Here is a 112,500-nt window from a genome sequence, read left to right as displayed (position 1 = left end):
TCATCGCATCATCATCATCATCATCATCATCATCGTATCATCATCATCATCATCATCATCATCATCATCGTATCATCATCATATCATCATCATCATCATCATCATCATCATCGTCGTATCATCATCGTATCGTCATCATCATCATCATTGTATCATCATATCATCATCGTATCATCATCATATCATCATCGTATCATCATCATCGTATCATCATCATCGTCATCGTATCAACATTGTATCATCGTATCATCATCATCATCGTATCATCATCATCATATCATCACCATCATCATCGTATCAACATTGTATCATCGTATCATCATCATCATCGTATCATCATCGTATCATCACTATCATCATTGTATCATCATCATCGTCATCATCATCACCATTATCATCGTATCATCATCGCATCATCATCATCATCATCATCATCATCGTATCATCATCATCATCATCATCATCATCATCATCATCATCGTATCATCATCATATCATCATCATCATCATCATCATCATCATCATCGTATCATCATCGTATCGTCATCATCATCATCATTGTATCATCATATCATCATCGTATCATCATCATATCATCATCATATCATCATCATATCATCATCCTCCCGTCATCGTATCATCATCATCGTATCATCATCGTATTATCATACTAACTGTCAGGCTTACGTTGAAAACACACCAAGCAGCGGAGAAGTGAGGCGACCTGCCGTGCATTCTCTATGAAAACCTGCGGTAGCAAATCGAACCCCAAAGAGCAGCCAAACTAACTTCTAGGGATAGTTTCAGTTTTAGCAGCGAAGTGTGGCCAGATAATACCTGCAGCCAATCAGTCACAGAGACTCCTGTCACATGTTGACCTATGTTTACAAAAAATGTCTACCCCCTTGAAACACATTGACTTCACAGCGTGCTGCCGTATGATTTGACTTTATTAACTTTATACGCAGTATATATGATGATAAATAAGATATAGACCTACATACTGTATGTGTTTAATTATACAGTATGTGATATCAGCTTATGCTACATGAAATAAATCTTAACCTAATTGATTAGTTAACTAATTCTAATTGATCTAAATAGGATGGTAATAGCTGTACAAAAAACTAATACTTACAAGTAAAACTGCAAAAAAAATAGTGAAATGTAAATAGTGCTTCCAGGGACAGCTACAACAGATACAACTGGTATGAGTGGAACAGGTTCTGGAGAGAAGGGAAGCAGATATTTGTCGATAACTTGGCCCGTAGCACAACCATATTAAATTGCTTACAGTTCCACAGACTGTGTGCCTTGCCAGTGGCACATTTACACAGTTGGAGATATAGAGAATAGTGGCAAAGCATCCGTTTGCCTCTCAAGTGTATGAATTGCGTTCCTGTCGTGCTTATACATTCTAAAGGTACAATTTTTAACAATATTTTATTGTATTTTTATATTTTTATTGTTTTATTGTAAGTTTCATATCTATGTGAAACCTTCAAGTTTTCGCATTTAATGTGTTTTATCAATTAAGGAACCTTTTTTTTTACTTAGTTGCTACTTACAAAGTCAATGAATCAGTCATTTCTTGCCAGCCTTTCTGTCTGGTTTTGTTTTGGCAGCTGTATTACCATTTTTGGTTATTACACAAAAAGGTCATGCAGCCATTTTTCATTTGTTAGCCTACTACGACCTTTACTTTGACCAGTTAACCTCACTGTAACTTGTCTCTCCAATGCCGTGCTCAGGGGTATTGTGATTCCTCCTCCAGAGCTCAAGAACAGGCAGGGGGGTTTAATGGGCCTGCTAGGCCGACCCTAATCTGCCCTTAATGCCCTGCTGCTAGTGCCAACGCCACTATCAGCTGCCTACATCTCCGCAGTGCAGCAGAGTCAGGCTAATCAGCTGAGCCACACCCTCTAACCCCTTTAAATTATAAGATTAACACAGTTGAAGGGATGAAGGCTTTTTGCATGGAAGGACGGACGGCATTTACAGTTTGTTTGTTTGAAGCTGGGACGAGCCTGCAGGTGCTGCAGGACTCTGTATCGACAGAGGTGTTTCTCTATGGATCCTAATGGAATAATAATGAATTGTAATTGCAAAGAGCCTCTCTCCGGGTCTTGATGCATTTTTTATATTGACCCGTCTGCAGTCAGCTGAAGCATGAAAACCTCACATTCCATATTGATTGGGCATTTACAAGGAGACCAGCAGTGTGATCTATTTTCCCACACAGTTTTCTGTCATTAAAACATATTATTACACTCAGGCCAGAATAATTGTACATACATGAATGCTCACCAACACACACACACACACACACACACACAAACTTACAGCTGACAGTACCTAACCTCACAGAGTCACACCACCGGACTCTAACCGCTATAGAAATCAAGTTAATGTCCCTCAACACAAAGTGTGTGTGTGTGTGTGTGTGTGTGTGTGTGTGTGTGTGTGTGTGTGTGTGTGTGTGTGTGTGGGTGTGTGTGTGTGTGTGTGTGTGTGTGTGTGCGTGTGCGCGTGTGTGTCTGTGTGTTTGTGTGTTCTTGACTTAAGGTATTTTCAGACTGTAAGCAACACTCCTGTTACACGCTCTGATCAGCGGAAAAGTAAGCACACTACACATGGTAACCATGGAAATGGCTTGTGTGCACAACTGTACCCCCTTTCTTTACAGCCTAGCTTAAGTTAAAACTACACGTAGCGTGACCTGCTAAGTCCCGTCTCTCTCATATACTCATGCCATGTGAAAAACCTCCTGTCTATGTCCCGTTAGCTGTTTAGAAAACAGTTCTTTATTTCAGGGAACTTCCAAATGGCAAGGATCATTCTGACGTCCTTTGAATTCCAGTGAGCTTTGCCTAGAAGAAAATGCAGCTCAAAATGAATTACAAGGTGTGTCTGGTGTGTTGAGAAAAGCTGATTTTTGTGTCAGTGTTTAATAGAGGTGTGCGAATTGTCTCTGATGCCATCTGAATACTTATGTACTGCAAGCAAACCAGCCCCCACCCACCCAAATTAATAATTGTCTCCACAGTCCCTGTATGCGTGTTTTCTGCTCTGTGGAACAGGTCTGCTGCTCAGAGTGCTCCCTCAGCTAGTGCCACAGAAGGAAGTCAAACACCGTTCATCTGTTCGTGTGAATGTTCAGCATTCATCTCAAACAGCAGAGGTCCCTTTAATTACTAAAACTAAAAATAGTGGTTATAATCTTGACAGAGGAAGCCAAACTAAACATTAAGCTTCTGAAGTAACAAATGAAGCTGATGTTCCTGGTACACACGTCTCTCTTAAAGGGGACACCGACACACATGAAGCTGTCTACTGCAGCAGCTCAGCAGCTGCGCTCTCTATTTTCACATTTTATGGAATGTAATTAATATTTGCCTTAATGGTGCATCATACATATCTGATTCACTCAATGATACTAATACAACCCATTATATATACAAACCCGCAGCCCATCTGCGATCTGTGCAGTGCTAAAGGTAATGGTTAAGCAAGTGGTGGTTAGGGTTATGTTAATGTTAGGGTAAGGCTTCATCCACACTATTACATTTTCATTTAAACTCTTTTCTTATGCCTATACCTCAAATCCACACTCTAGCCTTAATGGCAAGAAGTTTAGAAACGCTGCTGAGTCCATTTTAGTTTGAAAATCCAGAGGGTTGTGTTTTAGTCTGGCCGGGCAGACACAGAGAACTTTGGAAACAATGAAGCAGACACCCACGTCTTATCAGTTGGGTAGGCTGACAAAAATTTTGTGATTTCACCTTTCTTGTCAGTGCTCCTTTCCATTTGCCATTACTTTCTCTGGTGCTGGATGCCCCTGATCCGCTTTAAAATGTCTACATATTTGCTTTGCAACAAGTGATAATCTCATCTTCAACCTCTTATCCGGAGTAGGGTCGTGGGGGCAGCAGCTCTAGCAAGGGTCCCCAAACTTCCCTTTCCCAGGCCACACTAACCAGCTGTAACTGGGGGATCCCGAGGTGCTCCCAGGCCAGTGTGGAGATATAATCTCTCCACCTAGTACTGGGTCTTCCCCGAGGCCTCCTCCCAGCTGGACGTGCCTGCAACACCGCCCTAGGGAGGCGCCCAGGGGGCATCCTTACTAGATGATCCTGAACAACCTCAACTGGCTCCTTTCAACGCAAAGGAGCAGTGGCTCTACTCCGAGTTCCTCACGGATGGCTGAACTTCTCACCCATCTCTAAGGGAGACTCCAGCCACCCTCCTGAGAAAACCCATTTTAACCGCTTGCACCCACGACCTCGTTCTTTCAGTCATGACCCACCTTTCATGACCACAGGTGAGGGTAGGAACAAAGATTGACCGGTAGATCGAGAGCTTTGCCCTCCGGCTCAGCTCTCTTTTCGTCAATTTATACATCATGATATTCAAACTGCAGAGTAATGTTAGACAATCTGTTTCCTGTGTACATGCACACTTTTCTGGGCATGTTACAGTTTTTCTCGATTGCTAAGACACATTTCTTGAAAGCTTCTCTCCCTTTCTCTAAACTGTAAACACAAACCCCAATTTTCAAGCTACGTTCACAAAACCTCAGACTCTTCTTGCAAAACCAAACTTTCACCTCAAAACAGTTCAATCTGTGCCCAAAACTGAACTTTGTTGTCAAATCATGCCCCAAGTCAATCAAAATTAAAAACACTACTGAGCAGCCACTAAACACTACATAGAAAAATAGGAAACACAATGCTCAGGACATGAAGCTGAATGCATGTTGCAAAACAAAAAAACTTGCATTTAGCACTTTACACGAAGACAAAAAACAGAAATCTTGTGCATTAACATGTAGCACTTGTACAGTACAAAAAACAAAGATCTTTTGCATTTACAGTACACATATTATTTGTTCAAAACAAACAGAAACAGTATGCATTTGCCACTTGTGTACAGTTCGGCATTGTCCTCACGGACCATATCCACATACCTGTCCTCACACCCTTATGTGGCAGTCTTTTAATTCTACAAAAAGAGAACATGCAGTTACAAAACATATACATGGAATACTAGGCCTACAGACAGTTAGACTAACCCTCCATTACAATACTACAGTACATTGGCACAGTGATGTACTGAAACATATATTTACTTACAGTATACTGTGGTACAGTATATACTGTTATATGTCATACAGTAATTTGCTCTCAACATTTACATACTGTACTATAATGTCAAAAAAGACCTGTTCTCTTCTCTAAATCTTCGGATTATGGTGGACACAGTGAATCTACCGATGTTTGGTTGTACCCTTTGTCCGGCCTCCCTCATGCTCATACCATGGACAAGAACATTGTCAATCACAGTAGCTCTGATTTCATCAGATATTACTGTTCTTTGTCTTCGCTGATCACCTTGACCACCTTGACCACCTTGACCTCCTCTCACACAAACTCTTCCTCTTAGATTTCTATCCATTGTAGTGCCTCACAAAGCAGTGCTCTCTGAACTGACTTTATATATTCCCTCACATCATTAGCCACAAGTGTTAACAATTTTGAGTTGTTGTGTTCAAATAGTGACAACCGTGCTTTAATTGTGTTTGACTTTTGCCACCTGTGCTCACCATTATGCAGCACATGTGCATCACAATGAAAATGTGTTGGGAAGTTGTGTCTAAACAGGTGAAAAGTGCTCATGGTTTTGCCAAAAGAGTGATTGATTCAATCAGTGTGTTCAGGCAACAGAGAACTTGGTTCAGACAACAGGGTTTAGTGTTTTAGCAATTGAGAAAAACTGTAATATTGACAGAGATTATTTCTGATATGGAGCTAAAGCACTGGTGTGGATGAAGATTGTTTTCATTTGAAACGCCATTTTAGAGTGTAAACGTAGTAGAGTTGATGTAGCTAAAGTCTCCAGGAAATGTATGTAAGTCTATGTAATTTCCCCAAAAGTGACTTGAAAAAGTGTGTGTGTTTCTGGGGTCAGAAACAGCACTCGTCCTGTTAGATCAGATCACATACTTCTTTGTCAAAGGATATTAAAATGTGTGTGTGTGTGTGTGTGTGTGTGTGTGTGTGTGTGTGTGTGTGTGTGTGTGTGTGTGTGTGTGTGTGTGTGTGTGTGTGTGTGTGTGTGTGTGTGTGTGTGTGTGTGTGTGTGTGTGTGTGTGTTTGTAGGACAGTGAGTGAGACAGATCAGGAAAAAAAGAGATTACTACCTGCTGGAAAGCCTGTCCTCATTTCCGCAGGCTCGTGGACACATCTGCTAGCATTGTTTAACATCCCTGTTGTAAAGAGACGGATTATTGCTCCCCTTGGCCTCTGAGAGGAGGGAGACTAGGCAAAGACATGGACGTTATCCCAGATAAATCTGTTATCCAGGGTTTGTACAGGGATACTCTCTGCAAGGGGATTAAAGACAGACAGAGAGAGAGAGAGAGTATAGCAATATGGGAGTAATCCCATATTGCTATACTCGTTTCCGGTTTTACCTTTTATAGAACCTGCTGTCATGGAAAGAAGGGCTTCCACTCATGAAAGTCAACAATAGGGTATGTTTGTGAATTTAACAAGCTCATTTTAAGGTCCTAAATCCTGTTTATTTGTTTTACAATAAAGGAAAATTAATCCTAAAAGCTGCTCATATGGTTGTTATTTTATTACAATAAAAAAGGATTTTCTTATGGAAAGAAGTCCTATTGTTTAACTTTGGACTGTTAAACAATAGGACTTTTGTTCACACTCATTAGCATTCATTTATTTGCTTCAAGTGACCCATTAGCTTTCAATCTGACAGTGTTTTTTTCTGCCAATAGCCTAAAACGCAATGGAAATCATGTCGTATATGAGTCCATATGCGCATGTCGGATCACGGAAGTGTGGTTTGTTTAATCAAAATATATCATGCATGGCTGAACGAGGGATTATGTTTTCCCTCTGCATCTCTCACCGCTAGATTAGCCACCCCCTGTCACCTATAATCCTAATGTATTTACCTACCTTTCATCAAATTTGGGCTCCGGGAGCCCTCTTACAAGTGTTGATGAGTGAAATATTTGGAGTGATTCTCTTCACAGTACTTTTGAAATCCACTCATGTCCCAATATTGGTTGATTCATTTCCTTTCTGGGCAAAGCCGGATTTTTGATTGTTCCCAAAGTGTGGCACAAATCCAGATCTCTTTCTCTCAACTAGTTTTCATCGGTATCCTTAAGTCAGCTTCCTGAGCTCATTGTTCTGACACAGTAATGATATTAATAGCTCCAACGTCATCCCCATGTCCACATCCCCCAAAATCCCCATATGCTCCCCTTTTCCCCCTGACTCTAGTCCTGACAGCAGCAAGTAGTCAGACTGATGACCATGTCCATTTAGCCAGTCCCTGGGGCTTTCATCTCATTGGCTCTTAATAGGACACACACACACACACACACACACACACACACACACACACACACACACACACACGTATGGAGATTGAACACGGGCAGTGACACATTTAGACTCAATGGAGGCGTCTCTCGTTCAGTGCTTTGTAGGTAATGTTTAAAACACAACATTGCACTGTGGTTTACAGGACTCGATAGTGAATTACTGCAGCTGGCAAGCTAACCGCTAACACTCCAGTCAGCTAGACAGGCATTTGGAATAGCTGTCTGAGCTTCTTTTTAATTCCTCTGTACAGGGATGTTTGCTTCTCATGGCATAGTATTCTCAGGACTGATCATTTCAATCAATAAATAGAAAAAAGCTCTCGCATAGGCTTGGGCGGCATTTTTTCATACCTTTTTACAGTCCCGACATCTCAACGGGGTATACCTAAATATGATGGCATTTGTGTAAAAACAACGTAAAAACTGCTGGTGATCATTGTAACATGTATGACACTCTCTAGCCTACAATACTGTGTGTTTTTGACATGCAATTCTTAGACAAGTCTTGCTGGGCTTAAAGGGATACTTTGTCCATTGTAACCTAGGTTTGTGTTCAGATGAACTGTCTTCAGCCTGTCTTAGTGGCAGATGTCCCCATGGAACGGAGCAACGAAGATGTGCTGTGTGTGTAGGTGCGGTGGCGCCCTGTCTGTAGTAACTAAAATGGAAGCAAGGGAGGTCAATAGACCGACAGACAGACAGTCTGTAAGTAATTTATTCTGTACACGAGAATACTTTCCCTTTCATCTATGTGACATTTGTGTATGTTGTGCCTCACAGATCGTCATCTGTGGGGACCGACAGAGTAGCGGCTCCTCTTGAGGCCAGGAGGAGCAACTTCCTTGAGGCAAAAAGTGCACACAGCTTCGTCCATGTTGGCTGGCTTACCTTTATGAGGGTTAAACCCAAAATACCCAAAGGGCAGGGCAGCTGTATTTTTCTTCTTAACTAGTTAGTCCACTCACAGTCAGCATGTTTTTTAGGGCCGCTGCCTTTTCACCAGTAGAGAGTAAAGACTGACCTCTAATGCTGAACACCTCACAATGCATTGGGCTACACCACCTTGATACAGCATTTCTTTATTAGTATTAGTTCAATAGAAAGAGAAATGATATTTAAAATCATACCTCCAGGATTTCTTAATACCCTTGCTGCATTTAGGATACAGCCAACTACGCAGTTAAAACACAGAGCTATAACAAGAGCAAGCTAGTACCGGGTTCTCATTCCTTCACTGCCAATACACGAGTTGAGTCCCCCCCCCCGGTCACACGGTTCCTCCAATGAACAGCCAGTTCCCGTTGAAAGAACCCTCCCAACTCTGTAGATTTCTGCCTCCTGGGTCTGATCCCTTTTCATCTAACTGCACCTACTTTTAACCTGGATCTTATCTGCAACATCCTTTAATTGTGTGTCATCTGTGTTAAATTGATAATAATGTGAAAGCATGCTAAATCATTTTTATTTAAATTTATAATAATAAAACTTTAACTACATTGGGACAAAAATAAACACTTCATGTTGAAAAATCTCCACACTAGCTGGTCAGATTCATTTACTTTTAGCCTTAGCTATATGAGCTAGAATAAATATGTAGGAATAGAAATCTTCTTGCTGGTCTTGGTTGCTCATACTGAGTACTCATATTGCTCATAGATTGAATGAGTTTCTTAACCAGTTAAAAAATGTCTATAAGGGAATCAATGCTTCATCCACACACTCTTGTCACAGCTTGAAATTATGGTGGAATTAGCAAGTTAGCCAGCTAAAAAGCCAGCCGCTAAATTAGTACAATTGGCTTCATCCATACACTCTTGTCACAGTGTAGGAAAGCCATAGAGGAAAGCACATTGCTATCGCCAGATAATCCGCCAATCACAGCACAGTAGTACTAGCTATCACAGCACAGTGGGGCAGAACTAGGCGGAAGGCGGGAAAGAAAATAAAGCTGCTTGGGATACAATTGAATCTCAGATTTTACCAGACCAGTGGTCAGTGGAAAGCTCCTTTTTCCGTCCTACATCATAAATGTGTTTGTTTATTTATATATAAATTCTACCCTTCGTTTCTTTTCAAGAAAATGATCTGTGACCTTGTCGTACCAACTAGGCGTCTTATCCAGGGACTTGACCAGTGTCCTCTCAATGGCAGCAGAGCTAGGCTGCTTAAACGGCCTTGGCCCAGCTGGAGCTGCTGCGCCAGGCTACTGTGAAGTGTGACCGCCGGTGAGTGTGAGTGATCATGACAGAGGGAGAAGCTTTGCAGCTGCTGCTGCTCGTAGGGGAGAGAAACCGCAGAGTGACAGAACAGAGTCTCCAAACACAATGCTAGTTGTTTTTAACAAAGACAAAGTCTCTGTGGATCAGTAAAGTCTCGGATCAGTTCAGAGCAACGGAATGAAAAACTTGGAAAATGCTCCGCTGGATGTTTATTCTTCAAGATCGCTGATTCGCTCATTTAGCTGTCAATCAAAAAAGGATTCCGCCTCAAACAGGTCATCCAATCATCATGCAGAAGCTAAGCGTCCGGGCCAGCCCACTGTCCCATAGACACCCAGAGACGCTGAGCGTCCGATGGGCGGGACAAAGCCCAGCATTTATCCAATGAGCGTCTAGTTTGGCTGCAGTGGAACAACCCGTTCTACGCTTCCCCACTGAAGTCAGTAGAAGCTGAGCGTCCGACTGTGTAAAGCGCTGTGGGGATGAATAAGAAGGAAGTTGCGCAGGTTAGCTGATAAGGAGCTGATTCTGTACAAAAGATGAAGGCTTTCTAGCGCGTATTTAGTCAATGAAATGTACACACAGCAGTACATATTTCACCACTTTTTATTTTTTTTGGTGACCTTTTAGGGGAAGCTAAGCTTCCCTTACAGTCTTAGAGCAAACGCCACTGGCAAAAAGACATCTCCCCCTTCAGTAGAGGAATGTGAAAGTACCTTTCCAGGGACAAACTTTACACAGATAGAAGTCATATTAGTCAGGGTTGGGCCTTTTAGGGGACATAAACATAAGAAAAAAATCATTTTTGAGGGATTTAAAAAGCTTTTCCACAGAGAAACCTGCTGTAAAACAGCTTGGTCAATGGAGTCACATGTACACATCAGAAGCCACGTTCTTTGCTCAATTATACAGTTGGGTCCCAGTAACTGGGCACAAAGATTACCAAACAGCCAACATGGCCTCCATTCACAAATCCAAAATAATAATAAGAACTCAGCCAATCAAAGGGCAGAGTTCCAAAAGCAGAAACACAACGGTTACCAGCCACTCTTTTCATAAGCAGTGATCCGAGACCTGTTAGCGGCTATGTAAAACACACACACACACACACACACACACACACACACGCACACTGGGCCTTTTAGTGGGTACATAAAGAAACATGCTGTCAGCCCTGTGCAAGAGAACAAAAGTCTTCTTAGCAGACAATTAGAACTCCTGCCTCCATCCTCGTCTGCATCCATGCATGTCTTCCCTCTTTCTCACATATTCTCCATATTCCCACTCTGATCCCCCTCTTCCATCCATGTCCCCCTCTGCTCCCCCTGAACTGAACCTTCTTCAGGCCTGTTTTTGCTGTCAGCTCCGACTAGGACCAAAGCAAAAGAGTCCAAAAGAGAAAGGATGCCAAGACAGTTTACACAGGGGCCAGTGGGGGAACATGAAGTGATTGAAAGCAACACTTCAAAATCACTAAAAATCGGACATGTGAAAGATAGAAATGTACCACAAGGCATCCAGTCTGCTGAAAATCCAAAAGAAGAAGTTCTCCATTTGTAGCAACGAGGAATCATTGTCCAATATGTACCTTCCTTTTCGGTTTGAGTCTCTCCAAATGCTGTTGTATATTCTCATTTGCTGTTTTCTGAAATGTTTTTTTCTGAAATGTCATCTTTTCTGAAATGTTGTTTTTTGACCCTCAGGGCCACTGTAGAAAGGACAAATGATGAATCACCTCAACAACGTCCAACTGGTAAGAGGCCCCTGGGTAGACCCAGAGAACACTGCAGAGATTATATCTCATCTGGGAAACATTGCTGGGGAGAGGGATGTCTGGAATACATTGTTAGCCTCCTGCCCCTGCGATCCGGCCTGGAAAGACAAAGAGAAATGGATGAATGGATGAATGGATGGATGGATGGATGGATGGATGGATGGATGGATGGATGGATGGATGGATGGATGGATGGGTGGCCTGTGAATGTTCCCAGTCCCAGCCTGGTCAGATGTGTACAGCAAATACTTATCCATCATGTAATACCATCAGGGAGGTGTGTGATTGGCCCCAAATGTATTTTGCAGCAGGACAACGAGCCCAAACACACAGCCAATGTCATTAAGAACTACCTTCAGCGTAAAAAAGAACAAGAAGTCCTGGAAGTGAGGGTATGGCCCCACAGAGCCCTGATCTCAACATCATCCAGTCTGTCTGGGATCACATGAGGAGACAGAAGGATTTGAGGAAACCTACATCCACAGAAGATCTGGGGTTAGTTCTCTGAGATATTTGGAACAACCTACCAAATCTTGATTTGATTTAGGTTTCTCTTCTGTTCAGTCACTGCATGTTGGTAATTGATGAAAATAAACTATTAACACTTCCATTCCTGAAAGCATTCTTAGTTTACAGCATTTTTTCACACCTGCCTAAAACTTTTGAACAGTAGTGTATTGCACTGATCAAATACAATTTCATTTTAAATGCATCTATCAAAATGCTTTTATTGGTGGTGACAACTGTTCATTGGATTTGAGACTAATGTTGATGATTTGATCAAACCTGGTTGTCAGCGAAGAGAGCATTTTCCCTTTTTCTTTTGATTGTTGCCATGGAAGCATGTTTCAAATATAAAAACAGGGACTTGAGGGGATTAAAGCATGTGTGACTGAATACAATATCTTTGAGATTCAGAGAGCAAGTGTGTGCACAAGTGTGTTTTATCTTTGAGCACAGCTTATGTAACGTTACTCTGGGCCATCCAGGGGTCGTTAGAGATATGATCCTCTCGAAGTCGATAGCTACTGCGTGCACACACACACGAACGCTGTCATTGTGAGGTAAGGCTCTGAGATGCACGATTCCCTGTGTTGGTGTTTTTTCTTCCATTTACAGAAAAATCCAATCAAGTCCTTTGTAAGCCTCTACCTCTCCTCAAGCCTTGCTGGGTCAGAATACGGTGGCCTAAGAAGGCCTGAGGGGTGAGGAGCTGAGCTGGGGTCAAGGCATCCAGCGATGACAGGCTTTAGAAATCCCTGCTCGCCCAGTGCCCCTTCTGTTTCATTAGCCACCCCCTCCTTTTTTCCCTTTATCACCCCCCTCTAATTTAGATGAGGAGCGCGCGTGTGTGTGCTAGGGTGGGGGTGGGTAGGGTTGGGACTGTTTGTGTGTGTGTTCAAGTTTATTTGCTTGTGTTCTCCCAGCCAGGCTGGATTCCAGTGATGCAACTCCTTCTTTTCTTCCTCTAAAATAGCAGCAGACCTAATGACCCCTCTCTAATTGCACAGTGTCAATATTGTTGCATTTGGATTCCCATAGCTCTCATATAATATGCACAAAGAGGGATGGCTCATCTGAACTCAATACGCTGTAGCTTAGGTGAATAAACACTGATATCATGTTGCAGTCACCATCTGTATCATTCTGCAGTTCGATTGAAATCTATGTGTGTGTCACATTTAACGTCTCTGTTGGGGCGTCTCTGCTTGTGGAGTGGCTGCTTTGGCACTTGTCCTTTATTTCTGTTAGTGTGAAATCATTTCTGCAATAAATCCTGTGAGATAGATTGTGAGATATGGCCGATTTAAAAGCTGCTTTCTTTTACTCCATTTAGTGTGACTGGTTCCAGCATTATTGTCAGGCAAGGCAAGGCAAGTTTATTTGTATAGCACAATTCAACAACAAGGTAATTCAAAGTGCTTCACATAAACCATTAAAAGCATTGGGAGAAATAACACATAAGACATATAAAAGGTTAATTTAAAACATATAAAAGATTTAAAAGGCATAAAAGGTCATTTTTAAAACACAAAAGATTGTTACACTTGAAGAAGTTACAGTGCAGTTTACTGAAGTCTTCAGTCATGATTTAAAAGAGCTGAGAGTTGCAGCAGACCTGCAGTTTTCTGGACGTTTGTTCCACATATGTGGAGCATAAAAACTGAACGCTGCTTCTCCATGTTTAGTCCTGACTCTGTTATTGACCTTGATTATTTGGTGATCACAGAATGCAATTATAGATAGTAAATGTTGTAGTTATTGCTTAATCCTATAAAGGTACAGTGCAATATGCTATTGACCCACTCATTTTACACCAAGGTCAGTACACTAGACATGAGCAGTACCTATAAAAACTGTTGTTGTAAAATATCTTCTGTGGCTCCTGGAAGAGCTTTGTCAAATCTGAGAAAATAACTCCCGATTGTGTCATCAGGATTATCACAGCATGTGCCGGGAAATTTCAAGTTTATGACAGCAAGCCTGCATTGCAAACTGTGGATATGAAGAAAACCTGGGTGTTAATCGGAACATTTGGGTATAATAAAAATACCTTACCATACCGGTTGCATTATGGGAAATGGAGGAGCCGTTTCTCAATCTGCATTCTTGTCTGTACTTGTGTTGTGGTGGATTGTTCCAATTCAATAGTCCACATCTCGCCAAGTACAGTCCAAATGCGCAGATTTGACTTGCTCCGGCCATTTTGTGGAGGATACATCAGAGGTGACTTGTGTGGACTTCGGACAGCCAGGAATCCCAGAATGCATTGCACATTAACGGTTCAATTCAATTCAATTCAATTTTATTTATAGTGCCAAATCATAACAAAAGTTATCTCAGGACACTTTACAGAGTAGGTAAAGACCACACTCTATGACTTATTAATGATTTACATAGACCCAACGAAAACCTTCCCTATAACAGACAGGAACGTGGGACAAACCCAGCTCTATGTACTGCGTCCTCCTGTCCTCCAGAGTCTGGACTCCCGAGTCGAACTTGCCAAGTCTGAACTTCTATGCTCACAAGTCCGAACTTGGAATACTTGGTTGAGAAAGGGCTAGAAGCAGGCTTTTCTCATTTTTCGTACATATAACAATGGAGTAGTACACAATCAACATTTGTTAGTAGGATACATTTACTGTTGTGTTGATGCTTTTCATGGAATTTGTTGACAATAAGAAACATATCACCAGCCTTATTTATTTTTCATTCATTCATTTTTATTTAGTTTTTTTGTGTCCTGCACACAAAGTGCCCGACCATAATACATTACATTCAAAATACAGATTATTATACAGCTCAATCTTTGAACAAAAATCTTCTTTCCCAGGTTTGTTACAAACAAAGTTCCCTTTTTAAAGCTCAACTCTAGTTTTACATATTCATCTTATCAAAAGAAATTAGCATTTGTCGTGTTCTTACTCAAGGAAAGGCAGAGTACTTCTTAAAGTTTAAAAAGTTTATTATAAAAACAGCACAGATTTTTCTTCCTGGCCCCTCTGAGGTCAGAAACAGCACTCGTCCTGTTAGATCAGATCACGTACTTCTTTGTCAAAGGATAATAAAATGTGTGTGTGTGTGTGTGTGTGTGTGTGTGTGCGTGCGTGTGTGTGTGTGCGTGCGTGCGTGCGTGCGTGCGTGTGTGTGTGTGTGTGTGTGTGTGTGTGTGTGTGTGTGTGTGTGTGTGTGTGCGTGTGTGTGATCTAAAAAGTACTTGGTTATTTACGAGGGCGACGATAAAGGCAACACATCAGCCAAGCGCCTGACATCGAACACTGAGTTACCGTCCAATACACTGACTGATCACAGGCAGCCAATCAATAGACAGGCTCGAACTTTATTAACGTCTCCACTTAGACCCAGGCGGGTTAATAAGGGCTCTGACAAGCTGACATTCAGGAGCTGTTCCTACTGGCTAAAATCAAACTCCAAAAAGAAACAATAAGCTCCGCACTCCCCAAATTAATCCCGATCTGTTTTCAGTACAAGGATTTGTGCTTCAATTTGGCTTTTGTTGCACATGCACATAAAGGATTCCGCCGGGCCAACTGTAATGCTTATTCCCTCAAGTTTCCACTGATTTAAATCTCTTCCTGACATCCGCTGGTAACATAATTATATCTGTGGTCTCTCCCGACATGAGGGTCATGAGAAGCATTATAATGCTTTTCTATCCAAAAGCAAGAAAATTGAAGGATTATGGTCAGTGACATTAAAAGTCTCTAATCTGTAACTGGCGGTGCAGTCTTATTCTTGTAGAGAGCGCTGCGTGTCTGTGAGAAAGTAAAGGGATATGTGAAGCAGGGTCTGCTGGGATTTATGAGAGATTAAGGCAAACTTTCCCTTTAAGATTAAATACGTGTAATCTTAAAACCAAACAAGACAGAAGGATTCTCAAGACTTCTATGACTACAAAAAAAAATCCCCTTCTCAAGATGGCGTGATCTTGAGATTATGCTTTGAAAGAATAGTCTGGCTCTCCAAATTCTTCTGCATCAGTGTGAATCTTCATGAACGGTTCAGGGAATAACACAGTGAACCGAACCCAAATGCAGACAAGGACACAGAGAACGGTTTAAACACATATTTAAAAAACAAAGAAAACAAGGGAATCCAAAAACAGGGGAACATGAACAGGGACAAAACAAAACGTGACGAGACGGTCGAGGGTAGGCTGGAACGGGATCGAACGAAAGCAAACAAAGAAACAATAATTTAAAAACGAATCTACAAACAGCAAAAATATCATCTAACAAAGAAAGGGAGCCAACTGACGAGAAGTTACCACGTAAATGCGTAAACGGTCTGGCGCTGAATGCGTCCAACATCCGGCTCTTTATGCTGCAACCACTGATTGGGAATCAGCCACAGTTGGGCGGAACCACGCCTACCAGACAAACAAACAGAGGGGAAAGACACACGAAGGGGAAAACAGACAGAGGGAGACAAACCAACACAAAAGGAAGAGGGAACGGACTGACAGGACAGGGATCCTGACATGAATGTCTTTATAGTGGAAGAATATGGCTCTTTCATATTATATTTTATCTTTTTATTAGCAGATACTGTCTAATGACACCACAGACTGATCAATGAAATCAACTGGACTGTGTATTTTGGTGTCAAAGAATAAATTATATTTACGGATCTATTTTATCCGTATAGTGAAAATATTCTCTCCCCAGTGTGTTTGTCTGTACCATAGACTGTAGAGTTGGTTTGCAGATTTTTTATTTTTATTTCGAATGTCTAAAATTATTGAAGGGGGGACACGGTGGAGTGAGGGGCGACACGGTGATGTGGTGGTTCGCACTGTCGAGTCACGACGAGAGGGTTCCTTGTTCGAATCCCGGCTGGGGCCTTTCTGTGTGGAGTTTGCATGTTCTCTCCGTGTCTGCGTGGGTTTTCTCCGGGTTCTCCGGCTTCCTCCCACAGTCCAAAGATGTGCAGGTGTTCGGTTCATTAATGACTCTAAAATTGCCCGTAGGTGTGAATGGTTGTCTGTCTCTGTTCGTCTCTATGTGCCCTGTGATAGACTGTCCAGGGTGGATCCGCCTCACGCCCGATGTCAGCTGGGATCGGCTCCAGCCCCCCCGCAGCCCGACAGGGACAAGCAGTTGAAAATGAATGAATAAAATTATTGATTGATACAAATTGTGTATATTACATTGCTGTAATTCTCTTGCCTGCCCAATTTTCCTGATTCTCAAAATGAGGTCAGGCAGTGAATAGTTTTCACATTCATTCATTCATTCATTTGGTTATCATGATGTTAAAAGAAAATTCATAGGCTTCATAATCTAAAATACAAATCTATAATAGATCATAGATGACTGATCTGCAAATATGTTTAATATATGTCTAACACATTTCTCTTGTGTTCTTTCACATAATTATAAATATAGAAAAAAATTGAAAAGTTGAATTAGGAACATACATGAAGGTTAGGGTTATGGTCCCCAGTATATTCTCTTTGAATCTCTGAGAAAGATTGAGAATCTTTGTTTTAGGCAATTTTCTTTCACATTCTCTTGCAAATTATAAATAGTTTTTTTTTTTTTTAATATTTGTAAATGTGTAAAACAATAAAAAGCAGAATGATATTGAAGATTTTACATGCAAAGGTAATTCCTTTTTTATGCTTGTCTGGGTCAACCCTGGGGCTAAACCAGCCAATTACTTCACTCGTGTCTCAGGCCAGCCAGAACATTTGCACACACAAGAATAATGACAACAATTTTGAAATTACACACTGAGTTGATCATTTGTCATTTTTGAAAAGTTACTTTTGGTCCAGCTGTGGTTGTAGATTTAAAAAGACTGTTTTCTGGTTTCTTTCCTCCTCTGTGACACTGAACTGAATATATTTGAGTTGTGGACAAAACAAGACCTTTGAGGACGTCGTCCTGTGCTTTGGTAAACGCCGATCCACGTTTTTCACCGTTTTCATTTTACACCTCATTTTATAAACCAAACAACTCATCGATTGATGGAGATCTACGGATTCATCTACAATGATAATAATCGTTAGTTGCAGCTATGGTTGTTGTAATGAAGGAACGTCATTATTGCTTTTTTTTGGACACACTTGTCTATACAGTATGTCTCTTCACAGTTAGACTACAGAATACAAATACGGATGGACAAAGAGAACCCACTGTGCAGACATTACCTTAATACTCATTGGAGCACTAATGTCCGCTATCAACCAATACTTTAACGTGACAGCCGGCCCCTCTGGTGCTGTGTGTGAGAGCTTAAGGAATCATTACCATGGCCTCTGCATAACCTCCATAAGTCAGGTTAGTGTCAATAACCTGCGCTTTAAAAATTGATAAGGGTGATCACCTCGCTCATGGAAAGACCGTTTCTGAGCAGCAGACGTCTCTGTGAGGCGATTCTCATATATAAGTCATGGCTCCCATTCAGGATGCATTGCTCTGAATATGGCTTCAGGACAATCATCTTCTCTGTGTTTAGGCCTTATCAACATATCGCTCAGCAAAGAGCCCAGACACATGATTGAGAGAAGCCATTAGGCTGAGATCATTCTCAGATATCACTGCACACCTCGATGCATCCGGATGTGATTTACCTCTAAAAGCAGAGATGAATCAGACAATTTCATGGCTGATATGATGCAACGCGCTCCCTCTCTCTCCAGAAACTCTTGTTAAACAATTATTCATATGCCGGGGGCCGCTGACCTCCGTTGAATGCGATGAAACACGCATGATCATGCGGCGCCGTGTGACACATGTAAATGTGTTCGATCAAAATGCCAATTTGCAGAGTCCAGCTGAGTGCTCCAAGAAGAAATCCTTCCCTTTTTGGCAGGTGGAAATGTCATGAAGCTGCATTTATTCATGTGAGATTTAGAGACATTCCTGTCGGGGCCGGCCCCAGAGACAAAAGATGTTGAACTCCCCAGAGGAGAGTGACCTGGAGGACACACTCACGCATACCAGCTGGACGTGACGCCAGTAGTCTCTCCCTCTCTCTCTTTCTCTTTCTTTCTCTCTCTCACACACACACACACACTGTTTGGACCTTGGACTCTGAATTTACTCCTCATTTACATCACAGAAACTTGATGGGCTTGGAGTCCTGTGACATTTATTTCTGATAAAGTGGGTCTCATGCACCAAGATTCTCTTTAATTTCTCTTAAATGTTCTCTTAATTTTTCAGTTAAAGCATAATAAAATCATCCCATGGTCTTTTTTGACACTTACATACATCAAATAAGCCATCGAGACAGTTTTTTGCGTGTATGAACTATTAACGGAGATGGCTAAAACTGATTAGCTCGGGGCAGTACGGTCCTTACGCATAAAACAAAGCACCAATGGGCTCCTTCCTTTTGGATTGACTTTGGTAATGAGCCTGTGAATATTCTCATTTGTCCAGGTCATCGACAATGGACAAATTTCAGTCAAAAGCTTTTGATTTTGTTATTTGAGTGGTTATTAGTGGTTAAAAAAGACGTTTTAATGCCTTCACCGTACTGCCCCAAACTAATCACTGTTAGCCACGTCTGGCTGTTAGCGATTTCTCCGTTAATATTTGTTATAACAAAAAAAATTGTCTCAATGGCTTATTTGACGTTTGTAAGGGCCAAAAACCCCGGGATGAATTTGAGCCGGAATTTCACTTTAAGAGAAAAAATAAGAGCGGTCAACATCAAACACCTGAATGTGCTCTTTCCCAGATGGGCTGAATGATGAATCTCACTTGATCATAACTGTTGATTATAATATGATATCGCCCCCTAAACACTTTATAAGGACAGGTGAGGTGCCGTGTGCAAACATGCTCAATAACTGCAGCGGTGTCACCAAAAAGTCAGAAGAAGAACTTCAGCGCAAATTATCCTTGTTTTTATTTCTTTTTCTTCCTTGTTTTTTTTTTTTATCTGTAGTATTTCTTTAAAATGTATTATTTTCTTTATTTTATATATTTAAAAAATATGTACGTTCATTTGTAAATTGCTGGTCGGCATGTACCATGTATGTATGTTAAGGGGCCACCTGTGCATTCTCCTATGTTATTGTTTGTTTCTTCTTTGTTTTACTTTATTTTTTATATTCACAAGTGAAGAACTAGAATTAGGAATTCAATACATTTTTCAAAACTTCTTTAGACTGTCATAACTGGCTTTACAGGAAAATCACACATATCTATATAATAAGAAATATAATTTGTTAATTCAAATTTGATGTTCTTTAAAATTATAAAAAGTTTCAAGTTCTTTAATGACATGTTAACAACATCTACAAGAAGCAGGTGTCCCCCAACAATGCTCATTAAATATGTTTTACAAAAGAAAGTCAGAGTAAAGTAAAAGCATAATACTAAAATATAAACATAATGAAATCTATAAAATATAAACAAAGTAATAAGCCAGTTTATACATTTGTGTAGACAGTATTTGCAATGAATAAAGAGAATGAAATGCATCATGAGGAGTCATAAATATGAATACATAGAGTTATAATCAGTTTGCATAAACATTAAGTGGAAATGGCAATGGAACAGTTACAAGTAGGTCTGGACGATATGACAACATCTATCGTCAAAAGGATTTAAAACATCTAACATTGTACATATATTTCTATATATTTTTATATATATATATATATATACATATATATAGATATGTGTATATATATATATATATATATTTATATATATATATATATATATTCTATTGCAATGTCAAGAAATTGCTCACAATATCCCACAAATTGCTTTATGGCAATATTTACGACATTTGGATGACACTTTACATTCTGATCCTTGCACGTTGTGTTAATTTTGCACTTAAGTTGTTAATAAAATGGTGAAATACTTATTGATATATAATACTCTCATTTGTCAAATATTGAATTCACACAGTATATAAAAGTAAAATCTCACGTGCTTATTTAATTTGTAATCATTTATTGAATAACCATAAAACACGCTATATCATGATCTACCATTATCAAGACAGGAAATGACCTATATCTGTATATAGATTTTGGCCATATTGCCCAGCCCGAATGATGAGTGATGAGTTCAAACGTTTTCCGTTTCCGTTTCCTTGCGTTGGACAAACAGGTAGTGGACTGTGTAAAACAGATGTTTTTTTCTTATCTTGTGCTCTCCAGTACTCGTTAAATGTTCTCTTACCTCAGCAACTCTCCACCTCAAGAACAAATGGTGGATATGACAAAAATAAGAGAATGTTTGCTCATATATCACTCAGTATATCATCGGCCAGTGTGACATGAATCAACCAAATGTGATTTTAAGTAATCACCAAACACAGCATTGATCCCACCGATGTAATCCTTACAGGATAACGGCAGCAGCTCCTGTCCTCCAGCCCTGAAGTGATGAGTGCAATAAATCTACGAGTGACCTGTGATTGGACGTATTACATGTGTGTGAACATCGCAGCTGCCTGAAGGTCTTTCTCATACAGTATTTCTTGTTATTATTTATTACAAGAACCCTTTCAGTGCTGAGTTTTTATGTTATTTCACATTAGAGAAGTTAATAAATAATATTCACAAAAATATCACTATTCTATGTCCATCCGTCAGTTCTTTTATAGATGACCAATTCGGAGAGTTGAATAATATTTCCAAACAGAAGCTACTGGAACACTTTGCCCCACGTTAACAGCAGTGAAAGATGTGCAGAGGCTGATGTCTTCAGCTGCACAGGTCCCACAGTATCATTACCTACATGCTGCTGCCACCTAGAGGACGCACGGAGACAGACATTCACCGCTGAAATCATTCTTGTTCCTGAGAGTTCAACAGAGTACTGATCAATACATTCTATCAAACCCTTGCCTTCTGATGATATGGGAAATAAAGGGTATGGATAACATCACATTTATTTTGTTCCAAATAGTGTGTGTTTACTTGAGTAAAAGTAATGAAACCACAATAGACTTGCAAAAGTCTAATATACATGTATATGTAAAGTACTGCTGTATTAACTGTATTTTAATGTTACAACTGCTTGAGATAGAGCTAGTGGAACCTTTTGACATTTTATTGGGCTGCTTGAATTGTTAAAAATGAATAAATAAATGGTACTTTTAACAGCTATCAGTTAGTACACTATTCTTCTAAGGATAAAGTATATAGTCATCCATCCATCTTCAACTGTTTGTCCCTATCGAGGTCCAGCTGACATCGGGCGTGAGGTGGGGTCCACCCTGGACAGGACGCCAGTCTATCACAGGGGAGAGACGAACAGCGACAGACAACCATTCACACCTACGGGCAATTTAGAGTCACCAATTAACCTAACACATGCATGTCTTTTGGACTGTGAACCCATAGAAAACCCACGCAGACACAGGGAGAACATGCAAACTCCACACAGAAGGGTCCCAGCCGGGATTCTAACCAGGATCCCTCTTGCTTTGAGGTGACAGTGCTAACCACCACACTACCGTGCCGCCCTGCATATAGTCATAATAATTAGAATTGTATAATCAACACAGTAATTGATTGTGAAATTCAACTAGAGTGTTGAAAATAAATTGAGACATTTTACTTTGAAAAGCATCTCAATGAATTCCAGAGGGTATAGTTTCACATTGTGCAATTTCAGACAGAGAATGTAAGTGTTCTCCTGTCACTCACCTGAACTCATCTTTCTTGGATCATATGACAAAGATGAAAACAAAAGTCTGATCGATTAAATTGCGGCTTCAAGTACAAGCTAGATTGTGGTGTTTTTCAGCATGAAAATAACAAATTGAACCTGAGCTCAGACCACGTACATTCAGACAGACAAAGTGAGTACATTTCACAATTTGTTATTCAGTTGCTTGCAAAATTTAAATCCTTATGGCCTTTTAGCTGCCAGCAAAAAATGGAAATCCTGAAGTGAAGTGAAAGTACCTCAAAATTGTACTTAAGTAGCTTATTACTTGAGTCAATTGAATTAGATAGATTCCAGCAGCATGTAGTTTTGTACCTACAGTGCATCACATCATTTGTAATTCTGATCAGGCTGAAAAACTTACAGTGCAGACATGACAAGAGGAATATGCACGACATTTATTTGATTTGCTGTTTGAGTGTCTGTTCAACAAAACTATCTTAGACTGCTCTTTAGTGCATTGATCATGATTGCCACGTTAATTATTATCACTGTCATAATCTATCACCTTAGCTGTGCTTGTTTCTACTATTCTGTTATATAAACTGCTATAACATATAAGTCATATTCACATTACTATAGATATAATTATAGTTACTGGAAGTGTGTCTGTCTCTGTCTTTGTGTCTGTCTTTGTCTCTCTCTGTCCGTCTTTTCTCTCGTTCTCTCTCCTTTTCTTTCTCCCCAAACGGTGCAGACAGATGTCCGTCCTCCACAGAGCTGGGTCTGTCTGACGTTCCTGTCTGTTATAGGGAAGGTTTTCGTTGCCACCGTACTCTACGGGGGAATTGTTGGGTCTATGTAAATCATAAATAAGTCATAGAGTGTGGTCTTTACCTACTCTGTAAAGTGTCCTGAGATAACATTTGTTATGATTTGGCACTATAAATAAAATATAATTTTATTTTATTTAATGTAACCTAGTCTTTTAATAATTTTGCTGCTAGTCTAAACATTTGAGATTATTTTAAGCCTAGAAAGTCAACCACCCTGTCCCAGAATAACTGTGGAATAAGAGTCATGTTATTCAGATGAATTTAGACATCTATCTAAAGTCTGACTAGCAGTTAGATCCAAACCAAAGTCAAAGTCTCTCTTTGTGAAACAAGCCCCTGATTTCTGCTTCAAATACATGAATTACAGAGCATAACTTTTTAAAGGTATCTGTGCGACCAGTAAATAAGAACAGCCTTTTATATATCTACCATTTCCAAACACTACTTGCTTTATTTCACATCTCTTTGTGATTCCATTTCAGATTTTCTCCTATTGCATCTGCTCGTCCAGGAGTGAGTCCTTCACTCCAGCAGCCAGCACAGCAAAGAGGAAAGAGGGGAAGAGGGAGCGGAGGTAGAGGGCCACCCTGGGGATGGGGTGGGCCAGCACCACCTCCTTCCTCTTCCTGTTCACCGTTTGCATAATCTCATTGGCCAGGACTGACGGGCGCACGCCATGGGTCAACCGTTTGGCGATAACTATGGAAGAACAGGTACATTTAGAAAAACTGATATTCCAAACATAAAAATAGAAAATAGACCTCGCACCTCCTATCTATGTCCTATAAATTGAAACAACTATGGACTGATTTTTCATACCTCGTTACAATTTCAGTCACTTGCATATGGGCTCTTTTACTCACATGCAGCCAGGGAGTTGGGTTTAGGGGTGGGCTCCTCCACAGGCGCCGTGTCGAAGGCGTTGATGAAGGTATGGCTGATGGTGCTGACGACTATTTCAAACTCCTCCACCTCAGCTCGCAGGCAGTCAAAGAAAGCCTGCACCGCGTGCTTAGAGGCAGCATCTGACGGGTGCCGACACACACACACACACACACACACACACACACACACACATTAACTTGTGTTCACACACAATAGAGGAGTGACTCGGTTGTAAAGAATTCTCATTCCACACATTGCAGACGACATACTTTAATTGTTTCCTGTCACAGGGAGACGTCTGTTGCATCATACTGTCACAACACATCAGTAGGTTGGAAGTATGTAGTTATGTGCTATAATGTTGAGTTCTACCCTCATTGATATACATTCAGTGGACAAAATGATAGAAACAACTGTCAGTTAAACGCAATACAGTTCAACAGCTCCACAAACAGCATCCTCCAAAATGACCTACCAGTGGTGAACACCTCTCTAAAATATCCAAAACTAGACTTTATAACTTTGATGAAGGAAGATTTACTGCAGGACTGTTGTATTAGACTGCATTAGTCTCAGCTCAGTGTGCCCAAATAAACTAGCAACTAACTGTATTTTAACTTATTATTTAATCAGTTGGTTATCCAGGGCTCATATTCACGTTTTTATGAGTAACTCTTAAAAAATGTGCATGTCAGGCCTAATTTAAGACCCCTACATTTTTGTTCCAAGAATATTTCACAAAGTGTTCTAACACTTAAAGCAGCTCCTAAATCTGTAAAAAGTTAGAAGTAGTCAAGAGGACTCCTAAGTCACTAAGAGCAAATAGCAAACAATCCTATAATGGCTTTTAAAGTCATCTTAATCCCAAGAGATTTATGCTCTTAGTAGAGTTACTTCTTCCTTTTATGCAGAATTTGGGAAAGAATAGCTTTTTCTCACTTGCACCTCTCACTATCCCCATGGTTACTGTAGTCTGATCATTATGAGACTTCTTCCATGGATACCTGCTAATTGTTAACGATCTGTCAATCATGTAAGAGCCTGGTAATTAGCTGCATTTGATTTTGAAATGTTTATTTGAATATGAAAACTTTCCTCCTACAGTATTTCTACCAAGAATTCACTGACAGAGACACAAAACAGCCCAAGACCCAAGACAGCTAACAACAGTTTGATTAAACATGACATCATCCATAGCAACAGGGTTGAGCCTGCCCTTTCTCTTAGCTTCAGACTTTTCATTCATTAGTAAAAGTTGGTCTCAGCAGTTTTGTTTTAAGAGATCACTCTCAGGGATGAACTTTTAGTGCTTTTTAGCTTAGTTCTAGTGGAAATATCAAATGTTTCGTGGATACAGGCCCCAGGAGATGCTGGTGATGCTGGTTCCACATAAAACAGAACTCTAAATAAAGCACATAACCCAGGAAGTTACTCAGTAGATACAAGAGATGAAACGGTACGAAAGCTGTTCAAAAAGTACTGATACACACCTAGTCTTACATTGAAAACCACAAATAAAATGAGCAGCACTGTGTACTTTTTGTTTGCATAAACATCATAATATTACAAAAATAAAAATTCATGCTCTACAGACAGGGTGACCAGCTTTGATCAGGCTTTCTTCAGGACCGTCACTGCCTTCTGCCATGTTTTCATTGACGCAAAACAAACCCACGTTGCCAAATTTGTTTGTCAAAGCGCTGTAATAAAAAATGATTTTATGATCATTCAAATTTGAGATGTTCTATTAACCAACATATTGGGGTTTATCATTAAACCAATCGTTTCATCCCTAGTAGATACTATTGTAATCACTGCATTTATTCCTACTTTATTAATATAACCTCAAAGCAATTTTAGTCAAAGGCGACTGGACTTGGTTATTTGTCTAGGAAGACGTTTCACCTCTCATCCAAGAGGCTTCATCAGTTCATGTACGCATCTGACCAGGCTGGGACTGGTCCAACTAACTGGTGTGAGATCCAGATATTTAACCTCTCACAAGGCCGATGATGTCACTGAAACCTTTGTGCTCCAAGTGTCAACGCCCATCGTTAAAGTGACAGTCGTTGGTGGGAAGTTGGTTTTTCGACTTCGTTAGTGCTCTATTGAGTCTGAACGACAGTCGTTGGAGTCACAGGAGGCCATTTGTGAACAGTTGTTCCTTGAGGTTAGATTGTTGAATCTCCTGAAGGGATGAAATTTACAATGCGGCCCTTTCACCCCTTCTCAGGTGATTCAACATCGACATCATCGGCCTCGTGTGGTTAAATACCTGGATCTCCACACCAGTTAGTTGGACCAGTCCGTCAGATGCGTACATGAACTGATGAAGCCTCTTGGGTGAGAGCTGAAATGTCTTCCTAGACAAATAACCAAGTCCAGTTGCTTTTGACTGAAATTAGGGGCTTTAGGGGATAACGATGACCTGGACAAATGAGAACATTCACATGCTTAACATAAATATAGATACTGTAAAGTAACAGTAGTTCTACTTGAGCACACTTGTTGTGTATTTCCCTCATGTCTAATGCTACCATAAAAGTGCAAATACCTTTTTTTCATGATTAAGATGAACAAACCTGGTTGAGAAAAGCTCAAAGAGACTTTTGTTGGCAACTCACATGAACTTCTGAATGGGACAGCCAGTCTTCCCTGGATGCTGTTGACCAAAACAATGTGCCCCGATCTTCTTGAGATCATTGTTGGAAGAACACCTGCCACATTATTTGGAACATGTTAGTGTGTAGGTAAAAAAAAACATCACTAAGAACCAACATTACAGAAATAGTTGGGATCTATTTGGTGATGATGTTCTCAGGGATGTCCAGCCCACCTTTGGCCAGAGTGCTGGGACCGAAGTAGTTAACGTCCATGATATTTCTGTCCGTTTCCAGGGAGACGCTTTGCACCCGAGCCTTCAGCTTCACACTGCTGTTACAGATCAACACGTCCACACAGCCGTAACACTCCACCACCTCATCCACCACGTCCTCCATGCTGTCCATATCGCTAAAGTCCAGGATCACCAGCTTTGGGGCGAACGTCTAGGGAGAACACGTCGTGTTCATCAAGCATCAATCTGACCTGCTGCCACGATGGCAAAAAAAAAAGACTCGCTCCGTTTCTTGTTAGAGTATTTTCTCCTTAAAACACAACTGTATTCAGATCATGTCAACATATGCTCATACTATAACAAAATATTTTTCTCCCTATAACTAGATACAAAAGTATTCCACTTTAAAGGAATAGTTCTACATTTTGGGAAATACACTTTAACCATTTAACACCAAGCATGGATTTTTGTCTGAAAATGTGCACCGAAATGTATTAAAACTGACATAGTTCTTATGAATGTTTGCACACCCCTGCAGAACATCCACGTGGGAGGGGGGGGGGGGGGGGGTATTCCATCGAAACCTTGATAGTGTTTGACAATACAAAAACTAAATATATGTGATCAAAGAATCGACCAATCAACCAACCAATCTAAAAGTATACGTATATCCACATCCAATTGGCTAGCTTAGCTTAGCATGAATACTGAAAGCAGAGGGAAACAGCTAGTCTAGATCTGTCCAAAGTGACTTTACACAGAACCAAGCTAAATGTTGTGTCTCAGTGTGTCAGAGTGTCTTCTTACATACATTAAATAAGCCATCGAGACAGGTTTTTTTTTGTGTAACAACTATAAACATAAGAAAAGAGGAAGAGTTTCTAACAACTGGACGTGGCCAACTAACTGGGGGCAGTAAAAAGGCATTAAACGTCTTTTTAACCCCTAATCCTGCTCAAAATAACACCAAACCTATGCAGTAGCATGAGAAGAGTCCCTTCACCATGACCTTGGGATGATTATGCGCCATAATTACACTTTAAGTAATTCTGTTGCATATCGTTTTATATCTCTTCCCCTAATATTTCTGCCATCTTTCTACTGTCTACCTTTTTATAAAGGCATACAATGTCTAATAACAATTATTTATTTTAAGTTTCTTGTCTTTACAAGGCACATTGGGGGCTGTGTGATAATGTGAATGCTTGCATGTACGTATATTGCAAGATAAAGTTGCGTGTTATTAATAAGAATACAAATATGCCTTAATACGGTCAAAATATTAATATCCTATAAAATAAGATACATTTTTCATGGTGGTTGCCATTGAAAAAATATTTTGATGGTGGTAGCAATATACTGGAGTGAAAACATCAAGCACATTTACTATAGATGTTACAGTAGGAACCACACAGGCAAGTGAGCTCTGACCTCCAGTCAATAATAATCCACAGGAAAACAATCTCAACAGTAACCGGAAATGGATTTGATATGTTTCATCAACGGCTAAAACATCAAAGGCCATAAGTTTGTATGTTTGCTGATTAGATGATATTTATTATTGGTGTGCTTTTTCCATATAGACACATAGGCTCTGGCCTGTGTATAGACGATACGAGGGACAGCGATAGGACAGCATGCTGTCAGAGAGGATATCCTGTTATTGTGTTGGCAAAAGGAGGAAGTGGTGATGTAGGTGACAGAGCGAGGATTATGATAAAAACACGGACAGAACCTGCTCTTGCTTTAAACTGTAAACCCACCATGCCATGTCAGTGTCCTGTGTAATTTCTTAACGATTATTTGAGGGAATTCTGTGGTATGGAAAAGTCTTCGCTCGCTGAAAAGAATTGTAACTACTGCCGAGCTCCCACCGTATTCTAATAGACAAAATAGTACTGGAGCAGCCGTGGTGAAGTATTTGGTTCTCAGATGGGTAGTTTGCCAAAAAGATGCTTCAGTACCACTAAAAATGTATTGGTTTTAGTTTTGAAGACTTTACTCACTCATTGTCTGACATGTTTATCGTGTTTCAAAGTGAAATGAAGGCCAGCGTGCGCCATTTTTATTTATTGAAGTTCCTCACCTCTTTGGGGTCACTGTCATTAGTCAGACTGTCATACAGAGACTCCAGCTTATCCCAGCTAGCCCCACACAGGATCAGCCTGGCACCGCCCTTATGGAAGAGATGGGCACACTCTGAACAAAAAGACAGAAACCTGTTAATAACTTCCTTACTTCATTTAAAGGAATAGCTTGACATTTCGTAATATACACTTGTTCATTTTCTTGCTAAGAGTTAGATAAGAAGAGTGATACCACTGTCATACCTGTATGCTAAATATGAAGCTACAGCCAGCTGCTGATTAGCTTGACTAAAAACAGGAGGAAACAGCTATAATGGCTTTGTCCAAAGGAAATACAAATGGCCACCAGCACCTCTAAAACTCACTAACATATCTCCTCATGTAGGGTTATGTGTCAGGCTACTTCTTGGGCAGTGACTTCCTGGAGTCTTGTTGTCACAGTGAATGCTTGTCAGGCATTGCTAGGCAATGAGCCAAGACTCCAGAAAGTCATTGCTCTCAGCCAAGAAATAACGCACAATTTTAACACTTGTTTTTGTGATTTTTTTTTTTTTTTTACTTGGAATTAGATAAGAGGATTGATACCAGTCTCGTGTCTGTATGTATAAGCTAGAGCCAGGAGGCTTAGCTTAGCATAAAGACTAGACGTAGGCAGGAAACAGTTAGCTTAACTCTATCTGAAGCTAAAAAAAGCTCACAAATTAACACATTTCATACAAAAACCAAAGTGTAAAAACGTTTTTGCATTACTGCAGAGCCAGGCTAGCTGTTATCACCTGCTTTCTGTCTTAACGCTAACCTTATAGCTACAATGTTTCTACTTCATAGTAAGGCTCTGTTCGACTCGACACACTTTTGCTTCTGGTACATTTTCTTTTCGTTTTCTGCTGCATGTAGTGAACCCCTCAGTGTAGGTGACATCATCTTCAGTGAAACATTCGCTGAATCCTTCTGCAACCAAACAGAGGAACGTCTGCACTTAAAAAGGTAGTCTACCTTGATGGTAGCTTGTCTGTTTAAAAAGTGCGGGTTTGTGCAGCATGTTTTACTGACCAATCAGTGGCCTGGAGTGTTTTAACTCTACCTTCTAGTATCGGCTTAGCTTGGAACCTCAATTAAGGCATAACTAAAAAAGTAGCTACCAGATACTATCTACAACTTTTACTAATGGAAAACCACAAAAGAGCGAGTCAAGTCCAGCTATGCCATGCCGTCCAAAAGCGTAAGTAATGTACAGTCAATAGAGTGGTATCAATCTTCAATTCTAATTCTCGACAAGAAAGCAAATATGTGTATTTCCTAAAATGTAAAACTGTTGCCAATAACGTGCAATTTTAAAGCAATTCACTTTGAATTGAGTCAGTCTTCATTACTTTTAGTATCAATACAATAATCATCAAATTACACAAATTCCCAAATCTGAATCACCACAAGTCAATTATTCCTTAGACCCCAAGGATTACAAGCCTAGTCAAATTGGCTCCTTTGAGACATCCTGCTGAAAGACAGGGTGAAACAAAACCTCCATGGCAATGAAAATAAAGTTAAATATTAAAAACACATGGGGATCATTTACCAGTTCCCACCCCGGACACAGCATCGGTGATCACCACCACTTTGTTTCGCACTAAGGACTTGGACATTAACTGCATGATCTCATTGTAGATGTAGTAAACCCCCGCCGCCACGACGATCAGCAGGGGCAACACCATCACAGAGGGCACGGACATGTTCTGTAGAGGAGAGGGCACAGGATCAGTGCGGGTGGCAACAGCTCCAGACCTACTGACCTGAATCAGGAGAGCCGGTCTTTGCTGACTGGACAGCTGGGATCGAGTTCTAGGTTTCCTAAGGTGTGGCTCATTTGTGGTGTAAACTAATACGGTGTCAACAACAAAAACAACATGCAGAACACATCTCTGTTATCTGAAAACTAAGAATCCATTACCCAAATGAGTTCCTCTATCTACGTGTTACTCTTCTTATGTGTTTGGTATTGATTCAATCATGGAAACGTATAATGGATGATGTTTTTTTTTATCATGATTCACCTTATCAGTGCACTTCAGGAAGACAGTGTTCCTAATGATCTTTCAGAAGCATTCATGCGTGTGAGGCAGTAACCTTTCCAGATCTGTTTATGCAATAGCAAAGGAGTAAACCTCAGGCTATGAAATAATGCAATACCATCTCTGTATCATGTGTCTCCTCCTGTCTACACTGGGAGGAGGGGAATCTTAGTCAAATCTAGGTCAATTGTCAACCTATGGAACTACTGGTAGTTTGACATTTAGGGGGAATATGCTGATTCGCTTTCTTGCCGTGACTTACATGAGAATATTGATACCACTGTGAGAATAAAAAATGTGAAAGTGGTGTTGACCTGCTCTTGGCAAGAAAGTAAATAAGCAAACAATTACTGTAAAGTGGACAATACATAACATTCAAAAGCCAGTTAAGTTTAAATGACTTCCTAGCCCAGACTAATTTGCACTTACATGTATATAAAGATACTTTCAGACCAGTATATCAGATCTATTAGATCTATACTGTATGTGCACTTGTACTGTGACAAAGTTTAGTTTTCTGCTCTAAAATTGTTAAGCCCCTTGAGGGACGAATTAGCATTTGGTGGCCTTGCTAACACACTTACCATGTAAAGTGATTTCGAGCAGAACAGCTAAATATATTCTGGCCATGTTGCCGCCACAGAATGCCTCGCACGATGTCACCTCCGGGATATTGCCATAGGATACCCCGAGTAGGAGGGACTGAATTGGCTCAAATGTATTATGGATGACCTTACTTGCCCTGCTTTACTTGGGAAAATACATTGAGCTAACTCCTAATCCACATTAAAACTAGTATTTATGATGAATCCAGACACCCGATTCCCAGCTTAGCACCATATTTGAGCTCACACATGATTGGATCCCACTGGGTTAGTCAGCTTGTGAGTGCACATCTACAGCAACCACACGACACACACGCACACACACACACACACACACCCACACCCGCACACACCTGTAATCTGTGTTATTCTTGGTTCACTTACAGCACGAACAGAGAGCTAATCCTTCAGCAGGACTGGCTGTTGTTTTGTTCCGGGTTTAGTGAGGTAACAGAGGCCCTTCTCCCTCTATGTCCCTTGTCCATTCACACAGCTCTGTTCCTCTGTCTGTCTGTCTGTCCGTCCGTCCCGCTGCTGTCCACTGCAACCTGCTGCTTATAATAGCCTGTGCTTCAGTCAGCCATTAATACACACATATGTGGTATCTGAGTCATGTCCCCTTGTTGCCAGCATGAAGGGATGGATGACAAGTGGCAGTCTCAGCTGGTCAAGGGGCATGTGTTTGCATTGTACTGCTGTTTAGATAGTCATGTTTTCTAACTGATGTATGATTCTCTTATAAATAAAAATAACTTTAATGCAGATATAGGGTTAGTTGATATGATATAGACCAATTCATATCTCGATAATAAACTATATCACAATATATCATGCTCTTTTGTAATTTAATAAATAAGCAGTCTGTAGGAAATGACCACAAAGTATATTCCTGTGTGAATTAAATATGTAACAAATTAAAAATATTGAGCATTTTCTCATTTTATCAACGACTTTGGTTCAAAATATAAATATATTATAAATATATTATGAATTTGGATGACATTATTATGTTTCACGACATGTTGATATATGATCTTGTCTCGATATGATTAATTTGATGCATTATTCTGACTTTCATTTGGCTGACTTGCTAGATTTAGCTTACTGATTAGGTCATTCTGGAAAAACTACACTGTACTTAAAGATCCCCTCCAGACATGCATTAAGACAAGAATAAAGAGTCTGCTTGCAACAAGAATGTGTGTCTGATGTGTTTTTCCACCAAAGAAAGTTTCCAAAATCACATCCTTAACACGACATCTACTGCTTCTGCCTCATTAAAAAAAATCCCTGAATGTTTAAAAAAGCTAATTTAGGTAATTTCAAAAGTTTTCCTGCTGAAATCAAGCTGTCTGCTCATTCACTGCAAGCACAACCCTAGGTTTCCACGTCACACTTAGTAAATTTGCAATTTGGACGGAGATTCACTTCCAAACTAGTTGTGATGTTACAAATCATGCTCGTAGCACAACCCTTTCAGATCATGTTGAGCACAGAGAAACTTTTCACTATCTGCAGATGAATGTGAAACCAATCCATATAGGGAAGCTCAATCGTCCAACTGTAGGAACAAGGAAAACATATTTTTGAGTGGAAGGGGACTATGAGTACAATTTTGTTCCAATTATATGCTACTTTAAAACCTTACTCCAGCACATTTTAGAGTGCAAAATTGCACTTTTAAGCCTGTATTTGACAGATGTAGTTATACCATCGTCAGCTTCCTTCTGTCTCCAGTTCTCAAGTGTCCAACTCAGTTGCAGTTTCTGCAGGTGTAGTCTGCACCCGGCTCTGTGGGTGCTGACTCGGCTTTCTGACGTCTGTGTTCTCTTCTCTCCTCCCAGAGGTCCTCGCCCTTTTTCTCGTTCTTCTGGATGCCTGCCTTGATGGCGAGCCTCCATCTGTTGCGGTCTGCAGCTACAGCTCAAACCGATTTGCCTGCCTTCAGGTCTCTTTACAACACGTCCTTGTAACGGAGAACAGGCCTTCCTGCAAGTGTGGAGCCAGTGGTGAGCTGAACGTGGAGCACGTCTGAGGGAATCCTGCCATCCTGCATGTGGCTGACGTGACCAAGCCAGCACAAGGGCCTTTGGGCGAGCAAGCCGCACATGCTTGGTATTCATGTCTGTGCCAGAACGGTCTTGTTTGGAATGCGGTCCTGCCAGGTGATACCCAGAATCCCTCTGAGACAGCGTACATTGAAAACATTTGCGTTCTCTGCAAAAGTACAGAGTCCATGCTTCACTGCCATAGATCAGCGTGCAGACCCTCTTTGCTAGGCAGGTGATTGTTGTTGCTGCCCTGCCGGATTCTGTTTTCAGCTTGGCGTCTAGGTTTGCTGGAGATGGTAGGCAGGTGAAGTCCTGCTCTTTATGAGTCTGATAGTGAAACCGAACTCTTTGCACGTGTATGAAGCAGCCGATGAGTCGTTGTAGCATCCTCAGCGTGCGCAGTCAAAGCAGCATCATCTGCAAAGAGCATCTCCCTTTTCTAATCAGTAGTCCCAACACTTTAGTCTCCGCTCAGAGACTTCCGTTGCTTCTGGTGTGATGATATACGCCGTCAAGTGACAGGCTGAAGGCGTAGGATGGAAGCAAAGAGGGAAAAATACTAAAAAGTATCGCTGCAAGCACACACCCTTGTATTGCTCTGTCTGTCTCTCATCCTGTTTGCCTCGGTCTGCTATGACGTCACCCAAAGCACACTGAAGGGGTGCGATCTCGGTGACGCTTGGGACGAAGGCTTTCTTCGTGCCCTTGTGCGTTGTAATAGCTGTTGGCGCACTGTCAACCAATCTTTTGGGTGTCGTTGCTGGCCTCCCTTAGTGCAAGGAGTGTCTCCTCTGTAGGCTACCTCTTGTAGTTGAGCGGCGTTACTCACTTGGCTGCGATTGCTGTCTCAGGTCGATTCCTGCTTCGAACCAGTCTGGGCTCTTATTCTCCCTCTTGCCAAAGATGTACATGGCAGATTTGAAGACAGTGTCATGGCAACTACCGATCAATATATATTATTGTTGAAATGGGCTCAATCTCAACCAACTGCAGCAATAAAAACCTGCATACACAACAATGTACGAAATCATGATACACAGTATGAATTACTGTACATCCCCTTTATTCCTAATGAGTTTTTTTTATTTTTAATACTTTAGAATATTTTTTATGGCTTGTAAGTACAATTTTGAGGTACTTCTATTTTGCTTGAGTATTTCCATTTTATGGTACTATTTTTTAGAAGGAAATATTTTACTTTTCACTCCACTACATTTATATGACAATTATGTAAACTATAGGATAGTAAAAAAGTACACTATTATAGCATTAGCCTAGTCATTATCATAAATACTGTTTAAATAGTTAGCATTAACTACACATAACGTCAGGTAATAATACTGCTACTTAGTCAAAATATTGCATGCATAACTTGTATGGCTCTATATTCTTGTTGTATTTTACTTCTTTCACCTCTGTAGACGTCTGTACTTTGAATGGCGGACTGATACCTGTTAAATATTCGTTTAGTAATAAAGCTACATTGTTGTATTGTTTATGTTACTTAAGGTAAGGATTACATTTGTAAGGTTACCGAATTAAGAGTCACAGAGTTGGTAATGTACTGAAAAGCTCAGTAACTGTTCTCGCGCTGTGGGCGGCGACATCAGACAGTCATCGCGAGACTCCGCAGAATTCCAGGCGCTTGTGTGTGTGTGTGTGCGCTCTCTCTGCTCCCCCCTCGCTCCACTGGGAAAGAAGAAAATAAACCCATTGCTGCTAAATAGGCTAGTTATGGAACCAACCCCTGAATACCCATTTTGTCCTCTGTGACTGGCCAAGAGCTGCTTTCCCCGCATGCAGCGTCTCTACCTGGGAGAAAAGCACTGGAAACGTTTGTGTTTTCGGACCGTCTCTTTTTAAAAGTCAAGTTAAAGACGCCAGTAGAGTCTCTCATTAGCTAGCTGAGCTAACCGTAGCCTAGCACAGGGGCACTGGGTGAACTTCGCATGGACTGACTGCTGCGACTGGGAGAAAAAAAACTGCTGTCTGACTACAAGCTATCTTTTGGGTTGGGTCCTTCACATGGGAGTCTGTTTTTACCTAACGAATGGACACAATCTCCGCGGTGCTTGAAGGCGAAAACTGTGCAAATGTTGTTCTTGCGACGTACGCTAGCACGTTATTGATTTGGAGACCCAGAGGCGAGCTAACAGGATATTAGCCACCTTTCTCGACTCTCCGCTTTGTGGTTACAGGCCATGGAGTGAGAAGCTTTCATCACTGACTGGGTGATGATACGGCTGGCTTAATGGCAGGTCATACGTTATCGGGAAGCAGCAATTGGATACAACTAAACCGACAACAGGAGCGTTTGATTTGATCCCAGAATATTTAAATTGCTGTTCGGTTCTTGGTACGTGAAAAATGCATCGGAGTGCTGGAGCTTTTCCGAAGTCGGGATAGAAGAGACGCACAAGAAAACAGCGGGATTACTCCACTGTTGATACCAACCCTCCAGAGAAATTACTCCAGAGAGTTTAGAAAGAGGTGAACTGTATCATGTCGACCGCAAAAGAAAACCCCTGTAGGAAATTCCAGGCGAACTTCTTCAACAAAAGTAAATGTCAGAACTGCTTCAAACCGCGAGAGCTGCATCTATTGACGGATCAGGACTTGACCCAGGTAAGAGACGCATGTTATAAACAATACTATTGTCATTCATAATGCATATCTTCCCCACTGCATGTAATCATTTAAAGTCTCTTAATTACCTGCCAAGCAATATAATCATTTCCAAGAACTACTGTTGCTGCCAAACTTTGCAAACTACAAAAATATTATTGTCTGGTAACTATGTAACCAGCTTGTCAGGCTCATGCATGCATGCAGCCTGACAGCTACATCTGTGAAGCTTGAAAACGCCTTGCTTGCTTTATATCAACCATGTTTTACATTTGAAAGGTTAGCAACAACCACGACAATGAGTTCCGTATCAAAATGGAGCTGTGATGAGCAGTAGGGTGTCCGTTTAAGGTTGTACAACAGACCTGTATGTGGCACAATCAATCTTGGAGCACTTGGTAGGCAACAGTGCCTTTACAGCTGGGGTTTGAGGGAGAGTTATGGTGTTTGTTTTGGCTGAAAACACAAGACATCGCTGGCTCCTTCACTTCTTTCTTGTCCTGTCTCTTTCCATTTCACTGGACCAGATTGGGGAAAGTGAATTCGCGTGGGTTGCTTCCAGCTACAATGACTACATTTGTTTGCCAATTTGGTCTCTGGGATTCATTGTGTAACCGTCAGCTGTTGTTTATCTACAGTTGTTTGTTTTTAGTGTGTACCCCAGGCAGGCTAGTGACCACTCTGTGGAGGCTAATGCAGACCTGATTGAAGAACAACAAAGATGTGTGGAGCAAAGATGAAGTGATGCTGCCGTGGAGATCATATTAAAAGCATGTTTCCCGAGTCCCTGTTTCTCTTTCTTAGATCATTAGTTTAGTCTCTGTTGTATGTATCCTGTAATTGATCCCAGACATGAGGCCCAGATGGGCCCTTGAACGCGGCTCAAGAGCCAAACCGCAACGTCAGCATCCTCTTCTCCTGTATGAGTGTGTGGGGCCACAGGCTTGCTTTCTTTTTCAAAGGTCTGCCTAGCTTGCCAGAGTTTTTTGTAGGTTAACCCTTCATGTGCGCAACTCCTTAGTCAAGATTGACAGCTTATGGTTACATCACTTCCTTTAATCTCCCTGCGACCTGATCCACACTCTCTTCAGCAGCCTGTATGATGACACCCGGAACCAGAGAGGCTTACTGCCCCGGTCTTTGAGATTGATATGCCGTCAGTCCTTCCTCATCAGTGTTGTCGCAGGACGCCCGTAGGCTTTTGAAAATGTTCTAGTCTGTCAGCTATCTAAACAGTTAGTGGGGAGCGCAGTTGCACAAGCAGGTTTTGTAAGGATTCTGTCTGTGGACAGTCCTCAAAACAGTTAGGGCTACGCACCAGGCCATCACTGGCCTAAAGCTGTATTATGTAACACCACATAAACAGCGTTAAACTTCTGAGCCTTGTTCAAAAGGCACAGAGTAAGGGTTAGTCTTTGTGAAATGTTCCCAGACTAAGAGGAGAGAGAAAGCTGCTGTAAAGCTGCGTAATGCTGTTAAAACACCATGAATAGGGGATTTGGCTAAGTGAATTTGAGCCGTAAATTAAATGCAAGTTATTTAGAACTTAAAGGGAGCTGGAGCTTAAGAATGCAGCTTTGAAACATGTGGAAAAGCAATGCAAAGGGAAGAGAGCTGAATGTCGGTGGGACAGTATCGTCTATAAACAATCTCTTTGTTCAACACTGCTAGAATAAAAGGTGGGCTGGGGGAGGGGCCGCTGCTGAAGCCCAAGTGCATTATTTTGTTTCAGTCAATGTGCTCCAAGAAGAGTTTTTATTTCCCCTCCTGTTCCAAGTCTGTTGTCACGGTTTTCACTAGGTCACATGAATTACTTGAGAAAAGCGATCAGGCTATCCGGGAGAGGTGGTGGGAGGCAGGGCAGTGATGAGGGATGCAGGCAGGCTAAGGTTTATATGTACGTGGGAGAGACTGAGAAATGCAGGCAGGGATGTGATGAGACTTAAGGAATGGTAGCAGGAGACACAGGTCGGGAAATCAGAGTAGAGTTTCCCAGCAGCTGCTGCTCAACACCCCGCCATGTGAGGTTAGAAGGATCCACAGTGGAGTCGACCTTTTACAAAGCCTTTAGCTTTAACGCGGACCAAATGTTCCAACGCAGATATTGACTTCTGTTTGTTCCCAGTTGTTTTCATCACATAAGGCTAGATCACTTCATGACAATAGTATCTGAGACCTGGCCTCACACAGTATCTCTGTAAGGCCATTTTGTATTTAGGACGACTGTTGTGATAATGACTTTCACATGGGTCCCCTGTGTCACACCCAGCTACGTTTGTTTTTGTCACCCACATACTGGTCAGTGACAAACGACACCCCTGCTAGAGTTCATCTGTTTTACTGAGCTGCAGTAACTATGACCACATCCACACTAATGAAGAAAAAAATGAGAACTCATTCGTATTCTGGCCTTTGCTCCAAACTAAGCAGGTCTTATTTTAATCTTTTAAAAATGATATTCAGAGCAGATACAACCTGGAAACGCTGTTCTCATAGTGTAGTTTAGACAGAGGAGGCATAACTTTAACGCTGACAACTTATTGCCGGTAGTTGAGTTCTTCTGTGTTCATTTATATGTCACTAAAACCTGTCACACAACACAATGTAGTCATTATTAAACCTGTGTTTTGCAGCAGCTCTGCCCAGTAAGTACTTTTAGCCTTTGTTAGACCCTTTTTAATCGTTTTGCAGTTGTCTGGCAGCAGTAACAGAAACATATGAGGGCTGGGTATCGTCACAGATTTCCCAAATCGTTTTGATTCAGATTCACAAGGTTTTAATCTGATTTGATACGGTATCTTTTCGTTTAAGAGTTTCAGTTACAAAACCAGTTCTTCTTGGATATGGAAAAGATTCTACAATGCTGTTAATTGTACGAGGAACCCTAACCTGCTACATTATTAACAATATTGATGTTTACACTAAGAATAGACCCCAAAGCAGTTGCATCAATTCACTTTTTATTTAACATGATCACACTACAGCAGTTAACACAATTTGCAGCTCTACAGACTCTACAGTCAGTGAGTATTGGATGACATTTTCATTCAGATAGCTTGAGGTCAGAGGTCAAGTCAGTTATTCCCTGGCTAGCATGGCTTGTACCAATGGATTCATTAAGGCTTCTAGTTTCATATACCAAAGGATATATTATACATATATTAGTTAGTTAGAACATCTCATGTTTGGCTGTAATGAAACAGTAGATCATTTCAGGAGTGGGATGTATGAATATATTCGATGTATTGCAGTTTGTTCTACGTGGGATGTAGATCATGACTGGATTAACTCTAAACTTTCATGAGACTGACTTTGGTGTTTCACTACTCTCTCTGTCCTCTGGCTCTCTCTCGCTCTCACAGACAGGAGTTGGCACAAAATGAAGAGGAGATGTTATCATCCTGATTAAGCAAACGTGTTTTACAAGCAATGTGTTTGAGAAGATTACTAAAATAAAATTCCATTACTTTTAACTGTAGTAATCAGATGATTTCTGAACTTTTTTACCTGAGCTGAAAACATAACAATGATGGGATGTAACGCCATTTTATTTTTTTTAGGAATTGCTTTGATGTAAAAGAAAACATATTCAATTTTGAACAGCCATGCAATATCAGGGCACCCTATGACTGATTCCTGCTGCAGGGAAACTAGACTAGGTTGAAACCTGTATATGGTCAATGTGCTAATTTGTGTGCTAAGGGTGAACAGTGAAAATAGATTATGTAAGGTAAGACAAATATATGACAAAAACAAAGGGGACAAAAAGCAAAACACACAAGAAACACAACATAAATTTAGTCTAGCAGGGATGCATCACTGAAAAATAAATGGATCCAAATTTGATTATAGATGATAAATTAGGCTAATTATAGTAATAAATATCAATAAACAAATCATCAAATTAGTCTGACGGATTAGGTGGAGGTTAGGTCTATGGGCCTTAATACAGGGATGTGACATGCCATGTAGGCAGGGCAAAGCTGTGTTTAGTGACTGCTGTCAGCTTCACTTTGTGTATATCGAGTTTAAATGCTGTCGGTTCTGCAGGGTTTGGAAGTGTAGGCAGAGGCTCCATTAACCGGAACTGAAAAACACCCAAAGGGTTGCTGTGCTGCGTTTTACCTGTTGCAGCATCAGTTGATTATAACTAATGCACGTCTGTCCTGGCATGTCAATGTATCTTGGCAGTTTATAACTTAATCGTAACGCTGTTTTGTCACTTTTGGTAACTGGCAAATGGACTTGTACTTAAATGCTTGAGTCCTCTGTGACTGGCCAAGAGCTGCTTGAGTGGTTGGAAGCCTTTCCAGGCTTCCAACCACTCAAGTTGCTTTTACACTACTTGCAACATTCAACCTTTCACACACACACAATCATACACTGATGGCAGAGGCTTTCAGAACATTTGTGAAATCGATGATGCCAGATTAGCAGACTGATTTGATTTATGTGGGTCACAACTGGGGTATCTCTTTTTAATGCTTTCAGCGCGTCAAAACTGCCTTCATAGACACGTCCATACAAGTTCAAACAAGGCACATACTGTATAGCTTTATGGCAGCCTGGAAGGCCACGCAGTGACATGGAGCAGTAACACTATAGCAGGCTAATAACTGTGTCCTTCTACCTTCCAGCAGGAAAGTTTGTGGAAGAGGCGAGGGCGTGAGGGCTGGTATGAAAGCTGGATTGCTAATGGTTAACAAAGTAGAGAGACTGTCCTTGTTAATGGAGAGCAAAGAGCAGCAGATTTAAAGAGCCTACTTGCTGACCAATGGGGGTAGGCTCTATGTTTATACGTTTTCACGTCTTTGAACTTTACCGCCTCAGTCGGACTGGGGAAGTTTGCGATCGAACAAGTTCAGAAGTTGAATCGTGTCCTTATGTCGATGCATTTAGTTTGTATGAGACTGGTCAGTCAATCAGTGTTTGTCATATTGGTCTCATCTGCTGTGGGTAAACAGGAAAGAGAGGCAGTTCATGCATGTCATCATCCAACAGTTGATTACACCAAAAGGCTCATGCAAAACGCACTGTGGGAACGGAAGCAAAAATCTGGACCCCAAATTGTTCACTCATATTTACATCATCCCCCTTCTTCCCATCCCCCTCAGCTCACACACTCTTCCAGTTTTAAAGATTATCTAAATTGCTCTTTTTCTCTCCCCCACTCTCTCTCTTTTACAGGCTAAACCTATTTATGGTGGATGGCTGTGCTTGGCCCCTGAGGGAACTGACTTTGACAATCCTATGCAGAGATCCCGGGTAAGAGCATGTGTTCTAGACCTGTTTGTTCACTAAATGGATGTACACAAAATACACACACACACACACACACACACACACACACACACACACACACACACACACACACACATACATATATGCTGATGATACCTCCGTGTAATAAACAGAACTTTACTGTAGGAGGAATACTAGTAGTAGGCTGAAGTTCCATTTGCTGTTCCTAAAGACCATTCTGAAATGACGTGTAGAACAGCCTACATAGGTCTCATTAGTTAGTAGTTGGGACATATTTCACATTGGCTTTTATCAGCTTCACCCAACCAGAATTCAGCCATTTTTTATTTTTTGCAATACGTATGTACGTATATGTTTCAGATTTTTTAAGGTGCAAGAGCTCAGTCATCATTGAGAACAGCAATGTGTCCGTGCTTTTGTGACTTATAAAACCACCTACTGTGGTTCACAGAGTGTGTTTCTCCCAACAGAAATGGCAACGGAGATTTTTTGTGCTGTACGAACATGGCTGCCTGCGCTTTGCCCTGGACGAGTCGGTAAGTAGTGCACCCTGCCCACTCTACAGACTTCCTCCTCTCCCTCCATTGTAGACACATTCTGAAACTGAACCGTGGGGAAATTCTACATGACGTGTAGAACAGCCAGAGCCACCAATTAATGTTCAATTTAACAAGTGGGTCATGTTTAGATTAGATTTAGATTTGGGCTGTCAGAGTGGATGGTTGCTTCTATGCCGTAACACGTTTTGTTTCCCAATGAAGTATCAAGTTGGATTTCTTTCAAATCTGTCAGGAAGCATAGCAGACAGCTCAAACGAAGTGATGAGTAAAAGTCTTGATACGTGACACTGGTGTGCTTGCTTTGGCTGTGTGGTGCAGTAGTGTGTGAGAGGTCATATTTTTTGAAAGATTGGGGTTTTGTGGTATTAGAACACCAGTAGTCTAAGGTAACCCTTTTGAGTTTTCAGGTAGGCAAAAAATGTTTTTGTTTACATCAAGTATTTATTATTAAAACACATTGTGATATACTACAAACCTAACATTTTCTTCCTCAGAAAACATTTGCAAAGCTTGTTTATCTTGAAACCTACATTGTTTACGTCCATGTTTACCAGCTTGCAGTCTTCTTCTTCACTGCCTTTCCTGTCAAATTGCTGAAATGATGCTGTCCGTGAGGGTCTGGTTTTTGTCCATGTGGCATAAATGTCACCATCCGGCCATGTCCACAGCCCAAACAAAAGACACTACACATAACTGTGCAAATCTTTGGATGTGAAAGTTAGAGATTATAGAGTAAATTGTTACTGACGCTTTATCAAAAGGCACCAGGCACTATGTTTTTCCTCTCACCTCTTTCATCAGCTTCAAGTTGCCATGTTGGCACAGTTTTAGTTTTCTTTGAGACCAACTCTGCCACATCCCATCACTCCAAAGAACCCATTAACTTTCTAGTAAACAAACACAACATGCTCATCTAGCTTAGCTCAGGCTAGCTTAATTGAATTGTGAACTATTCGTGATTTAGACTTCACTTAGACTGGACAGAAACAAAATAAAACTCACCAAAATCGTCTTGGTGAGTCTTTACAACAATAACCAACTCTGTTTTGGTCAAAGAAAATCCTTAATTCTGAGTAAGATGTGAAAAGTTGCTGGCTCCACACACTGTTTTCCCCAGCTACTTTTTAATTAGTTAGAATGTGTCAAAATGTCACAGTTGGCATAAAATCGTACTCTGGACCGACAATAGCAAATAGACCCAACTACTCTATGATTTGTCTCACAGTCCCAATTTGGGTGTTCTGCTTCAACATTTTTTTCGTGTGTGATCATTTAATAAAAGCGTGTCTGTGTCTGACATGCAGGATGAAACCTTCAAGTGCGCACCCACACTATCCATCCGCACTGGCCCATCATGCTTCACAGCTAAAGTCTAGTTTGTTTGACCAGTATATGCAAGAAGCATTCGCGTCGAGGCCCAGATTTTTTCCAAGCAACTTGAGTTCAAATGGGCCCGGGCCCATAAGGGAAGAGGGAGGGGGGACAACTACTCTAAAGCACGGGGAACGATACGAATGGACAGTGTGAGTGCGCCCTAAGTGTCTCCTCTGTTGCTCATTGTATAGAGTTTTCTCAGGTCTGCTTACGGATATGATGAAGAGGCTGCAGGCTTATCTGGAGGGGGTTAACAAAAACATAAGGGTACAAAGTCAGCAGTGCTGAAAAAAATGCTACCTCACCGGAAACTTTCCCTAGGAGTTCAAATGGACAAATAGAGATTAGCAGGGTCTTTCTAAAAGCCTGGAACAATAGTGCTGCAGAATCAGACTACGGTAGCACCATCATTTCACACATAATCTGCAGAATATATATTGCTAAAACACATTTGAAACCGATAGCACCATCATAGCCCTGTAATTCAAAGAGATTCCCGCATAAGCATTTGGCAGTGAAAGGGTCTTATAACTATAGATGTAAAGGCTGGGAAGTCACCTCTCTGTGCCCACTGTAAGCCTCTGTTTGTGGTGGTAGTGCGCGCTAGGGGTATGTGACACGGGTGACCAAACCCATACCGGCTGATCAGGCTGGAGATTAGACTGCTTGTGTGTGTAAACACTGGGGGCCACACACTATCAGCCAGCCTGCCAGAAACAGAGACATTTACTTTTACATGTGTTATGAAGATGTTTAAATGTCTGGGGTTAGGTTCTCAAATGAGCTGCACTCAAGGATAACAGTAGATTTTAACTATGTCTTTAAAAGCTTCTGTGTCCCTCTAAGTGAGGGGACCGGAGATGAGCTGACTTTGTAATAGCCCAACTATGGCAAATGTCGCGTATCATTTTTTATAAACTTTTCATTTTTTTAATTCTTAATATAAGATACCGAGTAGTTTATAGATAAGGCTATTCACTTATAAGGGCATCGAGAGAAGAGATGAACAGAGACACAAACCGTGTGGTCACTTTTTACTTATGTCATTACTACACAATATAAATATTTATTTTTAACTCAACACTCCCTGTTTCTGTTTCAAATTCAAAGCTCTCTGGCGTTCCTGGAGACAGAATCCCTTCATTTGTTAACACAGGGCTTTCATTGTGAAATATTTGCAGGTCCGTATTGTGGAAAATGCACACACGTCTTTACCTTTTTCCGTCTAACATAAATAATATAAATTACATTTATTATGAAATAAATTCATTGATGAAATTTATTATTAATGGCTGTTATTAAATTACCTTGCATGGCAGCTGAATTCACACGATATTGTGCAAGAATCGCGGGATCACATATCACACAAATATCCATCTTGTCAGGCTGCAAGTTTTCCTGCCCATCAGTGTCCTGTGTCAAACAGTGATACTAACTTATTTTTAAAACATATCAAAATGTATCACCTCACACATCAGAAACAACACTACATCAGCTACAATCAACATTATATTGTACTAAAGTCCCGGTGAAATAGAGGTTAGATTGTCTATAGCTTCTGAACTGTGAGGTTTATTCCCAGTGAAATAGAGAATTGGAGTGTACAATCGCCAGAGCTATCTAAATCCAGTCCTGCTCATTTGATTGGCCATAAAAAATGGGCAGCCTTAAAGTTTAGCAAGATGCAGAACTACAGAACAGAGGACTGTCGGCTCCACACACACACACACACACACACACACACACACCCACCCACTGAGGGCGACAAAGAAGATATTACAGAGACTTTGGACTGGCTCCCCGTTGGCCTCTCGGTCTTCTCATGTCGCCAGCTGTTCGCTCATAAGCTGTCAAAAGTCACCACGTACTGCCCACCTTCAACCACAGGAACTCAGTCAAAAGCCTCCCTGTATTCCTCAACCACGTTGTATTGGAAGTGAAAACACTGGTTACGCACTGTATTCTGTGAATATAACGTTAGGTGTTTTTCCCCACTGATATCAACACATATCTCTTTTCACTGCTCTCCATATTGCTCCGTTAGCTAGTGAAGTTCAGGTTAATATAACTGCTGAGGCTAGCTGGTTACCCAAAGTTTCATACACTTGGATTCAATTTTGTAAACACTACCAAGTGCACGCTGAGTCAACAAACATTTGAAACCTTTTTCAACAGGAAGAGAAGAAACAGGGGTCTGAGGCTGTTTTTTGACATATTTATCATATTTCAAGAGATAATGAACAATTAACACAGAGACACAATATCAAAACTGGGATACATTGTTTCGAAACACAACATAATTTAGTGTTAGGATATTTACAAAACAGTTATATTCATAAATGATTTCTTATTTGTCCAGTGATCGGTATCGGTCATCACTACTTCCAGCAATGGTCCCTAAATTGATCCGAGCACCTGTACCTCTGTTTCCAAGCTTGCCGTTTAAAGTCACATTTCTCTGTGTTGCGAGTGATGACAATGGGAGGAAACGTGGTTGCGTTTGTGCGTGTGCGTGTTTCCACTGTGTAATGTGTTTCCAGTGACACCCAGGCTGGTGTGCAGTTGTGTTTTCCTCTCATTGTAACAGTGATTCCAAAACCGTCTGCCTCATTGTTCTTCTGCTCTTTTCATGTGCTCCACAAGGCAGGGAAACTGGGTCAGGGAAATGGCTGCTTTGTGCTCTGGACCCTGAGGATAGGAACTCTCCAAAACCTCTGATAGGAGCACATTAATGGGGTTGATCTCATCCAGCTCATCATTGTTTACCAAACGGCTCGAGCCACCAGTGGAGGGCAGATATGATTTGTTTGAGGTCAGGGTTGAGGTTTACATTTCTATAATAACCCATTCTTCTCACGTGGCTTTTCTAAAGTGAGGAGACTTCCAGGAGCCACACCCACTCTTTGTCTTAGGACTCCTTTGATCCCATTATCTCCACTCTTTTGCGACTCATCATACCAAGTAGGTTCCTGCCATACCGTCCAAGTTGAAAAACGTATAGTTATTTTCGTCTCTGTATTTAATGGTCTTCTTATCATGACGGTCACGAGAGCTTGAAGTCAATTCTTCTTCATGTTCATGTTTTGTGGTGACTAAAAGTAAAACTATTCTTTTGAATTTGATCGCGGTCCACATCTGTCTAACGTGTTCAAGATGTTATAAGAAATGTGCCAGAAGTGTAAGTGAATTTTTTTTTCCCCCTCTTCAAGGCTAATTCTCATGATTAGAATATCTCACTTATTAATGTCATTTCACAACTTCAGCATGTGTTTCTTTAAAAATGACTTACAAACATTGTTTGTCCTCATCCTCTTGTTAGGCCCAGAGCAAACTCCAGTTTGAACCAGTTTTTCTCTGTGGCTTTAAAGGAATACTTCAGGGTGTGTATGTTCATATATGACTATGATAACGATTTTGTGTCAAACATCGGAAAGGCCATTTTAACATTTCTGATATCCAGAATGAGCATCATGGATATCAGCAATACAATTCAGAATAGTAAAAACTATTTCAGATATCTACAGTCCAATTGTTACTGGTTATAATTTAAATTTTAGATATCCAAACCATTACAGAAATCCATAATGTAATTTTGAATACATTTTGATTTTTTTCAGATATCTACCATTAAAATTATGACTAGAAACAAAACAATTGCAGAAATCCACTTCACTTCTTCACTTCATCTTCAGCCCCTTATCCGGGGTCGGGTCGCGGGGGCAGCAGCTCTAGCAGGGGCCCCCAAACTTCCCTTTCCCGGGCCACACTAACCAGCTCTAACTGGCGGATCCTGAGGTGCTCCCAGGCCAGTGTGGAGATATAATCTCTCCACCTGGTCCTGGGTCTTCCCCGAGGCCTCCTCCCAGCTGGACGTGCCTGGAACACCTCCATAGGGAGGCGCCCAGGGAGCATCCTTACTGATGGCCGAACATATAACCCATCTCTAAGGGAGACTTCAGCCACCCTCCTGAGAAAACCCATTTCTCGTTTCTTCGATCATGACCAAGCTTCAGTGGGTGAGGGTAGGAACGAAGATTGACCGGTAGATCCAGAGCTTTGCCTTCCGCCTCAGCTCTCTTTTTATCACAACAGTGTGGTAAAGCGACTGCAACACCGCCCCCGCTGCTCCGATTCTCCGGCCAAACTCATGCTCCATCGTCCCCTCACTCGTGAACAAGATCCTGAGGTACTTGAACTCCTTCACTTGGGGTAAGGACTCATTCCCTACCTGGAGTAAGCAATCCTCCGTTTTCCTGCTGAGAAAATCACTGCAGTAGAATTTTTAGGAGGGAAAAAAATAAAACCAATCAAATTGATACTAGTAGTAATTTTGATTTCATATGTCCAAAATGAAAACAGATTTCAACAAATCATTTGTTCTTTGATATTGTAGATATGCGTACTTTTTTCTCATAATGTGGATATGCATTATGACTTTTTTTCTAGAGAAAATATATTTGGGATTTTCCAAATAACATTATGATGTCTGCAATGGTTTTTCCATTTAAAATTATGACTGGAAACGATTGGATTGTAGATATCCGAGATGGGCGTTTTTCCTTCTAAGAATTATATCAAAAATGCAACCGTGGATATCTGATCTGAAACTGAAAGCCCAATTCACATGAATCGTAAAAGTGATGTCATTTGTCCTAGGAAGAAAGTCAAAGTGGATGTCTGAAGTGTTCTTTTTGACTAGAAATAATTGAATTGTGGCTATCTGCAGTCAACACCCAGTCTAGCTTTTACATGTTAAAACAGCTGCTAATACTTTTCAGGTCTCTGGAGATAGCTTTAATTTAGTTTTGGATAGTACAATCAAAGCTGTAGGTACGTTGAAATATGATTTTTACAAGTGAGAATGTTTTTGTGGATGTTTTTAATTACTATTCTGACTAATGACAATACAATTTTGATGAGGAGTAATGCTTTTTTTGTTGAGTAATTCTGTTATGGATAACTGCAGTTTAATTACAGATAGGATTGTGGTTTGATTAAATGTTAAGCCAGCCTGTTCTCAGTTCACACAGACAGTTACACAACAGATTATAGAGCAAAAAAAGGGGTTGTATCAAACTGTTTTTCCATATTGATGCTTCAGACATTTGAATCCTCTTGAAGAATCAGGTCCAGGCAGCGATGACATCGTCTGCTATTTTTTCGTACAGTAGACAGCAGGGTGCTATCTGAAGCAGTGGCCTCTTAAAGCAGAACTATTTTCACCACGAGCAGGGGGAAAGATGCTCTCCCATCTAAAGCAGCATTCCTCCTCCAATGCCCTTATTTGGTGAACTGCAGTGAGCTCTTAGTCCCGGGACCACAGAGAGCAAGAGAAAGGGAACCGTAACCCTTAAAAACCGCAGAGGAAACGTCAAATATGCCCCAGACCCAGACATTCCACACACCGCCTGCCACGGCACCCAGCTCTGCTGATGCTGGCGCCGGTAATGCATCAGATAGTTGAACAGTTAAAGCAATACTTTAGCAAAGAAATCACTGTTGCATATAAGTCTAATCAAATTAAGATTGCGACTGTAAATGGATAGATAGTGAGATAGACTGCCATGGAGAAACTGATTTTTCCAGAAGGATGGACATATAGTGAGACCACCCTGAAAGCTTTAAGGTTAAAAGGTCAATGACCACAAGACCATGCTGAAGGAGGGGGTCAGGAGGGGGTCACTTTGGTCCGGAGCTGCTTCTGTCCTACATCATATTAAAAAAAATTCCATACTGTCTCTCACAGTCTCTAAGTCAAAATAAAAGTTTTTTTTTTCTCGCCAGCGATTTGAGAAAAAGAGGTGCTGGAATACATAATTATTTTATTAAGAAAAAGAAGCAAGGGTCTACTGCGGTCATGCACTTTTAGGGCACCTGCAGTATTTCGCTGCTCAAAATTGATGAAGAGAACTGACCGGCGGTTACCTGAAGCAGGTTTAGCGCAGCTCCACATTGTTTAATTATATAGCCTAATCAACATAATAAACTTTGTTAGTGAGGGTAGAATAAAGACTGTATAAAACTTGTGCTGTCTTGTGTGCCTGATTTTAAATTTTGCTCCAGGTGTGTCTGTTAAACCAAAGATGCAGACGATGTCTCTCGTTTTAAGACTTTAATGATCTGAAGTAATGGTGCGCTCCATTAACGTCGGAAGTCGGAACTTGGAATGACCTTACAAAGTAAAAAAAAGCTATTATATCCGGTGTTTCCCCTACTGTTATATTAGGGGCGCCCCCCCTAACGGCACCCCAGCCCCCTTAGAAGTCAAGTAAATTTTATTTTCTGAATAGCGTCGGATCACAACAGGAGTCCTATAGAACAGCTCTATACCTTGTCCTCTTAGTAAACAAACTAAATAGCCTTATGTTATTTATCTTTTTTACACAACAGCATGTCAATTCTGTCTCTATATGGTTGAGTGTTTACAATTCCCAGGAAGCGTTGGAGATTCACTTGTTCAAAGATTGTTTGTTAAATTGTTTGGGAAGATTCTCCACTCCTAAAGGGGGAAAACGAAACTGAAACTTATCAGAGATCCTATATTATTTAGTTTGAGAAGATGATTCACTCCTACAAAAAACAACTAAAACAGAATTAAACAAACCAAAATTATTTCTTTATCTTGTGCTTGAAACTATAAAGTGATTTTTGATTTAACTTTGGACTGTTTCATTATTTGGACCTTTTGGACAATTATATAAAAGACATTCTGATGTTGAGTGTAGCTCATTGTGCAATACACTGATTTAAACTGAGTTTGCATTGTGGCTCTGATTATTGCTTGTATATTGTGATCCTTTTGATGGAGGGTGCTTTGTCGAGGCCCATGTACCATATAAAACAGCATTCTCTGGAGCCTGCTGTGGTGGACTTGCCTTTCGGCTCAGCCTGTAAAAAAACCTCCTGGAGGATTTATTATTTATGGAGTGGGTGTACTCCACTTAATTCTAAAGCAGGCTATGTTGTTTCATGCCGTTTTTACTATCGGACATGTGCTGCAATGAAAAAATAAATATTATAGCATGTGTTAAGTACAGTATAGACTCATCCCTTTTTTAGTATAAAACATTTGGCTCGTCAGTCTGCTGTGGGTTGTTTAGTTTCTGTTGGATTTCTTTTGTTTCTTATGACCTCATCTCATGTCAGCCAGAGTGACTCAAATTTCAAGAGGACTCTGTGAGAAAGTTGTTGATTTTAATAATTTCCCATTGCAAAGCTAAATATAGTGAGCCCCATAGAAGGCAGACACAATTGGAGGATATGGAATTGGCCCAGTTGTGTAGAAATCAAACTCATGACAATTCATTTGTGTTTGAATGGTAGCCTTGGCAGAAACATCTCCTTTGTTTTGGTGCCAGTAGCAGTGGCCAGTTTCTAAGCAACAAGTTGCTTTTAAACTCTCTAGACTAGGATCAGCTGGACTAGAAATCTAGGCTCCACCTAACAGCAACAAATAACAGAGAAAACTCACCTCCAGGCACTGTGAGCGACACTTCATCTCTGCTTGTCTCATACACTGACTATGTGGGTGGACAGTGGGACGTTTTCTAAGTAGTTGTTAGAGCAAACTAGACTCTAGGTCCCCTAGCTGCAGAAAATAACAAGATTATGTTGCTGAGGTCTCTTGTCAATAAATGCTTTTTACTGCAAGACTTTAAGTGGCATCGATGGATTGAAGAACAAGACATCTGTGTTTCAATTGGGGCTAGGGTTCCAACTAACAATTATTTTCATTTTAGCTTAATTTGTTTGTTTGTAATTTGTTTAATTATTTTCTTAATTAAAGTCCTGGTAAAGTAAATTTAGAGATTTGTTTCAAAACACATTATACACATGAGAGGGGGAGAGATAGAGAGAGAGATGCAGCAAAGGGCCACAGGTTGGAGTCAAACCATTAGCATCGACCCCATCCTACCCCACATCAGATCCACTTGATGTGCTTATAAAACATGTGCTTATACTTTCAAAATGCTTTAGTGTCCCTCACAGAACTATAGTTGGCCTAAAACTACCAAGTGTCAAACTGATTAATCCATTATCAAAATAGTTGGAATAGATTATTCTGTCTTGTTTTGTCCTGCCGACAGTCTAAAACCTAAATGAAACCATAAGACAAAGAAAAGCAGCAAATTGTTACAATTTCCAAACTGAGGAAAGTTTATTATTTTTGAATGAACTGATAATCAAAATAGTTGTCAAAGGATTAATTGATTAATCCACATAATTGCCGCAGCTCTATCTTTTCCTTATCTTTGCAGTTGTTCAAATGTGGTGGTAATGTGAAAAAAGAAACTTAGGCTCTGAGTTGAGTTCCTGAGGCTCTGTAATTTTGGAACGGTTTGGTCTTAAAGGGCTATTAGTGGTCATAGATTTCTCAAGTGCAAAATATATATAATTTCAGCTTTACCCATCTTAACAAATTTCACTACGATATTGATGTGGCCACGATTTCCCACACTGCGGGGATCCACACAGTTTCACACCGCTTCATATTCTCTAACATGATTGTTTCTTTCTAGTTGCGGAAATTCTTCTACAGCGTCTGAATTCTAAAGTGCGACACCGTGTAATGGCCATATTTGGCAGCCCCTTGGGGTTTACAGGCAGATCTTAATAAAGCTGGATCTGTGTTCAGTGGCCTTAAAAGGAGCTGGGAAGGGACCCAGCACCTGTTTTACATCTGTAGCAGCAAAGCCTGATAACAGAGCCGCAGGATTCAGAGCAGACACACAGAAGGTTGGAGAGGAAGTTTAGGGGATTTCTTCCCTCTGATGTTAACGAGACAATAAGTTATCAGGTTCAGATGGCAGTGTGTTTATTATCCTGTCATACAATACATACTGTTAACTACTAATACTAGACAAACTGCCGAGATATTTAGAATTTTCAGTGTTCTAAGTGAAGCATTTCTGTGTCGTAGAGGGTTTACAAAGCAGATGCAGCTCTACGTTCTTCACTGATCACACACACAAAGCAGCTTATAGTCCGGCATCCCATTGCTGTCATCTCCCCTTTTCACTCGTGTGGGCTACAACTGAAAGGCTTTCCCTTGTTACCATGGTGATCTGGTGATAACAACGGAGTGTCCATACAGTACAGGCCACGATGTGCCCTGAAACCTGCCTCTTAAAAAGAGAGGCACATGAGGAATGTGGGATTGGAGGAGACTTTTTCCTCATTTCCACCGCATGGTACGACTCAGCTCAACTCAGTTTTGGACCAGATCCTTTTCTCTATTTTGTTTCCACTACAGATGGTACCCCCTCATTGTATGTGAGATTCTTAGCTGATCACCATAGCAACACCATGTGAAACTCCTGTGTCACATCTTCAACGCGGCACTCGCTGGATCCTTTCATTGGCATCAATTGACTAAAAGATTTCTATAGTCCATTAGTCATTTTTTATACTTTTGTACGCTGAATTACTTATTTCCAACAAACTTATGAACACATATCTTGTAAACACATGATTGTAAAAAGTCTTTGAGCATTCGTCGACTAAGAATTTCTGTAATAGAGAACAGTCCTATTGTACGTAGTGTTTGGCGTAGTTTTGCGGACTGCCACTCAGGGTCTGAAATGAACTTTTTCACCGCCTGCCACTGTGGCAGGAAAGTATTTTTTTGTCTCCCACTTTTTAAATCTATGCGCTAAATTAAGGAACAACATCTAGATCGTTTAGATGAAAAAAAAAACACTCATTCAATGTTCAATATATTCACACAAGAAACGTTAAATGTATGCCAAAGTCACTGTCAATCCAAAAGAAAAAGGGTTCTACAGCCAAAAGCACTTCTTTTTATAGCAGTTGCGTGCAACGTTTAAATGTAAACTCTATCAAATTATACACTAACCTTACTAGACATGATACATTTCTGTGTATTTTCCATTTCTGCCAAAGTGGCGGATGGCATGACAATGTGAAACAATACTACCAACAATTCACAAATTTATTTGGAGGGTACAAATTTCAGACAGTGCTCCCACTATTGGCAGTAGTATTGGCTAATTAAAAATCACGGCCTGCATCACGGTCTGAATCACGGTCTGCGGTGTCTCACCTTCTAATGTCGGCTCAGCTCGCCTTGAACCTTGACCGAGGTTGTACTTGGTATCCACAACCTTAACTAATGGAAAACCAAAAAAGGACAAGTAGAGTTGAGTAGAGCTGTGGAAAATGAGTCTGTGAAACACTGCAGCACTGAGGCATGTTTTCCCTCAGATCTTCTCTGTTTGAGTTTTGAATTATTTGAAATGTGATACCAGTGATATCAGTGTTTAGTCGGGCAGTCACCCATTGGATATGGAAACAAACCAGTGGATGAACATAGATGGAAACTAACCAGTGACTCAAGCATCCTGTTTGAATTTTTCTTTGCTCGTAATATTATTTCCTTTGCTACATTCAGTTGTCTGCTCCAGCATTCCAGTTAAATTATACAAGATAATACACTGGCTAATGCGCCATACTGTTTCTCCTCTAGCCAAGCACGCTGCCTCAGGGCACAGTGAACATGAACCTCTGCTCGGACGTCATAGACGCTGAGCCCAAGACTGGTCAGAAGAACTCCCTGTGCATCATCACCCCGGACCAGGAGTACTTCATCAGAGGAGAAAATAAAGAGATCATCAATGGGTCAGTTGTCTGGTTGTGTCTGCTGATGGGTTAGGCAGGATAGGGTGTGCACACACAAATGTCAAAAACGCTCTCCTCTGTCTCCAGGTGGAGTGAACAGCTGGTGGTATACCCCCGAACTAACAAACAGAACCAGAAGAAGAAACGCAAGGTGGAGCCTACGACCTCCCAGGTAACACTTCTCACACAGCACAAAAATAGGGTACTTTACCTCATATCCTACTCCGCTTTCCTTGTTTTGCTGTTTTTGACTGTTGACGTGTTCACGTCCAGGAGCCAGGTCCAGCCAAGGTAGCAGTGACCGGCTCTGGTATCCCAGAGGCGGAGAAGGTTCCAGACTCAAGCTCTATCATCTGGCAGGAGGAGCTGAACCAGAGAGAGGCTGAGGGGGCTGCTGTCTGGGCCCCTGCTGACCTACCTCCAGGATCACCGCTACCCCCCACAGGTATGAAAGAATAACATCTTTGTATAAAGGTACTCTGTATAGTGTTTATTAAGTACTTTATACATTCATACCATAAACTGTAAAAGTAATGGACTCCACTGGTTCCAATATGAAGTCCAGTTGTATAGAAGTCAATGAGAAAATGAGCCTACCTACCACTTGATTTATTACCTCAGTAAACATTTTCCGAATGCCTTCATGGCCTCAATCACTATTTTCAAATCTTCTTCAAATATAGCACACTGTTCATTTAGAAAATTGTGGTCCTATTAAGAGAAAAATAGACCATAGAGCAGGGGATGCTTTAGGGCGGAGCTACACGCAGACATGTTGAAAATGGGTAAAAAAAATGTCCCTCTTTAGTGTTTAGATTAGTGCAGCGCAATTGAAACGTAACATGCGTAACAGAAAGTACAAATTCTTTCAAATATAAGTGAATTTTTTTTTGAATATTTTAGAGGTAAGAAAAGCAAAGATGATAAAATAAAGTCTTAAATAAAATCTTCTGTTTCTCTTGTGTAGCTGACTCTGCACCACAAGGCTCTGACAGCGGCTCGGTGAATGGCGACGAGGTGGACCGGGGCAGCCTGCCGCTGCATGGCTCTGTGCCCCAGACCCCCAGTGGCCTGCTCTCCCCGACAGGTTCATGCTCCAGCCTGGGGGGCGTCCCGCGCTGCCTCTCCCCAGCCCCCAGCGACCCCTTCCCCTCCGGCAGCTCCCTGCTCTCTAACGGCTCCCACATCAGCGGCTCGGTCAGCTCTCTGGACTCGGACGCCAGCGGCAGCACCGTGACCAGCACAGACAGCCACCCAGCCAACCAGAGGGGCAGCCACTCCTACAGCCACCATGACACGTCGCGGTCCAGAAGGCTGGAGGCAGAGGCCAGAAAGGCTGAGAAGAGGAGCCGGTTTAGGAGCCCCGACAGGCAGGAGAGGGAGGCCGTCCTCAGCCCTGAGAGGAGGTTAGTGTCTGCCTCTTCTCTCTGCTGCTGCTGTTATCATCTTACCATGTCCCATATGCCATCTTACCTAACCTTTCTTTATCTCAGTGGCACCCAACGTTTTCACTCAAAAACTGAGAATTATTAGAGAAGGGCCTGCTGCAACTGGGAGACCTCATTTTTTTGAAGGCAGAAACTAGTGATTTCTGATTGAACTGCTAAAAACCGTACCATATCTGTGTTTTTATAATCGTATAAGCGTATTTTGAAGATTCACGTTACAAAGCTTTATGGAAACATAAAATGCAAGAAAACGTTCTCAAATGGGCATAAAAGTATCTTTGAGGTGGTTTTTGCTTTTTTCTAAATAGGGTTGATGCGCTAAGTTTTACCTTTGCCTAATAAGTTCTGACGTAGCAAACATATAAGTCACTTCTTCCTGGATATTCTCATAACGTGTCATCATGTGTGGACAGCAAGAAACATGGCCCATACTAGCCGACATGAAAGAACAATTAAAACTTGCCCAATGGAACCAAATTCTTAAAGACCTCTCTGCATTTTCTCTCGTAGATGAACCAAACTATGCTGTAGCCTATTTAATTTGTTCCAAACCAGTTGTTGGAAACGCAGCTAATTCCAATTCTATTTTCGTGGTTTTGTATTTTAAATTTGACAGTTTTCATCCCAAAAAGCTAAGCATGTACAAGTTCCAGCCATTATTCTGCTCAGACATATCAGTGAGTGGCTGGAGACTAACTTCTGGATCTGGTTAGCATTTTGAACTTTCTTGCTTCTGCACTTCACAGTTTATTCATTTGTGCGTTAAGCTATTCGTTTTCTAAAAGTTTTCTAAAAACAATTTGAATATTTGTTAAAAATCCCGCAAACATTTTTTTCAACAATTGAGTTTGCACTTACGTGAACTTCGAGGACTCACAAGATACGGATGAAAACAGAGTTTTCAAAATGTGTGCAGCATGTGGCATCAAGTCTTATCTGCCTAAACCTTCACAAAAGCTGAATCTCAATGTCCATAATGCAACATCTTTGAACATCTTTTATCCAGATACCCCTAGACTACAGAGGGCTACACACAAATGTTTCCACAGGCTGAGAAATCTGATTGTAGTGTGTAAAAGTGTCCCTTTGAAAGCTATTCATGAATAGTTGCTCTGCAGGCTCTGTTGTGTCGTTCCAGCTGATGTCAGGTTCACCACAGCTACAGTGAATAACTGAAACACCAGATTTTTATCTAAGCTGTAACGGCCGCTTTGCCGTGTGTGTTATGGACCCACCCATGCCTGACTGCGGGCTTGAACTAGAACAACACATTAACACACAGGTCGGACTGCAGAGGAAGTGCTATACTTAACCTGATAACACCTTGCTGTCCTTGTTAATGGCTGAAGTATCTCATCAGCCTCTAATTGAACCAGATGAACAAGTTTAATGTCCTGCTTTTCTTAGAATCTCAGCTCCATACTACCGACACTGTGGTCTGGAAATACTTGAGCCTCCGGCTTATCCTTTTAAAGACACGTACACAGACATGCACACAGTTTAGTGACGCACTGAACCAAAGCTTTTGATGTGCACACACACACACTCTCACAACTGGTGTGATTTGAGTGGAAAGTGTGTGTTATGTGCATAACGGGCTGTGCATACTGGGATTTGTGATGCTCTTTGAATACCCCTGTTGTGTTCTTGAGTTGTGTGTGAAAATCTCCTACTTTATAACCCCCCCCCCCCCCCCCCCCCCCCCCCCATCAGTTTTCATCAGCAGTCTTACTAACTGTAAGCATAGACTATATAAACACACAACCTCTGGACTTTCCATTCAGTAATCTGCCTCACGGACCACTGGTGCCGTACGTGAAGGGGTCAGAGGTCTGACACACCTACACACAGCATAGACGACAACATTTCAAACAAACCCAGTGGTTGTGGTGGGGGTCATCTTTTTCCTCGCACAGCTAGTTTCCAGCTCCATTCAGCTCCTCCATCCACGCCAGGTGTGAAAGGAAAAGGATGAGGAGAGGAAAATAGGAGGTGCCCACATAGTCTCATAAACACATTACTGGTCCACTTGAGCCCAACTTTAGCCCCTTTCAGATATGATATAATTCAGATATAAGAAGCACTGGATTTTTTAACAAACATGTTTGATACAAACTTCTTACTGCAGGGTTGTGCGGAGACCCTGTCATATCTATATTCTGGCTATGTCAATCGAGTCTGTCTGGGACATAGCTTTAGTCAAAAAAAATCCTTCAGTGGGGGTTTGGCCTCAAACTGTCCTAGTCCTCCCCCCCTCTCCTTCATTCCCTTTTAAGGATTGCAGCTGAAGAGTCCCCAAATAAGGGCAACATTTAGACAAACGAGTAATATAATATTTCCTCCTGCCTCTCACCCTCTTCCTTTCTGTAATGCAGATTCCTCTGTCATATAACAAAAGGGCTGTGTGGGAGCGTGTCAGAGTTGGCAGTGTACTGTGTCACAGTTTGAGGAAGGTTACAGATGGACATCAGTGAGCGTAGGCTGTTTGGGAACATTTCCTCTCCTATGCTTCCATTCCTTTTTAAATCTGTTTTCAGTCTGACTTGCCTAATCCTAACAGTACTTCAGATGCCGTGCACAAACAGGAAAGCATAAAGGGGACTTTTAGTTCCTAGTTCAGATCCTGAGTTTAGGTCCTGGAACCAAAATAGGCTTCAGATATTTGGGGACAACATGTCCCATATGCCTTAGTGCTTTTCAGAGCCATTTACTCGATTGTCATTGGTCTAAATCTTGTGTGTGTGTGTGTGTGTGTGTGTGTGTGTGTGTGTGTGTGTGTGTGTGTGTGTGTGTGTGTGTGTGTGTGTGTGTGTGTGTGTGTGTGTGTGTGTGTGTGTGTGTGTGTGTGTGTGTGTGTGTGTGTGTGTGTGTGTGTGTGTGTGTGTGTGTGTGTGTGTGTGTGTGTGTGTGTGTGTGTGTGTGTGTGTGTGTGTGTGTGTGTGTGTGTGTGTGTGTGTGTGTGTGTGTGTGTGTGTGTGTGTGTGTGTGTGTGTGTGTGTGTGCAGTCGCTCCGGTGTTATTGAGAAGTTGGAGGCCTTGGAGCTGGAGAATCCAGAGAAAATGGAGGTGGAAGAGTCGGGGCGGAGTGGAGCCAGACAGGGCCGTAGTGAGCTCAGACGCTTCCACAGAGAGGTAACACTGTGTGTGTCTGTCTGTGTGTGCGTGTTTCTAATAGATACGGTAAGACTTGTAAACAGTGTTTTTAAACAACATCACATGTCGGAACAGATGTGGGTTCTGCAGTGGACATACCAGCGTGGGTTTTGCTTCTTTTTTTTTCCTGTCCAAGCATCGCCCCCGACCACACCACTATCTTTTCCCTTCACCCTCGCCCTCTTCCCTCCATCTCTCCCTCTCTCTGTCCTGTCTTTGTTTTGGTTGTAGGTCAGAGGTCGGCAGCGTGAGCTGTATTCATTTCCAGTTTCCATTCTGTGGTGGGATTCCCCTGGTGATTACGCTTCCCTTTCCCACCCCGGCCCTCCGTGCTCGGCTAGAACCACTCCAAACCCAACTTAAGGAACACTGAGACCCAACACACTGATACAGAGGCACAGTCAGACACTGTTCAATACTTGGGCTTTGTGTTGTGGCCATAGATCTTTGTCATGCGCGGATGAAAATATCACATTAAGATTCCTGTTGTGCCGTATGCACACACAAGCTATCAGTCATTCTTACGGTTGCTTTCAAACAGTATACACACAGATTCTTGGCAAGTTTAGTCTCATGCCAGCAGTAGGACGACACCATTATGGCCAAAATGATAATCATGATTATTCTGATCAGTATTGAGATTGCAGCGGCCCGGGTTTGAGTCCGACCTGTGGCCCTGTGCTGTTTGAGACTCTCTCTCCCCATTTCCTCTCTTTGTGTACTATCTAATCAAGGCTTTAAAGTATCCTGATTAGTTCTCACAAATATTCATTGATTTTAGGGACAAAGTATTTGCGCTTCTTACTCTTTGCACTTTTTTTGCAACATTTAATCAAACAGATTGTGCTACATCCCTGCTAATGTACAAGTCTTTTTATTGAAATCAGACTGCTCTTTATTCACAGTGTATCTCGTAGAGGAAAAATATGAATAACATTATACATATCTTGTTTTCCGACATTAAATAAACAGAGCTCGGCTTTTACATTGTGATACATTCCTGCTTATTAACACCTCTTTGCATCAAAATAAGACTGTTCTTCTACTAGAAGCAAACTATGAATGAAATTGTATCCTAAAGAGACTAGCATTAACATTCTGATCTAGATGTTGGATTTTCATTTTGCCTGTCGCCCCTTTGGACTTCTACTTTGCACTGCAGCTGCAACATCAAGGAGGGTAAAATTTGTCAGCAAGTGCCAAAAGGCTCAATAGCTGGAGCGCTATCACAGAACAGAGATGATAGATTTGTTTCACTGAGGCATCCACACTCAACCCTGGGTTGGACTATATTTCATTTGAATAATAAAGATATGGGGAACACTGACCGCATCATTGCATCAATTTGCATGTAATTTGTAGACTTACCGTATTTTTCGGATTTAAAATCGCTCCGGAGTATAAGTCTCACCAGCCGAAAATGCATAATAAAGAAGGGAAAAAACATATATAAGTCGCACTAGAGTATATCCAACCGCAAGAATAGACATTTCATCTTGAAAAGCAATTTCAAATAAAAATAGAATAGAGAACAACAGGCTGAATAAGTGTACGTTATATGACGCATCAACAACGACCTGAGAACGTGCCTGGTATGTTAACGTAACATATTACGGTAAGAGTCATTGAAAGAATTATAACATATAGAACATACTCTACGTTTACCAAACAATCTGTCACTCCTTATCACTAAATCCAATGAACTCTTCTTCCTCGGTGTCACTTCTGAACAACTCCGCCAACTCATAGGTACGGAAGTAGCAGGTAGCATCTTTTTTTTCACAATGCAATTCTGCCATGACCCGCCCCCGCTGAATTTTGATTGGTTGACGTGTGTGTGTGACGATTGCTGATATACGTCTAGTCTCTTACATGACTGACATAAATAATAGCCCGGGCTATTATTTGATATTTTACGGTAATGTGTTAATTTCACACATAAGTCGCTCCAGAGTATAAGTTGCACCCCCGGCCAAACTATGAAAAAAACTGCAACTTATAATCCGAAAAATACGGTAGTTGGTATGAGAAAGGAGCCCTGGGGACTTGTGTTTCATAAACCCGCTCAAATGAAATGTTAATACGCAACAATACCTTTAAAGGAACCTTAGCCTGAAGGTAAAGAAATCCATCAGGTGGTTGTTAATAGAGCTGCTGATTTGCAGCATCAGCTGTTTGTGTGCACTCTGGCACACAGCCAAAGTGCACCTGAGCGGAAACCATCCCTTTTATTTGTAGCACCGTCTGCTGTAACCCTCCAAAAGCACAGCTCCAGTCACATCGTGTCATACCCCAATGTGCCCGTGGGGTCAGAGGCCGTGTCCCAGCCTTCATTTAACAAGCTTTGTACAGGCTGCCGCTGCAGGGTGCCTGAGAGGTTAATATTTGATTAACTGTGGCTCCCCAGCTATCAGTAGGTTGTTGTTTTCATTCTCTTTGGTTATTTCGCCCAAAACGTGGGTTTTAAAAAAGAAGGAGCAGGTGCCGTGTCATTTCTCTACGGCACATTAATGCTCACCCAAGCAGAAATGAAGAAATTAGTTGATGTGACGTTAATTATTTTTGCTTTCTGTATTGTTCTGTACATGTTGTTACTCACGTAGTCACGTCAAGAAGCACCATTTTTCTGTTTAAGTATTTTTTGTTTTGTATATTTTTGACTAGAGTTTGAGTTTATTGACCTAACACAGGTATAAATACTTGCCCATGTGTGTTGTTTAGGAGCAGAGACATGACATGGGTCAGGGTCTGGATTTTCCCTCCACCCTGCCGCCTCTGAGGAGAGCCAAGTCCCTGGACAGAAGGACCACTGACTCTGTGATGACGGTGAGTGCTGACTCTTCTCTTGCTTTTGTAAAACAGCCTCATTAAGGTCCAGGGTTCATCTCTACGGAATCTTCTGTGACTGACCTTTTTCATATTACAAACACCAGTCATCCCAATGTTTTTCTTAGAGGAAATTACTTCTCATCATAGACACAGTGTATAATTCATCTTGTTTATAAATGGCAGGACTCATGGAAGCTGCTTTGGGCAAGTTGCACACAGTTTATCTTATTAAGAAAACCCAGAATTAGCCATTGTTAGAAGAGCTACATTAAGCATGTTTTGGGCCACTATGTAATTAGGTAATGTTGGTTTGGTAATGCTTTTTCTAATTGGCTATTAGAAAAAGAAGATTAATTTTCTGTTGTACAATTAATCAAATGAATAATTTCAGTTCTACACCTGAGTTTTTACTTATACATCAAACTAGTGCACTTAGATGCACATAGAGAAGATAGTACTGTATATAGCATGATGCAGCTGATACAGCTGATGATAACATTTGCATTCAAATCTGTTTTGATATCAACCAACACTTGATTGCTGACATTCCCTCTGAAAGCCAGTGTGTTTCAGTGTGTCTCTGGTCTCACAGACAAAGCCTCTTCTGTTCTGCTGAGCTGTAGGATCCAGGGTCAGCATCAGTGCCAGGTCTTCAGCTGTGTGCTGTGTTGGAGAGAGGTCGCTGGGTTGTTGTTGGGGCTGAGAGGCTAGATTTGGTTAGGTAACAGAGTTAGGAGAATTAAAATTGAGAAAGGTCTCTGTGGTCGTCCTACAACAGCATGACAGCTTTGCTCAGAAAACATCTTTCCCTAGTTTTACTGGGGAGACTGCTAAAGGGGGAATGGAGCATTTACAGTATGATACAGATAGCTATGTACTGTAGAATTGTGACTTTGTCCCATAGACTGTAAAAAAAAACAATGGCCATAGCCACCGTGACATCACCCAAGTTTGTGGGCAATCGTTTTGAAAGCAATCTTGGTATTTTGGATCCAAGAATGACATATTTGGACAAGAAGGTGGAGCTGGGGAGGAGTTCTTAGTTGCTGTCTTTTTAATGGCGCTGCGCTTAGCTAAAGCTAAACTTTTACCAGTTTTTATCCCTTAAATTTCCCTTAAGTTACCAGCTAATGCTAGTGCAAGCTAGCTTGTTTAGCAAGGTGCAACCACCGAACACTAACATTTTTATGCAACCAAACTATTAAAATTTCCTTTGATGACATGAAACAAGTTGACAGCTATTCTAATATACACAGTGCACATTGCTAAGCATCTATCCTGATTGACAGGATAGATATACAGTTGCTGTATAGCCCTGCCCTAAAACATCCCCTGCTTTATAGCCTGCTTTACTGTAAATGGAACCATCATTTACAAAATTAACATCTTGCTGTATTGAAGATGACTTGAAACTAGCGATTGAGACCATAAAGTCATTTAAATTTAAATTTTTCTCATTGACTTCTATACAATCAGACACCTTTGAGTCACCCCCTGTTGGGCAGTAGAAAGAATGCAGTTTTAAGGCACTTAAAAGCTATGTCCATTCTTTTTTTTACAGTCTGTGGTTTTTCCTAATGTTTTTTTGGCCATGGTGTGGATGTTGTAGGCCAAACCTCCATGCTGCGGGGGGCAGTGCCGCCCCCTCCTCTCCCTCTCCAGGTTAAACTTCTCACTCTGCTCCCTCTGTGTGCAGATTTTGCCCGCTGCGTGTCTTCATTGCACCCAGTCTGTGTCATGTGTTTTATTATATTTCTGTCTACGAGAGAAGAGAGTCAGGTGTGTGTACGTATGTATGAATGTCTGTGTGTTTGTGGCAGTGTATATCACAACTTACCACTGCTTCCTGAGGTCACCATTCACATGTTTGTGTTTCTTCCACTGTGTGGAATCACAGCAGATTACAACAGTTTTGAGCACTAGGGTCTGCATCCTCAGCTGGATTAACACAGACTGACAAATCTGTCAGAAGTTGCCCCTGGCCAGTGGACCACATTCAGACAATGATACATCTTCTAAATTTGCCTTTCGATCCATTGGTAGGGTCAACTTCTACCCTCAGCTGACTGAGTGGGCATGTGTTTTTGCTGGTCTCAATAGTTTATAGAAAAAATGCTTTTGTACTTGAATTTGACCTATTGCAAGTGTCATTTAGGAATCGCTTCAGGCTACTTTTTTGGATGAATTTGTAGTCTGCTTTATGTTGTTATATTTTAAGATAAGTGGTAGTAATCTACTGCAACACTTTAAAAAAGAAAGTAAACTATCATGGTTTGTATTTGATTGCTTGTCAGGTAATTTTGCACGTTGAACAGTTTGATACCCATAGTTTTCCCCTATGCTGTTTCAGACAGATGTTTTCAACGTGTTTTCTTTTGTTTTTCTAGCCGGATTTACTGAACTTCAAGAAAGGATGGATGGTGAAGCTGGATGAGCAAGGCCAGGTACTTTATCAGCTTTTAATCTGCCTTTGTCTTTAAAAAGTTTACAAAGTGGAGTGCCAAATGTGGTCAAATAAGTCCTTATTTTTGATTGTTGATGTTTAAATAAAATCTGTTTGAGTAAAAAATCATAAGTAAAATCTAGATGAAAAGAACATGTCCTGCATTGTTGCCCTGTGAAAATGAATCTTGCGAGTCACGTAACAAGTGTGTGCACGTGGCGCTCGTCATGCCACTCACCTGAAGCGCTGAGAAGAAGAGCTGTAAAAAGGTCAGTGGGAACTGACACTCAAACTTTATCTCTGCCAAAAAGGCGCCTTAAATCTGCAGCACGGGGACATTTTGGATATGTACAAACTGAGCAGGGCGTTATTGTTGAAGATGGATATCTAATTTGCAAAGTGTGCAAGTGACTGCAAAGGGTTTAACACTTTGACTATGTTCCAACATCTTCGAAAAAAATCATTCACCTCTTTATGCTCAAGTCAAGGTAAAAAAAAACAACTGAAGCAGTGAATGAAATGTTTCTAAGCTGGACCAACCCAGTTTAAACTGGGCTGGAAGAGTTGACGACGTGTTAATGTTTACATCCTGAATCTAGTGGGGATATGTAGTAGTTACCTGGATACATGGAACTCCAGTTCTATAAGTAACTGCTGAACCCTCTATTTTCAATAGAAAGTAGACTGTTGTGTTTGTTGTGCAGAGCCAAAACAATGCTTTTTTTGTCTTTTTCGTTCCATAATGTTGAATAATTAATCCCATCGTTAATAATCGTGAAAAAGGTAAAGCTCCCTCTGACAGTAATTGTAATTTCAAAATCTCATATCCTGACATCCCTGATGGACACAGTGCAGTAAATACAAATATAATGTTGGTAACATAATACATAATGTTATGAGTCATCAAAAAGGGATTCAAAACCCAGTTCAAACAGCATCTGGAGCGCTCTAAAGCACTCCCGTCTTCTGTGGCTTTACACAGATGTGGTCACACTTTGATCGACCTAAAAGACCAGAATAAATAAAACTTTAAAATCCATCTTTATGATATAGAGAGAGAGAGAGACAAACTCTGGCATCGTCAAGCAGGTTATATTGACCTAACTTGGTGTTGAATGTGTGACTACTTTTTCTATATATCTTATGACCTTAACATGCTCTGTGCGTGTCTTTGTCTTCTTTCCTGTCCATGTTATAGTGGAAGAAATACTGGTTTGTTCTGACAGACCACAGCCTGAGATACTACAAGGATTCCATTGCAGAGGAGGTGAGCTGATTATTTTATGTTAATAGTTACTGTATATTTTAATGTTGAGCAGTTCTTTTGTTAATCCATTTCATGTTTGGCCCGTGTCTCACCTTTCGTGTCACCTCAGGCCTCTGACCTGGATGGTGAGATTGATCTGTCTACTTGCTTCAATGTAACCGAATACCAGGCTCAACGCAACTATGGTTTCCAAATACATGTAAGAGGCTTTCACTTCTCATAAAGGACAAATCTTTTTACTATGATTGCTGTATGTATGTATTTATGCATGGATGTCCTTTCAGGTATTTATATTAGCATAGGAAACGTGTCACTGCACAATAGCCTTTTTATAATGACATAAAAGCCTTTATACATTATGCTGTGATTGCGTAGACAAACTTTTTTACAGCACGTGTATTTAATTACATTTGGAGGAGGCCCTGGTATATTGTGGATGCTGGCTCACTGGATAAGCTTACTGGGTCACTTATTGGAGCCGCTAAGCGCTAACATAACCAATTTCACCTGTGCTTTTCCTTTTCTACGATGAGTCAAAACGTTCTATACAACAGTTCTATACTGTGAAAATGACATGTTTTAAGTTCGGTAATTTGTGTCTTTTTATATTCAAATTAGGTAGACAAACTATTAGAAAGTCAGTTTATGTAGTTTAATACAACATAGCCTCAAAATATACCATGCTGTTATCAAAACACAAACAACTGTAGTCTAAGTAAGGTAGGTCATATCTCATATCTGGATATGTCACTTTATATGGATAAACAGATAGGAATGCTTGTTTCTGTCTAACCCAGTGAGTGAAAGTACCTGACCAATAAAGTACATCACCATATGAACACAGAAATCAAAGCAATTCTCCAATGACCTAATACACCCAGAATATTAAACAGATAGCCACCACAGTATTAACAGTTTGGCAACATCTCTGATGGTAGACACGGTATATAATCTCATGGTATAAGCTGTCATATGACCCAACCCTCTAAACGAAAACAGAGCTTTTAGTCAAAGTTAAACCAAATTATTATTTAATGGTGCTTTTAAATGTTTAGACCCAGGAGGGAGTGCACACTCTGTCGGCCATGACTGCAGGTATCCGCAGGAACTGGATCCAGGCGGTCATGAAGAACGTCAGACCCTCCACCGCCCCTGATGTGGCAAGGTCAGTACAACCACGCTATCACTACTGCAACTTCTTTTGTGTGTTTTACAAGCATATTGAAAAATACATATATATTTACAGCACATTTATGATTGACATAGTGACGGATACTTTGGCACTGTACTTATTTATATTAGTATTAATTCATATTTATATATATTAGCATTCCTTCTCTTGCTTTATAGACTTTGGAGAAGTGACATAATCAAACAAAAAAAACTATTTTTACTCTGTATGAAAAGGTAAAATCAATAAGTAATGAATCAATGGCATCAATGAATACTAAAGTTTTCCAGCCGTCAATAGATTATTATTAAGAGGTGTCTCTATACATTTAAAGTAGATTTACTGCTGTAACAACACAAGGTCACCCAGCAAAAACAGACAAGGTAAAGACAGTATAGTAGAAAAAAAGACAATGAGCCTTTTGAAGCAAAAATCTTACTTCCCTGCCCCTTTCACTGCCTTTCAGCTCAACTGAGGATCACAGCTCCTTCTCTCCTTTGGAGGGTCTGGTTAGGCCAGACGTCACCCAGGACTCTGCCTCCTCTGAGGCCTCGTCTGTGGAGAGAGAATCCGCTCCAGGTGTCATAAAGAGCCGGGCACGTGAACGCAGAAGAGAGGGCCGCTCTAAGACCTTCGACTGGGCAGAGTTCCGACCCATCGCCCAGGCTCTTGCTCAGCAGCGGGCTCAAGAGGCCGAGAGCCTCCATGCAGACCTGGGAGAGCTAGAGCGCAGTCGGAGAAGAGAGGAGAGGCGGAAGAGGTATGAGTCCGCGACAAGCTCATCAGCGGAGCAAGCATCCGTTGAAGAAGGAGGGAGGACGGACTATGAGAGTGGAGAGGGAGTCGGACAATCGGATTCATTAGGTCCTACGTCTCTGGAGAGGCAGCAGAGGGTGGAGGAGGTGATTGAACAACACTGGCAGCAGGTGGAGAAGACACCAATACGGGAGGAGAGGAGGATGCCTCTGCCTGCCACAGTGCAATCCAGAGAGACTGTTGAGCTGGAGCAGCTGCTGGAGAATTACAAGCAAGGGGTATGTTCAGACTACTCACTGATTATTAACTTTAGTGAGTGCACGCACAGAATGTTACAAACCGGCGTAACAATAAGTAGTACTTGTAATAAAATCATGTCTCACTTTCCTCCCATATTATTTGGCTACATGCCCTGAATCACAACGGCACATTAGGTTGTTTCCAGTGTTGTGTAATTGGTCATGTAACATCCCACTGTGCATCAGCTGTCTGTCATTTACACTCAATCACTACCAAGCTACTTGCTAGCTCCTTCTCCAAAATGAGCACATTCTGTAGGTTGTTAATGTAGAAAAAGACACGCCACTCATGAGCTGAAAAAGACAGCCCATTCCTTATTTTTCAATCCAAACTGATTGATAGCGATGTTTTCTTTCGCAAAAAACAGATTTAGCAAAACAACACACAAACACCAGTATGGTGGGAGTATATTAACCAAGTAGCAAAAGTTGTCAAAATATACTTAAACAGAGTTCCCACATGTTCAGGAACACCTGGGAATGTAGAGAGTAGTTTTGCAGTCATGGGAACACCTGGAAATTGATTAAAATTACCAAATGTCCTGAAAATAATCTATGTAGTTGTGGAAAGGTGTAATTGAAAGAATGGACTGAAGCGATCTTTTCGGTGTCAAGTCTTTCTTTTCAGGAGCTTTGAACAGAAATCACAGAGAAGTCTAGGTGTAAATACTAGGCCTACCGATGCACGACATGACCATTTGTGAACTAGTGCTGTCCCGTATTTTCAGGAAACTTCCTGGAACTGTCCTGGAAAATGATTACTTAAGAAGAGTAGGGACCCTGTTAAAAGTTTGCTTTCTCCAGGTTTTAAGACAGTGAATGATGTTAGTCATAAACTAATTAGTATATCAGTTCTTTCAAACGGTGATTTTTTTGTTTTTGTTTTGTTTTAATACGACAATTCACCATGACGTCACAACAACAACAATAGTCTTCTTCCGGGTGGCAAAAGTCGAAGCGTTCTCTGATGGCACCACTAGTAAACAAACCCTTCTGTGTCTTTTAACCAGAGGAAATGACTTGAGTTACTGGGTGATCTGGACCGAAGTGGAAGTAGAATTAATCTACACACTTCTAAGAATCTCCAAGTGAAGTTTCATATTTGTACATGAACATTTACATGAGTCAAATGAGTAAACTAAAGTGACGATGATGAGTGAAAGCTGTAAGAACTTTGGTGGTTGTTTACAGTAAAATGACTTTACGACTTTACGGTTTATTTTGGAGCTGTTAAAGCGTGTCATTTTATTGTGAAGGACTGAAGTTTGGTCCTGGTTGTTTTGACAGCACTGATGTTAATGTGGACGACCAGCAGCTCCAAGTGTTTACGGAGAGGAGATCAGGGTGTCCGACTAGAGAGGAGCACACGGCTAATTCAGTGGTGTTAGCGTCCTTTTGACCACTCTGGTTAACACACAAGATAAATCGACCGTTAAAACGATATATGGTTACAAAGATAAGGAGTTAGACTTTAGTTAAATTAACTCAAAAACAACATACATTACTCAAACATTAGTTAGATTGAATTTAGCCAGAAACTGGTGACACAGATCTGTTCTCTGTGAGAAAATGTCTCCACAAACACCATGATGGCTTGTTCCCAGTCTGCCCCATTAGAAGAGTCTCCTCCTCCACCAGGCAGTCTGTTGGTCTTCTCTGTAGCTCTAGTACAGGGGTGCCCAATCCTGCTCCTGGAGGGCCACTGTATTGCATGTTTTAGGTTTCTCCCTGTTCCAACACACCTGATTCTGATGATTATCAAACCTGTCACAAGCTTCAGCTGCTTGATAACGAGCACTTCATTAGACTCAGGTGTGATAGAGCGGAGAGAAACCTGAAACATGCAGGAGAGTGGCTCTCCAGGAGCAGGGTTGGGCACCCCTGCGCTAGTACTTTTGACCACGTCCACTCGCTTTAACCTACTCACCCACAGGTCCCGCTGGATAAATGTATTATTTTCTGAAGGAAATCAATAAAAACCCCATCAGGCTGCACAACCCCAAACACAACACATTTTCGTTTTTAACTTTGTTTAAAGAAGCAGCTGATCCGCGTCAGGTCAGTGATGCTGCTCGCCTTCTGCCACCTGGAAGTATCTTGACGCCTGTCGTTTACAAACATTCTGAAACGCCCTATATTAAACCTGTTAAATGTTCCTTCCTTCCTCCTGCAGATAGAGGACCTGAAGGCACAGCTGGAGAGCTGTCACCAGCAGCTCCTTGACTCAAACAAGCACAAACAGGAGTTGGAGCTCCAGCTGCGAATGGCTCTGGAGAGAGATCAGGACATCCGGACAGGTTACATCTCTCCGGTGAGTTATCAGTGTCTGTGTATTCAGCGTGCAGCTGCATTGCACTCTCTGTTTTACTTTGCTGTGATGGGACATCCTGTTGTAGATTTCATGCAATCTCCCGACTGAGCAGTGTTTTCTCCGCCATTTTGTAACATCCTCTGCATGTTGTATTTTATTGTAAGAAAACATCAAACAAACTGACATCAAAGCAACAAAATGGCTACAGATATGTGGCTTTGCATGAGTTCATTGCATGTATAAAACATTGAGATCTTATTACTACATTGGCTTCTACTAGTTAATCTCCTGTGTGTGTGTCGTAGGTCTGTTTTGTATCTGAACTCATGCTAGCAGTTACTTCAGTATTGTGTTGATTTTGGACCGAGGAACTCGAGTTTTGTGGTTGATGTGACTTTTCTGAGGATTATTTCACTCTAAACAGAAAGAGATTTATTTTTAACTCAGCTGTTAGAAATAATGTTATCATTGTTTGTTTTCTGGTGTTTTCACTGTTTCAGTCCAAATTCAAAATGTGCATAAAAACAGTGGATAGAAGCAAACCTGTCATCATGTAGCCATGTGACAACCATTCCCCATTCCTTACATACAGTTTAAATTATGACAATTAAAATAGAAAATTGCAAATGTGTTGTGGAGGGAACAGTATCATAAAGACAAAATGTATTTAATATTTCCAGCTTAAAACAATAAAGGCTATTTCTTTTATTTTTCCATGTATATTTTTTTTCTAATTAAGTTACTGTTAATTCATATTTTTGTTTTTATATATCTGTTTGATTGTAGTACTTGACTATAGTTTTAAATTTAGAGTGATACTATCCTTCATGGTCACTGGTACAATAGCTCTACTTGCTAAAATGTTTGGCTCAACGTGTATGAAAAATAACCTCTTGGCTTGTTTTCTAATTATTTGCATGGACATCAGATTCTCATCTTCTATTAACTGCTCTACAGACCGTCCATTTGTTGTTGTTAACAAATATTATTGTATACTGCAGCTCTGTGCTGGCATCCATTTGTGATGCGTGAGGAATTCCCGTGCTTGTGTCTCGATGTCTGGATGCTTTTGAGGCTGACTGATTGCTTTCATACAGTAGATGGTTCAGTTGGCTATGGCTGAGTTAAAGTTAGCCTCTGTTGTGATTTTTAGATTATAGTGTATACAGTCTTGCATTTTTGTTTGAGAAAAAGAAAACCTAAATCTGAATTTCTGTGTTTTTCACCCTGTTTTCCCATGTTCTTTTGTGTCGAATTGACTAACGGGCAACAATTCAGAACCGATCAAAGAGCGCTGCAGCCGACAGCTGCGAAACAGGCTGCAAACTCAGGGCAATAACGCCGCCAATGTACGTCCACTAAAAGAGCTCGTTTTTGCCTGACAAGCGTCTGACAACATTCTGGAAAGGTAGTTAAAGAGAAATAAAATATTGTTCTTTACCTGTCGCTTGACAATGTCGAGCTAAATATTCAACCATGACATTGAACCTTTTTAGACAACACCAAGACATACTTTCTTTACTGCCACTCAACAGACTCTTCCCAGCGCTCCTCTCCCCAACTCTCACTCACTGTTTCCAGTGCTGTCTTATGGCAACAACCACCTCTCGCAAGATTTCTGAACGAGACTTGTCCTTGACAGTGGCGATTTCTCTAAGACGGCAAGGGAAGGTCAGCTTCCCCTAAAATGTCACTGCTGTGTGTACATATCATTGACAAAATACGCCCTGGAAAGCCTTCATCTTTTGTTCAGAATCAGCTACTTCAGGTAACCTCATTCATCCCCACATCCCCGCCCATTGGACGCCCAGTGTCTCTGGGGGTCTATGGGACAGTGGGCTGGCCCGGACGCTCGGCTTCTGCATGAAGATTGGATGGGCTGTCTGAGGCGGAATCCTTTTTTGATTGACAGCTAAATGAGCCAATCAGCGATCTTGAAGAATAAACAGCAACCGGAGCATTTTCCAAGTTTTTCATTCCCTTGTTCTGAATTGATCCGGAGACTTTACCAATCCCCAGAGACTTTGTCTTTGTTAAGAACGACTAGCGTCTTGTTTGGAGACTCTGTTCCGTCACTCCCCCCCGTCCCGATCACTCACACTCACAGGCGGTCACACTTGACAGTAGCCTGGCGTAGTTGGCGCAGCAGGTCCAGCTGGGCCAAGGCCGTTTAAGCAGCCTAGCTCTGCTGCCATTGAGAGGACACTGGTCAAGTCCCTGGAAAAGATGCCTAGTTGGTACGACAAGGTCACAGATCACTTTCTTGAAAAAGAAAGGAAGGGTAGAATTTATATATAAAAAAACAAACACATTTATGATGGAGGCCGGAAAAATTAGCTTCCCCTCCTTGAAAGGCCAGCAGCTGCCACTGGTCCTTGAGTTAAACTTGGCTAGAGACATTAACAAAGATTAAGTTAAAGGTTTATTCATCAGACACTTTTAAAAAAAACAATCTGAGCTTGTCAGTGGCAAAAACAAGCACTTTTAGTGGACGTACATTGGTGGTGCACTTTTGCACCGAAGGATTACATATCAGCCTGTATCATGGCTGCCTTCAATTTCAAAAATTGCTGTTTCCATTAGTCAATTATTGATGAAACACATTGGGCACGGACGCCGTGTGTTACATCTGCTGCACATGCTCACAGCAGAGCAGATACATCATGATCAACTGAAGCTGTGGCTGCTCATCTTCTCAGAACTGTGTAAAAAAATAAAGCAAATTCAGTCTGTGAATTTTTTTTTAGGAAAAATACCTCATTGTACCAGTGGACAGTGTGAAGTAGTAGAGCAAACTTGTGGGTGTTTTTACACCTCATATCAAATAAATCAAATCAATAAATTAGCGTATCAATGATCCTGTAGTTAAAATGATCCAGTTTAATAATTCAGTATCAGTTTATATAGCCTACACTTCCAAACCCTGCATGAACAACTGCATTTTCACTTCGCAAAACTCAATATTGCCAAAGTGAAGCTAGCAGCAGCCACGCGCTTCAAAAGAAGGAGTCTGAGTAGCAGGTAAAAAAAACAACCTGCTCCACTCCACATACGTGACTCGTTGCATCTGTGCACCATATTTCAACAATTAGACAGAAGAACGTGTGAAAATGGGGTCCAGGTTGAAAAATACCGAAGTTTCCTTTTAAGTGAGAGAAGAGAAAGTTTGAAATATATTTTTTGTAAAGATTTTAGATGGCTAATACTATTCACTATCTCCACTCAGAAAAGAATTGCTTTGGTGCAAGGCATGAGCTTGGACCAGAGAACCTCAGAAATGTGTTTGTAGGACCTGGTACGCCTTCCATCCTTGAGTAAACTATCTAGCTGAAACTAATATCGCATTACTTACCATATGGAGTAACTTTTAACCATTTAATGTGCATGCTCTGTTGTGATTAACTAACCTTGGCCATTTAATCTCTTTCTTTTGCTTTCAATTTACACCATTAAAACCTAAGGAAATTTTTAATTTGTTCTGAATCACTGTTAATTTAGATAATTTGGGATAATGTGGGAAATCTTTTTGTAATGTCACTTTTTGAATGTGGGGAATTATTGGTAGTTAACACTGGGAATTATTAGCAAGCTTTGTGTCTCCCCTGCTGTGTGTTAACCAACTGTCTGGTCCCCTTTTCCAAGCTGGAGCACCCTTTGGGTCTGGAGGCTGATGTGACGCCCCAGACGAAGAGGCCCGAACTGGTTAGTTCTCAAGCGCAGAGTTTAACAAAGAAGTACCAGGAGACCAAAGAGCTCCTGAAGCTGCAAGAGCTGAAAAAGCGCAATATGCAGGCACAGCTTGGCCTCACGCTTTCTCACCTCCCCATCAAGGAACCTTACTTTTCTGAACCCCCATCTATTCTGGAAGGCCCTCCCCCTGAACCTGTCCAAAAAACAGTTAGCTTCTTGCTCCAGGACAGTCCAGAGACAATTCAAGAACTAGAAAACTTGGTAGCTGATAAACCTCTGTCCCTAAAAGAGCTTGCAAAATTGTTGAGATTCCATAGTTGTAATCAAGAGACAGCTGAGAAACGTCAACTTCAGAAGCTCTTGGAGACCTGGAAGTACCAGCAGGAGATAGAAAATGAAACATTAAAAAAGAGTTTAGCCAGGGCAGGAGAAAGCATCCGTGAGTACGAAAGTCGTCTTCTAACCATCGAGGATCTGGTGGGGAAGGTTCGGAAGCAGAGTTTTGAAAGCCATAAAAGCCCCTACGGCCCCCTGTCAGAAATTAAAAACCATCCAGAGACAAATGAGATGACTAATGGGATGCTCTCTCAGAGGGTTGAACTTTTGACTAATGAAAACAGGGCACTGAAACAGCGGTGTCAGGAGATCGTGAACCAGCTGACTGAGGCTGACAGAGAGATAGACCGACTTAAAGTCGAGCTCATTGGCCAGCAGGGTGGCAAACAGCATCATCTGGTAATGGAAGAGCTGAAAAGACTGAAGGCTGAACTGGCTGAAAACCAGGCAACCACTATAGACAGGGAGTATTATGAGAGGGAGCTGAATGAGAAATCCTTGAGGCTTCATGAAGCTCTGATTACGCTGGAGGAGCTTGGCAGCAGCCTTAAAGACACTGAGAAGAAGCTGCAGTTGAAAGAGGCCACGCTGAAAGGTCTGGGCTTTCACGCAGATTATGAGGACGATGAGTTACAGCCAGAGAAAGAGCCACTCGAAACCTCACAAGCAAAGTTATTTGAGATTGAGGCAAACCTTCAGTCTACAGAGCAGCGCTGTTTGGAACTTGAAACCAGGAACCGTGAACTAATCGCACTAAACCAGGAATCGGAGAAAGTCAATAGAGAGAAGTTAAGAGAAGCAGAAAACAAAATAAGAATGCTACAAGAGGAGTTAGAAATGAAGACGGGTAGAGTCAAAGAGACACTTAGCGAGTGTGTTGAGGCAGGAGAGGAGCAGGTTGATGATAAAGGACTGATAAAGCAAGTAGTAGAAGAGATTGAGATGAAGTCTGAGGCGATTAATCAGGTTGTAGAGATGTTAGCAACGGTAGATGTTAATGTTGAGAAAACGCTCAGTGATTTAAAAAGCACTTTATTTGGTTGTTCGAAAGAAGAGCCACTCTTTGTGAGTCAGGAAGACATGAAGTTGGTAATGGAGGGAGAGTTCTGGAGCCATCTGTTGGGTTCATCCGAAATCAAACCAGCGGAAAATAGAGTTGAAAGAGTTGTGGCACAACAGATGATGGCACAGAAGGGCTCAACACTTTTGATTAGGCGGATTTGTCCACAAGCAAAAGTTGAGAGGGAGGTAGCGTCAGAGTCCGATTTTGCAGCCACGTACAGATGGCTTGATAACGAAACAAATGCCGTGATTCTTAAAGAGGTAACAGAGACCTTGGAGGCAACGTCAAATGATTTGAAGCAGATTGCAGCCAATGTTAAGTTGGCCAACAATGACCAGCTTGTGTCTTTGGCTCTAACAAGCTTTGATTTTGGTCGACTGCCTAAACAGTCCTCTGAACATCTGTTAGGTGCCCTTAAAGAAGCCTACATGTGTTATGTGATTACTAGGCTGAGAGTCCAACGTGAGAAAGAATTTAAGCAAAAGCAGACAGAAGTTCAGATTGGTAGTTTGGGTTGTCCAAAGTGTCTTGAACTATCTAAGGTTCCTTTGAAACTGCCCATAGAGCCACAAACTTTGATCCAGATCGAAGGAGAGCCCATAGACTCATTAGATGGATACACTGAACTCCATGACGTGATAGCCAGGCATAGGAAGGAACTTCAAGAGGTCAAAGACAGCTACGAGCAGGAAGCTGAAAAGTTGAGGCAGGAAATCACTAAGGCCGGTGAGACGCTGCGTGCCCGTTCAGAAGAAAATATGAAAGAGATCGACTCGCTGACGAACTGCATGGAGAACCTGAGGAAGAAGCACGAGGTGGAAAGGACAAACCTTGTGGAGAGGTTTGACCGGGAAATGGAAGAGCTGAGAAGCATGATGATTCCGGCGAACTCAGACAAGAACTCTGCAGACGAGGACAGACCACCGCATCACGTCTCGGCCCAAACATCCAGCCTAAAGGAGCGCATTCAAGAGCTGGTCACCCAAGTGTCAGTCATGACCCAAGAGATGAGACGGAGAGAAGAGCAGGGAGACATTACGACTCTGCGGCTGAAATACGAGAAAGACCTGGAAAACCTGAAGGTGGAAGCGCTCCTTGTCCTTGCCGTCCTCCATCTGTGATGCCTTGTGTTCCTTTGTGGCATTCCCAGACCCCCCTCCCCCTTCTTTTCCCAACTCCCACTACCCTTCCTAACCTGGCTCACCCTACTCTTGCTCTTTGTCCCGTAGACCACGTTTATTCTGTGTTGCATGAAAACTAACCTCCCCTAGGTTTATGACGCTGCAGTAGACGTGTACTGAGGAACCCATTTTGTTGAAGTTTCATGAGTTGTTGTTCTTTGAAAAACTGAAACATTAGATCAGTCAAAAGAAAAAATATTATTCAACACTAATCGATCAGATCAGCCTCTTCTCTGAAATTAGTTCCTCTGATCATAGTTCAGTGTGCTTGTAATCTAACCCTTTGACTCAGCTATGCCGCATTTTGAATGTAGGGCAAAGAGTTTACCCTTTTTTTAACACTTTTGAACTTTTGAATATTTATAATTTATATATTTCAGCTATGACCTTAATCTGTAAGGGTCTGATCTCTTTATCTTTAGCTGTTTCTACTAACAGTTTAGTTTTGGTCCTTACTCTCTCTGAATAACTGTTGACATAACATTTCAATTATCTAACTAAGTCATTTTTAAGGTGGAGTCTGTGATTCGAATACAGTACACTCTCTGTCAAATTCAGCGAATATATCCTCATGGGCAGCTAGCTGTCCATTCTGTGCACGCTGAGAAAAAAATGCCCCGTAAATGGGAAGCCAAAAAAGTGTCTCGGACCGAGCCACACAGCACTGTTCTGTTGGGGCTCGTGCACAGGACAAGGGAAAGGCCGTGGAAGAGAAAGACAGTGGGAACGAGAGGAACGGTAAATCTGGCTCATGCTAATGTTCTGAGGGAGAGCTTAAGAGATTAGTGTATTTGTTTGGGTGTTGAGTTTAAATATCAACTGTCTCCATCCAGAATCACAGACTCCACCTTTGGCTCAAGGTCTACTAGCTTTTCCTCAAACTCTAAACTGTTTTTACAGGTATTTTGTAGAAGCGTTGGTCCCAAGGTCATGAATAAACCTTCAAGCATAGGCTTTCGTACTTCTTGTTGTGATAAAGGGTCAGTTCACCAAACTAGCTGAAATGCAGTTTTCTCACTTACTCATACTTGGTTAATCAGATCGCTTTGGTTTTATTTGTGGGGGTTTCCCCAACACAGTTGAGGTGGAAGGAATTTTATTTGTGTTGCTCAACCACAAAAAAAAAGCAGTTAATAAAAGTTCAAGAAAAATGTCTTTTCCCATAAAAGGGTTACTTAGATAATCTACAGACCTGGTTTAACAGCACCCTTTAACTTTGATAATGAGATTCACCTCCATTTTATTGGGTTTGTATAAATAGCAGTGCGTATCTCAAAACCTCAGCAAATCAAACTAAAACTGCGTCTGCATGGCTGGACACCACAAGGGGTATTATAGGAGCCTGTGTTTTTGTGATGTGTGAACCAACCCTATAAGGCGTGGTCAAATTTGACTTGAGTTTAAAATAGATTTGCTTAATTTGTTCAATTAAAAGATAAGGCTAGTGTTACTCTATATTTTTCAACAAATCCCATAAAAAGACCAAAAGCAACAATGCCTTACGATGTGTTCGCACCAAAACACAAGGCAAACTTTTTGCAGCGTGTGATTGCATACAAAACCAATTGAAAGACGTGAATTTAAATATTTCAAATCGTGCAAGAAAAGCCCATCCGTTCGATCCTAACTCCTTTCACAAAAACAAGCATTGAAAAGTTGTTTGCCTAACGTTGTGTATGCGCCGCAGTATGAGGTCATGAACAAGCAGCGATAGTGTTTATTTCGGCCATGGTTGATGGCAGAAAACAACATGGTTGATGGCAGTTGTTTGTGCCGTAGATATAATAATAATTTAATACCTACGCCTACAGCTCTACACTGGTGCGTCTCGTGCGGGCCATCCAATAAATACAAATAATCCCAATATGATCAACGGTAACACTCACGCAAGTAACACTCGCCGAAAATAAACGTCATGTTTTTGGTGTGAACACAGCATTGGTCCTCCAGTGTGTTAGCCTCAATCCGGCTGTTAAGATGTGACGAAAATATGATTTCCGGTTCCAAGCCAGTCCGAGCCTCTTATTTCCACAACACCGCAGTGCTGTGCGTTGTTTGAACAGTTCTGACTTTTTAAAAAAACAAGTAATCTTCATTTTACCTCTTTCTTATCGACGAAAAAGGTGTCTAACTGACAAAAGAGGTGATCCTAATTGTTCAACGGTTATTGTCTGTTTTAACTCAGCGCTTGGACCCGGAAATCGTATTTTGAAAGGGTGTTACGTCAGACTGAACAGCCGGATACTCTCTAACTTCCTTACCCTGGCTCTCTGCCCCAAGCCCATTGGTTCCTATCCAAGATATGAATCTGTAAAAAATGGTCACTAATTTATTGTGGGTTTTTTTCCTTCTTTTTTTGAGGCTGAGGCTTTAAAAAATTATTATTTGTAATGTGTCAGTTGACGTCCTTTTAATTTAAAAGGACATCATTCATAGATGCTTATGAAGTTGTAATGGAATAGTGAAAATGTCCAGATTGGAAGGCATCCACGATTTGAATCCAATGACTAAAGTTTCGAAACAATACCAACAAATCGAAGTTCAGACACAATAGTTATTGACTCACAGTCAGTTTGGTCCAGAGACACAGTGGTAACTTTGATAAAAAGATCAGTACTTTGAAAGGTTTGACTTAATGAGTTGAACTTGTGGAGTTTGAAACAGTGTATCAGCTGCTCAGATAATCATCTTGTGTTTTGGCCAACTTAATAGTCTGCCGTGTCTGAGTAGTGAGTCCATGCCCCCTCCATGACCCAGGGTTTATTTACACACAAGATGCATAGCCTGACATGCTTCTAAATAAAGCTTGTACATGCTCTGATGTCAGAGCAGGAAGTTTACATTTGCTCTGTGGGGGAGATGTTTCAGCCTCTCACAGTAGGTTTGTGGGTCTGAGCTCTCAGGGGGTTTTATCCCTGTGAAAACACACTGGACCTCCATTTCCCCTGTTTGGCTGGAGCTAGACTGAGGCAGAGACAGAAACGCAGGCCAGGGCACAGCCATCGACTGAGTCCTCAGATTAGTGGCAGTGAATAGAGGCCGGAAGCAGGACAAGCTTTTTAGTTGGGCTGGTGGAAAGGCCATTGAAATCCCTTCTTGTGGAAACTTGCACTGCATTTATAATAGCAGTGTAATGGCTTTTTCTAAAAGCGTGTTGATGAGGATTATTCTCCTCTCTCCCTTTCTCCATACAATACTACGCTGAAGAAACATTTAACTGCAGTGTCTGAGACGCCCAGCTATTCATGATTGTATCAGCTTAACCCTACATTCCATCAAAGATTTGGCCCATAGGCAGATTAGGATTTGCACATTAGCTGCAGACTACAGACACGGTTCAACAACATGAGCTCAGTTTAGAATAAGGATTTTATAAGCATCATCAGTGAAATGGCAGCACAGACTTTGTTACACCCTCCTCTCCCGTCGTCTATGCATTCCTTCAGTATGTCGTGTATCCTGCCGTCCCTCTTAACCCTTTTTGTACTCACACAGGCTCAACTTGCTCATGGCTAAGAGGCTGTAGCTTGCACGTTATTTGCTGGAAATTAATGGCGATGGTGACGTGCACTGGCTTATATTGTAGGGCCCAGGTTATCATTTTCTTTGGGATGGTCAGGAAGAACATTTTGGACCATGAACTCACAGTTGCGACCATGTTTTCCTTTGTTTCCTAGGCCACCTGTGAGAGGGGCTTCGCTGCCATGGAGGAGTCCCATCAGAAGGTGATAGATGAGCTTCAGAGGAAACACCAGAGAGAGCTGGAGAACCTGCAGGAAGAGAAAGAGCGACTGCTAGAGGAGGAGACAGCAGCCACCATCTCCGGTAAATAACCTTTGAACTCACAGAAGAAACCAGAGAAAGCAACAACAGAGAGCTGCTGTTGTGCTCATTTATCACCAATGTATTCAAAACATACTGATTACCCTACCATACTCATAATACAGTTATAAAACAAAGGATTTAAGTTGTACTTACTCATTAAAGCTTTTTTGTCTGTTACTGCAGCAATTGAAGCAATGAAAAATGCCCACCGGACAGAGTTGGAGAAAGAGCTGGACAAGGCTCGCAAGGCCAACAACAACACAGAAAATGCGGACATAGAGGAGATTCGCAGACAGCATGAGTAAGTTGTCCAGAGAGTACCTGCAGAGTAATCTTTAGAACCAGGCTGATGTTGCTCAAGGACCTCTGACCAATAGTTTTGTCCTTGAAACACAAAGTTACTGTCTTAAGCCTAGTTCAGACCAAAGATTCGCAACGAGACGAGTTGAAACTTGCAACTACTTGCGACGTGCAGGTCTGCAACATTCTGAAACCTGCCTGTGTAGCTGGCTATAATTTGTAGCATTCTAAAAAATATAAATGAGGACAGAGACAGTGAGATACTAGCTACAGCTTCATTTCTAGTTGTGATGAAATATACCGCTTTATTTCCCTGATTCACTGCTTTGTTCTGGATTACGGCGCTCCCTCTCCTTATTCATCGTATTGCTCGCTCGACCCTCTCTCTTTCTGTCCCTCGCACGTTGGACCTCTGTCCAAAACAACCTTTTCAACCAGCTGACAGTTTGAAAGTGACTTGACCAGCAACTTAATTGGCTGTTGAAACGGGTGGCGTGTGTTACGTTCTAAAAAAACAGCTGTTGGTGATTTGAAAAGCTGAATCGCAGGCGATATAAACAGCCGGTTTAAGTCGAGACGTGTCAGTTCACACCACTACAACTTTCACCTGCAATGTTCTAAAACGTTGTTTTGTTGCGTTGCGAATCTTCAGTCAGAACTGAGCTTTAGTCTGTTTATTAGAATGTCATGAACAATAGTGTCAGAACAAGCAGGACCAGTACAGAACACAGTCCTGAATCAAAAAGTAAGCAAACAACCCAGAGAGCCAGAGTTCATGTCACCTGGGAAGGATGGTAGGTTGTCACTGGACAACTCAAGTCGGTTGACCAATTTTCCAGTTGTGGAAAACACATGATTAATGCCCTGGAGGATCTTGTGTTGTCCTGGAAAATGAGAATAAACTACCAGCCTATCAGAGCTCACTAAAACGAATAACATTGTAACGTGTAAGTGTCAGGCGCTGTGGTGTCATGACTATCTGTTCAGCATGACTCCTGTTTTTATTTGTGAATAAAGAAAGAAACAGTTTAATGATAGGACCCTGGCTAGATCAGGGGTACAAGGCAAACTAGCATAATAAGGGCTGAGAAAGTGTTACTAATGTAAAAGCTTCTGTAAAAATCCCTTTACCAAAACTGAACAGGTTCATTGTATTCCACTATCTGTCCGTCTATACTCTCAAATGTTCTCAAACACAGTCTACTAGCTGTGTTTGTTTGAAGAAGGTTTCATTCGATCAGAGTGTTGATAAAGTTCTGAACACCTGCTGGGACACGAGTTCAGGTACTCCGTGTTCGAGCTCAGCTGCCTGTCTGCGGCATGCAGGAACACTGAACTTGATGACATGGAAAGGAGCATGGCTGCTGACAGTGAATCAAACAGAATTTCAAAGCTGTGTGACCTTGAAGGAGGGATGTTGAGAAACTCCCGCCAGCTCAGTCAACATTAACCACAGTGATGGATGCCTGAAGTAGCCATATGTTTATTATATTCAAGACTCCGTGGTGGTCAGAAATAATCTATATGTATCGTATATATGTATCCTCAGATAACTCCTGCTGTCATTTGACACGATATATACAATTGAATTGGATATGAGACTGCTAAACATGGAACATAAACAAGGCTGAAAACACGTAGAGCAGGACCATTCGCGTGCGCCGCTCATGCACGCCACTGGTCACAGGAATTGTCACAAATCGTTTAAATAATAGCTTACCTTCTGACAGCTGCGAGCAGCAACAACAAGGTCAGCAACACCTGTAATTCCATACCCTGGTTGAATTAACCACCTGTAGTCAAGGCGGATGTTTGTTTGTCCGACCGGTCCGCGAATTTCAAAACATGCAGCAGCAGTGCAGGCGATGACAGGCTCTAGCCGGAGCACGCTCTGCTCCACCCAGGCTGCTAAATGTAAATGAATATATTTATTACAGCACTTATGTGGTCTAGATACAGGGTAAGACCCCATCAGGAAGCGAACGTGGGTGTCTGCGTCATTGTTTTAGAAAGTCCCTGACCCCGTCCATCCAGCCTAAAACGCAACGCCAGAGTTTTCAAACTAAAACGGGCAGTTTTCAAACCTCTGTTTTAGGGGCTCGAAATGCAGTTTAATAGTGTGAACGCCAGGCATAAACATAGCTAAAGTTATGCCTTTCCAGCATTTGCACAAGACGCTCAAGGGGGAAAAAATCAACCATTGAAATACCTTGAAATGTTTGTTTTTTCTTCAACCCTGCATGGATTTTGCGGCACACATTTTGAGCAAATGTGCAGCTAAAGTTGAGCGTGCACAGAGTGGAGGGGTGCAAACAGAGACAGTGTGAAATAGTGTGCAGCCGTCTGCCAACACCAAGCAAGAATTTGTGAGAGGGCATATGAGTAAAACGAGGGAGAGAGGTGAAGGACCTTAATATGGAACAAGCAAGTTCTTTTATTGAGCAAAGAATAACAACAGTTGATTTGTTTGCTTAAACAAAAAAAAAATGTTTCTTGTCTATTACTTTCTCTGCACTCCAAATCTTTCTTTGCTCACTCAGGAATGTGGTACAAGTAATTTATGACTTTCTTCTTTGAAAATGAAAAAGAAAAATACTTGAAAGTCCTTGAATTAGATTTTGTAACGTCTGTCTGAGCCGAGGCTTTTTAAAACGCATTAGTGTGGCTGCAGCCTCCGATCCTCTCTCAGTGTGCTTTTGTGTTATGTTTCAGGGAGGAGCTGTGTTCGTTCCAGCGGGAGATCGAGGTGTTGTCGGAGCAGTATTCCCAGAAGTGTCTGGAAAACGCCCACCTGGCCCAGGCGCTGGAGGCCGAGAGGCAGGCCCTCAGGCAGTGCCAGAGAGAGAACCAGGAGCTCAACGCGCACAACCAGGTGCAGACACACTGTGACACACAAACACTGTACACACAACAGGCCTGTGTACAAGTATTTCCTCGGGGAGCGGGGAAAGCACACCTGTACTTCTGTTCAACTCTTCTAAGCTGCTTTCTTTGTGGCATTTTCAGGAGTTGAACAACCGTCTGGCGGCTGAGATCACCAAGATGCGCTCCATGACCTCTGAGGATGGAATGGGAGACACAAACACAATACAGGGGAAAGAGCTCTACGAGTTAGAAGTAAGGTTCAAGGAAAATAATCACTTCAAACAAAGCAATCGAATATAAACGTGCATAAAATGACGTAACATCAAGTCTGTATTGGTGAGGTTCTTAAGACTCATTTATGCTCTACGCCTTCTGTCCGTACTCTGCGTATTTCTGCACGTATCCTTCAAGCTTGCGGATGCGTACAGATACGAACCGAACGCTGCGGTACCACCAGAAATCGTGAGGGCAGTGTCGGCCATTGTGCACAAAAAGTGCCGTGAATATCAGGAGCAAGCGAATCATCAAGAGCCCCGACGGACATTCTGAAATACTGGATGTGTTGTTCGTCGTCAGTTCCTCTCATCTGTCAAACCAGTGACTGGAATTCTCCGTCCACACGCTGGGATGTCTTTAGTGGCCTCACTGACCTACGCCGTCTACAACGCTGCCTGAGATTTTGCCTCCTCCTCAACAGATGCAGGATGGTTATCTACTCCATCGTCGCCATGTTTGTTGTTGTCATAACCTTTTCTCTTTTTTTTTCAAACTTTATTGGAGTAACTTTTGAATCTGAGTGACGCCCTTTAGAGAATGTTTTGCTCAACTACCATTCCAACGTAAATGAGGGCAGTGACGATTAGAAAGTTGATAGCTTACGTCTCTATTTACACACGAAATGGGAGCATAAATGAGCCTTTAAATGCAGCCGATGCTCCTGAGACTGTTACTTGCAAAGACTCGTAGCCGACTTCACGCCTGTTTCCTCTTTTTTCATTTCAACCTTTTTTTTTCTTCTAGGTGATGCTGAGGGTAAAGGAGTCAGAGGTCCAGTACCTGAAGCAGGAAATCAACTCCCTGAAAGAAGAACTCCAAGCTGCCCAAAGAGTACAGAATTTGTTTTTGCCCCTTTTAACTGGGGACATCCATGAATTCCAAGCTTAGAAACAATATGAAAACCCTTTTATCTGAAACTCCAAACAATGTGTTTTTAGGACAAGAAATATGCAACAGATAAGTACAAGGATATCTACACCGAGCTGAGCATCGTCAAGGCCAAAGCAGAGCGGGATCTGAGCCGGCTCAGAGACCAGCTGCAGCTGGCTCATGAGGCACTTGGGGGGCCGTCACTGGAGGAGGTAGAGCGAGGAGGATATGGTATGAACAAACAGAAACACTAGTTCTTATGCCAAAACAATGTTGGACAATGTTGCACAACTGGTCCAAGTTAAATGTATCAAACTGTTTTACCTGCACAAACTTGTTGTGAATCGCTTAAATGTCATTCCAGCTTTAACAAACTTCTCACTTTCAACAGCATTTGTTTAGAACGTAATACACACCACACAAAAAATACCAGAGGGTGTGTGTTAGCAGCTTCCGCGACAGGTTGGACACACCTGAGACCCGTCCTGTATTGTTTCTCTTATTTAAACTCCCGTTTCCCCTCCCAGATATCATGAAGTCCAAAAGCAACCCTGACATCCTCAAGATGGCAGCTGCTGCCGCCAAACGCTCCGAGCGCACCATGAGATCGAAGGTGAGTTTCCTGTCAAGAGTCAGATCAATCCTCCATCCCACTGTGGTGTTAATGCTGGATGTGTCCTGGATCTGTATCATTAACCCAGTCATCATAGTGCTGAAGCAGCAACACATTCAGCAGTGACACAGCACTTTCAAATAGACATATTGCCACCTACTGGTCACCTGCACAGTTGCATCATCACTGGCAGTGTTCCGGCTGGGCTGTTTTAAAAAAAATAAAAATGAAATCTCTTTTGTGACGCCATCTAAACTGCCATCTTGGGATTGTGATACAGATGAAACACCACAGTAGTCTAACACACACTTGCCGGTGTGTTTCCCCCTTCTGTCCTCAGTCTGTGAATCGAGACATGCCCTGGGACAGTTAGGGCTGCTGAGGACGTGTAGGCCTCCTCCCCCTTCTCCTTTAGGTAAACCAAACCAGACGCACAAACAAGGTGGTTCAAGCACATCCTCTCGTCCTCTACCTCTGAGAACTCAATAGATCCAAGTCACTTCTTCACGATAATCTGCACAAATCTACTCTACAGACATGTGACGGTGAAGAGCGAATGACCAGCCTGTGTCTGAGCTTTCACTGTGTTTTTAATAACGACTAATCTGTGTGTCCTTTCACGTTGGTGGTCAATGACTTTGTGTATGGTGATTGAGTTGCTTACTATGGAGCCCCAGAAATCAAAAATCAAACAACAGCAAAAAAAAACAGCGGTAGCACCAGCATGCAGCTACAGCTAACTGTTGTCATAGATGTACAGTGCAGGTGATGTTAATCTTTCACATACTCTGTCCTGATGTAGCATCACTCTTGTAACAGTAGCTAAAGCGTTTTAGCCAGCAAGCAAACTCCAACAGAGCCTGATAGTTTTAGTTCAGTTTTACCTGATGAGAAAGGAAACATTACACCACACACATCTATAATATGTCAGTGATGAGCGAATGAAGTCAAAGACATGCACTGAAAAAGACGTCCTCATTATACAAAGTGGCACCAGACCAAGCTCCTTCATTGTGTCTTGCTGACACAGTTATCATGAATGTATTCACTTCAATTCAATATTTCAGTAGCTAATGCTAGAGAGAAGTACAGTGGCTTTGAACTTCTGTTTAGTGTGGACTAACTAGCTCTGTAGGTAATAGCTTGGCGGCTAAAATGACTTGGTTACTGTTAGGATCAGATTTCGGGGCTCCATAGCACTCAGGGTGTACCAGGGTTTGTGATCAGCTCTAATGTGGTGTGCGGGCTCTCATGGTTCCATGGGAGAGATTAAAGGGCCGTCCTAACCAGGAACTATGACTACGAGAACTATAACGATAACAGTGTTAGCAAGCACTCGCTCCACACCACTGTGCGTGTCCCTCGTCTTCTGCATTATTGTTTCCTCAATGCCATCAGTTAGCTTTCCAAAAAAGAGGTATTCATCAGATATGAAACTGTTTTATAAGCACTTGGTTTAGCTTGATTCGTCGTTACTCTTATGAATTAGAATAGGAATTTTAAGACTAAGAAAACTGTTGAAAAGCAGTGGCTGCCGTGCGTCTTTAAGCAACACAGAGGCGGGGTGTTTGATTTCTGTGAGAACACTTTATAGCGCCGCAGTAATGACATTTTTCTGCTGCCAAGAGGCGCGTTTGTGTTTCAAGCGGGAAGAAATTGTTTGTAAACGTAGATCCACATGTCACAGAAGTTACAGGACTCTGTTGCTGATTGGCGGTTAAGGCGTGACGTAACACCCTTTCAAAATATGATTTCCGGGTCCAAGCAGGTCTGAGCCTCGTATTTTCTACAACGCCGCAGTGCCGTGTTCCCCGTTGTCAGATCTGAGTTTTTAAACACAACGTAATTGTCATTTTACCTCTGTCTTATGGATGAAAAAGATGTCTAACCTACGATAGAGGTGATCGTTATTTTTCACATGTTCGGCTGTTGTGTCTGTTTTATTTCAAGGGAGAGTTTGGACCCGGAAATCGTGTTTTGAAAGGGTGTTACGTCAGACTGAACAGCCAGATTATCTGGCCGCACTTCACCGCAAAAAGTTCAAACTATTCCCCAAACTTTGGCCGCGGACAGCAGCTAATTGCAGCCACAGCAGCTGTGTGCTTTATTTATTGTTATGGAGTTTGAATGTGACGCCCTGTAAATATGGATGGATTTTAACGACTGTCACTGTTTCTATCGTTCAGTTGTGGTGTGGTATTTTAAGAACTATAAATATACTGTATATATACAGCACTCATCGGTGTGGACGGTCCTTTAATCAGTGGGTGACAACAGATATACACTGCCTGCTCAGGAACAGCACATCTGTCCAGTTGCAGCTGTACGTTTTATAATCGCTATTCCTGCATCTGCTTTTCCTCTCTTCATCCCTCAGAGTCTAAAGGAAGGGCTGACGGCCGAGCAGAGACTCCACCTGTTTGAAAATAAAGACACAAAGGAGTTCTGACAGCGACGCGTCATGTCTGCCTACCTTGCTGCATGTTTAGAAGCCCACTATATTTTAGCTGTAACGACTTATTTAGTAACACTACACACTGGTCCCAAACACAGATCATATATTATTATAGAAAAACAAAAAAACATGGTATGAAGTTTGAATTTCATGTCTAGATTTTGCATTCCGTGCACTTCAGTTAACTGTGACATTTTTTTGTATCGTTAATTTTTGTTTTGCTGCCATGTCTTACTGTAAATACTGTTTTTAATTGAGCATCTGTAATACACACACTTAAAACTATGACTGTGTAAGCTACTGTTTTAACTCCCTAGACTGTTGCTAGCCACGAGCATAAAATGTTATGTTTAAAGGCTAAACACAAATACGTATTGATGAGTAATACTTGCAAAACTAAACCGTAGGAACGAGCGTGCACGTCAACGCTCCACCGTCGTCGCGGCACCGATGGAAGTGTCGCTCCGTAAACAAGCTATGGAACAAAAAGTGCTCGTCTGCAAAAACAAACGCCTAACACGATGCTTCAGCGCCTGACTTCTAGATTCATATCATAGATGTTCTCTGCAACCCTCAGTTCAATCTGAGATAGCCGTGGAAAGGCGAGGGCCCAATGCATACGGATGGGATTCACTGACTATAATTTAAATATATATATATATATATATATATGAAAATTTATCTAGTTTTTTTTTCTCTCACTGCAATCATGGGTCCAGCTGTATGGGAGTTGTTGGAGTTGGTTATGTTTGTAGTCTTGTTCAGTGGCAGTCCCTTTGTATTTATTTAAATGGTGGGGATTTTTTCTCTCCCATTCCTCTGTACTCTATTATTGTAAATATAAAGCAAATATACACCAACTGACTACAGGTTTATTAGCAATAAATATTTTTGCACCCTTTTTTGTTGTGTGACTGTTTTCAAAGTGTTTTAACACATTGAACACTGATGAGATATCCATTTTTCAAAGAGAATACTGTTTTCAGCCTCAGATTTCCTGCTTTTCTGTTTCTTTATATCTTTAGGTTTCGGACAAGACGTTTAAGACATCACCTCGGACATACTTCACTGTTTTCTGGCATTTAGTAGATTAATCAGGAAAATAATCAGCAGATTCATCAATAATGAAAATAAGAGTTAGTTTCAATTCAATTTTATTTACAGTGCCAAATCATAACAAAAGTTATCTCAGGACACTTTACAGAGTAGGTAAAGACCACACTCTATGATTTATTTATGATAAACAGAGACCCAACAATTCCCCCGTAGAGTACGGTGGCAACGAAAACCTTCCCTATAACAGACAGGAACGTCAGACAGACCCAGCTCTGTGGAGGACGGACATCTGTCTGCACCGTTTGGGGAGAAAGAAAAGATGGACAGCGAGAGACAGACAGACACACTACCAGTCACTATAATATCTATAGTAATGTGAATATGACTGATATGGCGGTTAATACAGCAGAATAGTAGAAACAAGCAAAGCTAAGGTTGCTAAGTTGAAGCCCTAATTTGAACTGTTGGAGAATGAGCACAGGGTGGAAATGAATACTCGTCCTGTACATGAATACTGTGTCTCATAGTTTGTGTCAGATAACAGTTCCTAGCTTTGGTTGTCCTCTGCATTACACCATGAAAACCTTTGTTGGAGAGTAGATTTAAATGAAAGCTGTCATGTACACTGACGTGTGGATGTGGACCTGGAGTTGACATTCTTGTGTGAAATGACCATTTCCAAGGGGAATTTCACACTTCCATTTCCTGTATTAAAAGGGGGTTATTTGGTTCTCATTAGGGCATTCAAATGAACTTGTCCATGCTCTGCTTAATTACATTTCTATTGTATACTACACTTCTCTCTGGGATTTATAGTTTGTAGTTCTCAAAGTGAGTGTAGCTGGTCTTTAAGGGACTACTGATTTCACACATGAAGAGCAGTTTACTCATTATATCTGACGTTATATTTCCGGTTGCTCTTAACAGTGCTTTCAAAAGATTGGAAAAGTAACACTGATGATGTCACCAGCGTTATCTTGGCCAAGGCTTGGAGACACAAAGTAAGAAACTCAGGATAAGGAGTTTGAATGATGTGGTGCTTTACAGACGTGGGAGGATTTGGCCTTCAGATTGTGGCAGAAATCCATGTAATCTATATAATGCTAACGAGTGGTTAACATGAAATGGGTCGTTTTTAACCCCAACCACACTCTATGCCTCAACCGAACCAAACTGCCACTAAAAAACGGAAATGATAATAAAGAACACTAGAATAACCCCCATGTGGTTGTGTGTCAGTAAGTATGCCAACCAGTTTACATTCCCATCTGTCCACACTTATAAAACATACATAGTGAAGACTTTGAAGGAATCGAATAAAAGGTATTAAATGTATTTTTGGGTGAAACTTGGATGCCTCACAGATCTTCAGATCTATGCAATCAGCACAGTTTAAGATCAGTGTCACCAGCTCAGTATCTGACCAAATGTCTCTTTTCTGAGTTATGAAAAGAAACATTATGATGTCACAGAGAATCTAACTCTCTCTCCTTTGATCTTTTGGATAAAAAATGTTGTCACTTCATTTTATTCTATTAGACATTTGTGTGCATTGTTATAATTAGTGTAGGAATTCTTGAGTTATGGTCAAATATGTATTTTTTATGTCACAGTGACTTTGACCTTTGACCTCCAAAAATGTAACCTTGAATCCAAATGGTCGTTCTGTGCCACATTTGAACAAATCACCTCAAGGGGTTCCTGAGATATGGCCAGAGGCGGATTAATGCACAGGCTGGCCTAGGCTGCAGCCTAGGGGCCCCACGTGTGCAGGGGCCCCGCATTGGCCAGGCTACTTTTAATTTTTTTTAATTTACCTCACTGGGGAAAAAAAGGTGCCTCCTATTGGGGCCCTTAAAACATTAACTCCGATCGGATGAATATGCGACACATTTACCCAATCAGCTGCCGTCATTTAGCCAAGTACAGAAAGTCAGTTTTGCTGTCAAATGATACGAACTGTTACTTGACAGATTGGCGGCAAAATGTCAGAAAGGAAATGTGACGGCGGAGCACGACAAAGAGGACAACGACTAGAAGAACAACAGGACCGAGATCTACTCTCTCAGGGTTCTCCAGCTTCCTCCCACAGTCCAAAGACATGCAGGTGTTAGGTTCATTGATGACTGTGAATGTGAGTGTGAATGGTTGTCTGTCTCTGTTCGTCTCTATGTGCCCAGTGATAGACTGGCGTCCTGTCCAGGGTGGACCCCGCCTCACGCTCGATGTCAGCTGGGGTCGGCTCCCCGACAGGGACAAGCGGTTGAAGATGAATTAATGATAAATCAAACTTAATAATGCCCAAACAAACAGTAGCCCAGGGGCCCATGACAACCTTAATCCGCCACTGGATATGGTGTTAACATGAATGGGACGGACAGATGAACCACCCAGAGGACATAGTGCCTCTGGCCTCGGCTGGCTGTCGGGGACACAAACCCCAGTCTCCTGGGTCAGAGTCCTGTGTTTGACCCATGTGTTCCTCATTTGCACATACTTTGTTGCACTTTATACACCTGACCCCCCAAACCCTGTCTGCTACAACGCCCCGAAGACTACAGGGTCACCGTGCACTCCCAACTGCTTATGAGAAGTCTGGTTCTTTGAAGGAACCCGGCTCGGGTCGTTCACCAGTGAAGCGACTGATGAACGGCTCCTTTGATTCACATTTGCGTGAGACGAGCACGACCGAAATTCCATTCGAACGCTTTTATCTTTATATACTAATATTTTTCATTAATGTGTGAAAAAAACGAAAGTTCTCGGCTTGAGGGGGACATTAGTTAGCGTTAAAAAAGTTAAAGTGTTAGAAAATGACACTGAATATTATATGAGGGTCCTGCCGCTTGGCTCCCATGATGCCTCTGTTCCGCCGGCAGAGCGACGACTGTTCCGCTGCTCGTTGTACCCACATGCTTCCACCTGTCAAGCCACCCACGGTTACAGTACACGGCACCCACCTGAGAGTAATGAAGCCCGGTGGTTAGGTCACCTCACGAGGGGACGACATTGAATGACGTTGGCTTTTCCGGCCCGGTTTAAATGTCCCGAAGCTTTGACACTCCGGGTGCAACAGCTGGGTCATCGTGGGTTAACGACACTGACTGAACCCGGACAAAAGGCTTCACTCCCGCTAACACTTAGAGCATTTACGACTTTTGTAAAATTTCAATCTTTTCATACATGGTTTAATTCTTGTTTTATGCGTATTGTTTCAAATCAAAACCCCAAAACACCAAAAAAACGCACCACTAATTGTTTTATTATGAAAGGGGCATGCGGAAGTTTGAGATTAAACCCTAATCAACTTGACTGCCACTGTCAGAGTAGTGTGTGGATCTTTATTTAATGGGGCTCTTTCTGTCTTTGAAGTGGCATTAGAGCAGGTGTGTTGTTGAAAGAGATGCAGGCTGGGACCAACTCTTAACTGGACGTTTTAACACGACCTCTCCCGTCCGGGTAAGTTTGGATCAGCGGCAGTAACGTTACCTCCACTCTGTCTTTGTTTCACCCAGCCGGGCCTTGCCCCGATGCGTACCGTTCCCCTTAATGGAGACGACGTGTGGCCAAACTCCACGCACTGATCCGCGGTTTTTAAAAGACTCTACCTATCGCTATATTTTGAAATCTGGTAGAAGGCAAACCGTACTTTTTTGAACCGCAAATATTCACTCGCCTGTTCGGTATGCATAAAACACATGAAATAAAACCCCTTTAAACAGTATTTTACATTTTAAAATTGGTGTAGCCGGTGTTCTTACAAGAAAGTTACCAGAGCCGCGGTGGACAAAAGCGAATAATGTGGACCACTACGCTGGAAAAAGTTAACATTTTCTTGTAATGATGAGCTTTTTGGATTAGTAGACTTCACCGAAACGAAGTTAAACCGGCATTGATCTTAAAAGCTCTAACGTATCGTTCTTTGCCGTGTGACTTTATGTTTTAATTAAAATCACTTAAAGCTGCCAGATATTGAATGTAGTTCGGCGTACGAGAACGTGACCGGAGCTTAGCCGGGCCTAGCTAGCTAACGTTAGCAGTGCCTAGGTTAAGCTAACTATGTTAGCAGCCCTGACCTGTCAATGTTGGTTGGTTAAAACAAAAACAAAAACAGCCAGTCGGTTGCCTAGAAAGACTTTAAAACATAAAAAACTTGATATTATGAACATTCAAAATATTAAAGGTAATTGGAAATTAGCCAAAACAAACTGTCAGTGAACGTTATGCCATGTTCTCCAATGTTTTTGAAATGTATGCACATGAAAGTTTCCTAGCTAAAGTCAACGACTTTATCTGTAAGGGTAAAAACGGACCGAATGACACACCAACGAAGTATAACTCCAGAGGGTGTGAGTTCTCTTAACTTAGCTGTAGAGAGTAGTTAGAGCCCCTGAACCCCCACACAGGTGTTTTCAGTTAACTGGTTGATTAAACCTCTTCTCAGGACTGTGTGGGTGTGACTACTGTGATTGATTGACATCTTCCTGAGTCTCCTGTTAGCTTTGTTTCACCTGTTAAGGCGGGACAAAGTACACCTTTATCATTCTTAGTGGTAGACGAACATTTATGACCTCATAAACCCCATCAAATTCTCATCAAAGCAGAAGTCTAATCAACAGAAGAACTGAAAACACTTGTGTTCAAGGGCTTTATTATCTCAAGTTCCAGGAGAAGAACAAGTTTGCCCACTGGTTGGATAAAAAGCATTTAAAAAAAAAAAACGATGTTAAAAGAAAAAAGAGAGTACCGATGATTAAATACACGCTTCCTCGTGGACATAACTTGTGCTTATAAGTGGCACTAGTTTCTTTTCTCCTCACTGTCTGTTGCAGTTGTTATGGAGCGGCCACCTGGGGGCTTGGATGATCTACCGCCTCAAGACCTCTCCGCCTCCGGCGTCCCCACTGTGATTGACCTGACCAGGACAGCCGAGGAATGTGTCCTCAACAGGGCGCCCCTCGATGCCCTGCGGATGGTCAAGAGTCCCGGCTGGTACCCAAACTCTGGAACCAGCAACCCCGGATTACCCTTCTCGGACACCGGCACCACGGACGCCACTCTCCAAACGGGGGAGCAAATTCAACCAGACAATGCCTTCTCCCAAACTACGGTCACCCTCTCCTACGTGAGCAGGTCTCGCGTCTTCTCCACTCACGACTCCCTGTCTCAGCATTCGCCTCTGTACGGCGTGCCGCCTGTTAGCAAGTTGTCCCTCCACCCTCCGTGTGACTCAGAAAATGGGCTTGTGGAGACTGGTTATGCACTGAACCAGCATTATTTGGAGCAGGTTGAAGGGCCTGTTGACCTCGCCTCTCAGACAGACCTTTTTCAATCATTGTCTCAGACTTTGGTGAGACCGGAAAATGACGGGGGAGTATGTCTAACGCAGGAGCATCATGAGTTCAATGGTGGAGTGGTTTCCGGGGACGTTGATGAGCGTGTCAAAGGTGAAGAAGAACGGAGCCTTTCTCGGGAAATGAGTAGAGGTTTAGAGAATGGACAGGATGATAGCTGTTCCGCTGAATGTGCAGAATCCTCACCAGAGGTTCTCTTCCTCATGTCTAAGAAACGGGACCCAGCGTTGGTCCCAGACTATGTGGGAACTAGAGACCTGTGTTCACTAAGCAGGGAGTACATCAGTCCTCTGGAGGACCCTGTCTCCCCCTCTGCTACCTCACTGGACAATGTGGAAGATGTGTTCATCCTGCCTCAGGCCTCCAGCTCACCCAGTGGCAACAACTCTTATCTGGAGACAAGTGACGAGGCTGCGTGGGATGGCTTGGGAACAGAGGGGGGCGTTCGGCCAGGCTCCAGCGTCAGTGATAGTACCACAAACTCAGATTCAAGCGCTAAAAATAAGCAGCCTGTCCATAAACAGAAGGCAGTGTTGGAGCCTTTGATTGACTTAACAGATGACCTGTCGGACGTTTCAGAAAACAATCCCAAGACTGCCGTTCCTCACATGAACGGGAACGCTAAGGCACTACAGAGAACTTTGACGGAAAAGAAACTGCCAATGCGGTCCGGCAGAGGGACGCGGTTGGAGGCTATAGTTATGAACATAAATTCAAGCAGGTATAAAGTGTCAGGATGCATACGCACCAATAAGAAAGCAAATGCTTCGAGTGTTTCCAAGTTGGCCAACCCTAAGAGGGATGACACCCTGTCAGTCGGAAAAAGGAAAAGCAGAGCGAAAGCAAAAGCAAAAGCGCCTCTCTCACTGAAAAAAATGAAACGAAAAGCAGTCACTTCAGTGAAAAGGGGCAAAACCAATAACATTAACACTGACAATTGCGCAGAATCTACCTCTCATTCTGAAAACAATAATTCTAAAAAGTCTAAGGGCAGCACACCTCTGAAAAGCCTTCCGTTTGCTGTGCACAAGAAGTCGAAGAAAGATGTTTCACGCCCTGCACACTCGCCACAGACTAGCCCTGTGAAGTCAAAGAGGAAACCCTCACCGCAGTCAAGTCCTCAGATAGGTGTTGAAAAGACCCCAAAGCAGCCAGAGCCTCTTTCCCACCCTGAGCCCTCAGTGGAAATTCAAATGCCGAGATTTTCCCCACAAGCGCAGTCATCAAAATCGCCAAAGAAAAGCCAAGGCAAAGCCAAAGCTAAAGGTAAGGCTGCAGGAAGCAAAACAGCCCCTGTCGCCAAGACCAAGGGGGCTGGCACTCGCAAGAAGAGGCAAAAGAAACGCACATGGAGCCAGCCCCCCTCCATGTTCGCCCCTAAGGAGCCGGAGATCAAACTAAAGTATGTCAACTACAAGGAGGAGAGAAGGGACATTAGGTTAGACAGTTTCTCTCCGTTTATCCACGTGAAGCATCAGCAGTCATCATCATCATCATCACCATCACTGTGTACCGTAGTCAACTACCCCGAGGAGGCCAGGACACAACACAAGAAGGGCCAGCCGCAGGCTCACCCCTCTGGCTTCATCTCTGCAGTCGTACCCAGCACTTCCTGTCTGCAGCTGGGCCGGGCGTCCGCGCACAGCCAGCACCGGCGTCCACTCGTCTGCTGCCTGTGCGGGCATGCGGCCAATGCCATGGACTTGGGGGACCTCCACGGCCCCTATTACCCCGAGGGGTACCAGCCGAGCACCAAAAGACCGGCCCGCACGTCGGGCCTCAAAGAGAGCGAGGATTACAGTGATTCAGACTCTTCCTCTTCCTGCAGCATCAGAGGCAGGGGGAGGAAGAGCGTCGTCTCACCCACGCCACGGGCCCTTAGGCCAGGCGCTCAGCTGAGGCAGAAGGGCCTCAAGAAGAGCCACCGGTGGACAATGGACGGTACTGGCAGCCCTGCAGCTAAGCGGGCTCGGTCAGACAGTGGCGCTGCTGATGCGGAGGACTGGTATAGCCCCCCTGTGCTGCCTCTGGAGCCCTGCGAATACTGGCTCCACGAGGACTGCGGCATCTGGTCCGCAGGCGTGTTCCTTGTGAAGGGCAAAGTCTATGGGCTGGAGGAGGCTGTCAAGGTGGCCCAGGAAATGGTAAACTGCACTTTATGCTCATAATGTCAATATACTGTTACACAACTCCACACAGAGATGTCGCTGATGCTATGGAGCTGGGAGTGAACAAAACCAGGATGCTAATGTATTAGCAGTTGGCCTTGTTTTCTAGGCCTCTAGGATACTAATGGATTTTGGATGTGTTGTCCAATCGAAGCATGAGTAAGCATGCATTATTGATAATAATGTAAGTTATATATTAATATTTATATATTAAATATTTGAGATTATTGATGCAGGCAAGCAACACAGAGACATTGTGAGTCATTTTTAGTTTGGCAGATCGGCATCACTTGAAAGGTTTATTGTGCATTTTGAAGAGAACTGCTTTGAAAGCTCTCTTCAAACCCGAAGTCTACAACCATGTTGCCTCACTGTTTATCCAGAGCAGACCAAAAAAATCTCTGTAGTGCTGTTGTCGTTATATGGCCGAAATATGGAAAAAGGATCCATGCAGTATTGATAGATGAGGAGCTTGATATGTTGATTAGGTGTCAGTCCTTTGCTATGCTTATACCTCTTGTCCACTCTACTCCGGCGTGTCCGAGCCCCTAAAACAGACGTTTTAGTTTGAAATCTCCAGGCTTGTTTTATACAATCTGTCTTCCTGTTTACACCGGCACGCACAGTCCCAGTGTACGCAAGTGGTCATGTAATCTGCTAATATGGACGCAGATTATTTCTGATACGGAGCTAAAATGGATGGGGATTGCTTAACTCCAATACACCGGTTTATAGAATGAAAATAGTAGTGGATGTTGTGGATGAAGCATTAAAAAAATGTGTTTAATTATCTAGATATAAAGTCTTAGAAGTGCCTGATTGCTGGTAAATACAGCCTCTAGGTTTGAAACACAGAAAGATCTTGAGCTCCACACTGATCATGACTTAGGGGTTGAATCAAACACATTTGCTCGTGATTTGTACATGCAACATTTTAAAGTAAGGACCGTGATAGTGCCCACTTTACTTGTTAGGTCTGTAAGGTAGAAAAATGCTGATATCAGAGATGTACATGATGTCTTGTGCTGTGTTTGTAGATGTGTTCAGCGTGCAGCGACCCGGGTGCTACACTGGGCTGCTTCTTTAAAGGCTGTCCCAACAAGTACCACTACAGGTGTGCTCTGGAGTCAGGTAAGAGCTGCAGTCTGCACACAGCACATGGGAACAAAGTACACTTACTTATTCATGTGCATGTTTACACGGCCATATCTTTCTGTCTAATGTTAAAGGGTCAGGTCACCCACTTCAGTTTGAGAGCTTTCTACTCATGCAAAAGTTCTGGTTTTGGTTGTCCAGCTTTGGATACCAAAATCAGAAGAAGTATCTGCGTTTGTCCTGTTTAGTCATTCAATTTAAACATATAATCTCAGTGTGGGGCATTCATGGATGTTATGTAGTCAATCCTTTTAAATAATAGTCTTAAAATTGAAAAGATAGTTGTCACGGCATAAAAAACAATGATCTGTTGATCTTTAGGAATCTATAGTGCTAAAAAAGTGCGTGTGTGAGTGTGTGTGTGTGTGCACGTGTGTGTGTTCGTGTGTGCGCTGCTGTAATAATGCACAGAGCGACTTCGGCTCACACCATCTTCACACACCACTCATTCTGTAAAGTGCATGATTTCTGACACCAAGAGATAAACAATAGAGCAAAATGTGAAAGGATAGATGTTTCGATAGCTCGTTATACGATCCATGAGCTGAAGGCTGTTCTTCCCTTCGGCTGAGCCCAACCCTGCACGTGCGAGTACTTGAACCGTTCGGATAAATGTGGCATCTTTAACTCCTGTTCTCTTGTTCTAGCAGACTGCGTACTCATTGAAGACAATTTTTCCATGAAGTGTAAGAAGCACAAGGTGAGCGGAAATAACTGTAACCGTAATGTCTCTGACCAGTGAAAATGTACAAGTGGTTTAGAAAATCTAGAGAATGAAGCGTGTCTGCTATTATGGACATATGGGTCTCCTGTAAAACATATTGGGTCTTACTTGCTGAATATTCTGTGATTCCTTATGCGTCCCCAGAACAAGACCTTCAAAGCCCCTCCAGGGACCCGATGGGATGACAGGTGACCGAGGTATCAGAAACTTTGTGAGGTCAGTCCACCTGCTACAAATGTGTAGGAACCTTGTATATGACATTGAATGTGTGTTTAATTTGTTGTGACCACACTAGCGTTTGTTCTGAGAGTGTGTGGGAGAGAGAGAGTTTTGAAATCCGTTTTTCTGTGTGTTCATCCAGACGTTCACATGCCACATCCTGCAGGGGCTCCCCCCCCCCCCGTCTGCTGGTAACCGTGGTAACGGTGGACCAGTGATCTTCTGATTGACAGCTAGCACCCGTAAACCTTAACTTCACCCTCTGCTCTTCAACGGCACTGTTGACCCCCGACACTGTCAGCGACTCGTCCCTCAGCCCGGTCTGACTCCACTCACGGGACGGACGCAACAACACCCGCAGCCTGGGGAAACTACTTTCCACTACCCTTAAAGTAATATGCTGAATTTGTCATTTGTGTTATTACTCTGTAATATTTATATGGATTTTTTTTGTTCCTGGACTATATATGAATAACAATCAAAGATATTTAATTTTTTTTTAAAGATTTTGTAAGTTGTTTTTTTGTTTTTTTTCAATTCTATTTGGTTTATTTATTCCTGGAGTTTTCTTCTTTGGCAGTTGTCCAAGAGGTATGATTGTGTGTTTTTAAGTTATTTGGTCAAAGCAGCTCAGTGTTGACATATCCAGCCCGTCTCGTAGAGTCCTGGTCGGTGGAAACGTGACACTCACAGAACCAGGTCCCCGATTAGAGGCTGGGTTCCAACAGGGTTCCGTATTTAACGGAACATCTTTTTCACAGCGCCATAGCACACAGCATTACGTTTTACAGAGAGCGGTGCAAAAGACAAGTCTCAAATACACCTGAAAAACACTTGCACTAACGATTGGGCCCAGCTGATGTTGTTGTCACGGGACTGAACCATGTGAGTTTGTGTTTGAATGTATTCTCCCCATGCGAGGGTTTTTGTTTTCTTCAGCAAGCACTTTGGAGTGACACTGAACATGTCTGGTGTTCTGCTACAGCTGCAGTATTACCTTCCTGAGCTGACCCACCCACCCACCCATGCAGCCTTTTGAGGTTCAAGACTACCAGGGTGAGACCTTGTGATTTTCTTTGGCTTAAAGCACTTTGGCCTCCCACTTCAGGCTGGGAGAAGTAAAATGTGCCTGTGTTGTGATGGTCTGCATGGCCCCCCTTAAATCAGTTGCTATCTTAATTTAATTACAATACGATATGTTGAGTCCTGTGAGCTGACGGTCCATTCAAGAAGGCTTCTTTATTCCTACAAGTAAAGGGATTCAATGCAAGTGCGCTTTTTACTTGGATTTCTCCCAAAAGCTGCAAACTTTCTCTCTGTTCACTTTCGTTTCCTGAATGTTGCAGCACGGCATTCACGTTGCTTTGAGTGGACCTCAACAGAAACCCTCTTTTGAAGTCAAAGCGGCTTCACGTGTGTCACTTAAGTTCGACAATGATGTGTTTACAGGCCGAGAATCTTTGGTTTACATCAATTTTAAGTTCAATAGGCCGTGCTAGCGTAAAGATTCCCGATTATATTCCCGGACCTGGGCCTAAACGGTGACTTCCCACCAGAACCTTTCATGAAAAAGCCTTATCTGACGTACAAGAGGTATATCCAGTCGTCCCCCGTTCCCACTAGATTGTGGTGCATTGACAAATCAGTGGATGTACATCACCTTTCTTAGGATTTCTTGCTGACTGGGCTGCAGCTTGCGTGTCCTTTTCTGCTGCAGACTTTGTTGTGATTGACACCGGAGGTGCGTCTGGATGATTCCTGACGAGCCCCGGACCCCACAGGTGCAGGTACACACCGAGTCTCTGGGACTTGTATAAACCATGGACGGAGACTGGTATTAGTGCTTGTTGAATCTGTTGCTGAGATCAGCGGAAAGTCTGCGTGATCAGTGTTTGTGTAACCTCTGTCCTTTCACACAGCGCCATCAGGGGCAGCGTTGTGCTGTCTGACACCAGGGTCTGAGGCCTCCAACAGAAATCCGCACAGGCAGTAGGAGGCTTAGTCTGCGTAGTGTCCCACCAGAAGGACACAAAGACACACAAATGTCCTTATTCTGGAACACCACGTCTTTTTTATTTGTGCCATCCTTGTGTTTTTTTATATTTGTGGTGACATTTTCACCGCAGTTGTTTTTCAATTACTGACAGTTGTTTGCATTGTACCAAATACAGATGTTTGGAATATGTTTTAATCTTGTTTGGATTTTTAAAACAAATATATATTTTGTCCGTGTTAATCTCAGGGCTGAATCTCAGATATTCTAATGATTTTTAATTTTATTTTGGGATTTTTCCTTATTGTTTTTTTGGGCTCGTCGTACATTAACTGGAGCAATGATACATGTAGCAGGATGTCTCCTCAGATGCAAAGCCATCTGTCCTGGTACACACTACTCGTCACATTCCAACGCCTCCTGTCTGTCTGTCTGTCTGCCTGTCTGTTGTCTGTCTGTGGTGTTTTTAGGTTTAACATGGGACTAGGACTGCCAACTCATGTCACTTTTTTCATGGTCTTTATTTTATGGCAACTTTTTGTACCATCTTGCTCACCTCTAGGAGCATCAGAGGTCATGTAATTGTCAAAAATAAATATTTTGTTCAACGCTGTGGTTTTCTGTAAATTGTGTTCTTGGGGGACTGATGGCAAATTTGTCATTTGATGAAAACATTTTTTAAATATTTCTTTTCTGATAACATAGCGCTCCAAATTAGAGATGTTCCAATAACACTTATTTTCCTTCCTTAGACCAGTTCCTATACCTGATCTTGGGTACACAACCCTTTGATAAACACGAACAAATCCATAGAGATTCAGTCAGTTGGAATGGAAAAAAGGCTTTTTACGGGGCTGATTTACATGGTATTTAATCAGTGTATAGACTCTTGCACTTGCTGATAAGATACCAGCATTTTAGGCACCATCTTATCAGAAGCATTTATGATACTTTACTCCAAATTAAACATGTTAAAAAGACCAGGTTTTTTTAATGAAATAAATAAAATGAGTAATGCAATATGACACTATAAACAAGATATGCGTAGGACTACATATAGAGATTTGAACCGATTGTAAAATAATTCAATAGCTTATAAAAACTAACTTGAATGTAATTCCCTTTAAAAAAACTAAATCCAGGAAGTCTTGTTGAACAAGAAGTAATGAAAACAATTGAAAACCAAGGCACACTGTCTGAAGTGGAATTATTTGGGTTTATTCCCGAGCACATGGGCAAAAGAATCAGGCCAAGGCGTATTGATTCTAAGTCTTTATCAATTGGATGAAGACCCTCCAGACTGTGCTCATGTTTTGCTGCAACTGCTCGTCAATCTTCCTCCTGAAGCTGTTTTTTTCCCTCCCTGCCTCGCCTCCTCTGCTCTCTGCACATTCTCAACAAAAACAACAGCCTAAACATTTAATATACATGCCGTTTGGATGTGGTCAGCAGCCAAAAGATGACTCAAGAATCTCATTTATTGATGCTAGTTTTCTAATTTATAGTGGTTAAACCAGGGGTGGGCAGCCCTGCTACTGGAGGGCCACTGTCCTGCATGTTTTAGTTTTCTCCCTCAGTTTAATGATTATCAAAGCTGTGACGAGCTTCAGCTGCTTGATAACAAGCACATCATTAGTCAGGTGTGTTGGAGCAGAGAGAAACCTAAAACATGCAGGACAGTGGCTCTCCAGGAGCAGGGCTGCTCACCCCTGGGTTAGACTACCTCTGCTCTCCACAAGAGCTATTTGCTGGTTCTAGTGTTGTGCTTGCGTCTGTCTCTAGATACTAAAAAAAAAGATCCAAAAACATGTCAAATGCACTCTCACTTCCATTTCTCAATTACACCACCGGGGAGCGCCAATGCACCATCAGAACTTAGACTTCTCTGTACTGATCCTTTGGGATGACTCCCGCAAGGGAATTGAGAGGAAAAACTGATTTATCACCTAATGTGGGGCTCGAACCCACGACCCTGAGATTAAGAGTCTCATGCTCTCCTGACTAACTAGGTGAAAAGGGTCACTGTATTTTTCAGCTTAGCGACAGTTTGCACTGAGATGTAGAACTGTAATAATTATTGTAACATTTTCATAACTGCCTGATGACTTTGTGTTGACTAACTGCTCCGATCGCCTGGCTGCCTATACATACAAACTGTACTTTAGAGCAGTGGTTCCCAACCAGGGGTCACAGTTATCCCCTCAGGTTGACAGCCATCTTTTCAGGAGGTCCCTTCCGTTCAGTCAATCAAACGGGTGTCTGGGAGCTAACATATATCAACTTAGGCGTCAATAACATGAGAAGGGTTGACAACCGCTGCTGTAGAGTGCTGCAAGAATGAACCCTAAAACCCAGAAATGAGTCAGCATTATTTTTGGACTTGCCTCTTCTTGAAGTCAGTGGGCTTTTGGTTAGATAACTTAAATAAGTAGCCTCGCAAGACCATCTTGAACTCACACGCTCCATTGTATTTTACTCTCAGATCAGTCTGGTAACGTGCGACAGACTAAATTTGGAGCCGTTTGCCAAGTGACCGAACCAATCAGCGTTGGTTTTGAGGCGGATTAAACACAACAAGAAGCGACTGTTCAGTGGAAACAACATGGCGGCTATCGATCAAGCCGAACACTAGCGCTTTTTTCTCTTGGACCCCTTTGTTGAAATATACGGCACCTGAAATTGGGCCTTTTATCTGTAAATTCACGTTACAACGACAAATATCCTTTACCGACATGTTTACTTTCTGAGCTTTGCCTCGACTCTGTTAGCATGTCATACGCTTAGTTGATCTGATTTATTAGATTAGTTATTGAATAAGCTCTGTGGCAAACACAGGCTCAAGAACAGTTTGATGTCAGTAAATAACCACACGTGTGGATTTTGAAGCCTGTGCATGTCTTTAAAAAGGCGGTTGCTAGCAGGGGAAATTGGTTGGAAGCTAGCAGGTGGTGTCGTTGGTTTTAGAGCCTAACGTTAGCTTTTTTCTTCCTTCTTCCTTCTCATTTGTGAAGATTATCTTGCTGAACAAAACGTGTAAGTGTCATAAACTTTTGTTCACCACACAGCTCATTTTCTGCAATACTCTAACATCCAACAGAAACATTTCATTGACATTTTGTCGAGGGAACCAGGGAGATGATAACTTCAGAGTCGACCTAAAGGACACAGAGGACTCCTGGGTAAAAACCACAACACCAAAGGTCACTCCAACAAGAATTCTCATTTTATTGACTAAATCTCAGTTTACAGGAAGACAGTTGTATTGCAAAGACAGAACCGGATACGAGTTCTAGTGCTGTGGTCATCTACTCACTAAAACTCCACCAAAGTCATGATGCTTTGATATGTCACTGTACAGAAAGACACTGGAACTCTGTTACAACACATTACATTATGGGTGAGGGGTGGAGGCAGCAGCGACTGATTCAGGCGTCACAAGGAAGAAATGGGAAAGTGTCTCACAGCAAAAGTGCAGTCCCCTTAACGTGTGGTTTGGTGTGACTCGTCGTTCGCCCCAGGCCGGGCGTCCTCAGCTGCAGCGGATACCGTACCTAATCGTAACACACCACAACACCAAAATATCCATTCTAACTTTCTGTTGTCTTATTGTTGCATCAGGTAAAAACCATTAGGATGAAATGATCGCACGATTATACTGAAACTCAACTTGTTTCTTTAGTTTCAAGCTGTCCGCCGAACTTGTATTGCCTTGTTGTAACATCAAGGCCATTGTGTCTCAGGGAATAAACCTGCATTGTGAAATGATCACAACCAGATTTTAGTGGTGGAGCCAAACCGTTTTCATACAGGTGTCTGTTAACTAACTAACTGATTAACCACTGCTACCATCAAACCGGAGATATAGGGTTCAGAAATTTGAAAAAGGGGGAGACTGAAGAACTCTTGTGCACCAGTCAATCCTACAACTAAATATATAGGGCACTTAATCCCAAATTGATTGCCCGCGGATGGACCTTAAATGTTGTCTTGTGATATTGAAATGTTATGTTGTGTGTATGTATTTTTGGGTCCTGTCTTGAGGTCTTAATGCTTGTCTTTTCCCCTCTCTTCTGTCAGGCCTGTGAATGTTCTCATTTGTCCAGGTAATTGTTATCCCCAAAGCAATTTCAGTCAAAAGCAACTGGACTTGGTTATTTGTCTAGGAAGACATTTCGTACGTATCCGACCAGACTGGGATTGGTCCTCGTTGCGTACATGAACTGATGAAGCCTCTTGGATGAGAGGTGAAACGTGTTCCTAGACAAATGACCAAGTCCAGTTGCTTTTGACTGAAATTGCTTTCGGGGGTATCTCTTCTGTCTTTTCTATGATGCCGTAAATTGAGCTGCTGCGATGCAAGATAAATGTCAGACTTGTTCTGACAATAAAGTCATGTACTGGATCAGATCGTTGACTTGTTAATTTTCTTTTCTGTGGCACCATTATACTTTACATACTATCTATTGCACCATTTTGGGTCACTCTCTTTTTAACTCACTCAGGTAACAGTCATTGCTAAAAGAGTGCAAAGTCTACAGTAAACCATTAGAGATCATATTTAAGAATTTAGTGGATGTTTGCTCATGACCAAAGTCTTGTGGGCAGCAAAAAAATGAATTCAGTAAAAAATAAGTCAGAATTTCAGAACATACTCCAATACAGTGCATTGGCAAAAAGCTTGTGCTTCCATGACTCTGTAAAGTATAAACTGTAAAAAAGAGATGGATGTGGCTACAGGGACGTCACCCATTGGTTTGTGGACTACCGTTTTGGGGCTGAGCGCAAAGCCAGTGTTGTTTCAACGGCACCGCGCTAAGTCAAGCGCTAAAGGGGAAACTGCCAATTTCCTGCCTGACGTGAGTCGACCTCTGGCAGAATATTGCCAGCCAAATATGCAGTTTCCCTTTAGTAACCAGCTAACCTTAACTAACAGACTTGTTAGCAAGGTGCAACCAACAGTTAACTGTAATAAAGTGAAAACACACTGTGAGAGGGTCAAAGTTCTAAGACTTTAACACAGACAACTCTCATGACTGCTAGGCCTGCCCCTTACGCTGCTTTACTGTCTATGTGCTCGAAATGGGACCATCATTTACTAAATGAACATCAGGTTGTATTGAAGAATACTTCAAGCAACTGAAACCATAAACTCTTCAGGAAAATGTTTACCGAAGTAATAAATCTAATGGGAACTAGGTTCATTTTCTCATTGACTTCTACATAATCAGACGTATTTTTGTAACCAGTGGAGTCGCCCCCTGCAGGACATTAGAGAGAATGCAGGTTTAAGGCATTTCACCATTGGCTCCACTCTTCAGACCTGGCAGCTACGTCCATCTCTTTTATACAGTCTAAGGGTTTCACAAGTGGGTCCCCATTTGAGTGCACAAGCACATGTGCGAGCAGCGCAACTCACATCTCGGTGTTGGTTTCGGGCTATTCCACTGACAATTAGTAGCAACAATTGTCGCAATGTACTCTCATCACATCATGTCTGCTGTCATGAATACCCCACAGAGCACCTATGATACAGATGCTGCACTACATCAGAAAAGGTCTGCTAGCTAACCTAGCGATTTGCAGGACAGGTGCCACAAATACTCAATACACACTTAAGAAAAGTTCAATCTGTAAAGATTTGACTGAATTCAAAATTCTGTGTGTATAAATACAGAAGGCAAAATAAACTGCCACTTTGATCTTTTTCCTGCCCTGTTTCTCTATCAGTTAACATCACCATTGTTGTCTTTGCTAACACAAAATGGAGGAAACTAGCCTAAAGTAGGAGCTGCGCTCAACAGATAACCATGACACAAAACCAGTGTGAGGAGTAATGTGTGGAAGCATTTTGGATTTGACACCACATATAGTACATAAAGGTAGAGCTGTCTACTGCCTTTTTAAAACACAAATGCCTGTTAGCACAAGTCTAATGTTAGCTTGACGCTCACTTAAGCAGTGGAGGCCCAGCACATGAACAGTGTCAATTCTGCAGCGTAGAGTATTTTTAGGATTAAATGGGCTTTTGTGGCATATAATCTGAACAAATAACATGTTAATTAATATAAATAATTCATCACTGGCCACCCCTTGGCTCAGCCACTGCCAGCTTTACAAAATTACAGTAGTTTTGTTAGGATGGATGCTTGATACGACTGGGAAGTGCTTATGAGAAGTAGGAAGGTAGTGTTAGGAGGGAAAACTGCAGCGACACAATGACATGATGAGGTAATGTACGGGCCTGTGTAATCTCTTCTCCATAAAGTCATGTGAGATGCCTCCCCAGCTGAATGTGATGTGCCGGAGCTTACGCAGTAAACGTTTCAGAGCCAGTGCTGCTTGCAGCTGGCCGATGTAGAGCAAGCGGCTGCGGCGTCCGCATCAGGACCGTCCTTTGTTCTGAGTCAGAAGGCTGCCGATGAGGTCAGAGATTGTCACAAGATGTAGTCATTTGCATACTCGCTCGCTGATCCGAGAGCAGCTCCGGTAGACATGATCCAAATGGCTTCTGCGAGAGCTGGACCGAGTTCAGCCGATCCTCAGTCAGACAGATCTGAGCTGAGGCCACCGACTCTCACACGATAAAGAAACATGTTGTTTGTAGCTGTACTGCATCTATGGAGTACTGCAGCTTGAGACTGGAGAAACACTGAGCAGGATTTCACAACAGAGCTTTAGCACATACAAGTTCATGCACATTTATTTCTAGAAAGCACCACACAAAACGTCCATTCCTATGCATGATCCAATGTTTGTTTTTTCCCCCCCTCAAATTATTCAGGTCATATTGATTCAAAGAAAGGAATGGATTACTTTTTTTCTGTTCATTTGAACTCGGTAGAAAAAAAAACACATCAACGCCACACTACTTCACTAAAGGTGGCAATTTAGAAGCAAAATTTGTGATTTAAATTACGTCCTCATCACTGAAATGATGTCCTTTTGTCCTCATGCTTTGCTTTTTTTTCTGCTCCCGAAGGCGGTGAGATGAGTACACGTCATTAATAGCAATACAAATACAACACACTGAATAGAAACTAATTATTGTTTGGATTTTTTTAGCCCTAGGATGTCTCAAGAGATCATGGCATTAATATTCACTCAGGGACATAATGCAAGAAATTGTGCTACGGCAAAAAATTCCACATCACAACATTTCACGTTTCTTTTTATCCTTTTTTTCCCCCGTAAAGCCGGTTTCAAATTCTCCGGAAAGGTACGCTTGAGCTACTCGTCATGCAGTTTATAAAAGGTGACGTTTAACATCTTTTTTCTTCAGATCCAATTGAAAATACTAAGTGATCATTTCTCTTTTCAGACGATGCGTTTTGTTAAAAGTCTCGAGGAAAACAGCACAAACGGAATTTTTCGGAAAACGTTCCAAAGAAAGCAGAAGCTGTACAAACGGAATTTTGCAAGTGAGTAGAAAACAGTCTTTCAACAGTGAAGGAGGCTAGATATGTTTGACATGAAGAACAGAGAAGTCCTTAGCCTTCTTTTCTGGTCTGGTCTGCCTGCTCATGGACACACTGGTTTACAGACGATAGCGGTAAAATATTCCGTCTGAAAAACATTGGTCAAACCTCGTACGTGATCCATAACTACTCATACCGATATGTACAGCAGCCAACCAAAGGGAAGTGGATTTGGCACAGCTAGGCCAGAACGCCACAATACAACGCGGAAGTGGAAAGGAAAACAAATAAAGCCGCTTTACAAAAAAAAACAATAGAAAAAATAGAGTGTGTATTCTTTTTAGATTGAAATAAATAACAAAACTCTCAAAGCGATATAAACCCACTTCATCTGGATTCAAACGCGCGGTAACACACGCAAAGACACACTCACACTTTCACATTTTCATTACAAGTGAAACGATTCGAACCGCCGCTCGCTCCTCTTTATCTTACAAAGTGTTTCCTTTAACTCCGTGGAAGTCTTCTTCAAAAATACAAATCTTCTGTCCCTTGGCTTCATGGTCGCGTCCTGAAGAGATCACACAGCACTCTGTCACTTTTGTGTCTCTGTTTGACTTTTTTTTTTTTTTGCTAGAAGTATTGCTTTAAGAAATACATTTTGGTCTTCTTTTCGGATGGGTTTTCGTGACGGAATCTCTAATGGAAGCAATTTTTGAATTTTTCCTCTGGCTTTCCCAAAAACTGCATCTGCACACATCATCAAAATCAAAGTGTAAATGGGACTTTTCATGGGGTCGTTTAACTCCGATTTGACCAACCATACAGGAATGTATGCATTCTACAAATACTTTCTGTGAAGTCTTCCGTGTGCTCGTCCTTTTCCAAGATGTTTAGATACGCGTTAGTACTCATTGTCTGTATGTCTCTTTTTCCATGCATGCACATCTACGTTGTTGGATGAGAGGTATAAAAGTGTTTACCCATGAGTCTGGGACAACATTAACGTTCTGGCGCGCTCAGACACAGATCTCGATGGGCGTAGCCACCAGCATGCGTCCACCCGGTGAACTGTTTTCTCGCGGCATTCGATCGTAACTGTTAGTGGATGACACGGAGCTGTTGGTGGAAACGGACACGAAATGGTGGTTGCCGCCTGGTTCCATCATCCCGCCCTTAGCCCCGCCGCCGCCCCCCCTCTCCACTGACACGGGAGACATGGGGGAGAGAGGTGATAGCGGGGACAGAGGAGATAAAGTCTGCTGCTTCATCCTCTCCACGAGGAGCTCCTCGTCTTCCTCTCCGGATGAAGATGACGAGATAGTGCCCTCTACCTCTCCCCCAACGCCGCCACCTCCTCCTCCGCCGCCGACCCGCTCTCCACCGCCTCCGGTGTTTCCGTTGCCGTTGTTGTTGTTGTTCTCTGCGTCCAGCATCCAGGAGTGGCTGAAGTACCCAAAGACCTCTTTGACGGAGCAGCGGCGGTCCTGTTCCACAGAGAGCAGCCGGCGGAACATGCGGAGGGCCTGCTCGGTGAAACGCCTCCACTGGGACGGCACCGTGTTCGTCCTCCTCCTCTGCCAGCGGATGAACTCCTGGTAGAAGGAGTCGGAGGGCAAAGCCTTCTCCCACGGGAAGTTGCCGGTCAGCATGCAGAAGAGCAACACACCGAAGGCCCAGACGTCAGTGCTGTAGTCCACGCAGAAACCCTCGTGGCGGGACACGTCGCAGAGTTCCGGGGCGGTGTAGGGGATGGTGCCGCTCACCTGCAGGGGAAACTCATCAAGTCAACACTATGGTCGAAACGAGATAATTAGAGATGTTCCGATACCATTCTTTCCTTCCTGATACCAATTCTGATACCTAAACTTGTGTATCGGCTGATACCAAGTACAGATTCGAAACCATCTATTCGCCAGTACCAGCATTTTTGGCAGTATTGGGGGCATTTCTGATACTAGTATCGGTATCAGGCAATCCCCACCACAGCAAACTACAGTACCTTGAGTGTCCACTGGGGTAGTTTGCACAATATAGCAGTTTCTCATTGACCCCTATGTTAAACAGGCCGATTTCACAGCATAATTAAACCTATTTAAGGCCTGGTACAAAAAAACATTCTAGTCTTAGGTCATATCTCCATGACAACACTGAGGGGGTGAATTTTTTTGTACCAGGCTAGATTTATTTTATTGGAGGTTAAAGTTTATGAATAGTTAGGGATGTGGCCTCTTGAGTGACAGCTAGCCTCTGGACCTCACTTCTCCTCGGAGGTAAACATCAGCCAGATGGACGTATCTCCCTCCCCCCAACATCACATACATGCCCTTTTTTGGTAAGAGGAAATGAGGCGGATTCTAAGTCTGACAAGATGGAGACTCCCGTAGGCGAGGACGATTGGATCAAGAGAGAACTGAACCAGGTATGCTACGTCCATTTTTTTATACAGTTTATGGTATCAGGACAGGACGGAAGTTTAGAGGTCATAGACAGAAATTCGACTCACTCTTTTCACCGGTGAGCCAGCTCGGCGGGTCATGCCGAAATCTGACAGCTTGACCTTGCGACACTCTCGGTCAAAAATAAGGATGTTTTCAGGCTTGATGTCCCTGTGGACCAGCTTCTTACAGTGCAGGTAGTCCAGAGCAATGGCTACTTGGTGCACACAGCGCTTTGCCACTGCCTCAGGAAGACCGATCTGAAGGAATGGAGGGAAGATCAGAGTGTAACACAATACACACGGTATGAACACCAATAAAAAATGCATCACTGTTCTGGCTGTTTTTGGACTAAACACAACTCCCCTGGCTGACTTCCACACTGATCAAACTTCACTGCAACTTCTCAAGTACTTGCCGAGATGGATATTTTTGCTTAGGTCCTCGAAGCAAAAGATTGCAAAGAGGCAATAACCAGAATAAAAAATATAAGAAGGAGCACCTGTGGAGGAATGATATCGAAGAGGTCCCCTGCCAGGGCGTACTCCTGTGCAAACACGTAGTAGTCGTCCGTCTCAAAGGCAATGCCGAACATGTTGATGATGAAAGGGCAGGGAGACAGGTAGAGTGAGATGCTGTACTCCCGCAGGAACGACTTCAGCTTGGTCGTCTTCTTCTTCAGGAACTTCAGTGCCATTTTTGTACCTTATGGGGTGAAATGGAAGAAAGATTACTTTTGTGTTGCTGTGCCTTTACAGAGCAGCGGGATACTGTACGCCCTCACCTCTGATCTTGTGGATGACCAGGTCCACCTTGCCGTAGGTGCCCTTGCCCAGCTCCCTGATCACCTCGTAGTACTTGTTGACCTCCAGCCTCTCCAGGTTCTGGGCTGCGATCAGCTGCAGTTCGTCCAGGATGTCCATGTTGGCCCGAGACACCAGTGGAGAGGAACTCATGCTAGGGACTGCTTTAGGGGACGGACCGGGAGAGAAAACTGGGGAACGACGCTCAGGTGGGACAGCTAACAGCTGGTGTCACTGTACAGAAACGAGAGGGAACAGATCATTTTTATTCCTAGCCTTATTTTATTAGAATTATAAAATTGGTTTAAAATTACTATTATTATTGTTGTTGCTATTGTTGTTTTATTATTTTACAACAGATTTCTATAAACCTGTATATGCCATAAAAAACATAAATGTGTATCATAAAAATCACATTGATTACACAACATAATTCTAAATAGTCATCAATATAGTTATTAATGAATTCTAATAAATAATTATAATAATGGGGAAAATAATGAATTACAATTGCTTTATTCATCACAAAGGTTGCCAATTGCAAGAGATCCTTTTTTAAAAATTATATTTTGATGTAAATACATTTTATCTGAAACTATCTATCTGAATCTATCTTGTGGTTTTGAAACATTTCACATGCAAAATCACATATTAAATACATATTTGATATCTGATAAATTCACATTGAGGCATTTGTGGTTTTCCAAACATTTCACGTGTGAACTATGACCATAAAAAAATACAATTCAAACCATGAATACTTATGAAAAGAAAGGAAAAGAAGATATGAGATTACGGGTGTGTTTGACGAGCGGACAATGCCATGTTTGGCACGTTCATTGTCACTGGGTGTGTGTGTGTGTGTGTGTGGGGGGGGGGGGGGGGCAGTGAAGGGATGGACCCGTGGAGGAAACACACAACCTGTGCTGTTCTGGCATGTGACGAGTGTGTTTGTGATCTTTCTGTTGGTTTTTCAAGGTCAGCGATGGACGGAGAGCCTTCGGTGTCGCAGCTGCTGTAGTGTGCCGCTCTGATCTGCAGTGTGATAGTCACCGAAAAATGCTAATTATCTGCAGTGAAGGAGGCTTAAGTAATTCTAAACGCTGCTCACCAAAGGGAACGCCAGAGCTAAGCTGTGTGCTGAGTCACACAAACACACACACGGTCAATAACAGTCCTTTCTAGCGGATCCATTTCTTGCTGCAGTGTGATTATTCTTGGTGATTTCTTTCTTTTTTTTTCTTCCTGAGCAGCGGTACCTGCCAAGTCCTGACCCTCAGTCTATAGATCCAAGCACATGTGAAAGAAATATAGAAGTCTGCACACACACACACACACACACACACACACACACACACACACACACACACACACACACACACAATACACACTGATTACATAACATGAAGTGTTAAAAAACAGCCTCTCTCCATCCCTGAGCAGACACTTGTGAATCTGCCTTCCTGTCATCGCTCACAGGAAAACCAGAAAAGCGTTGACTCCATATTTACAGCGCCTTTTTATCATCAACATCTGCGTCAGTCTACACTGAGAGATTGAGACTGATTTATTCTGTAATATTATTATTTTTTATTGTTCATAATTTGATAGAATATCAGATGTGGCTATCCCACTGCTGTACTAGCAGGTTTTTATAAATAACCAAGGCACT

The 112,500-nt window shown here is 42.0% G+C and overlaps 4 protein-coding genes and 1 long non-coding RNA gene across 8 annotated transcripts in view; 3 read left to right on the top strand and 2 right to left on the bottom strand.

The window, feature by feature from the left end:
• Positions 1-22,963: 22,963 nt before the first annotated feature.
• dhrs7cb (dehydrogenase/reductase (SDR family) member 7Cb) lies at positions 22,964-32,399 on the bottom strand. The gene is made up of 7 exons (XM_083933175.1): positions 32,227-32,399; positions 30,745-30,901; positions 29,168-29,280; positions 27,082-27,292; positions 26,870-26,962; positions 24,224-24,385; positions 22,964-24,059 (listed from the first exon to the last, which is right to left on the bottom strand). The coding sequence occupies exons 2-7, from the start codon at positions 30,896-30,898 to the stop codon at positions 23,851-23,853; spliced, it is 942 nt and encodes a 313-aa protein (XP_083789301.1). The 5' UTR covers positions 30,899-30,901; positions 32,227-32,399; the 3' UTR covers positions 22,964-23,850.
• A 3,163-nt stretch (positions 32,400-35,562) lies between these two features.
• Positions 35,563-88,396, top strand: LOC310960944 (myosin phosphatase Rho interacting protein). 4 transcript variants are annotated; one of them, XM_083932831.1, is made up of 25 exons: positions 35,563-36,518; positions 41,706-41,783; positions 42,251-42,316; positions 54,201-54,352; positions 54,440-54,524; positions 54,626-54,797; positions 55,320-55,758; positions 58,806-58,932; positions 61,675-61,779; positions 64,170-64,226; positions 65,424-65,492; positions 65,602-65,691; positions 66,548-66,657; positions 67,130-67,697; positions 69,892-70,029; positions 73,672-76,200; positions 79,977-80,124; positions 80,308-80,425; positions 83,137-83,296; positions 83,431-83,541; positions 84,310-84,396; positions 84,504-84,666; positions 84,963-85,048; positions 85,389-85,463; positions 87,426-88,396. In XM_083932831.1, exons 1-24 carry the CDS (start codon positions 36,396-36,398, stop codon positions 85,419-85,421), a joined length of 5,814 nt encoding a protein of 1,937 aa, XP_083788957.1. In that variant the 5' UTR covers positions 35,563-36,395; the 3' UTR covers positions 85,422-85,463; positions 87,426-88,396. The 4 variants fall into 4 exon arrangements, with proteins under 4 accessions (XP_083788957.1, XP_083788958.1, XP_083788956.1 ...); XM_083932832.1 differs by lacking the exon at positions 85,389-85,463 and having other exon boundaries at positions 73,672-73,731; XM_083932830.1 differs by lacking the exon at positions 85,389-85,463.
• A 3,487-nt stretch (positions 88,397-91,883) lies between these two features.
• Positions 91,884-96,081, top strand: LOC310960799 (uncharacterized protein; the record flags this gene model as incomplete). Its single annotated transcript, XM_083932605.1, has 2 exons — positions 91,884-92,018; positions 93,392-96,081. The coding sequence occupies exon 2, from the start codon at positions 93,397-93,399 to the stop codon at positions 96,079-96,081; it is 2,685 nt and encodes an 894-aa protein (XP_083788731.1). The 5' UTR covers positions 91,884-92,018; positions 93,392-93,396.
• Positions 96,082-97,117: 1,036 nt separating this feature from the next.
• Positions 97,118-98,176, top strand: LOC310961188. Its single transcript, XR_014593624.1, has 3 exons — positions 97,118-97,212; positions 97,887-97,936; positions 98,105-98,176. It is a non-coding gene; the product is annotated as an uncharacterized lncRNA (long non-coding RNA).
• Positions 98,177-107,501: 9,325 nt separating this feature from the next.
• The window catches only part of bsk146 (brain specific kinase 146), a 13,542-nt gene continuing 8,543 nt past the window's right edge, over positions 107,502-112,500 (bottom strand). The window contains exons 2-5 of the mRNA XM_083932431.1: positions 110,810-111,062; positions 110,528-110,730; positions 110,094-110,285; positions 107,502-109,353 (exon numbers count right to left, since the gene is read on the bottom strand). Of these exons, the coding sequence (XP_083788557.1) occupies positions 108,607-109,353; positions 110,094-110,285; positions 110,528-110,730; positions 110,810-110,981 (1,314 nt within the window). The 5' untranslated portion in view covers positions 110,982-111,062 and the 3' untranslated portion in view covers positions 107,502-108,606. The remainder of the gene's footprint in view (positions 109,354-110,093; positions 110,286-110,527; positions 110,731-110,809; positions 111,063-112,500) is intronic.

This window comes from Echiichthys vipera (assembly GCF_963691815.1).
Source record: "Echiichthys vipera genome assembly, chromosome: 18".
NCBI lineage: Eukaryota > Metazoa > Chordata > Actinopteri > Perciformes > Trachinidae > Echiichthys > Echiichthys vipera.
This window is presented reverse-complemented; position numbering and strand designations above follow the sequence as displayed.

Excerpts from the sequence above, each read along its gene's own strand:
- dhrs7cb (XM_083933175.1), bottom strand. The coding sequence starts at position 30,898 with ATGTCCGTGCCCTCTGTGATGGTGTTGCCCCTGCTGATCGTCGTGGCG. Across the intron at positions 24,386-26,869 it reads TGTCCCATTCAGAAGTTCAT|ATGCTGCCTCTAAGCACGCG; the intron begins GTGAGTTGCCAA and ends GGCACCCGTCAG. Across the intron at positions 24,060-24,223 it reads ACCCAACTCCCTGGCTGCAT|TTATCGCCAAACGGTTGACC; the intron begins GTGAGTAAAAGA and ends GTTCTTCCATAG.
- LOC310960944 (XM_083932830.1), top strand. The coding sequence starts at position 36,396 with ATGTCGACCGCAAAAGAAAACCCCTGTAGGAAATTCCAGGCGAACTTC. Across the intron at positions 41,784-42,250 it reads ATCCTATGCAGAGATCCCGG|AAATGGCAACGGAGATTTTT; the intron begins GTAAGAGCATGT and ends TTCTCCCAACAG. Across the intron at positions 55,759-58,805 it reads GTCCTCAGCCCTGAGAGGAG|TCGCTCCGGTGTTATTGAGA; the intron begins GTTAGTGTCTGC and ends GTGTGTGTGCAG.